General features: G+C 39.0%; 4 protein-coding genes across 5 annotated transcripts; 2 read left to right on the top strand and 2 right to left on the bottom strand.

Moving 5' to 3' along the window:
- Positions 1–1,447: 1,447 nt before the first annotated feature.
- Positions 1,448–6,919, top strand: LOC131676904 (synaptic vesicle glycoprotein 2B-like). 2 transcript variants are annotated; one of them, XM_058956300.1, is made up of 5 exons: positions 1,448–1,764; positions 2,702–2,864; positions 5,543–5,664; positions 5,732–6,143; positions 6,205–6,919. In XM_058956300.1, exons 1-5 carry the CDS (start codon positions 1,518–1,520, stop codon positions 6,791–6,793), a joined length of 1,533 nt encoding a protein of 510 aa, XP_058812283.1. In that variant the 5' UTR covers positions 1,448–1,517; the 3' UTR covers positions 6,794–6,919. The 2 variants fall into 2 exon arrangements, with proteins under 2 accessions (XP_058812283.1, XP_058812284.1); XM_058956301.1 differs by lacking the exon at positions 1,448–1,764 and adding an exon at positions 1,786–2,117.
- A 3,523-nt stretch (positions 6,920–10,442) lies between these two features.
- LOC131693558 (uncharacterized) lies at positions 10,443–42,664 on the bottom strand. Its single transcript, XM_058981481.1, has 3 exons — positions 42,504–42,664; positions 21,046–21,268; positions 10,443–10,688 (listed from the first exon to the last, which is right to left on the bottom strand). The coding sequence occupies exons 1-3, from the start codon at positions 42,662–42,664 to the stop codon at positions 10,443–10,445; spliced, it is 630 nt and encodes a 209-aa protein (XP_058837464.1).
- Positions 42,665–52,832: 10,168 nt separating this feature from the next.
- On the top strand, positions 52,833–88,464 carry LOC131676903 (scavenger receptor class B member 1-like). Its single transcript, XM_058956299.1, has 9 exons — positions 52,833–53,210; positions 63,206–63,360; positions 78,641–78,732; positions 78,808–79,314; positions 79,513–79,778; positions 79,847–80,127; positions 80,199–80,317; positions 80,386–80,508; positions 86,926–88,464. Exons 2-9 carry the CDS (start codon positions 63,318–63,320, stop codon positions 87,217–87,219), a joined length of 1,725 nt encoding a protein of 574 aa, XP_058812282.1. The 5' UTR covers positions 52,833–53,210; positions 63,206–63,317; the 3' UTR covers positions 87,220–88,464.
- Positions 88,465–94,561: 6,097 nt separating this feature from the next.
- Positions 94,562–98,209, bottom strand: LOC131693553 (uncharacterized; the record flags this gene model as incomplete). The annotated part of the gene is made up of 5 exons (XM_058981468.1): positions 94,562–95,629; positions 96,659–96,746; positions 96,936–97,707; positions 97,766–97,911; positions 97,977–98,209. Coding segments are annotated over 5 exons (1,407 nt in total), but the record flags the coding sequence as incomplete, so codon positions are not given.
- Positions 98,210–131,564: the final 33,355 nt, after the last annotated feature.

Raw genomic sequence — 131,564 nt, 5'->3', positions numbered from 1 at the left:
TTAAACATCTATATAATACCTATTTAGTAGAAATATCTCAATTTTCGGCTTAAATATTAAATAAATGTGACAAACAACATGACAAACGCGAAACGATGACCACACCGTCTATCTCAACTTTGTGAGCGGGTATGTAGACACGGTAATCTATCTATCTATATATATAAAAGTCAATGTTTGTATGTATATGATTTATAGACTCCCAAACGGCTTAACTGATTTCCGTAAAAATTTGCACACAGTAGGTATTTGGTATGGGGCGTGTTTGTGTGCTTGTGTTTCGGTTGCCTTACAGAAACTTCACATTCACCGCGGCATATTTGCTGAAAAGTTGAAACTTTACACAATTTCATTCCACCTACACAGGCCTGGAACGTGCAATCAGAGCCTAAAATTCTCAAATCTATTCAATGAACGACGAAATTCAGAGAATTCATTTTCGTCCTTTCCCTGCCTCTTTCGTCGCTAACTGCATGAAAAAATAAAACAATAAAGGCGATGTCCCCTCCTCTCTCGATTCTATGAAAACGAGTAGCAGCAGCAGCGACTTTCGTTTTCCTATGACAATCCGAAGTTGCAATTTCGTTTTGATGCATGCTCAGTAATTTGCGACTCTTATTCATTAAATGAAATTAATGCATTATTAGATAATGCAACTAGAACATTTTAACATAGTTAAAATGAGAAATATGCACACCGATCAGGCTTCCGTCTTACAATACCATCATTAGCTCGCAAATCTACAGAATCGAGCATCGACAAATAAAAATCATTGCTAGTGTATGTTCGTTTCCCCAGCAGTAAGTTCAATATCGAATGTACCAATATCATTCTGAATCTCAAAGCGAAAACGAGCGTGTGGAGAGAATAATGAAAACGCTCTGCTACATGCTTGCTTTGTCCTAGCCTGTTGTCTCATTTTCGATTTCGCAAAGTGCTAGTGGTATGGAAAGAAGCTTCGTTCTTTCGTCAGTTTCGCCTGATTTTGGCAAATGAAAAAAAACATTTTCCGACTCTGCGTGCAATTGGCTGGGTTGGTCCCGTCAAGGACGACAGCCTTCTGAGGGCACTGAAACCTTTATCTGCTTTATAAACTAAGTTGTACAATATCCCAGTTGAATCAGTCGAAAAATGAGTCGGAATATTGGCAGGCTTCTGCCAAAGTTCCAGCTCATATGACACAACCGGATTCGAATCGGAATCGGTTGTCATAGGTTGTCATATGAATCCCGGAATTTTAGGATGGATTGGACTGGGCTTTTGTGCCCAGGGTTGCCACTATTTTTCAAAGAATATCTGGCAGATCAACTAAATATGTCAGGCAAAATCTGTCACTGAACAGCGACCTCAAAGTCATCAAAATTTATCGATCGATTTAATGATAAATTTGGGAAAATATGCCCCAAATTTCCAAAATGCAAACACTTCATTAATTTAAAAATCTAGCAGAATGAGAGGTTTGTGTTTTTGTCTGGAAGCTGCAGAAAACTCTGGCTGTGTCAGATAAATCTGGCATAATGGCATACCTGTTTGTGCCCTGCTCTAGCCGAACTTCCCTTACTCAATTTGCTTTTTTTCTCTCTCTCTCTCCATCTCAAACAGGATTCGGCCGATGCGGCTGGCAGATCTTTCTGGTATCCGCGCTCGTTATGCTGGTCGTACTCAACGAAACCATGGGTATTTCGATTCTCGTACCCGCCGCTCACTGCGATCTGAATCTCTCGGCAACGGACAAGGGGATGCTGACGGGCGTGAGCTTTGCAGGTAAGTATTCCTTTACACTTCAGGTGGGCTGTTTGTTGTTTATGGGTTAGCTTAATTTGCGTAAACATCAGTCAGAGTGGCGTGTGGCCGAACAGTGCGAACAACAGGAACTCCCGGTTTTTGGTTTCTAGGCAATAAACTTATCGGATGGGTAAACATGTGCAGATAAATATTCTTCCATTTGTATAAGCTGGGAAAATAGATCCTTCTCGTTGAATGAGGCTGCTTAAATTTATGATCCCATTCAATTTATTTATTTGTTACGAGAGTTTATTTCAGAAGTCAGAAAATCCAAACGCTACACATTCCGGGGATGTTGTTAGAAATTAAAGATGATGTTATCAAAATGACAGGTAAAACTTGTTAAAAGGTTTGTTCACATTTGTTGTGCTATTTATAGTTTTAAACTCACCACTTCCATGTGTGTCAAGAAAGTGTTAATTTAATTCCGTGTGAAAAACTATAAAATATGTTCTAAAAGTGCCAATGAAAGAAATTCGTTTTAGATCAAAAGAGCAACAGCACAGTATACGATGATAAAACTGTCCTATTGTCGAAAGAATTACTTAATCTAAAGTTTTACGGTCGCTTCCGAGTTGACGGAGATTGCAGTCAGCTGGAAGATAGCATTTTTCTTGGCTGATAGCGAGGGGTCATATAGTTTTTTTGTTTAATTCCCATCAAAAGATGAGTACACACCTGTATCCTGGTTGGCATCCAAACCTATTTTATACGGCGTTGGCTTTCACTGTTGGCAGCGTGCATTATCTAGTGCAACCTTGTTCACCACACTGACTGACTGACTGACTGGCTGCAAGCGAAGCTCATCTTACGAGCTGGGGGAAACAACTATAAAATTTTGTTTGTGTTTCCCTTATTTTCTCTTACTGCCTCGCCCTCGACCCTTGATCTTGGCTCGCGGTGCGGTGGCAAATAGGAATCATCTTGACGTCGCACGTCTGGGGTTATCTGGCGGATACCAAAGGGCGCAAAAATGTGATCATCCTGTCGTTGGCACTCACCTTCGTGTGCTCACTGGTGTCGAGTATGGCGGGTAATTTTGTCACCATCGTGATTCTCCGGCTGCTCGTTGGAATGTGGTAAGTTGAATCGTTTGTGCAGCCGCGTGGAGGAGCGGCATCGTGGTGATGCTTTTAGATTTTGACACTCTATTCGTTGGCTTTCGGGTGATGGGCCGATCAAATTTCCAGTATGTATTTCAGGCACTTACAGCCAATTAGGACCGTCAATGAACGTGAACGTAAACTGGATTCGCATATAAATGTTTATCCAAATATCTTTGGTTTCATTGCATATAGTGTGACAAAACTAAAGCCTTATTTAGATTTTCCGTGAAAGTGAATGTAAACATGTGTTGAATACCTTTCTACCTTTCACGGTGGACGATGGGAACAATTGCAGCTGCGGAACCATGATTTCACGATCAACTGGCAGTTTACAATTTCTGAGAATGATATCTGGAATTCGGAGGCGAACGCTCACCGTAAACAGCTATGACATATGTATTCACCACTCTGCATCGTCGCGTTTACACTTGCTGTAAACTAGAAAAACTCTAGAAAGAGAATTGCGGAGAAAAAACAGCATTTTTGGCAACGTATGCCTTGGCATTGTATGGCAACACGTGCAATGTTATAAGGATAAGAAGTGTTCGATTGGATTCGTTTTTTGACAGCTAAACCCGAATCCAATCGATCCGAAATGGCATCTCCGCAGTTCTCATTCTAGAGTTTTTCTACTGTAAACAAGCTGAATGTCCACCACGACTATTTTTCACTACGAAATGTATCTCACAGATTATCAATAAAATTACCTTAAAAATGCTTTTTTAAAATATTTTTTGTAATGAATAGGTAAGCATGTTTACTTTTTAGTTTTGTCATACTATAAACAGCGGAAAAGGACATATTTGAATATGTATTTGTGATAGAGCCAAATTGCCGTTCACGAGAGTTTAAATTCAGGTTAATATAAAATTATAACATTTTAATATATTCATCGATTCTATTTCAAAAACCTAATAAAATCCACAGCACAATATGTTCGTTGTGAGCATTTCTCACGTGTTTTTTTGTAAACGGCCAATAAGTATGCTGTCAAAATTCATTTTGAGAGTAAATTCCGGACAAACCGTAACTCGCCGAGAAAGAATATTAACATTTTATGAAAGAGAAAAGTTTTCTCTTTCGTCTGCCGCTGTGTTCTATAATCGGCGATCAATTGTTTGTCCAGAATTTCCTCTCAAAATGAATTTTGACAGCATGTTTATTGGCCCTTTTTAAAAAACACGCCAGATTTTCTTTATTCATAAAGGCCTATTTACACCCTCGGTGAAAATGAACGTGAACTCGATGCGCACCAAATTGTTTTTTCCAATATCTCACTTATTAGTACATAGAAATTGATGAAACTGGAACTAAACGATAGTACATTAATATACTTAGCGAGTCCATGCACAATTATTCGATGTAATTGAATCAATGCAATAATATACATATTCCCCGATAATTTTAAATATTACACGGTGGAATATGTTCGCAGTGGATAATTTACTTGTTCACCGGGAGTGTAAACGCGACGATGGGCGGAATTGATGCGGAGTGGTGAATATAAATGTCATCGCTGTTCACGGTGAACGTTCACCTTCGAATACCAAATTGCATTCTGACAAACTGTAAACTGCCAGTTGAGCGTGAAATCGTTGTTCACTGATGAAACTGTTCACGGCGTCGTCCACCGCGAACAATAGAAGGTATTCAACACGTTCACGTTCATTTTCACTGAGAGTCTAAATAGTGCTTAACAAATGTAAACGTGACGGTGAAGTGGTGAATATAAATGTCACTTCAGTTCAGTAAAGTAAACAAATTCAGCAACTAAGCACCATTTAGACTCTCCGTGAAAATGAACAGGAACATGTGTTGAATACCTTTCTATGCCCACGGTGGACGGCGGCGTGAACAGTTGCAGCCGCAAACGACAATTTCGTGTTCAGCTGTATGTTTACAGTTTGTCAGAATGCATTCTGGTATTCGGAGGTGAACGTTCACCGTGAACAACGATGACATTTGTATTCACCACTCCGCATCGAATCCGTTCATCGCCGCGTTTTCACTCAAGCTTTATTTAGACCATCCGTGAAAATGAACGCGAACATGTTTTGAATAGCTTTCTTTGTTCACGGTGGACGACGTCGTGAACAGTTGCTTCGGCGAGCATAGATTTCACGTTCAACTGGCAGTTTACAATTTATTTATTAATTACAATCTGATATTCGAAGGCGAACGTTTGCCGCGAACAGCGATGGCATTTGTATTCACCACTCCGCGTGTACATCGTCGCGTTCACACTCCCGGCGAACAAGTGAAATATCCACTGCGAACATATTTCACTGTGAAATATTTAAAATGATCAGGGAATATGAATATTATTACATTGATTCAATTATATCGATTAATTGTTTTTGGATTCGCTAAGTATATTAATGAATAAGTTCCATTTTCTCAATTTGGTGCGCATCAAGTTCACAGTCATTTTCACCGAGGGTGTACATAGGCCTTTAATTCGAAAACAGAGGAACCAAAATCTGAACAAAACAGGACCTCAAGAATCACGAAATGGCCTAGACTTGCATAAATGTTCAGATTCAACGATTATATCAGTTGTCTAGGATCGAAGGCAACACTGGTTGATACAGAAAGATCGAACATTTTTTTAAAGTTATAAGACTTACGAATCCTGTTCAATCACATTCCAGCGTTTCAGCACCGTCAGCCACCATCTACGCGTATCTGGGTGAGTTTACGAAAACGGAAAAACGAACCATGATCATCTCCTTCGCCAGTGTTGCCGTCGGACTATCCTCCATCTACACCGGCAGTAAGTCTATATTTTTCAGTTCACCAGGAAGATCTCTAACCATAGCGAAATGATCCGTTCCCCGCAGTTCTCGGTTGGCTAGTGCTGTCTTTCGACTGGCGCCTGGATCTATGGAGTTTGGTAGAATTCCGACCGTGGAGGCTACTGATAATCCTCTACTCGCTACCCGGTGCGATTGCTGCCGTCTGGATGATTTTCCTGCCGGAAAGTCCCAAGTTCTATCTCGCACAGGGTCAAGATGATTTGGCCTTGCAGGTGCTACAGAAAATGTACTTGGGCAACAACCCGGGAGCAACGGTAGACGACTATCCTGTTAAACGGATAACTCCGGAGGTGTGCGAGGATGCCATCGGATCACAGAGGAAAGGACTTTTGGCTGTTGTGTGTAACATGTGGGATCAGACGGTGCCCCTGTTTCAACGACCAAATCTGACCTACTTTATTGTGTGCTGTACACTACAGTTCGGGATGTTTTTTGTGTAAGTACTACTAACTTACAAATTTGCGGAAGTTCGATAACTCATCTGGTATTTATTACAGCTCCGCCGGAATGGGATTATGGTATCCGGAGATTATCAATCGATTAACATCCGGTACCCAGGGTGGTTCGGAAGCCATCTGTAACGTTCTGGAAGGAGAGATCGACCCCGACGAAGATCTCATTTCATACATGGATGAAGAATGCAACGATCACATGACGCAAGATGTGTTTATTTACGTTATAGCTTTGGGATCCATCTACACCTTCCTCTATCTTTCTATTTCCGCAATTTTGCGCAAAGTCAACCGAGGCTATATTTTGTTTTTCAACTTATTCGTCTCGGGGATCTCCGGTTTGCTGCTGCTATTCATCGATGACATGTACTTTGTGCTGATGCTATTTTGCTCCTTTATGGTATTTGCCGGAATCTCTATCTCGTTGGTGAACGGTGTAGCCGTATCCATATTCCCTACCAACATTAGAGCGATGGCCGTCTGCTTAAGTCTGATGATGGGCCGGCTTGGCAGCGTCGCTGGAACCAATCTAATTGGTTTTATCATGGAAGAGAACTGCACGGTGACGTTTACACTTTTTGCCGCTTGCTCCCTGGTGGGTGCTATTTTGACACTGGTGCTTCCAAGGCGGTAGCTTTATCCTTCCCAGAAGATCCAGTAATGCCGTCTTTGGAAATAAACTTTTTCGCTCTAGTCAAAGTGTAAAATTGAACAGATCTGATTTTTCCGAAATAAAAGAAAGTTCGAAGAATGCTTGTTAAATGCCAATTGAGTCGAATCGTTTTCCTTCTGTCTCCCACTCACATTCCATTTAGCTAAAAGAAAGGAAGACTTTTCCTCTCAGACTGAGTCTATTTTACTTTTTTTATTTTTGTCCAAACTTTCGATGTCGCGTAAAATAGTGAAGCGGAGTAATTCGAACTGGCAGATATCACAACAGCGGAAACAGGAGTCGGTACGTGACGCACAGACACGTTGGTGAGTTCTGCATTACAGCATCAGTCCCACTCCGACAGACTCTACTTCGCAATCGCTGAGAAGGGGTGCCCCAATTGTAGTAGCCTTTGATGTTGAGCGCGGGGCTGGTATTTTATATTGCATTACTTCGTAAATTGTTTTACCGCACTACTAGTTGTAACACGTGTTGTGCCGTTGATTCTTTTCGGTGCTTCGCGTTGTAATTCTGAAGGATCGTATTTGCTAGAACAATCAGCGCAACTCAACGTGATGGGAAATACAATTTTGCTAGAGTCGAAACTCACACTGTTGTTGTACAGATAGACTAGATGTCATGCTACAAATTAAAATGCATTTGAAATTTGTTTCATATCGCACGGTCTTTAATTCTATTACGTTGTCATTACAAATAGCCGGAGGACGACTGGACTTTCCATTCACGTTCATAGAGATTGTTATTGGCGTTAAAGTAGACCAGATAGGTATTCCTGTGAATATTTTGTATACTGAATACGTTCTGTTCATTTACTACGAGAGAAAATCGCCGGCTAAAACACAAATTTGTTCGATATTTCTACAAAAGGCATCAGAAATGCAAGTGTGCTTCCTTATAAGCAATCTATTAGAGTTGTTGGGCAAGTTTCAAATATTATCTAGAGTTTGAAAAGGGTCAAATTTTTTTCATCAATTTTTTTTCAAGTGGCTTTAATCTAAAAATGACAAATTCTACAATAAAATGCAAGAGTGATTTTTACAAAATTAGTCAAACTTTTGAATAAAAATATAAAAAAAATTTGTCGAATCCTACAAATAAATCGATTTTAAAAATTTTAAGTCGATTTACAAAAAACCTAACTTTGATTTGGATGAAATTATTAAAGACGCTAAATTACTGAATAAACTCGCCATCTTATCTCAACTAAATAAAATGGTTTGGCAACATTATTTTCTGCAAACTAGCACCACTGTCACGGCGTTAGCTTCAGTTAACTCGTATACTACAGTTACCGCAGAGTTGCAACGACGCTAATTTTTTCATCATGAAGTGCTGTGTGAAGTTTTGTACCAATAAAACTATCGCCGGTTTTAAAAATATTGTTTTTTCGCTTCCTGGTAAACTACGACCTTCGTGCGGAATGGGTCTGGTTCTGTGGTTACCAGATAATTACAACATTACGGATAGCTGCAATGGTTGAAACAACTTTTAGAAGACACCGTAATGATAAAAGTTATATGTTTTACCTTGCCTTAGAGATTCGATTCAGAAATTTATTCAAAATATTTTAACTCACTATCACAATACTTTTCAAAATTCATTCATCAGATTGTAACATTTGACAAGTCTTCTGCTCGATTGGAATGACATTGACAGATCTCGTGCTCGATTGGAATGACACTGACAGATAAATGGTAAACAAACGATAGACGTGTCGTGTCTTTATCCAGAAGGATTCAGCGTCGTTAGTAATTATGTTCCCTACCTACCGTCAAAGTTTCAAGCTAGCGCATTCAAGGAAAAAAAGTTATTTGAAAAAAACTTTTTCTTGTACAAATTTTTGAATTTTTTTCAGTATATTTTTATCGAAAACTAAACCAGTGAAAGTCATAATCATCTCAGAATCCTATTTCCCAACTGCATCAGTATCAGTAACGAATTTGGTATATATTCATAACAAACTTGAATGAAGACTGGAAGACTAAAAAAAAACCCGAGTCCGACCCAAACCCGAAAGTTTGAAATTTTAAAAAGCGGGACCCGACCCGAACCCGAGAAATTCAAATATGAAAACCCGGAACCCGACCCGAACCCTAGAAGTTTAAATTTGCAGAACCCGAACCCGACCCGAAAATCGTCGGGTTCGGGTCGGGTCCGGGTTTCGAACTGCCAACGGACGATGAAGCTGGAACTGGACCTTTTATCACATGACGACATTTTTATTGCGAGAATGTGTATTGACGAAGCGTATTGGAGGTAGCTCATACTAAGAATTGGATCTAATGTTAGAATAGTTTTGTTTACAGCTCGAATATAAGAATCCTAATATTATCAGATATCCAATAGCTTGAGCAATTCTGTTATTGATCTGAACTAGCTAAAATTGTACAGAGAATCAATAGATGATAGAACTTGGGAGTAACAAATCACCGTTCAATGTACAACTCCTTGTAATCAAAAGTTGTTTATTGATCAACACAGGCGCCGGCCATGCCCGTACGTAGACTGCAGAAGGAAAGAAAAGGAATGTTAGTCCGATAGTTGTTGTTACTAGATGCCGTATATACTACTGCGCCCTCCACAAGGGTCACGGGAGGAGGGATATTGAGGGTAGGGATAGGTATTCGATTAAAAATTATGCTGGAGCTCGCTCGTGATTCAAGTTTTTAGGAGGCTCTGAGCGCCCAGCCACCAGGGCCACATCATTTGGTGCTCAGCAATACATTTTAGGAACATTATTCTTAGAGAAGGCAAACAAGCAAAAGGAAGACCACCAAATTAACTCGAAAAAAAAACTAATTTAAAATAGAACATAAACGGAGGTTGAAAAGGTATCTATTACATTCGCTACGGGAATATGAAATAATTTTGAGAGGCCCAAAATAACTGTAAGTGAAAGTCTTATTTTGCATCACGGACATACCAGCGATTTCACGCGCGCGTCTTTTCAAACTACTGGAGAGGGAGCAAGAAGCAACCAGGTTTATTACGAATAGATAAAAAGGATGTTTTGTTTTACCAAATGCATGTTCCCTACTTAATCGTTGTTTTATCTTTTCTCGCTCTCGATACAAAAACTAACATCCACCTCTTCTACCTTAGATATCCTGCTGAAGATGCGAATCCGGTCCTTGCTCAAAAACTCATTTGTGTTTCGATTGAACATGAAAACATAAAAACAAAATCACAAACAAACTGCTCATGAACCTTCAGTGCAGCTGCGCTGCAAGAGGTCAACGAATCTCGCGTCTTTCTTCGAATAGCTCTGGAAGGTTTTGCGCAAGTGGAAGCGAAACCTGAAAAACCAGCAAAAATAAATCTGTCAACGCACATGGCCTCGCTTTTGCCCTAGAGCCTGCCACTGCTGTTCGTTCATAGTGCAGTAGGCCGTGCTGGCCTTAACGAAGTTCAAATCGGACAATTTCTCTGGTCCGACCGGGAATTCCCCGTCGAGCTACACATAGATTCAACTGTCCGCAGAGGCGATCGTTACTCATAACTCTAATTTATGGAGCGCGAATCGATTCCCCGCCCCGAAGGTTGTTCATATATTCAATATATTTTGTAATATACAGTTGAAGGTAGATAGTTTAAGTAATAGGCTTTCGTCTTACCTGGGTCTAGCGTGCTGGGCGTGCTTTGTTTCGAATTCCTGCAGGAGCCGGATCGCCTCAGCCACTGAAGCCGGATCGTCCTGAGGTCGAGCCTCGGTGAAGGAACTCAGGTCCAGTAGCAGGCTGCATACCAGTAGGGCGACAAGGACCCGCCGGGAGAATGTGGCGGACGCAGTGGACGGGGTGGCCATTTCTCTGGTGCTGGTTTTGGTGCGTGCGGCGGGGGTTGGAAGGTTGAGAATCTATAAATAAAAATTGCAGGATGGCGATAAGTGCATACGCGGGCAGAAAATGAAGCAGGAAAGCATGTTTAATTTTTAAATTATAGGTTTAACGAGACGTGGGGGTATTTCATACAATAATAACGAACGGCGGGAAAGTTGTTACATCTCATTTAGTCAGTTACAGTTTACGATTTAAATGTACACCGGTGATTTATGATATGAGACTACTGCAATGGCCGTCAATTACGTGGAATGCGATAATTGTGCTTTCCTGAGATTCACACTGATTTCTGTTTTAAGTTAGGTTAGTTTTTTTTTGGAATCGCAATACAATTTTTGCCTCATAGAACAAAAACAGATATTTGTTTAAGATAATCAACATTCAAACTATTGTGGAAACGAAATATGTAATTAGAGAAGAGAGGGGACGAATGACGTCATCGTAATCAGATCAGCAAACTAATTCCTCCACTTGCATTTCGTATGAACAAAAGCCAACCAGGGACGTTTAATCGTTTCTGTCAACAGATCCCATCAGTAAACGGTAAACCTACAGACTCATTTTTATTAATTATCATATTTTCCAGTGCCTGAAAAAACATTTATTCTTCTTTCACATCAGGTGTTGGTGTATGAAGTTTGGTTCCTAGGTGGATGGTGGTTTCCCCTCCCGGACCAATTAACTAGATGCAAATTAATTATGCCGCTCGGCGCTGCCTGTTCAGGCAGAAACGGCGATTTCCCTGTGGTCAAAGTGCCGGAAACGTGGCTTATCACTGATTTCGGTAGTTGTTGATCTTTTTTTTGTTCTAGAAATCCCTTGCTGTGAAGGTGGTCAGTTTCAAGTAGACTATTTTATGCATTTACTACTTTGCCCTTGTATTATGTATGTTTTTACAGATGAACCCAAGATGCCTACCTTGTCGGATCTGGTGATTGTGTGGGAGAAAATAATGAAAATCATAATTCGCCGTTAACTTTGGCGCAGTTTCTAATACAAAATGCTATCCTTGATCTACTTTTCGATTATCATTTCATAATTTTTTCTTCATGCTACGAGTTATCATACGGTGGTTTTCAAGCACATCGTGAATAAATGACACACATTCGTTTCCGGATGTTTTGACGCAGGCTTGTGTGTCCCAGACCTTGACCTTAACCTCAAAATCTACTATTGTGTTTTGTATTTCGACTGTTTTACGTGACTGGCATTAAAATTATTTGTACCGCTTATAATAATAGGTTAGGTTCAAAAAAAAGAAATTGATTATTGATTGAGAGATAAAAAATTGCTCATTCCAAACGCGGAAATCGACTTTGTCTAATTTCATCATATCAGAAACATCAAGAAGTTCTATGCTATATTTATATTTGAAACACAAAGTGTGTTTTAGTTTTAAGGGATTTGCGTCAAGCCGGCGCTAATCTATTCCGACAATAAGTTAGTGTCGGTTTCTGATGAGGCGAAGCCGAAACGCAACTAAGTATATATCAAGAAGTTAAAAAAAAACACTGGACGAAGTAATGTCACTATAGTAACTAGGGTAAACCGAGGTGAGCTGAAACAGAGGAGAGCTCAAACAAAGTCCATTGCTAGAAAAACCATACAGCACTGTTGCAAAGCTTTTGTAGAACATATACGAAAGATGTAAAACAAAAGCATTTTGAGCAGATCTCTAACGGCATGGTTTCGCTAGTTATGGGCTTTGTTTGAGCTCTCCTCTGTTTCAACTCTCCTTCGGTTCTGAAATAAATAATGAAGCGGCCCGCCTTTCTGGCAAAAGATATCTGATTCACGTTTTGGAAAGTGATATTTCGATTTTTGAAAGCGCTACTAATGACATGTATGGAGAACGACCTAGAATTTGGCTAATCCTCGGCAGTCTTCGAAATGCATACAAACGTCTTACTACTAAAAAAAATTTCTGGGTGCAATGCGGGGGGGAGGGGACCTGCCTCGACGTGCTTCTACCTGGAGCAGCAAGTGTATACGAGATGAATTTTATTGGCATGTTGCTAATTTTTTTCAATTCTAGCCAAATGAATCATTGACATTGTTGTCGTTTGGATCGTGCTTATTTCTAGAAACAAGAACATTTATTGGTCTAAGAACTAAGCGAAGATGACTCAAAAAAATCTATTGACAATGGTATTAAATATTTGCTTCCATACATTGATAATATAAATTCGTAAATATAATGAAATCGATCATGCAATGCACGAATTCATTCGTCGTTTTCTGCAACGAAGTATTTTCGTGCATTGTAAATAGTAGGTTTCGTTCATTTCATGAACAAGAATGGCCGCTTGGTGAACGAAAGCTTTCGTAAATTTTACACATTTAATATACACTGCACGAATGTTATCGTTGATAACAACTTTATTTTTCGTGAATGAAACGAAATTATTTTGATACGAAGAAATAGACGCTTGATGAACGAAAGTTTTCGTAAATTTTACTTATTTAGTGTACATTGCACAAATATTATCGTCGATAACAACCTTGCTTTGGTGAATGAAACGAAATGTTTTGTTTATTATAATAAACGTTTATGTATATTACGAACGATTTCGTTGGTCGCACGAATTCACTTCGTTCATCTTAGAAAAGTTTTCGTATTTATTCGCATACCTTTTTCATTCGATCTTTCAGGATCGATGTTTAACAGAGGCAACAACGATTTTTTAACTAACTAAAAGGACCGATCTGGCCTAATCGATTTTATTGTGGTATCTAGAAATGGCTGCTTGATGAACGAAGGTTTTCGTAAATTTTACTTATTTAGTGTACATTGCACGAATGACGTCGTTGAAAACGGCATTATTTTTCGTGAATGAAACGAAATGTTTTGTTTATTTTAAAAAATGTGTGTGTTTATTACGAGCAATCTCTCTGGTCGCACGAATTCATTTCGTTCATCTAACAGCATTTTTCGTATTTAATAGCATATTATTTTGACATTGCGCCGGCAGAGAAAAACTCAAACTTATTCATACAAAACCAATGAGCGTTCGCGATGGCTCAACTGAATCCGTACTGATCCAGTTTCTGGATTAACTGGAAGCAAAAGAGGTTCAGAAAATCTTCCTGAAACCGGCAGACACGGATACGGCTACTGAATAGTCAGACCGAGACCGTCGTGATGACCTACAATTATCTGACGTATAGCAACAATGACTCCATATTCTACCTCTATTGAAGCTCTTTTGACGTTGACGGTTTGACGAATGGTTCTTGTAAATATTTTAAAGATATTCGTATACATCAGCGAACAATTCGTTTACCGAACGAAGCTGTTTCGTAATAAGCCAACGAAAGTCGCTTCGTGGTTTTCACGAAAAACTCGTAATAAAAAATAAAAGTGTTTCAATAGAACTACGAACGATTCATAATATGTACGAAAAATTCGTATATATTATGAAAACTTTCCGTACGAAACTAATTCCTAGCGATTTACGAATATATTCTATCAGTGTATATTGACAGCTACGTGTCGATTTAAAAGTGTGGTATTTTAGTGGTGATCTTCTAAAATGGAATGTTTGTCAAAATGTTAACGAAGTTTAATAGCTACTGACATTGAATATCGTCACTGTTAAAACATTCAGATGTGACATGTGAAGTACATGAAGTATTCCAAGAATAAGCAAGAGCAATGCGCTTCGTTTTAGGTTTCCGAAAATTATGGAGTATATACGAAGAAGTAGTATGGATAACGTAAAAAATAATGAACATTTAACCTGCCTTACTCCATCATTCCTCCTTCTTGATGAAAGTACTCTTCATTCTCAAACAAACGTCTTATAACAATGAAGGTCAGATTACACCGTCCGGAGAGGGTAAATTCATCACATTGTACGCAGCTCACCTGAGTTCGAGCTCCCATATTGTGTTTTGGTCTCTTTACCACTATCGGTCAGAAATGCTAGTAGCTTTTGATGATCTGCTAAAAGAATCTTTCGTTTTTCGACGATTTTTTAAAATAATTTTAACTTTTGGCTTAGCTGACTTAGATTTACCCCCTCCTCCCCTCTTGGTACTCCACTGGTTTCACAATCTGAGCAATTTCCCTTAATATGATTTATTCTTCTTATTGGGAGCGACAACTACTCAAAATACGAACCTATAAGTAATTCCATTAGAAATTTTGCTCCTTTGTCAAGGCAGTTTTGCTTGTAATCCGTTGGTAATGACGCTTTTGCCGACCCTATTGCTTATTATTTCCTGATAAATGTACCCAAAGGTTGAAATTCATCGGTGGAAAATTGAGCAGAATGAACACATCAGTCGAAGAAATTTTAACCAATTTTTGTTCAATTTCAAAGTTAGTATGACTTTTATAAATAAACGCGGAAACTAATTTTGTTCAGGATATTTCGGGCAAAGCCGTCAACATGAAGTGTTTGAAGATGACGGACGGAATATTTTCTTAGGAGACTGTGAAATCAAGGTATTTGAAGGCTACGGAAGGAGGATTTTTGTTTAAATCGGTTTACAATGCTAACGATCAACTCGCTTCTGCCATAGAATAATACTAAAAATTTATTTTAATAGTTGTTCCGTCACCAAGCGTTATATTTATTTCCTATAGTAAGAAGCGTGCAAAAATAATGAAAAAAACCCGATTTCCAAAAGATTCGATCAATGTTCATTCATATATGACTTTCGCTCATTTCACGTAAATTCCAGCCGCAAATCTTGAACTCTTGAGCGTTTTTTCAAAACGTCATATCTGCAATGAGTTACTCTCTTTGTTTACTTTCTCTTCTGTTAATAATTCGGTCACTTTAACATTTATCCCTCAGCTCTTTGCATAATATGCCAGTTAAAACCACCGTCTTTCGATCTGTACTGTAAAATAAGTGAAAAGTGTTATAGTGACGCCGTAAAAATCGAAAGAGAAAGTAAACAAAGAGAGTAACTCATTGCAGATATGACGTTTTGAAAAACCGCTCAAGAACTATGTATTCATGAAATCAGTTGAGTGTTTGAGGGCGACCAAGGGAGAATTTATTCAGCAGACTGTATATTAGGCTGCCAATGGCATGTATGGGAAAATATGACCATCTAATTTTATAACCGGACAGCCTTAAAAGTATTAGTACATAGATTCTAAATTCTATGTAAAATTTCAGCCCAATCGGATTCGGAGGGGTTGCATAAAACAGTCAAAGTGAAGAAATTTTCACCTATACCTTTCTATATTCAAGAATCGAATTCGTATTTATCAAGCTAGCCATTTTGAAAATTTTTGGAGTCTTGGGTTTCGAAAGGTAGCATAAATGTTTATGGTGCCAAAAGTCTTAAAAATACGCGAAGCATCGAATCTTACTTCATCTCGTAAACGTTTGCTTTTTGAGGAAAGATTTTCAAAAAAAACCTAGAACATTTTTTTTTCGAATTGACGCCAGGTTTCGGCATTTCATAAATTTGCCTGACATTGTGCATTCAAGAAAAAAATGAAAACTGTATTTCTAAATTCAAGTTTTATGTCAACTCAAATTTTTTCATGTCCCAGAACGACAAATTCGAAATTACAACAGATTACCATATTACGACGTTTCGTGACATTTATAAGACATTTTATCCTTCGATTGAGCTCAAATTTTAAATAAAGACTTTTTTTACGGTGCCTAAACTATAGAGATATATCTAGTTTGCAAATTCAGGACGACTATAAATATCGGCAGGCTACTGCATACTGAGAAGACTATTTTTCGGAACTGTTGAGTGGTTGGTTAATTGTTGATAACGGTTCACATCATTAGATTTCAATTCTAGTAAAGCTCTAGTGCCGTCACGATATTCCGGTTGTGTCGCAGACATTACCCATTCATCATTTTGCACGTATGCGAGTGAAACAATGATGTTTTTATGATCATTAACTGATAACGATTTTACGCAGTACCAAACTATATTGTTAGTTTAAGATAACTGTAAATATTTCCTAAAAAACTATTACTATTGAATTCCTTGTTTTAAAATTTTCATAAAAAAAATCTTTTGCCTCCTCTCTTGTATATAGAATCTTATTTCTAGTCTTAAGATAGCTGTAAAATTTTTCTGTTTTATAAAAAAAAATTTCAACATTGTAACCTCCTAGTTTTAAAATATCCAAAATGTAAAAACAAAAGAATTTGGCACCGCCAAGCTAACGCATTTGTGCCTATCAAATAAACGAAGTGAATAAAAATAAAAAAAAGATTTTACGCATTCAGTTGCTAAGAAAATCGGTAGCATCCAGTCACACATCAATGGGATTGCTGATCACATTATTGCTTAATACTATCTTCTGATTTGTTTTTAAATTTATTATACTGCCGCTATAAGCATAACTGTTCCATGTGTTGTGATATTTCCTATATACATGGGACAATTATGCGTAGAGCGGCAGTATATCTCCCGTCATTTCTATCACTTACTTCGGTATCTTTCAGTTTTCACCTGAGACCTGAATTATGGTTAAAATGGATGTCAAACAACATTTTTCGTTAAACTCGGACTTATCATTTAAAATTGTTTAAAATGGTTTCAACATATCTGATCTCTTCTTTCGGATCAAAGATAATCCGCTAATGATTTCGAAAGATCTGACTCAGAAATATTCAGTCGTGACAGATATCTCCCAAGTTCACCCAAATAAGCTCAGAATTGTGATATTATATACAAAGCAAGCAAATGACGTTACTGGCCCTAAACGTGTTTTTAATGACTACCACGTTTATATTCCCGATCACTAAGTTGAGTGCGACGGTGTCATAGGGCGCAAATTTTAAAAATTCAGTTGCCTATCTCTGATTGAATTTACGGACTCAACGTTCAGTTTCAACGTCTCTCTGATTCATTCAATTCTCAACTGACTGAAATTTCATGCAGAATCGAATGCTTGAGTGCAGAGGAAATATATGTTAATTCACCAACCAAAGTATTTAATTATTATTATGTGGACAGTTTGAAGGCAAAAGTTGGTATAAGTTACATTTTCAAGCATAAGTGTAATTTATATCTGGTGCACTTTTCCTCGATAGCCCCTCTTAGAGCTAGCATAGAAACAAAATGCCGTATGCGTCTGAAACCTGACATATGCGAACGTGAATTTGTTGTATTGAAAGAACGAATGACGAGGGAAACGGACCAAACAGTTCATTCATCGCGGCGGACATGAATTAAATTTTGTTTCACTTTCAAGATCACGCAAGGATGTCTATTTTTTAAGCTCTAGACAGTGTAGTCGAGTTTATCATGCATGGATATACTGTAGCGCGAGGTTGGCTTTTTCATGGACACCTGGTAATCGCACTGGACGGAACAATATAGCGTCTCTTTTCAAACTCGTGTCGAGTGACCTTTGGTGGAACTGCTTTCGTTTAATTGCGTCTTTTTCGATAATAATCGTCTGTCTGTTCGGCTGTTTGCGCAAACGGGCTATTGTAGCGGTAAATCTCGGAGTGACAATCGCGCAAAGATGACAATTTTTGCATTGGGAGTGCTAAAAGCGTGCATATTTTGGGGGGAGTCCACATGACCTATTACCACGCCCCGCTAACTTCGTAACTCACGACGATAAATCATTATGTTCACTTGCGTCAGGAAGAGTGTGACTCTGATGAACTCCATATCTTTTAGTGATAAATATACAGCTTCTGGTCTTAGAAATTTGAGATCAATCAAACAGTTTTCAGCATTTCCAGAAACACCAAAAATCTCATGTTACATTTAAATCAGAGTTTTAATTTTATGTATGACTGCTTGGGCCTAGGATAGGTACTTCAATTCCCACTGTACGTACGGCAAGGTTGTCTCCTCAATGATAATTGATTTAGCTTACTTCATACTTTGCTACAGCTTTAAGAAGGTGGCCTGTTTTCCCGCCCATGCCCACATATCTATCCCATTGGTATTTCTATGTAACTAAGAAAAACTAGCGTAAAAATTTTGCAGATATTTTTACTATTTTTTGTAATTTGTAGTTTTTGCAGCTCGAAATTTTCTTGTCGTGCAACTCAAACACGTTCTTTGTCTACTCTTTTATCTACTTTACATAAGAGACAAGTTATCATACCGATCAATCATTCGCAGTTACTCATTTTAGTAGGTTCAATTTTCGCCAAAATAAGAAACCAGGGGCGGATCCAGGGGAGGGGTCCGGAACCCCTCCGAAATATTCAACTTGTTTAGAAATTTCAAATGGATATCGTTTTGGTGAACTGTAGCTAACGAGTTTAGATAACACATTTGATCTATTTTTAATTCTGCATTTTCAAAACAAATTTTTCACTTTCATCAAGTTTAGACATCGATTTTCATTAAATTCAGACCCATTCTGAAACTTTTTTTTCTGGTTCCGCCTCTGTAAGAAACGCTGTGTAAGCAAGTGGAAAAATATGGGAAAGGTAATAAGCAATAAAAAAATTGAATGAGTCTTAAACCGGTCATCAAAAAAGGTTCTTCCGAAGCCCTGTGGTTTCGCGATTGTTGGTACGATCGATGTACCCCGCAAAGAAGTGAAGGTGATGTAAGTCCCTCTAAAATGTAGACACCCACGTACGTGATTTGTGCTACTCGTGTGAGCGCTTGCTTCGATTTGCCGCAGGCTACATGTACTAAGAAAGGTGTTTGGCAAATCGACAACATTAAGGGTCATATAAATATAATGCTCTGTTAGTGTCCAGTTTGAAGACTCTCCCAAACCATGGATAATTTTTTGTTGGGCGTGATGGTACGTCGGTACTGACGGCATTCTGTTTGACCCATCAAGATCCAGCGTGATCAACCCTTTCTAAACCATCCGACAATATAAAATATGATTAACGAGGCATAAATTTGGCGTTAAGGTTCGCGTAGAATATGTAGAAGAACGCGAACCACGATCTGAACACCTGAGAAAATTGCGTAAACGCAGCAAAAAACAAGCAATCACTTTGTACTTTCAATTCGAAAACCAGCTAATAGTAAAATTTATTTTTAATTCAATCAATCATTATTAAAACACACACAAAAAACCTACAATATGTTGTTCGAGTAAGTATAAGGTGTAATTGAATAAATATGGTTGAAAAAAAAACATTTTTTTCAGATTTTTTTGAAAAAGTAATTAAACTAATAAAGGTTTTCCAAAGAAAAAAACTTCCAGATAAGAAACTTGCCATGGCATGGCAAATTTAAGAAAACAATTTTTTATGTTGTTCATTTTGAAAAATTTATCGTTGTCGATGAAGAATCATATCAGTATTAAAATGAAGTGTGGAAAAATAATCACTATTACAGAATTTGTATTCAAAATACTTTAAAAATGGCTGAATTTTGCAAGTAACTTTTTGTGATCATTTTAATTGAAAATATCTTACATTAACATTATTGGAGTACATCTCTTCAATTTTAAACACAAAATTTTAGAAAAGTTTCTTATTTAATTTTTACCAGCTATGATAATCTTATTTTATTGTTTATTGTTTTCCCAGAAATTTGTCTTAACGAGTGATAGTCTAATTTTACGTTTTCGAACGATTTTGATGTGAACATTTTGTTTGCAATGTTGCATTGATTAGTTATAACTTCTGCTCAGTAATACATCTAAAAGGTGTTAACAATTTTTTTCTATACTATATTAAATTAGTTATGGAATTTGCGTTTCGACTTCACCTCATCGGAATCCGACTAATAATCGCGGGACAGGACTAAATTATTGACGCTAGCCCTAGAAAAGGAAAATACTATTTGTATTTCTGAGCAGACCCCTAGTGTGTGTCCCGCAAGGAAAGGAGCGTCTATCCGGTGCTAGCTCAGTCCTGTCACTAAGTTAGTGCCGGATTCTCATGTGACTAATTCGAAACGCCGATTCCATAACTGATGTACTTTTTAACCCATTTACCTAAAACACATACTTCCTTTTCAAAAGTTAACCTTAAGGCGAAAGTGTCTACAAACAAATGAAAAAGACATCATCATATTCGAGCATATGAAAAATTTCGTACAACTTGAAGACGATTGAGTCCAGTCGTGCACAGATTTTACGAAGAATTTCTTGAAAGTCACTTGGTTACAATTCCATACATCGTACAATTGCTCAGTTAGGTTGTATATGAAAAAGCTGAAAATATTTTCAGCCTTTTTCAAATGGTAATTTAGTGAAATTGTGGGTAAACAAGTATGCGGAAGCGAATTTGCCTAATTATATTAAATTTTCACGTTTGCAATATTTCACTAGATTCATAAAATTCACACAAATCTTCTTGAAAAAAAAAATGCAAGGTATGAATTTACCGCTAACACTAAAAATCACCGATTCAAAACTCCATGTGAGAATCGTTCTTAACTAATTGAAATTAAAATACAAAAGTTAAAAATCACATTTATACACAGTTAATACTGTACCTGTCGCCAAATGGAAAATAATCCGTCCCACTTGTTGCTTTTCGGCAACGCAAACTGACAAAACTGTTCAGAAAACTGTTGACTCACTTTATTCTTCAACTTCTTGAATGAAGTTCTGGTTTCCGGTAAAAACTGTTCACTGCTGAAACTATACAAAAGCAGCAATTTGCGGACTGTCACCTGGTCAGGATAGCTTCCACTCGAAATCTGTGCCGATTTGGAACTGTCGCCGGCGGTGGTTCCTCGTCGTGCTTTTATACAAGTTTTTCCCCACAAAGCGCGCACAATTTTCCCGCAGCTTTCCCGAGCAGCCGGCCGAAAGAATAAAGAAGCATGATATACCTAACTGAATGGTAGAGGAAAAACCATCCCGCCACCACACTGATAACACAGCGAACGGCGGCATGGTCCCGGTGATGTCGTCACCGTTTCAGCGGGGGCTGCTCCCGTTTCGGCTTTGTGTCGCGGGTTGGGCGAAAGGATTGCCTTAGTCTACACCTCGGTTGCAGAGGTGCTCTTAAAATCGGAGATCGCGTTTCACGCCTTGTGTAATTGTAGACAGCTTGCACCGAGAATGGAATGATGGGTGAGGATTGTGTGCGAGTTGGGTCCAAGAAACACGCATCGGGTGCCGTCGATTATCAAATTGCCGTGAGAGCGATAATGTTCGCATAATTGGAACTGTTTGAGATTGAGTTAAGCCCGCACGGGTGGCTGGCAGGATTACTGAAGAAAGGCTGCAGTCAGCGATGCCACATGTTTTTTGAAATGTCTGTAGAAGAATAACTAAAATGTCTGTAAAAGTCTGTAGATGGTTGTGTAAATCCTAGTTTCATTAAAATTTACTTTAAAAATAGATTCTATTGTGAAGGAATCACTCGTATTCGAAAACAGTTATTCTAGTGCAATTTTACTAAACACTATTACCCTGCGCTCTCTGGAGATCCCTAAAATATTCATAAGTAAATACCAACACATTGACTGCCATAAAATGTTCTACACTGATGGGTCACGAATCAATGAGGCCACTGGCTTCGGTATTTTCAACAATAACACCTCGATCTCTTTCAAGCTTGCAGAAACTGCCTCCGTTTATACAGCCGAACTAGAAGTAGTTCACTATAGTCTGGAAATCATTGATACTTTACTTCCGAGCCATTATTTCATCCTCACAGATAGCCTCAGCACAATTAAGGCACTACGCTCATTAAAGCTTGATAATCACGCTCCGTTCTTTTTGAAGAAGATACGAGAATACTTAACTAAATTAACAAATAAATCTTATCAAATTACCTTAGTGGGGATTCCCGCTCATTGCTCCATACCGGGTAATGAGAGAGCGGATAATTTAGCCAAAATAGGGGCGCTGGACGGTGACATCTATGAAATACCTATTGCCTTCAATGAATTTTATAGCGCTTCTCGTCAGAGGACGCTTACTAGTTGGCAAACATCATGGGACAATGGAGATCTGGGACGATGGTTGTACTCAATTATCCCTAAAGAATCAAAGAAGGCATGGTTCAAAGGGTTGGATGTAAGTCGAAACTTCATTCGTGTGATGTCTAGACTCATGTCCAACCATTATACGTTGAATGCGCATCTCCGCCGTATTAGGATCGCAGAAGATAATCAATGTGCTTGCGGAGAGGGTTACGAAGACATTGAACATGTTGTTTGGTCTTGCACTGAATATCGTGAAGCCAGATCCCAATTAATAGACTCCTTACGAGCCAGAAGAAAACCACCCTATGTACCTGTTCGTGATATCCTCGCTTTACGAGATCTTACATACATGAGCCATATTTATCATTTCCTGAAAACAATAAATATTCAAATATAATTATCCCCACAATGTTTCTAGTTTTTTCCCTTGCTACCCACAAACAATTTAGATTTCTTCGCAGTTAAGTTAGATAATACGATATAAATAAAGAAAAAAATAAACAAAGATAACAGAAAAACTATCAATAGGTTTACAATGAAATTCAAGAAAATAGAGTATAATTAAAAACATTCAAAATGATGATTATCCTCAGTGTTAGCATTAGAAAGTGAATTTTTTTTATAACGTGATAGTCTTAAGAACCTTTGTAACATGTTATGTAAAAAAAACCCCGGCGTAAAAAAGCTTTTGCAAATGCCGTGTCAAATAAACGTTTTATGAAAAAAAACACTATTACCCTTTTAAAACTCTGTAGATCTCTGGCTACGTCTGTAGGAGACATCAAAAGTCTGTAAAATACAGACATGTCTGTAAATCTGGCATCGCTGGCTGCAGTAATGATAGTTGCAATGGTGTACTGTTGGTTTGAAAGTGTAGTAGTTTTGCTTGTCTTGTTGATCAAATGTAAATTTTATTTTTTCTATCTGCAGATTGCAATCTATAAAAATCGGATGTCCGTCTAATGTTTCGTGCAGTCTTAGCTTAGCCTCTGATTCTCTTAATAAAACATATTCTACTCATTTTAAGTACATATGACTAAAGCACAGACAAACAGACGTAACACGAGATGAATTTTCATCGCCCCCAGAAAAACGGTCGTTTTAAATTATGAAAAATGCGCCATCTCACCGAGCGTGGCGCTAGTGAAGCGATTTTGACACATAGCCATAATGCGTCACTTCGCACCACCCGAAAATCAAGATGAAGGGAAAGAAAGGTGGGAACATTCGTCACTTTTAAGTGTATTACTTTTATACATGTAAAATTAAACATGACGTCCGCGACCCTGGAAATAAGCATAAAGAGCCGAATGGGAAAAGGTCGAGCTTCACCTCGCATATTCTGATTCGAAGACTTTTTTTTTTTTTTATACGTTTATTTGACACGGCATTTGCAATAGCTTTTTACGCCAGTTTCTTTTTTTACATAGCACGTTACAAAAATCCTTAAGACTAATTTTAACTATACTAGTACTTTGTCTAAAACTAACACTGAAATCACTTTATTGTTTGCTTTTTTCCTTACATTGTTGTATTTCATACTGATCTAGTATTTTCGGGTGTATTTTTTTTCTGTTATTGTCTAAATTTAAAAACTAAATATTCTAGGACCCTTTAATTGGTGAATGATTAGCCTTGGATGAGAGTATGAGGAGATGAATTTAATTAAATTTTGACAGACGCTGTTTTTAGAAAATGATAGATAAGTTCCATGTATAGAGGATCGCGATACGCCAGGATGTCTCTAACAGGAACATGGATTGGTCTTCCTCGGACTTGTAAAGAATCTACTAATTGTGATCTGGCTTCACGATATTCAGTGCAGGACCAAACAACATGCTCAATGTCATGGTAACCTTCTCCACAAGCACAATGATTACCCTCAGCGAGCCCAATACGACGGAGATGCGCATCTAAAGTATAATGATTGGACATGAGCCTAGACATCACACGGATGAAGTCCCGACTTACATCCAATCCTTTGAACCATGCCTTCGTTGATACTTTAGGGGTAATTGAGTGTAGCCATCGTCCCATATCTCCATTGTCCCAAGATGTTTGCCAACTAGCAAGTGTCCTCTGTCGAGAAGCGCTATAAAATTCATTGTAAGCGATGGGTCTTTCATATATTTCACCATCTAGTGCACCAATCTTGGCTAAATTATCAGCTTTCTCATTGCCCGCAATAGAGCAATGGGCGGGGAGCCACACTAGGGTAAATTTATAACATTTTCTTGTCAGGTTACTCAGAGATTCTCGTATCTTCCCCAAAAAGAATGGATCGTGATTATCAATCCTCTTTGAGCGTAGAGCTGCAATTGTGCTGAGACTATCAGTGAGGATAAAGTAAAGGTTTGGGGGTAAAGTATTAATTATTTGAAAACTATAGTGAACTGCTGCTAGTTCCGCTATATAAACAGAGGCGGGTTCTGCAAGTTTGAGAGAAATTGAAAAATTATTGTTGAAAATACCGAAACCAGTGGCCTCACTGATTCGTGACCCATCAGTGTAAAACATTTTAAGGCAGTCTATGTGTTGATATTTACTTGTGAATATTTTAGGGATCTCCCGCGAGCGTAGATGATCCGGAATTCCACGAATCTCTGCTTGCATGGACGTGTCGAAGAATAAAGTGGATTCAGGAATATCTAGTATATTGACGTATGTGGGAACATACCTAGCAGGCGTTATTTCTTGTGACATGTGATTGAAATACACTGTCATGAATCTGGTTTGGGGTTGAAGCTCGACAAGTCTTTCAAAATTTTCAATTACCAGTGGGTTCATAACCTCACATCGAATAAGTAAACGAGAAGAGAGATCCCAGAATCGGTCTTTTAAAGGAAGAACTCCCGCTAGTACTTCAAGACTCATCGTATGGGTCGACTGCATGCAACCTAAGGCAATTCGTAAACAGCGATACTGTATCCGTTCCAGTTTAATAATGTGAGTGTTCGCAGCTGAACGGAAACAGATGCACCCATATTCCATTACTGAAAGTATTGTTGTTTGATACAATCTTATCATGTCACTTGGATGAGAACCCCACCATGATCCAGTTATTGTTCGCAGAAAATTTATCCTTTGTTGGCATTTCGTTATTAAATACCTAATGTGGCCTCCCCATGTGCCTTTAGAATCGAACCAAATTCCAAGGTATTTAAAAGTCAGGACTTGGGCTATCGTTCTACCAACCAACTGAAGCTGAAGCTGAGCTGGATCACGCTTCCTTGAAAAAACAACCAACTCTGTTTTCTCCGTAGAGAAATCGATGCCTAACTTCAAAGCCCAACTTGATAAATTATCCAAACTATCTTGCAGTGGTTGTTGTAAATTTAAGGCTTTTGGTCCTGTGACAGAAACCACGCCATCATCTGCAAGTTGCCTTAGAGTGCATGGGCTGACAATACAATTATCAATATCATTCACGTAAAAATTGTAGAGAAGGGGGCTTAAACAAGAACCTTGTGGGAGGCCCATGTAACTTATTCTGAATGTTGCCAAATCGCCATATGAAAAATGCATGTGCTTTTCTGACAATAAATTGTATAAATAATTATTTAATATTGGTGAAAGACCACATTGATGTAGTTTCTCTGAGAGAACATCAATGGAAACAGAGTCGAATGCTCCTTTTATGTCTAAGAACACAGACGCCATTTGTTCTTTTTTTGCGTAAGCGAGTTGGATTTCTGACGAAAGTAGCGCCAGACAATCATTCGTTCCCTTTCCCCTCCGAAAACCAAACTGGGTATCTGATAGCAAGCCGTTCGCCTCAACCCAATTGTCGAGACGTCGTAGGATAATTTTTTCCAACAATTTCCTGATACAGGATAGCATTGCAATCGGTCGATACGAGTTATGATCGGAGGCTGGCTTTCCCGGTTTTGGAATAGCGATAACTCTCACTTGTCTCCAGTCGTGCGGCACAATGTTCTGCTCAAGAAGCTTATTGAATAAATTCAACAAGCGTCTTTTTGCTAGGTCAGGCAGATTCTTCACCAAGTTGAATTTAATTCTGTCTAGTCCCGGAGCATTATTGTTGCATGAGAGGAGTGCAATTGAGAATTCCATCATTGTCAAAGGCGAATCTATGAAATCGTTACTTGTGGGAGCATCGCGAGTGATTTTCTGCGCAGGAGCAGAGTCGGGACAAATTTTCTTGGCGAAATTAAATATCCAACGATTCGAAAAATCTTCGCTTTCATTAGTCACGTTTCGATTCCTCATTCTTCTGGCTGTGTTCCAAAGAGTACTCATTGATGTTTCTCTTGACAAGCCATCAACGAAGCGTCTCCAATAACTAGACTTTTTGGCACGACGTATACTGTCAAATTTGTTTTGCAAAATGAAATAATTTTCAAAGTTCTCACGTATACCCCCTTTCTGTTTCATAATTTCTTTGTAGGCAACTTGTTTAGCTTCATATGCATCAGAGCACTCTTTGTCCCACCAAGGATTAGGGGGCCGTCTATTTATTGTCATTCCAGGATTGCATTTCGTTTGGGCTTGTTCTGCTGCTTCAATAATTAAACCCGCTAGGAATTCATATTCTTCGGTAGGGGGTAGCTCTTCTGTCGAAGCAAGAGAAGTGGAAATTAATGTTTCGTATGTTTTCCAATCAATATTTCGTGTTAAGTCATAAGGAACATTGATTGAATTCGTAAGGCCTAATTCACTGTTAATTGAAACAACGATTGGCAAATGATCGCTACCGTGAGGATCAGGTACAACCTTCCACGTGCAATCTAACCGAAGTGATGTCGAGCACAGAGATAGGTCTAATGCACTTGGACGTGCAGGAGGTCTGGGGATGCGTGTTGTTTCGCCAGTATTTAAAACTGTCATATTAAATTCGTCACAAACATTGTAAATCAAAGAGGATCGATTATCATTGTAGAGGGAACCCCACAATACTCCGTGCGAGTTGAAGTCTCCCAGTATCAGACGCGGAGCAGCCATGGATTCCACTACCTCAAAAATTTGACGTTGTCCAATTTGAACTTTGGGAGGTATATATATAGAAGCGATAGACATGTCTTTGCCTTTAATGTTCGTTTGGACAGCTACAGCCTCAATGCCCGCAAACAAGGGGATGTTAATTCTATAGAAAGAATAGCACTTTTTAATTCCTAGAAGCACTCCTCCATACGGGGTGTCTCGGTCTAGGCGAATAATGTTGAAATCATTTAAGTTGAAATTAATGTTTGAGGTAAGCCATGTTTCACATAGAGCAAAAGCATCGCATTTTAAATTATGCAGTAAAATTTTTAAGGAATCAATTTTAGGTATGATACTTCTGCAATTCCACTGTAAAACAGTGATGGAATCTTTCATTGGAGGAGGTGAATTACCCATTGAAAGATACAATCGCTGCAAGGATGGGCCATTGAGCAATCAGCTGCTCTAAAAATGTTCTAATTGTTGGGAGGAAAGCTGAAAGTATACTCTTTAGTGGTTCAGAAATATTGAATGCTTTAAAAATCCAATCAACAATTTCAGAAAATTTCAATAATCCTACCCCCGGCTGAGGCTCAGAGGTAGTCGAAATTTTATTATTTCCAGTAATGGTGTTCTGTTTGGATTGTACGTTCCCAAAACCGGGCGGAATTGATTTCGGTTTTGAATCGGAATTTTTCGGTTTTGGGCGCAGTTTATCTATTGGTGGAGAAATTTTAAGGCCCTTTCTTGGCAGCTTGGGAAAAGAAGACTGTTTTCTTTTTCTGGAATTTCCGGGTAAAACAAATGATGTACCTTCGCACGCTCCGTCAGAGTCAGACTGTTCCGAAAATAGAGATGCGTAAGTGTTTTCTAAGAAGATGGGTTTAGGGGTAGCATTTTTCAACATTTCTGCGTAGGAGCGCTTAGACCTCTCCTTCAAGGATCGTTTAATTTTATCCTCACGCAATTTATAAATGGGGCATGCAGGGAGCTCATGTGAGTTTTCTCCGCACATTAAGCATTTTTCTGAATTTTCATTGCATGTATCCTCTTGATGAGAACCCCCACATTTGCCACACCGTGCCTTATTGGAACAGTAAGTGGCTGTGTGGCCAAGCTGTTTGCAATTAAGGCAATTCATTACACGAGGGATAAAAAGGCGAACAGGGAGACGAATCTTATCGATAATGACATAGTTGGGCAGCGCAGACCCAGCGAAAGTCACTCGAAATGAGTCAGACAGTCGATAAACTTTTTTATCTCCTTCGTGTGATACTGAATGCAATTGCTTGCATTCAAGTATTTTTACGTCTTTAAGTATGGTGTCTTTGAAACGACCAACCCCATGCTTAACTAAGTCATCAACAGTCAAACTCGATTCTGTGATGACCCCATCAATTTCAATTTCCTTTGAAGGAATATACGCTCTATACTCACGCGTAAAAAGCTCGCAAGAAGCAATTGCATTGGCTTGTTTGAGACTACCAACGACAATGCGTATTTTATCTTTATTGACTTTGACGATCTCTTTTACATCCGAGAATCGCGAAGTCAAATCTTTAGAAATTTGAATAATATTTAGCGCCTTTACTTTACGCCTAATAAATACAATCCATGGTCCCGTTGACGACTCTGGGTAAATTTTAATTCTAGTCGGATTTACATTTTCAGCATAAGGCTTAGGGGGAGGGTCTGTTACTCGTTCTCCCATCTCTTCATCCATTTTACCTAGCAAGAAAAACTATCACAAAAAGGAATGAAAAATATACCTGTTATACCTGTAGAACACACCTCATGTGTTACGTTGTAAACTCGGTGCCCGTTGTTTGACAATGTGACACTTGCTGTCCTTCTTCGTCGCGTTGCTTCTTCAGTAGAGAAATAGTCCTACCTGCAACACTTCAAAACTCTCTCCGATTAAGCTGCTCGTCGGTATCACCACCACAAGCGCGCTCTCTCCGTTTCCACCACCTCGGTAGACAAATGTGACTACCTGTGGCTTGCTGCGAAAATCCCACTGTCGATGCGGCACTTTCCGGTGCCCCTTGTTTTCCTTATTCGTCGTACCACTTCTGCGGTAGACAAATAGAGCAAATGGGTCTACCTGTGACGCTTCCCTCTCGTCGATTAGAATTGCCCGACGACACCAATACACTATATTTTTTTCTGTGTGTACAGGCACGATCACTGTCGATTTCTGCCACCGCGGTAGGCAAATTCGTCTACCCGCGGTTTGCTGTCAAAACACCACTTGTCGAGGATGCCGTTGACCACGCCTCCGACGTATCAACTGTTGACTCACACTTAATTCGAAGACTTAGGGACAGATAAAAATCTCTAATCTACCGATAAAAATAATTGTATCGTCATTTGTTTGTTTTTCTTCATATCCTTTTGTTTAATCGGTTTTTTGAAGAAAAATGACAACTGTACTTATACATAGAAAAATTGGGTACCGCCATTTTCATCTTATGCAAACTATCGACACTGAATCCCTCTAAATAACAACTCGCCATCTCTATCGATTCCATTCGAACACGAGACCTGTCAATGGCCCTCGTTCAAGAAGGATTCGAAGTGATTTTTTAGGATTTGGTGCTTCTGACAGGTCTCTTGCTCGATTGGAATGCACATTAAACTGACAGATAAACAAACGGTAGAGATGGCGAGTCTTTCTCTAAAGGCGTTTAGCATCTTTAATGCAAACCAAAACTAACAAAATAATCCGCAAACGTAAAATGTATTCCTGTCCATGTGTCCACGGCATGAATTGTTAAAAATCATTGCATACCGGTCGGTGACGGTAAAAAAGCGACGAAAAAGAGTAAACAGAGACAAGAATCAGCCAAAGAAGGACTAGAATTGATTACTTCGCACGAAAAGAAAAATAATGTTGGTGTTGCTTAATTTTCCGTAACAATAAATTGTTATGTTGAGTTTTAAAAATGCAGTCCTTACTCTACATTCTTTAAATCTGCCAATTACAATCATTATCCCATGGCGAATTGAAGTACATAACATAGCCGATTTTTCTATTTCGCTCTTCAAATTTAACAACTGCAACAATGCTTACCTTTCATTTATCATCTTGCATTTGACAAGTGGTGTGGACATTGTTGCCAGGATTTCGGTTGAAAAAAATTTATTTGCTATGGTTGCCAGAGACCCATTTTGTGCAATGTGTTCAACAGATGTCGCTAGTATACCGTGGGCGATGATTTTTTTAGAATTTTCTTCAAGCTGTTACGTCTGTTTGTCTGTGACTAAAGGTTATCCAATAATATTGATGTATGCAATAGAGGCTACAAAATTAATTTTTAAAATTATACGTAAGGACGTACACTATCTATAAATCTCTCTCTCTCCCTCATTAATTGACTGTGTTCGATGACACTTGGAATTTGGGCCGCTTTTCGACAAAATTCCGGTTCAAATTATTCAACCGATTCAGAGTCTAAATCGATTATGGCATTTGAGTCGGAGTTTCGGCGAAAGCCAGGGAGAATTCTAGCTCTTTTGCCGGTTGGTTTAACTGGAACCCGGCCACAAGTACATTCGCTTCGAATGCTAAGCAGGGAACAGGGCCGTCTTAAAAGCACTCGAGGCCCCTTGGCGCTATTGAACTAAGGGGCCCCTATTATTGAACAGTAGATGTATTAGTAGCAAGGTTCTCCATGCCACTCGAAGAGTTTTCCAAATTTGAGTCAAGTAGGCCAACATATCACAATGAAGATTCGTGTTTCATTTTATGATTTTCAAAAAGAGAAATATTGTAAAGATTATTGGAAAGATACCAGAACATTTAAAGGCTAGAAAATAATGATATTACGTGCCGTTTCTCCTCGTTGCAGTATGTAGCAGTAACCTCACAGAATTAACATATGGTACTCTGACCTTCATAGTTGCACGACGTTGTTTGAGGTTGAAGAATGCTTTGGCCAATGCTACGAGAAAATATTGGTTTGATTTGTACACAATGCACTGGATCAACTCAATGCTTATAAGCTGTTAAATTCCAATTACACTTGGAAACGAAACACTGACTATAGGAACAAGCCAGAGATGCCCTTAAAGTGGAGTTCTGTCACCCTCAACGAGTTATTCAGAAGTAGGTGGACTAAACGAAAATATATTGTATAGAAGGATACATATTTCAAAGTCTCCATTTTAAAGTAGCTTTACATTTGACAGATATGTAAAAATATTGAAAGCTCTTCCTCAATTGTTTATACAATTCCCTTTACTGGTTTCATCATGGTCTGCACGACATTGATATCTACCTTTTCTGCACCTCTTATAATCCTAGATTTTAATTGTGCGGCAGCTTGCTAGCCATTCTCATACACAAGTTGTGTATTGGCCAAAATGATTGGATGGGTCGAACATACGGTATATTAGGTGGATTATCATAAAAAAATCAATAATTCAGGGGTTCAATCAAGCATTGGTTTTTTTTGCATAATGACATGATGCAGGATCAGATAAAACAATTTTGTCATTTGTGTGATGTTTTTATATATTTTTGAAAAAAAATCAGGTCTAGGAATTTACGGTACATACAGCTTCTGAAATGGTTGCCCCAGACCCCAACTAATATTTTTTGTCCAAATTTAGCTTTTCTGGAATGAAGATTTTTTGATCGGTATAGAATTCTCTTTCGGTTACGTCAGTTCTATTAGAAAATGTGAAGTATTTTTCGTCATCATTTACGCTTCAAATATTTTCGCCGAAGTTTGTGACATTTACCAGGAATCTCTTGTAGCTGTTTTTTGTGTACTACGGTTTTTTAGCGCGAGAAAACTTTTTATGCCTAACGATTGTTAACTGCGAAGCAGACTTAAAATTCTTATGTCCATTCAATGAACGCAAAACGACAATAGATCCACCCCCGTTTACTGTCTGCACAAAATATGTTTATATACACACAAAACAAAATAATAAAGACAATGTCCCTGCTTCTTTTGATTCTACGGAAACTAGTAGCAGTAATTCTCGATCTTAATTTAAATTTTAATAACATGAAATTATAGCAATGTGTTCCAATATCATCGCCATCTCGTAAATCCATGGAATCGAACAACGAGAAGTAAATATCGTATATTAGCATAGCGAAAAAAAGTTTGCGAGAGAAATAATGAAATTGCATTTACATGCATGCTGTGGTTTAGAAAGTAGCATCACTCTCTCGTCTTTTTAGCTTGATTTTGGTACATGAAAAAGACATTTTCGATTTGGCTACGAAGTGTTGAATTGTTTTGATATTTTTTTGTTTCTTACGACTAATTTGTCTTTTGCGGCATTTTGAATTTTAATTCGCGTTGGATTGATTATGTTACTTTTTTGACTGGGAACTAGGGTGGTTCTTCAGGACAGATGTCAATGAAAATGGTCACCTTAAATTTTCGCATAAAGTCTTACATAAAATGCTTATTACATCGAAAAAGGAATCTATGCAATTTTTTAGCTCAATCGGACATCATTAAGGGGGGGGGGGCGGCGGCGTTTGAATAATGATTTCATAATATTCCAAAAACTGCAACATGAAATGGTGAAAATCGATTTTTTTGTCGAAATATATCTAAAAGTAACATGAAATATCAGCATGTAGTGTCAAAACAAATAAAAACCGCTAAAAACAAATTTAATTTTTTCTAGTTCCAAGGAATTAGAAATTTTTGAAAAAAAAAACTCGAAAATCAAAAAATTTTTTGTAATGCCTTATGATTTAAAAAAAAATTCCAGCGAACTGGGCTTGGGAGCAGAACAAATAAAAAGATGGCAGGGATTTGGGGTTCCAACTAAATCGCCGCGAAGAAATTTTAGAGAAAAATTAGAACAGAACAATTTAAAACCAAAGGTCAGTGAAATTTTTAAAAATAACATTTTTTTGGGTTAAATTGTTTTGCTCCCAATCTCAGTTTGTTGGGAAACCTCGATCAAAAATACCCATTTTCACCTAAAAGATGTATTTTTTTTTTAATTTCACAAAACTTTGGTTTTAAACTGTGAAGTTCCGTATCATTTTTTTTTTTTTAATTTCTTCGTGATCATTTAATTGGAACCCTGAATCATTGCAATCTTTTTATTTGTTCTGCTCCCAAGCCAAATTGGATGGGAAAATTTGATCACAAATACCCATTTTCACCTAAAACATGTATTTTTTTAAAATTTCGCAAAAGTTTGGTTTTAAACTGTGGAGTCCCGTTTCAATTTTTTCGAAAATCTTTTCACATTGATGTAGTTGGAGCACTTAATCCCTGCCATCTTTTTATTTGTTCTGCTCCCAAGCCCAGTTCGTTGGGAATTTTTTTTGAAATCATAAAGCATTACAATACAATTTTTGATTTTCAATTTTTTTTCGAAAAGCCCTTGGAACTAAAAAAAAAATTAAAGTTGTTTTCGTTTGTTTTGATGCTAAAGGCTGATGTTTCATGCTATTTTTAGACATATTTTGACAAAAAAATCGATTTTCAACATTTCATGTACATTTTCCCCTCTTTGGATTTTTTGGAGTATTATGAAATCAATATTCAAACGCCGCACCCCCTTAATGATTGTCCGATTGAGCTAAAAAATTGCGTAGATTCCTTTTTCGAGTTAATGAGCATTTTATGTAAGACTTTATGCGAAAATTTAAGATGACCAGAAACCACCCTAGTTCTCCATACAAACTTTGATTTTAAACTGTGAAGCCCCGTTACAATTTTTTAAAAAATTTCTTCCTGAAATCAAAAAACATTCGCCATTTTTTTCGTTCTGCGACCACATTTTTTATTTTATTTCGCAGTGTAATCAATGTAGGAAATTGCACAACACATTTGCACGAACTCGCATGAAAGAGGTGTTAGATGTAACTCTCTGCTCTGATGGTATTACACATGAGTATCCAATGAGCTCGAACCGTCATTATCTAATCATAAGTACAATTTTAGCCGATTGGGTAGTAGGGAGCATTAGAGTGACATGAAAAAATACTACCATCGGCCTACCCCTGAGTCGATTACTAGTCCCACCAGCAATGTCTGCTTCAAATTTGAACGAAATCGGACAAGATAAACTACTGGACCAACTGCTTAAACTTTGTATGAAATTTTTCTATAATTTATATAGAGAAACTCACTAGCTCGCATTTTCACCGCTATGTGACACTGTCTGAATCAGATTTCTACTGCAAGTTGCACTAGGAAAGATGATTTGATTGACAACAACGTTGTTGAAGACTGCAAATCAATACTGCTTTGATATGATAAGTTATTAATATAAGAACGAAGTGGTGTCTGAGTCAGTTTTTCATGAGGCCTAACAGTGCATTGTAGTATCAGTAGTCGATTCCACGAACTTTATATTTTTGTGAAATAATTGTTGGGTTTAGTTTAACTAAAATCTTTTCAAGCACACTTGGAAAGATTTTACTTTATAATATGAGTTATGCTTTGATTAAGAAAATTTGTTGTTGAACAGATATTTTGCAGCAACTCTTCTGAACATGTCAATATTCTATCTCTCTTCTTTGAAAATTAAGTTTAGCGCTCTTTAATCAATGAAATGTGGAACTAAAATTTTGTAGCTAAAATAATAACTTTTCATCTCAAAGCTAGATTGACTTACAGTCTTTAACAAAGTTGCAGTCAATGAAATTAACGTTTCTAGTTGGTACGTGTAGTGAGAATTTGATGCAGGCAGGGCCTGCCAGCGGTGAAAATGCGAGGACGCGATTTCTCCATACAAATTGTAGAAAAAATTCACACAAACTTGAAGCACGTTGGTCCAGTTATCAAGCTTGTCAAATTTAGTTCAACTTTGGAGCAAAGAATCTTGGTGGGAATAGAAATCGATTCACGGGTGGCCGGGGTGAGTTTTCAAAAATTATTTTTTTCTGAACAGTCTAATGAGCATGGGGAGGATGGGTTCATTATTAGGGATTTATCGCCTTTTCACTTTAGATATAAAACCCTGCATTCATTCTCATTAAATAATTGTAGTGCATCGAAAATTTCAGACGCGGAACACACGTGGAAATTTTTAAACTTTAAGATTGTTCCAGTTGCGAGTGGGTAATTACCCACTCGGGTATTTTCGAGTCGGTAGTACTACCCCACGTAATCCGCCAGTTCTGAGCCAATCAACAAATAACGGTATTGTACCAACAAGGAACTGTTATGTTAGTATTGTCAATATACCGCAATCGGATTGTAAAATTGCGAATCTACGCATCCCCTTCAGAAGATTTTGCCCTACAACGACCATTGTTTGCTAATGTTTTAAGTACCATAAATCGCAACTCAACGGGCATAACGTTACATGGATGAACAAACAATTACTAATCAGCCGGCGCTGCGGGATTGCTACGATAGAGACACAAACGCATTGCTTTCTCAACTGATTACAATGCAAATTGGCTTTCCGCGATTCTCACCGCCGCCGCCGTAACAGCCGCAGATTTTTTTTCTGTCCGCCAACCTGCCCACAGATAAGCTAGTTTGATTTAATTAGTTGTATTACCACCATACTATTGACGATTCAACTGCCGATAATGTGTTTACATAACGATAAACGATAAATTTATTTCCGGAAGGCAGCCAGATGGCGAACGACCGGGTAATCTAACCGTTTCCGAGGGTATTTGGAACGGAATCCGATGCCTCCGCAAGTTTCATTGATAAAAAATAATTAGTTGTCCGGTCGCCTCGCAGCAATTTGAATGCCCGACGAGATGCGGAGATCGTATCGGGAGCGCATGCGTTTGAAGTCTCCCACTCCCCCCCAAATGACGACAGTGCCGCCTAGTGTGGAGTAGTGCGCTCAGTAGTAGCACGTACTCTAATGACAAATGGCCGTTACATCGAGAGAAGCGCGCGTACGCTGGCCCGTGCAAGGTTGTTCACACTAAATACTTCACAGGTCTCGACGATTGGCGAAGTGGTGTGGTGGGTGCAAATACATACATTATAATAAATTGTAATTACTTTATCTCGAGTCCGCGTGATCTTATGATTGTTATTTAATAAACGTCTTGACAGGTTTCTGTAGTGCGCAGTAATTTAATCGGTTTTTCTATCAATCGGTATTGCATAATTGAATGTGCTGTATGTACTTCCAAGTGGTTGTCGAATACCAGAGTACCGCAGTGTTGGACCATGAACGAGAGCAGGTTAGAAAGAGGCGATGGACATGGGACCGGATGACGGCGCGCTCGGTTTCCCGATAGGCTATTTTGAAGATCAAAGTCACTTGCAGCCAGGACCGGTTTCCCTTTCAGTGTTTACATAAATGAAAAATTATATAGCTGCGTTAGAAAGGAATGCGTTTTTTTTGTCGTCTGTTACACGAGGCGGGTTACGCATGTTGATTGCTGGAGGGTTGCTTCTAAGCGATACGTTTTATAATTTATGCACGATGCACTTCCTGTTCAGTCACTGCAGGTAATAGGTCTATTGTGGTTCCAATAACAGCAAACGGATTCTATGGAAGAAGTAGGTACACTTTTTCGAAGATTTTTAAAATGTTTTTGTTATGGCTAAAATTTAAACTCCTGTGAATAAGAGAATAATCCACAACAGCATACATTGTGTATTTCCAAGGATTTCCCTACACTCAACCTATAATTACACCTGACATCACCTGCACTAATGGCTCTCATTCCGTCAAAGGCTGCCCATAAATGAATGATTAATTTGATAACGCGTGTGTAATCTTTTGCCCAGTTAGTGGCACGTTTTCCTATGGAATTTGTTAATGCTACCGACCAATAGGTGTTATTCTGTCTCTGCTGCACATTTGTGTAATGATTAGGGAAAAAGATTCTCAGAAAAGGATCAAGAAATGTGATCCAAGAATTAATATACTAGTGTGTGTCTTGATCCGACGCTAAATAAGCAAAAAAAACGAACGTCATCAGGCTGTCTCGATTGAAGGAAACACGAAAGATGTTAAGTTGTAACACTTAATTTTACTACCTTTTTTGCCTTTTCGACACAACCGGCAATCACCCGATCTACTTACGCTTATTGTGGTCTGTGACGCAAGCTAAAATTAGCTGGCTTCAGAAAGCCTACCCCAACTTTTCCTCCCGTGGCAACGAATAAGATTATCCGCGTTAAGCGCAGAGTCAGTTGTCAAGTTCCTTTCCTCGAAATGGAATGCTAGGGTGAAGGGTCTTTCCGACACGAATCAACAACTTAGATGCAATTTAATAACCATCAGTCGTCACCAAAGGGCAGTCTCGGGGGTCACCGAAGCTGTTTTGTGTGCACATTCTCACTCAAAATGATCAATGGTGGTGTGAATGTTCAAACAATGAATTCTATTTCGCCCGGAAGACTAGCACTGGGTGACTAGAATATAATTAGCTCTTGATTGAGTTTCGCTAGAGGTCGATAGGTACCTGTCAAGGTATACAATTCGATTAATTACGAAGCGCGGATTGTTTGCCATAGGTCCGATCAGATCAGAGAAAGATTTGTCGGTGAAATATAATATAAATATTTTTAAATGTTTCACTCAAATTGGCTTTTTCTTATCGCCCATATTCATTAAGACCAACTAGGTCAGATGAAAATAAATAAATAAATAAATAATTTTTTTTCAATGGATTTTCGGCTATTTCAGTCATGTACTGCAGCACAAATGATGTATGTTTATGTTATCCGACGTTTCGACAATTTATAGTGTCTTCTTCACAGGAATCTTGAATTTAATTCAATGGTTTTATGCAGAAAAAAGTAAATAATTTCCGTTAGATGAGCCTATACTGTTTTCTGTGTGAGGTACTTACAATAATCTACGTTTGTTTGTCTTCTATGTGTTTGTGTAAAACAGCGTAAATGTCCAGTTTTGTATGCGGAAAGTATCGTCCTATTTTAATTTAAAACATATGTGGTATGGTTGATATTTAACAAAGATTGTACAAACGATGGATGACTTACAGCATTAGTACTATTTTACTTTCTCTAACTGCTTTTTAAAAAAAAAAATTTATCTTGTATGTTTTATACTGGTATTGTGCGCATAGTGGGAATGACGACAAACAAATTAAAAACAAGGATATGCGGTCACAAATCCAACATAAATACACTCAACAAACTAATCGAAGTTGGCACAAACAAGGAAGATCCACAAATCACAACACTCAAAGAACGAACTGCACTTCTCAATCACAGCATAGACACCGATCACCAATTCGATCTTCAAAGAACCAAAATTCTGGACCAACATAAAAATACAACAGCACTACCCATACTGGCGATATGCCATATAATAAACAGCACCAACACAGTAAATAAACGCAGCGACGTCGAAGGTCTTAGCACCATATACGCAGGTATTTTCCAAACCATAAAAAAACAATAACAGACAAAAAATACAAAGCATAGCAATGACAGATCTCAATACTGACAGCTCATTAGACCAGTGTAGTCTAAAACACAATAATAAAAATCCTCACAGTATATTTGAATCAACCGTGACACAAAGACGCTCCTAATACAAGACAAATTAAAATTTTTCAAAAAAAAGCAGTTAGAGAAAGTAAAATAGTGCTAATGCTGTAAGTCATCCACCGTTTGTACAATCTTTGTTAAATATCAACCATACCACATATGTTTTAAATTAAAATAGGACGATACTTTCCGCATACAAAACTGGACATTTACGCTGTTTACACAAAACACATAGAAGACAAAAAAACGTAGATTATTGTAAGTACCTCACACAGAAAACAGTATAGGCTCATCTAAAGGAAATTATTTACTTTTTTTCTGCATAAAATTCAAGATTCCTGTGACGAAGACACTAGAAATTGTCGAAACGTCGGATAACATAAACATACATCGTTTGTGCTGCAGTACATGACTGAAATAGCCAAAAATGCATTGAACAAAAAATACTTCAAAACAGTCGACAGGCTTAATTGGTAAATAAATAAATATAATTTTGATCAATGCAACAGGAAGGAGTATTACTAAATGTATGTGGTAGCATAATTATGCCTTTCTCATTTATGCAAACTACTCAGCTTATAGACAGCCTTATAACGAATGCATTAAGGGCATGTTCAGGAGCGTTTTATTTTGTATAGGAGTTTCAAAATAGAACTGGAACTGAAACATTCACATCCCCAGCAGAGCGTTTTGTTTTATAATTTCGAACAGTTTTGTTTTAAAATTTAAAACTGTTATACGACGGCGTACTATTTGTTTCTGATTTTAAAACACGTTTAGAACTGTATTTTAAATACATGGAGAGTACTCAGCACAGACACTTAGACCCGATAGACCGGGGAAAAATAAATTTGAATGCAGCAACGCTAAAGGCATCGCGAGACATAAATTCTAAACTGAATGGAACACCCGCGAAAACTGCTGCTGACGAGACAGCAAGTTCTAGTTTTAAAATTTTCAGTTTTATATTATAGAACTGTCAAAATTATGAATCTAGAAATGAAACACTCCTGAACATGCCCTAAGAAACAACTGATTTTAGCGATTTTTCATACGATTACCCTGCCATCTAGTGGTGAATCCACCTATGCATCATCCTAGCAACCCTGTTGTACACAGAAAAAAACTGACAGCATCAACAGTTGATTTGCATGGTAGCAACAGTCAAGCAACTACGCTCGATGGTTTGTTCGTACTGCCAGCTCCACCATGGAATGAAGAATCGTGAGGCACTTCAAACCCACTTGGCAGTTACCTAGACCCTTGACCCAAAAATTACATACAACTTGTATTTACGGTTAAAACGACTGATGTCCTGGATGTACAGTACTGCTGGATTGCCGATTAAACCATACCATAGCGAAATTGAATCTGAATCTGAAAATTCCTATATGTTTTTTTTCTCAAGGAAGTCACATAAAACAAATGATCTTTAGTTTATTCATCAGCGATCTGTTGTTTTATTCAGTCTGTATATTTGGAAAGCCACGATAGCATTACAGCTGCCAAGTTTTTGATTTTACAATTTAAATTTCTTAAAATTAGGTGAATACAATATGATATTTTTAAAACTACATTTGAAAACTAAGGACCAATTTTACACTAACTTAAAATAAGGGACAATTAATTCAAATGTTATTATGTTATTCAATTTGCTTTTGTCTACAGCTGGGCCAATTACCAAACGTGCCAAATTTGCTTGTGTGAATTTGAATTTGACACAAAAACTCGGTGGCCTTTTACTTTCTCGTTCAATCGGCCCCCCTCCGTCAGTGTATTTCTACCATTTTACCAAGGATTTCTTGAGCCGTCAGTTCCGGAGTTGTTAAGATGAAATGATTTTTTTAGGATGTTTTCCGACTTTTCATTTTGATATGCATAAATGAAAAATTCAGAAATGTTGAATATATGCCATTTGACCGAATGGTCCATTCAACCGAATACCGTTTGGCCGAATATTATTAGACCGAAAGGATTGTTTGGCCAAAACTATTAGGCCACTTGGCCGAATGCCACTTGGCAGAATGCCGCTTGGCCGAATGCCGCTTGGCAGAATGCCGCTTGGCCGAATGCCATTTGGCCGAATGCCATTTAGCCGAATGGCCTTTAACCGAATGTCATTTAGCCGAATGTCAGTTGGCCGAAATAAATTTGGCCGATTGCCACTTGGCCGATTGCCACTTGGCCGAATGTCATTTATCCGAATGTCCTTTAACTGAATGTCATTTAGCCGAATGTCAGTTTGCCCAATTCCGTTTGGCCGAATTTCATTTAGTCGAATGCAATCGACAAGAGTGAAAAAGTTTCATTTTTTCATTACTTTGAATTTAGGGCTAAGACTGTGTTATCGATACTGGAGGAAGGTAATTTTTTGATTCGAATAATAGATGATATTATGATTCTAAAATGAAAGTAGTTTTGCCTGAAGTACCAGTAATCGAGAAACTGCACAACAAAAAAAACTTTTCTTTGAATAACTATAAAGAAGGCCACAACTTCATTATCGAAAAAATAGTTTAAAGATGATGAATGTATAAATAATAAAATACGTAAAATATTTTTTAAATACTACGCTCAGCTCATACACTTTACATATCATCCCGGATAGAATTTTACAATAGCATTTACCCTACAAACAATCATAAAACAATAAATATTATAGTTATTACTGTTTCAACATTGTTCGATGCCAAGTTCTCACAGTAGATTTACAATAAAATTTCATGTAACAATAAATTTCACTGTTCGGCAAAAAACTGATACAGTGTATTCACATTAAATTTTACTGCTTTCGAGAAAAATATGTATGGAGAAAAATTGATTTTTTTAATGTTAAGATACATAACCACCCCCATTTTTCACTGTAAAAGTCTATTTTACATTGAAATTTACTGTAAAAACGTTAAAGTTTATTGTGTTTGTATTGTAGCATAACACTAAAACTTACTGTAAATTATTGTAAAATTACTGTACTGTCACAGTGAAAATCATAGTTTTTTTACTGTACATTTCTATTCGGGATAGTTCTTTAGTTGGGTCTTGTGAAATTTGAATCTGACCTTTTTTAACTTTATGTAGAATGAAAAAAGAGATATCGCTCAATTTTTTAGACATATTTGACAATCTATACATATAAAAGTCAAAGTTTGTATGTATATGATTTATAGACTCCCAAACGGCTTAACCGATTTCCGTAAAAAATTATACACAGTAGGTATTTGTTATGGGGCGTGTTTGTGTGCTATTAGTTGGAGATTATATACCCGCCAGATGGCGCTTTGGAACAAATTGTGTTTTCCTCCTATTTCGTTGAAAATCGCAGCAACGCGCGATGGGTATTAGCTAGTAAGATATAAAATGCACAGCTCATATTAAAAGAAGGAAAATATCCACTTAACATTCAAAGTATTGTAAAAAACCATAAAATATAAATACAATTTAAACCACGTTTAGGGCTGAAAAGCACTTCATCTTCCTATGGTGCAGCTTGGTTAGCTCTAAAAACTACAATAGAGCTTCTGTTTGCAGGTCAGGTACGGCTCAAAGCAGCGTCTGTGCTCCTAAGCTACTGTCTTGTTAGTACGTCCACGACCGGAAAGGATGCTTGGTGCATACGTTTCGGGATGATCATACCATCTGCGGCGATAGACATGGGCTGGGAAGTTGTTCCCAATTGAGATGGGTGAGATGCAGAAGCTGGTGAACGGGTATGAGTCGATCAAGCCACGAATGGTAGGTTGAGGATCAAGAGCCGCTTCTTCAACATCAGCATCATCAACGCGCGTATCTCTCATTCTACGCGCAGTTGGAGCTTAAAGACCATCACTGCCCAAACCATGACAACAAGATTATCACTAGCAATTGCGACGGTCTGGTTGGACCGGAGGAGGTATATAATCCGGTGATTGAACATTTCAGTGCTCCTCAGGTGACCAATGAAAACGGCCTCCGACATATTGAGTTCGATACCTCCGAAAACATGATCGTACCTGCTTCCAGCAGGACTGATAACAAGTATTTGGGATTGTCCTTGATACAACTGCTGCTACACTGATGCGGAAATAAGCCACCCTCTGAATATCTTGACCAAGCATAAGTTTTAGTTAAAAAATTCAAATTAGTATTCTGTATTCCTAGTTTTAAGATAGCTATAATTTTTACTCTTTATTGAAACTCTTGTCCTCCATCTTGTAAATAGAATTGAATCCCTAGTTTTAAGATTTCTGTGAAATTTCTCATAAATATTTGTTCCCCCTTTTGTGTACTAAACTATATTGTTAGTTTTAAGATAACCGTAAAATATTTCGTAAAATACTATTACTTGTATATCAAAATGAATCCCTTGTTTTAAATTTTTTCATAAAAAAATCTTTTGGCCCTCTTTTGTATATTGAATCTTATTTCTAGTCTTAAGATAGCTGTAAACTTTCTTTTCCTTTGTAAAAAAAATATTTCAACATTGTAACCTCCTAGTTTTAAGATATCCAAAATGTAAAAACAAAAGCATTTGGCACCGCCAAGCTAACGCATTTGTGCCTATCAAATAAACGAAATGAATAAAAAAAAAAGTATTTGGGATACCGCAAAGTTGCTGGAGGAGTCGAAGAATGTTAGATTGTGAACGTTATCGTGCTCTTAGTACCGCCTATCACAAATCATCTTACAGCGACTTTCGCCTATAGCAAATAGATTCGTGGGAAGTTATCAGGCCGGCCTTATTGAAGGATGGATGAAACTAATCCGACGAGCACAACTAGGAGAGGTGCATAGCGAGTATGGTAAATCGATCAAGTTGTAGAGGACCTGAGCAGTCTTCATGCCCTGAGAAGCAGCCATGGATCGAATGAACTGGAGAAGACTTCTTGATACAACGCAAGCCATCACAGTCTTAGACTAAGTAATTCATTGAAGGATTTTAAAAGTGCCGCGAGTCGTATTGTAACGATCAATGGCGATGCGTTCGAGTTAGTCCACAAATTTGTTTATCTCGGCTCACTGGTTACTATGCGAAAAATCATAATAGTCGTGAGATCCGGAGGCGTACAATGAGTGGAAGTCGTGCATGCTACAAGCTTCACAAGAAGCTGCGGTTGAACAGATTTAGCTCCAGTACAAATCGCTAATTAGACGATTGCTCCCTATGGGCACATGAGACGTAGATAATGTTTAAGGCTGGGAGTTTTTAAGCGATGGATGTTGAGAACAATCACTGGTAGAGCTTAGGATGGCGAATTCAGTCAAATCTGGACGAAAACGCTGAGCTGAACAAGTTGCGAGAATATCCTGCGAAAACGGCATTCGAAAGAGAATCCGGTTGGCACAATACAACGACGGGTGCAACGAACAAGATCGTTTCACCAAGTTGATACCTAGGGAAGGACAAGGTGCCCACACAACTGGAGAGGAGCAGCCATGAACCGAGAGCGTTGGAGGGATATTACGTACCCAGTAATGTTAGAATTGACGTTTTGCCAAGGACAATAAAATAACGAAATGAGCCAAATTCGCTAGTTATTTGATCATATGTATTCGGTGAAAAATTGGCATTCGGTTAATTTCTATTTGATTTGAATTAAGCCGCATATATTCTGTAAGTTTCTAATTTCACTGCCACAGGGATTATCAGCGTATTACATAGAACGAGTTCTATCTGAAGTCATTGTTTACCACATGCAACACTGAAAAAATCTAACCTACCTTCTAATACACATTTCGCCTAATAGAGCCGCGGCTACATGTTGCCACGGGCGTCATCTTCCTCGATTACAACCACGCCCACAAAGTGGGTAAACAAAACAATCCTACAACGATGGAGAGCACGTGCCGATCAATATGCGCGGTTGTTTCGCTTAGAATTGTCCCATTGCACTTTAATTGATGATTCCAACGTGTGACCCGGGGGGGCTGACTAGAGAATAGAATTATATACTGGCCCACCTTTGCATCCTATGCCGGGATCAATGTTTAGGGTCTTCCGCGTGTTGCACTCTACTGGCAACGTGATATTCTGGTGTTTGTTTGTTGATTGCATTGCGGAGGAGAGCTATGGCAAAGTACCATCTCATATCGTTTGGAATCACTAAGTGTTGATTGGTACCCTCGGGTGGGATAATCAGAATAAATTCAAACTAGACATGCACTGGCTGCGTAGTTGATGGTACAGGGTGAGTTGACCTACCGGGATCGCTCTACGCCTTTCCTACTCAGAAATCCCAACGAAGGCTGCTCGCTATTTTTTAAATTCATATATGCGCAATGGATTGCAAACTGTCATTAGATTACACAGCACCAGGCCATTCAGGCTTCTCCGTTTCATGAGTGTAGTTCAAGGGAAAGCTTACAGTAATAGATATTTAATAACTACCCATTTGCTATCGTTTTACAGACGCTAGCCGCAATCAGCACCTTTCACGCAAACAACCACGGTTGTCGTGCAAGCTAATGGGGGTTTACATTTTCACTTGCGTCAGAACCACTTCGTCATGTATGTGCCGATCCGGAGTGAGACGTCAGAGTATTTTTTTCACTCTTCTAGTTCTTTAGAATATGTATGTTAGGTCATAATCGTTCCACACTTTCAGGACACTAATAAAATGTCAAATTTAGTTGACTAGAAGGTTTCAACACCTTCCAGACAACTGCCAAGAGATAGTACCCTCGTTGTAGTGCATACATGATTAATTAGCATATATCCAGCTTTAGAACTCAGCCGACGGTTAGTTGATGGATCAAGGTCAAGAAACTTACCTTAGTTTGTTGATTTTATCAGCAGAGTTAGATTGAGTGGGTAGTGCCGCCGATATATAATAATAAAAAAAAAAACAAACACACTTGTACGACAAGTTATGGTAATCCAATAAATTAGTTAGCTGTTAAGTACCCTGCAATCGCAAAGTGCACAATGTTCTTGATTTACTGTACGACGTCAGCAGGGGAAGCTTGTTACTTAGCGCCCAATGAACCGCACTCTTCAACTGGTCGGCGTATTGAGCTTCGGAGAATAATTATCTGAGTTGAGTGTTGTCAATTACTAGCCCAACGGAAGGTCGCTTCCGGTGGAGAATGTTGGCATCCGTATTGCAAGTTTGTTGCTTTGAATATCGGGTAAATGAGTTTTGAGCGTCCGTCTGTAGGTAAAATTCACCAAAATAAGTGAAGTGTGACACTAGCTACCTGGCTGACAAATACTGGTCTGAATATTTTAATTGAATAAGTTTTACTTTTCTTTTCGAAAACATTTTTGGAATTATTTGTCTAATAAATTTTTTAACATGGTACATATTGTTATAGTTTGAACCATTTCATTTTCGTGCTACTGCTTTGTATTGGACTCATTAATATATATCTCCGGAACGAAAAATTCGAACGAAACAATTTGCAAGCCATAAGGATACATGGAAAGAGACTACTTTGCAATCGACTGAATGCACGGCTTTTGTGCTATCGACAATAAAATAATCCTAGACACTTCACACTACCTTCTTTTTTATACTATACAAATATATACATTGAAATATCTACTTGTCTCATTTACGAGTCACATTTTTTCTTTCTCTCTCTCTCTCTCTGTCGTACAATATTAACTCAAACAAACTTTTTGCACAAGAATATGAGACGAAATATTTTTAGTCACCTGTTTATATTACACCTTCCCGTAAACCATTTATTTCGTTCATTATTCTCTATATTCATTTAAGTTAATTTTATTCATTTTATCTATTTTATTCGTTTCATTCTTTTGATTAGTCAGTCAGTTAGCATTAAGTTTATTTTATTAAGTTTTCATTTTATGAAATTTATCCATTTTTTCCAGTTCATATTTTTTTTCAGCTTTCTCATTCTAATATTCTTCTTATTTCTTTCATTCATTCATTTTAATGTTTTCAGCAAAGTTATTGATTTGATACAGTGTACTTTATTCTATTAATCATTCAACTTTTTTTTAATATTGTTTAATTTTTCATTTTAGTAATTAGGTTCTTTTTATTGCGCTTATTTTTTCTTTTATTATTTATTTTATAAATTCTGTTCAATTTTTTCGCTTCATGGATTGTATTAATTTTATCCATTTTATTTATATTTTTTTATTTTATTAAATATATGATTTTCGTCCATTTTATTTATCTTATTCGTTTTATTCATATTACTTAATTTAGTTACTTGTTTCATTTCAGCGATTTTGTTCGTTTTATTCATTATATTCATTTAATTTCTTTCGTTTATTTTTTGTTTTATTTATTTTATTCAAAACATCCATTTAATTCGTTTTATTCATTTTACATGTTTTCCATTTAATTCATATTGTTCATTTTTTTATTATAACTATCTTATAATTTTATTTATTTCTTTAACTTTATTTTTTTATTTGATTCATATAATGCACTTATTTAATTTAATTAACATAATCAAATAAATTAGTTTAATTCACTTTTATAATCTATTTCGTTTCGTTCAAATGAATTATTTAATTCCTTTAATTAATTAAATTCATTTAGCTCATGTTGTTCATATAATTCATTTAATTTTTTTAATTATATTAATAATTTTAGATAATTCAATTGATTTAGTAAATTTAATTACTTCAAATAATTGAAATAATTTAATAATTTTAATTAATATAAATAATTTTATTATTTTAATTGAAATTAAATTTAATTAATTTAATTTATTTAAATAATTTAGCGCGGTTTAGTAATTGCATTCATTTTATTCATTTAGCTTATTTTTTTCTCATTTTATTTTATTCAAATTAGTCATTTAAATCAGTTCATTCATTTAATATGTTTTTTAGTTTCATTCATCTTGTTCATTTTATTGATTTTATTAATTCTATAAATTTTATTGCACTATGCTATACTTCTCCTAGGTGGAGAAAAATTTTGAGTAAAAAACTATTTTTTCTCCACTAAGGAGAAAATTGTTTTAAACCACTTTGCGCGTTAAGAACACGAAACCTATAACTAAATTAGCTATTGGAGACGTTTCGAGCTCCTCTAATCAGAATCCGACACTAACTTAGTTAACGGACTAAGCTAGCGCCGGATTGACGCTAGCTCCAAAAAACGAAAACACGATTTGTGTTTCTGAGCAAACCTCTAGTCCTACGTGATATCCCGTAAGAAAAGAAGTTCTGTTTAAGCTGATGAGAATTAATGAACCGAAACTTGGTATGGCTTAGCAGGCCAATGCAGTAAGCACTATGCTAGCTTAGTCCGTTAACTAAGTTAGTGTTGGATTCTTATGAGAGGAACTCGAAACGCCTCCAATAACTAATTAAATTTTATTGATTTTATTATTTTTATTGTGTCAATTTAATTCATTTAATACATATAATTGGTCGGTGTTAAGTCAGAGCGGACTAAGTGACAATTTATTGATTTCCAGAAAAACGAGTTTAAATTTTGAATCGCAGCATCCTTTACATTATAATCGGAAATTACTTATCGCCATAACTCCTGCTTACTGTCACATATTTCAAATCTGGCAAAAGTCTAATGTAGATGAAGAAGTTCTTCATCCAATGCTATCATTATCTCATTTTTTAATGTTTTGTGACTTAGTCCGGTCTGACTTAACACCGACCAATTGATTTTATTAACTTAGTCAATATAATTAATTTAATCAATTTAGTTAATTTAAATAATGATTATTTATCAAATTAATTAAATTAGTTTAATTAATTTAACTACTAAATTAATTTAATTATTTTAATTAATTCAACTAATTTAATTAATCTAATTAATTTAATTAGTTTAAAGTAATTAATTATTTAAATTTTTTAATTATTTTAATTAATTTAATTAATTTGGCAGCAAAGGGAAGTAGGTGAATAAACATGGTGAACTTACCTAGGCCACCCTGCCAATAAGGGTCTGCCGATGAGGTAAATATAAGAACTGAAGTAGTGGGAAAACCCTTTAATTACAAGTTATTAGAAATTTTATACATTCTTATACTATGAAGCAGCGTCGCGGATCATGGTCTACCCTTCCGGTTTTTATCTAATTTAAACAAGAATTACCAAAATGTTGTTACAATAATAAAAAAATTCATTCAAAAATGACCTTGTGAACACATAGTTGTTTTAATGATTTTTAGTCCACAATAACATAACTTACTGTTAACTATATAGAACTAACCTTTTTGTAACAAAACACCTTATTACACCAATTATTTTTCCGGGTTCTAGTCCTATTATTTATCAAATCCTGAGTAGTCGAAAATTGTCGGGAAATGCATATTCAGTCATGTGCCTCGGTTTGGATGGTCCTAGCGTGGATATTCCGCACGGTTTGGTAGTTGGCATCTTAACTTCTGGAAATTTACCCTACAGTATGCGTACTTTACAAACGATGTGACTGTTTGCGTTAGAGGTGTGCGCCGATGAAAAATGTCGTAATCGGCGGCGTAGGTGTGATTTGGGCCGGCGGCGGCGGCGTATCGGCGTGACGCCGTTTGCTAAAATCATCGGCGGCGGCGGCGGCGCAAAGCGGCGTGGGATATTTTTTTATATGGATGGAAAGTAGTAATTTGCTCAATCATCTTGCTATGTTGACTATTGTGTCTGCGTGTGTCAAAATTAAACCAAATATTGATGACGTAGCGGTGTCATCAGCTTTAAGCATAACACTGTTTTTTAACCGGGAATTAATTTTATTTGAGAAAATGGAAAAAAATAAAAGCAAATATCCAAAATTGCGATTACTAAAGATAAATTTAAACAACCGCTCCTAATACTTGCAATGCCAACTGTTACGAATATCGATGCTAACACAGTTTCAGAAAGCATGCAAAGTTTTATGCCATTCATTTTAATAAATGTTCCTCTGAGATAAAATAACAATACCTGGTCTTCAGTCTAATTTCTACTTCTGCCTGAGCCAGACCTATACAACCGAGTGAGGTGAAATAGAATATATTAACCTGTTACTTGAAGAAATTTCTTTATGCTGAGAATGCGGATCGATTATTCAACTAAAAATCACGGAACTATTAAATAAACCACGCTTTGTCCCCATAACATGCAAATTCCTACGCGCAAGTATTAACATCAGACGCCACATCGTGAACAATCCTTACGCAATACAAAGATACATATACAAACGAGAATGCATCTCAGCGAATTGCCGACTCATCGACGATATACCTATTTGAACAGTGATCTCTATACAAATACCTACAAACGGTTCCCAAATTTGTAACAGTTGTTCAGGACATAATGACAACTGCTAAACAGCATCCAGCACCCCAAAATCAACTGTTTGCACTATCGGTGAGGATAAAAAGGCGACGTTGCTCACGCGCAAGTGCAAGAAGCAAGATACAACATCCGACCATCGGCACCAATACAGCTTTAACTATGAAGACCTGGACGTCAGACATGAGAGAAGCAAATAATCCCAAAGATACAGCAGACAAGCAGTCAACTGTATCCCCACCGCTAAAGAAGGTCTCCACTCTCAATAGAAAATCACGAGCACGAGATTCTGCGGATAACCAATAATGTTTTTTGCTGAAATATTGAAATAGAAATCAACGGGACGTTTTCTGGGCCACTCTGATCGTTTGATACACCGCACTCAATATTTTGCCCACGTATATCGTTGGAAAAAAATCCTTAGCATGATAAAATTACAAAATGGTGCGGCTTCCAATACAGGTTAAACATCGAATCACTTTCGAACAATAGGCCAATATGGTATGGTAGTTTCTATTGCGGCAAAGTTCTACTGTATCGATTTTGTAGACTTTTTCGGTGAATTAAAGGAAAAGAGAAACAAAGGATAAGAAAATTGAAATGCGGATTTTTCTAGAGAGAACCAGTTGTAAACGTACAGAAAACCTTCCATTATGTTGACAGAAGTATGTCTAGCACTAGTTTTTCGTTCCAAGATTCATTTCGGCAGACTTTGCAGCCAGGTTTTAGGAATGTGCAGTGCTACTGCATGGCTAGTGTTACGAGGCTACTGACTACTAAGAATCCTTCCTGGCGGGGGCTGGCTTATACGACGGGTGGCTTATACGACACCAACGCCTTACCCTCTGAACTACCAGACCAAGGTTAATAGTTAAAAGTCGTACGGCTTGAATTACTATATCGAAGGCATGACGCTATACGAGCTTTGCTTGCGTGCAAATTTGAGTAGAATGGTGATTCACGCGTGCGATGGTAATTTGCAACGTATTTTTATTTAAATATTTACACAGATTTTGTAGAAACAATTGTACTGGCTTATATGTCGGTTCATTAAGTTTTAACTGTTTCTAACCATGAAAAAGTGACATCATTCGTTCGATATGCTATCTAATTCCGCATGAGCCGAATATTTTCTTGCACTGAGTAACTTGTGTCTTTAACTACTGAGAACTCGACAGTAGGGAGTATTATGGTTTCCACAGACTGACGGTTGATTGCTGCGATCCGGATGACTATGCGGGTAGGAAGTCAGCAAAAGTATTGTCCAGGCTATTTTATTATCATATCGATTGATTGATTAGTAAAACAAGAAATGCTTAGAACAAGTATATTGCTTAACTTCTGAATATCTTAATACCTTTTACCGACCTATTCGGCTGATATTCGCTTGTCCAGTCTTTAAACAGCGGAACACTATATAAATTCACAGTTCATAAGCAAACCGCTCGCAGACACGGTGACAGTTTAATTTCTTGCTGAATTGCCGTGCGGTTCGAAAGCAGCTTTGTTTCCATATGGACTACAATATGCTGCCTCAAGATTGGTAATTGTAAGAATCACACAAAACTATTACAACCAATAAGATTATCGCAAAATAAACCAAAATTCTTTCACTCAATACACATTCAGGTCAAATATGGACTCGGCGCGAGTTTAAATATGATCGGCGGCGCAGCACAAAAAAGGCAATCGGCGCGCTGACCATTTTTTCCTGAAATCGGCGGCGTGTCAAAATCATCGGCGGCGGCGGCGTGGCGCGGCGGCGCACACCTCTAGTTTGCGTTATAAAATGCAACGCGACCACCGGAAGGTTAGCTACTATTCCGAATGCTACCCCGTCCGAATCATCTTCCGACACTCTTCAAGACCAATTCCAATTAGGCACCAACCGCAACGGGTGGTGCGAACAATAAAATAACATAAAAACTAGTGTATTGCAGCCACTACCTAATAAACACTAAGCGCACAAGCAGCAATTATCTGTCGCTGCACTATCCCGCGAGTGGCGTATCCATATGTCCAAGAGAGGGCTAGCGCCAGAAAACAGAGAGTCAATTGAAGAATTATTTATTGTGTTGGTTGGTTGGCTACCCAGCAGCGTCTGATCCGCCACCACTCGTCGGCCTCCGCGTACACTAAATTTATTACACTACCGAACGAAGGCGGACGGGGGATAGTTCATCATTCATCGGCTCTCACGCGCCCCATCGATGACAGGTTGATTAGAATTGAGCCTCTCTGACGCCAACCCGCAAGCCAACTACTTCACTCTCAATTTCACCCTGCATGCACATACGCCTGAGAGAAATATCTCACCCGGCCTATGCCTATTCTTGAGAGAATCTGCTCTCGACGACTCTAGACTATGAATGAATCTACCGAATGGAGGCGCCCGGTTACTGTTACCACGGCACTTGCAGCGAGATCGTGATAAGGGTGGTTGACATGATCATGTTGTACTCGATCGCACTCTCTCTCTCTCTGCCCGGTGTCACCACCCCCACCAGCACCCACCGGAGAGGATCGAACGCGTGGTTGGTTCTCGGTCGGGTCGTGCGTCGGCCAAGATGATGATGATCTCTGAAGTAGAAGTTGTTGCTGCTCGGTTCCGACTTGATCGGGTGTGTTCTTTTCGTAGTTGTAGTTTTTTTTATCGTTCGTTCTTTCTTCCCAGCTTAGTATGCGAGTTCGTTCGGGTGCGCGGGCTGAAATCTTCATATATAAACCGACGTGCTGGTGATGCTGTACTCCTATTTTATCGGTTGGTTTCTAGTGACGAGGATCGCGATCCTCGCTTGGTGCGTACTGGCGGGATTGTATTGTACTGTGCTTAGTACGATGAACTGAACATCTGACGGTTAGTGTGAAATGTGTGTAAAAGTGGAACTTGCGATCCGAAGGATTTGAAGAAAAGGGACCGGAAAAATAGTAACAGACTCGTAGTGATTTCGGTTAAATTTTTTCGCGAGGATACACGTTTCAGCTTTTGTAAGCGCACGGGAATTGTTGTTGAACTTAGTGACACGTGCGAACTGTTTATTGGCTATTGTGCATTGAATAAAGTTGGAAAAACCCGCAGAAAGATCACGGAAAGTAGATTTCGGTGTGAATACAGTTGGCATACAATCATTCTCGTTGCAGTGGTGAGTAAGTTGCGAGTTAATATCTTGTTATTCTGTAATCAGTAGCAATGTTTGATCTCTGGTTTAGATTGTGGAAATTGTAATTGAATAATATGTCTAAGTCTATCACCATAATTGTGGTATTTTTTAGTTATGGTACCATATTTTTTATTTTGTTTGGCTGGATACTATTAAAAGTGTTGGACTACTTTTAGTTGATTGCTAGAACCAAGATCAATTTGTTAAAATTATCAACCTTTTAATTTTAACAGTTAACTTTAACCGTATATCTTTCAACATGAAACAAACATAAAGTTTGGATAAGAATCAATAAAATTGATTTTGGATTAATACTGAATGAAAACTCATTCTCGCTTAGCTGAGATAGGAAAAAATACTTACATTCCATCAGTTGAATTTGAGAGGATCGTTACTGGCACTTACTCTGAATAGTTAATTCGTTATTAATGAGGTAAATGTAATTATTGAAAGGTATTTGATTAGCTAAATATAAATAGCCTAGCGTGACGAACGGTGTACTGCGTAACTTTTCCAGCTTGGTGATATGTCGTATCTAGTGTTTTCTGTCGTTTCTTATGCATTAAGTGATAACAACATTTTTCTCATTGATGCGATGATAAAATTTGACTTCTTTAGGCGGGAAAAAGTAGTTGTGGATGTACCTTCGTTTCTAAAATATTTTTGCTCAGTCAGCTCCAGATAATCGGAGTAACGTCAGCAGCTAGCCTTCTTTTCATCTTGAGAGTTAGTTACAGCTGAAAGCTTAATTTACCAAAGAAATTTGAAATACTAGCCTGACCCCGAAGGCCTTCAAATCAAGAATGTTTGTACAATAATTGGATCGAGCTAGAACTATACCATTTTTACCATTTTTCAAAAAAATGGTAGGTAAAAATAGAACTTACCGTGATGGGGATCCATCGTTGCAGCTTTGGGTGAAAGCTGCCGACACCGTGCAAATCAGCAACACATGTGACCATATTGTCACAGACGCTGAGACAGTCACAATAGTCGATAAAATAAAATCACTCAGGCAGGCAATGGGTGAGGGAACAAACAAAACTGGCTCATTCAATGAGTTTCAACGTCGCAAATGCTTAGTGTGGAAGTCTACTGTGACTTAACTTTTTGTCGGTTCCGACAGCATGAAGTAACAAGTTACTTTACGCTTGTCCGGACATGCCGTAGACTCAGGTGATTCGCATTTCTAATGCCAAAAGACCCCGACTCCTACGGTAGCAGACAAAAGGTTAAGTCGCCGGTGAGCTCTAAGCTTGCATATATGATCCTTCCACGCTTTTTTAAACTTTCTCCCTTCAACACCTTGTTCTCCCTTGAGTACTATGACTCTAAATATTGAAAAATATACTTCACCTTCCAGTCCCTTGCTAATTAAATGCCGAAAAAACTGTTGACAAATTGACTCAATAGGTCGTTAACAAAAATGGTTAACAAAAAATGGTAAAAATATCCCTAGCTATTCCATATTTCGTGATTAATCGTGACGGTAATCCTCATGTTCAGACTACGCTGAGTACGTATGAAAATCAAATTGCCAAGTGTTAATTCTGTACCTTGCCTCGTTCCTATAAAATTCTATTACCGTATCAATTATGCTGTCCTGGGCAGGGAGGACTCAATGATGGATCTGAGTGTTTTACTACATCCAAAACCCTGTTCCCTTTCTCACTGTAAGTCAATTATTTCTAACGCTATTCCGCAGCTTGGCTTCGTTTCAAAAATAGCCAAAGATTTAACGGATCCATATTGTCACAAAGTCACTGAAATGCTCACTCGTGCGTCCAGTATAAGAGAATTCACAGTTGTCTGGGCTCCAGATCACTTAATAGACAAAAATTGGCAGGAATGTTAGCTTTTTACTAAAGCAGCTAAATAACTTAGCTTGCAATCTGTTTGGGAAAGATATTGTAGTTTGTGAGATCCTTATTTTCATTCAAATAGCAGGAAGGGTAGTTCTGATTTTGTTAAGGTATTAAATTAAAATTTTGAATGGTTTAAAAAAATATGACTGCTTCAATGAAGTTGTAAAAAAACACATTGTGGACAAATTTACTTAGACACGCAATCTCTATCTTTCATGATTCCATTTCACATAAAACCCAAAAGCAAGCATTGGGGTGTTGCTTAACAGGAGCATTTTATTCTTAAGTATTGTAGGTTTTATTTTTCACTATTTTTTTGGACAACTTTAACTTTTTGGGCCCATATTTGGTTTCCAGAAACCAAAGTAATGAGGACATTTTCATAAAAATAGAGCTATTGCAAATGTTATTTGTTATCTTCGTTACGAACTCATCAAGAAAATACCGTTTTTCGCCATATGAAATGTCACACATTACTAGAAAATTCTAATATAGGTATTTTCTTATAACATGAAATATCCATTTAATAAATAGTCTGTACTTTAAGAAAGTGCTTATAACATTTTAACAAGAGAAGTTAACGGTTTTGTATTTTGAGACAATCTCCTCCAAAACATTTGAAAATCTGTCTAACCTGCAAAAATTATAGGGATACTATTTTTATTAAACAGACAACAGAATACCATTTTTATTAAACAGAGGTCCGGTGTCTTTGACAAATTGTTTAAAGTGTTTTAGTGTTATTCTCCTGAATTTTCAGAATTCTATATCCAATAAATAAAATGTGAATTTTCAGATTTTAGCACAATGATTTATAATTACCTATTATTTAAATTAATAGAAGAGCCTTCACTAGAGCTAAAATTTTTGTTTCATGCTGTCGATTTACAACGTAATTTAAACATATTGCTGACAAGCCTTGCTTAAAAAAAAATTTAATGCAACTTTCACAGCATTCATTTTTTGCTAATACTCAGGTTTTCTATGCGGGGGATGCGATCGCGTAAAAACCGCGTAAAACACTTCAGTGTGTTTCTTGTAGAACATATTAAAACTCTAGCTTCTGTTGTTAAAAAGATATAAGCTGAAAGTGCTTGTTTGAAAAATTAAAGTTTAAAAAATCACCCCAGAGGCAGGATTGAAACCTGCAACCCTTGGGACTCCGCCCCAATGCACTAACCGTATGATGACGTCCCAGGAAGAACACACGATTGTCGCATTGGTGATAGTGATTATATCACTTGCCACTAAAACGCGATCAAACACAACCGCCGCTGCCACCCACAGAAAGAAGGTTTTTATTTAGTACATTGTAGCTTATCAATATAATTGATGAATAACATAAATAGGGGTTGTCCTTAGTGGTTTCCTTAACATACATCTTAAATAATTTATGTGTATGATTTGCTGATTGTTTTGGGTGGTGTTTCTAGTATGTCTAACAATATTCAAACATTCATTGCAATGATATAAAAATATATCTATAATGTAAACTTTTGATTTTTTTCTTAGAAGTATTTCTGAGCGATCCGTTGGACATTACCAAAAATCCTAAATCCAAGCTATAGGTGCTGATGTCAAAACACAAAATGAATTGTATTTGAAAACTCTACCTGTTTCATTGAATAACTTTCATGAGAACTGTGTTCGCTAGCGTCTTGTGATGTATATCTGATAATTGCCTTAAGTAATGTGAGATAGAAGAAATAGAATTTGATCCTTGAGCTGAATTAAAATACCAATTTCATTTTCTAACAACAAGTTGATAGCACGTCTATTTTTATAGCTTGGAATTGTTGGCGTAGGATTGATGATTATAATAAACATTTATCGCTTCATAATGACAGTAATTATTATCATTTCTTGTGTTTATGTACACACAAATGGAGTTATAAAATGTATGATGGTCACAAGAATAAACCGTTGAAGCAACAAATAAAATAAGGAAAAGTTTTTTTAAGATGCTCATTCAGGAAGTCGTAATTCACATGTACCAACAGGGTGTCAGTTTACACAAAATGGAGGACGCAGCTTAAGTATAGAACACATACTATAATTTATTGCAATTCATTTTTGATTCGAAATAAAGATGTTTTTAAAAAATAGTATTAATATAGTTGCTAGTAGCTTTGTTTACCAAAACCGACCTTTGGCAAAATCTTCAGTGGTATTCTAACCTAGCCAATTTTAGATTTTGTAAAGAGTATTAAAAAACTGCTTTTTCATTTCCAAGATGGCCAGGAGCGGATCCAGAAAAAAATTTCGGAGGGGGTCCGAAATTTCGATTTTGAAATGTTCATTGTACAATACGTAATATGTAATACCCTCATTTAATTAAAATCAGTGTTGGTGAACGAATCTGATTTGGAATGTTTTAGAATTTAGAATGAATTTAAAATAGAAACTACTTTAAAATTTCTCATGAAGTTAAAAAATTTCGGGGGGGGGGGGGGTCCGGACCCCCAAGACCCCCCCTCCTCTGGATCCGCCACTGAAGATGGCCGTTTTTTGAGATTTTCGTAGTTGAATCTAATTCGCAATAATACTGAAAGTATAATAGACTGAGTAGTTGCTATTGCTTAAATAGTTCAGCAAATATTAGCTTTCATCCCGAGAAAACGAAAAGCCCATAATACCCCCATGGTCATGGGGTTTGACATGGGTGTTTGAAATGGGTTCAAACCATGAAAATACCATCACCATGGTTCGGTAGATCCCATATAAAATACCATATGTTGGTGTATTTATGGGTTAATGAGACCATTTTATGGTACCTGATGGTTGTGAATTTTGTCATGGACCATATTTAAGGTCTTTTCAAAGGGCTATGTAGTGTTTGAACCCATGAGTATTTGCTCGGGATAGCAGCTTTTAATCGTACGGCATCATTTTTACATGAAGCGAAACTGAGATAGGTTCTAACCCCAGGCAGTCAAAATGCACGAACTAACAAAAACAACAATGTAAGGATTAAAAATTTTAATATAAGGTGTTCGTAATAGAAAACGTCTCATAAATCAATAACTCTAAGCGACAGAGAAAATATGTTTTCCGTCTGGTTTTCCTCTCACTCAGTACAGAAGCTAAAAACCGCTCCTCTGCTTTAGCAGGGCACGCAACAAATCTACCCGTGTGCCGCTTTGTCTATTAGCAAAGACTGCATATCAAGGAGACTGGCAACTCTGTCCAGAATGTGGAGATAGTATCAGCAACACCACTCGTGGGTAAAGGTGGTACTTACCATGATAATGCACACACGCACAAAGACACTATTACAATAAGCTTCCTACCTTCCTCCAATAGATGCGCTATAACCTCTGTCGCTTCTCGTTTAAATGCAGGAAGGAAAGAGATACCAGTCTTCTTAATATGTACACAACTAGAAAAAATCGTGTAAATTTACGTCTCCTGACCCTGACATATACGAGCTTCAAAAATCACTTACTTTTAAGTTTGATTTTAATTATACATGACGTTCAATTTCGTAAATCACGTAATTTTACTCCACATATCGGCGCTGTTGTGCTATCTTATGACAAGCGCCATTTAGCACATTTCGAGAAAAACAATTTTTAAAGTTTGAGATTGAATATCTTGAAACTTACAAATGGTATAAACAATTCAAAGAAGACAATTGATGCTTCTATTTTTTCTGCATTAATCTCTCAAATATTACGAAGATCGGTTGACTATGTTGCGAGTTTTTGCTATGAATGTAAACAAAAGTCGCACTCACACATGTCATAGGCGTGTATTGATAACAAAATTTGTATGACGTGTCATAATCGTACATGGAAAATTTTCCATAGAAAAAAATCATCTATTTTTAATTTTTATTCATATCTTTTCGTTCATACGGCCTATAAACAATCGGTGAAATGCATTTTGAAGGAAATGAGTCAGTGAATCTAGAAAAAATTGTTATTTTTGGTTACAGTGTTGCCAAATATCCTTTATTTACAGTTTAAAACTAAAACTGTGTTTTTCTCACAACTCGTGTAATTTTCTTTTAAAAATGTTTAAGCCATTGTGTTCCTCAGACATTTTCACACATAAAAACATCTAAAACTTCAATATAACTTGAGAAAATTCCTAGATACAGTGATTTGAAGCAAAAAGCTCACAATTTCTCATCATGTTTCTCGCTATATGTGAGTAACCAAGTAGAATTTCAAATTTCTGAAAACGCCACTTTGTAGAGATTTTTAAACAAGTAATGTGGCATATCTAACTCCGTTTACCCCAAAATGGCGGTTGTCATAAGATAGCACAACAGCGACGATATAGCGTTTGTTTTGAATGGCAGTAAATGTGATTTTATGTCTTTGCGCATGTAATGTATATGTTCATGTAAAATTAAACAGAGCACGGTTATATTTCTTCATTTTGTGAATTACGGTTTGTTAAATTCTGTCATGCTTGCAACTACGTCAACGATAAAATTCATATTTTTTTGGTGTGTATTTTTCGCTATTAGCTCATGTAAAATTTCGTTCCTTCTACCTAGCGTGTAAAACGTGAAAAAACAATGAGTGACAATGCAAAATTAGTTTATTCTCCGATGCGATCAAACTGTGTTGCTGTTGACTTTTCGAAATGTCCAGTAAGACCATCGATTTGTGAAGTGGAGCAAATGTTCAAGGTGAATACGAAGCTCAACGTAACAGAAGTAAATGCTGTGTAATTCCATAATCTAAGTCATGCGGTACCGAAACTCAAAAGCACTATCCAAGCAGAATCATTTGCTTTGCAGAACAACTCGAAATACGCCGTCGAATGTAATGACATTTTATGCAGCATCCCAGCATATAAAGACGATGCTACTATTGAAGTAAAGCTACATGACCTTGCACCACGTACTAATGATAGCATGTCAAAATAAGGAGAGATATCGTTAAGAAATATACTTGGAAGAACTTCTTCCCAAGTCTTCGCAACAGCGTGCGTGTGGTGAGAATGCCCCCGACAAAACCTATCCCCTCCTACCTGACCATCCAATGCAAATCAATCCAATTTCACATATGATAAACGAACATTAGCCACGTATCCAGGGCAGATGCCTACGTGCCAATTCTTTGATCAGCCGCTACTCCACGGACAACCTTGCGCAAAGGCTGCTAAGGTAATTCCATCCGTTATTTATTTATTTATTTATTCAAGCAAGACCGATACACAGTCGTCGTATGCTAAACCACAATCGGTTGCTAAACCAACAACCCGACGGACTTGCAGTAACTTTATTTTTAATTTTTACGTCTTGTAAAAATACGCAAAATCCATGGCTCAGTAGTGCTAACGCATTGAACTGTGTCAAATAAATTAGAAGAGAAAAAAAATGTCTTCAGCAAAATTTATGGAAATGTTCTGGTCTACAACTTTCTCGAAAAGATCGAAGTAGGCTTTGAGCAAAGTTCGATGCAAATTCCTAATGTGTCACGTTTTTTCACCGATTGAAAAATAGTTCTTGATACTACAAGTTTACACTTTTTGTACTGAAGAAATAAGTTGTTCAAAACTGTGAAGCTTTCTTGTGCGAGTGAGCAAAATAGTGAAAATCAGTCAGTTTAGTGAAAACGTCAGCATCGGTATCGGTTTGTTACTGATTTGCAGTCAGAATCGTGACCCGGCTTCTCACCGATGCCTTCTTCGTCAACTACATCTCAAGTTTTAAATTGCTGTGGTGATCCAGCAAAGAGGCATGTTTGGAGAAAGTAGTCTTTCGGTGGTGCCATCACCCAAATAAATCTGGTGAGATCAATCCGATTTATAATAATTATAATTATCCATTTTGTTGAATATATAAAATCACTTCAATCCTACATCCCATTTTCCTTCCCTACTAACAAAATCGAACATCCGTAATACCTATGGAGATTGCGTGGGTTCCCCGTATCTTCTTAAGTAGGTATTCAACTAACATTTCCTTCCCTTTTGCGATCGTAAGGACATGGCCAGGTGTACAATGAACTATACTGTCGTATAAAAGATTTCACTGTATCAGCCACCCATGATGAGTGCGGTCGTTTTTGCTAAGCTATGCTATACAACTTTCTCGATGAGCCGATGACAGTCATTTTTTTATTTAAAAGCTGGATTTTCTATAGCCTATTATGATAAATTTCTTAAATAGAAATATCGCCAAAAGATGGCTCTGTTCATACATATAAACTAAGTACAACATGTCAATTCGCAAATATGGATACTTTCAGCTCCATCCAATTAAATCCCTCAAAAGCATGTTTTGAACCACTATTCGAGGTTCAGCTTGTTGCTAGTGCTTTTCATGCCGTTTTGCTTGACCCCAAAACTGAACCTGACGTAGTTTCGCTTCAAGTAAAAATGACGTTTGTCATCCTAACTAACTAGACTGTAACGAACTTCGTCCACGCCATTTTGCTATTGTACTCTCATACTTTAATATCATGGCCAACACAGTAAATTCTTGGAACGTCACGGAAAATATTAATCGGTAACTAGCTAATGTGATCTTTACAGCTCATAACTATTATTAAAGGTATAATCCAATCATACGAAAGGTCTAGCACGGTCAATGGTGCTTCCTCCCATGTGTTTCCTAGTGAGGCTCAACCAACTATGAAAAGTCTAACTAATCTAGCTAAGTTTATTCAGTCAAACTCAGTAGGTAGTATCCCATTTATCGTTGATTTGAATACTTTACGTTAACGTCACAAATGACTTGAGTGTTCGATTTTGACAGTTCACTTGTACTGTTTACATGTACTTAGAACAATTCTTATCGATTTGATCCGGATCAATCTAGTCATTTACAAAAACTTTCTAAATCCATGTAAACAGTACTAGTAAACTGTCAATAAAAGTGAAGTTAACCCATTCATGCCCATGTTGTTTGTGGACAACAACGATTTTAAACAGCTATAACTTCTGATTGAGGCAAGATTTGCTCACAAAACCAAGTAAGGCTAATAAACAGTGGCGGATCCAGGGAGAGGGTCTTGGGGGTTCGGACCCCCCCCGAAAATTTTTAGCTTCTTGAGAAATTTTGAAAAAGTTTCTATTTTAAATTCATTCTAAGTTCAAAATCATTCCAAACCAGATTCGATAACCGAAACCGATTTTAATTGAATGACGGTGTTACATATTACGTATTGTACAACGAACATTTCAAATTCGAAATTTTGGACCCCATCCGAAATTTTTTTTCTGGATCCGCTCCTGCTAATAAATGTCACTATTGGCTTTCATTTGAGTATTAACAGTTACAAGGATCAGCTCTAGAACTGAAGTTATTGCAATTAGTCCGATTGAACTCCGATGGAGCAGTGCTGCCAGGGACAGTTTTGTTGCGAGCACTGGAAGGTAAAAATTGAGCAGCTTCTAGAAGGGAAGCACCTACCTTTATGAAAAAAGGTTTTTCGAGTTTCTTGACCCCACCATTTTCAAGAAAAAATAGTTTTGAAACCCTACACGCACTAGAAAAATGTTGAACATGAAAGGGTTAACTGTTTCAGACTGACACTGTCAGTAAAGAACCTAATAGTCCGTTAGAGTTTACACAACCCAAACGCATTTTTTAGAAAATTGTTTGAAAATTTAGGAAAAAAAGCTCAAATCCAGAATTCGAAAATGAGAAATGTTTACGATTGTTACGACAGATAACTCCAATACCATTCAATTACATTACCGCCCTACAAGGTAAGCAAGCAGGAAGTTGCCGAACAGTTGGGAGGAAGAAATAATTATTCAATTTTAAGAGGGTACTTATTTTATTTCCCATTAGTGGATGATGAAGCAGGTTACCATTTTACATAACTCATCCGGCTTCATCATCCCGCGGTGGGGACGCAATCCAACCCAGTGCCCTACTAGCGGGTACGAGTGTGTTGACAAATTGACCGCCGCAGTACCACTCACTTATCGTCAGCATTCCGCTGTGCGGACTGTTGTGAAGAGAAACCGGGCGCTATTGTTTGCGTTGAATTTCCATTTCTGCTATCCCTGCTGGTTGCCAGGCCAGGCTTGCCCGGGAGGGTACTTCCAGAAGTTGTTTTTATTGTACAAACATTCAAGCTAGATATGTTCGGTTCGTTTTTTTTCTCCGTAGCCTAACAATACTTTTTTTTTTATTTGCAGAAATTACCGCACGATGACAGTTTGAATAGCGTTCTATGTTTTAATTGCACTTGTTGGTTGAGAAATCTGTGTCTCGTGTTGGATCTAAACGTAGTATCGATAAGGCAAAACAATGACGACAACGCCGGTTTTCCCGCTGGATGCCGGACAAAAACGTAAGTATTTTTTTAATATGCTCCCGTCTAAGTTTTGGGTTATGTATTACACGCTTAATTATTTCTGGCAAATTTCGGTTTTTTTTGTTTCGAGATTTCGAGCAGCAAACAGTTTTTCGGCTGAGATCTCACCAAAAGTGACGTTGGTGAGGAGAGAATCGAAAAATATTTCGTTGAAAATCAATAAACGAACGAACACTTTGGTACTAGGTATGAGTTTCTAACTGTGCTAATTACATGGCTGTGTGGAAATTTTAGAGCTGAACTGTGTGTGTAGTTGGACACCGAAGTGTGGCGTGATTCGTTTTTATGTCGGCTCTAATGCTGTCGGCCGTTTATTTGATCAAATTCGTACTAATAACCGTTTTTATTCACCTGCGTCTTGGTCCATTAGATGACACTTGTCGTTTAGTCGAGCGAGACAGCAATGAATCAACTGGCCTTAAAAGCTATTTACGTAAAAACAGAATACTTTCGATGTTTGCTGACGTCAACAGTGTCGGTATTTGGGTAAAACCCCCACTAATACCACTCGTAGACAAAAGGGTTAGAGTCCTTTCAAAACATAATCGCTGTTCCATATTAGGATGAAAGCAGAATTTAAATAGATTATTCATAATTCCGAAAATTCTTGAATGATTTATTGATCGGACGTCATAATGAAGTCATCCCTTGCGATGATGATTTTGACAACACGAACCGAATGTCAACGACGAACAGTGCCCCCCCCCCCCCACTGAGTGTTTGCTATTGTCCAGTGGAATTTGTTTTGTTTGCAAATCATTCTGCACCTGACCCTGCTCCTGCTATACCCTTCAGCTCTGGAAAAAGCCCTATGGTGACTGTACTGACGGTAACTAGCGGGATCCGGCACCGTATGACACACGCGCGGTCCTGCGAAACCCCCTCCTTTTCAATGAGATGTGAAACTGCAGGAAATCGAATTAATTTTATGACAGTTGACCCTTTTGTAAATCTTATTAGCGCGGTGTTTTGCAACCCTCTCGGTGTGCAGTGTGCATTCTAGATGCGAGCACGGATGTACACATGCAAGTAGATTTGTTTATTTTTTATTGCCCTGCGGGCACGGAACACTGGAGAGCGATTAAAAGAAGGGTCCTTCCAGGGTAGGCTGCGCTGTGTATGTACATGTGGCGAAGGAAAAATGGAAGAATTATACGTCACGTGCTGACTGTTGACTTCATCGGGTACCGGGAGGGGTCTCTTCAAGGATGTTCGGTAGTATACTGTATTTAGCGGCTAGCGGCTCCGGGCAATAAAGGGATGAGTTATGAGTATCACGTGAATATATTACGGTATCTTAGTGTACAGCTTACGAATGCATATCTCCGGGGAGGGTCACATTTAATTATGTGCGCTGATAGTTAAACCGTGCCGGATGATTGTGTACACACGTGCGCGCATCTATAATCTTTTGTAATGATCAAATCTCACGCGAGGCAAATGTCATGCTAAGTTCTGTGAAGTTGCGCACTGTTAGATACAACGATGCTCGTCATATGGACAGCAGAGGAACTAAATTCTCTGTACTCGAGCAGAAGCATGGAAAAAGAAATTCAACCCGGATTTCACTGAAAATCAAATCGACGTTTTGCACTGCAGCCTTACCAAGTTTGAAGATGTTTCTTACATTATAGAAGAAACCTGTAATATTTTGCTTTCTATTCTATAGTGCTCAGAAATGTCACACACGAGCATTTCAAAACAGGAAAATTTACGAGCCACCCCAACAAATATCTTGTATGGCAAGCAATTTACACCTACCAAACTTTTTTAACACATGGATTAACGCACCTATTTTTGGTCTAATAAAGAAATTTAACGCCAAGACTTGATGGAATGGTTGAAAAATTTCGTTTACTACGTAAAGTTCCGCATCTTGGTGTGTTTTAGGCTGACAAAAAAGGGGATATTGACAACATCGGGACATATTTTTTTCCTTTAATATATGGAAGCTGTTAAATATTCGTCTTTAGTCCCTAGACAAAGGCTCATCACCCTTTTTGATTATTGAGAATAAATTTCCAGAGCAAAATCTGGAAAAAAAATTATTGTCTTATTATGCATCTGTGATAAGAAAAATATGCTTAAGAAAGGATTTACACGAATTCGATTTGATTCGCTCATAGTTTGCTTCATTTGAGGCTGACTGAATGGGTCAAAAAGCAAAATCAGAGGCTGACAAAAAAGGTGCCTGATAAAAAAGTAGAATGAATAATGCATATCAAATTACTTGGCGCTACAGTGATTTTGTACTTTTCAAGTGACCTAGTATAGGTTGTAGATCTCGCCAAATGCAACACAGGACAATGTTTGTAAAATGTTGTATACCCTCAAAATCTTGATTTATAACAAAAAACTATTTTTCGGAACCTTCGGCATCAAAATATTTCTCCGCGATAATTTTTCAACCCATTTTAACTTTTTTGAGTGTTCTAGAAAGAAGAAGAAATGACCTTTCCAGCGGTATGCTATGTATTATGTTCTTTTGTCAAAGATACTTTGCTGATGTGGGTCAACAATATGATAACAGTCATAGTTTTGCGATTTTTCCATGAAAATTAAAAAAAACTCAAGATTCTTATAAAGAAGCGTCTTTGTTTTAATAACATTTAAGAGAAAGCATTCAATTTCGCATCCAACAACCTATTTATTATCAAAATCGAATGAAAAATGGTAGAGTTATTAATTTTTTTTCCAAATACGAATCTTGCTCGCATGTACTCTTAAGGGGTTAGTGAGGTATTGTCTCGCAATATAAGATGCCATAATTATACCTTCCGTTATTTTTTTCCAATTTCAAGCTCAAAGTTCACACACATACTTTTGGATGTATACGTAATCGAGCAAAAAAAAATAACTCTTTGGAAATTTTATATGAGACTGTCCCCTTAAAAGTTCATGCGTGCAGGTTTCTAATTTGGAAGCAAATTAATAACTCTGCCATTTTTCAACCGATTTTGATCATAATTAGGTGATTGGATGCGGAAAATAGAAATTTAGGGAGAAAATTTAACCCTTAAATGCGCAATGTTGCTTCAAAACAATATTGCAAAAATCATCTCAAATTTATTAGAGTTGAAGTATTGAAGCTATGAGACAATATTCACAAAATTTGAAAAAATTGATTTGCGCCTTTAAGGGTTAAACAAAGACGCTTCCTAATAAATATGTAGAGCAATTTTCATATTATTAATGAAAAATCGTAAAATAATGGGTACTTTCATATTGTTGTCCGAAAACCGCATAGTACTTTTAATAAAAGTACAAAGTAGCATTCCGTTGGAAAGGTAATTTCTTTTTCTTTCCAAAACACTTAGAGAATTTAAAATCTGTTGAAAATGACCGCAAAGAATTTTTTTCGTGCTGAAAGTCCTGAAATTTTTTTATTTTGCTATAAATGAAGGTTTTGAGGGTATATTAAATTGATTAAACGTGGTTTTGTGTTGTATTTTGCGAGATCTACAACCATCAACAGACCACTGTAAAAGAACTTTCAATTTTTGTTTGCAATAAAATGCGCAAAATGAACAGAAACAATAAATTAATTGAATGTCTTATAAAAATAAATAAAAGTGTCTTTTTGGTGGTATCCAACGGGAAAAGCAGATTGAAATGGTAAATTAGGCGGAAGCTATTATGTGATAAAATTCCCCTCAGACACAGGATTCGAACCCGTAACCCTTGGGATTCCGGTCCAATGCACAAACCCTTAGAGTATCTCTGGGGTATGATGACGTCCCAGAAAGAATACATGACAGTCTTCATTAGCTCTGTCACCCACCGGCGCACGATGGGTAATGAGCTAAAATTTGACACCAGACGGTAATAAAAATCCGGGCCTATATCTAGCGTGGAAATTAAAAAGATCAAATGTCTTTGGTGGCAGCTGCGGTTGTGTATGATCTCGCTTTAGAGGCAGGGTACGATCACTGTCGCCAGTGCGATATTCATGTGTCCTTTCTAACACGGCGTCATATCCCAGGGATAGCATAAACATTTGTGCATTGGGCCAGAGTCCCAAGGGTTGCAGGTTCGAATCCTGCCTCTAAGGGGATTTTTTTTTAATATAATTGCTTGCGCTTAACTCCCCATTTCGTTGTTTTCCTCGTTGGATACCACCAAAAAGTCTTAAATAAGGTATTGGCACTTACGTCAAAAACCAAAAAAAAAAAGAATTATTTGTTGACCAAATATGATATTATATCTGAAACCAACAAAATGAACATTGTAAAAAATTGTACGATTCATGTGATATAAATATGGCATAGATGAATTGAATGTTCAAATTGAATGAAAAATTTAATACAAGTAATTAAAATCAGGTAAACAAATAAAATAAATTAAATGAATATAACTAATTCACAATGTTGATACATAAAAAAATGAAATAAAATTAGTAAAACAAATGAAAATATAAATAAAAATATCAAAATGTATGAAATGACTGCTATGGATAAAATAATTTTTAATAATAAAACAAATAAAAAAGCATTAAGGGAGGGGGTACTGATGAACTGGTTCATGATTCTTAGTAAATTAGTCACGATCTATCTTGCGTCTGAACCGTTCAATTTATATGTATATTCTGTTCGGGGAAGTTGTTGTCTTTAGGATTGCGCTTCTACCGGAATACACGGCTAAGTGTTTAATTTGCCTACAAGTGAAATACAACATTTATTTTCCATAGTAGTTTGGATAGAGACCTTTTGTCTTCAGCAAAGTTGTAGCTTGTGTTACTGCGAAAAAAAATGATGCGGACGTCGTAGCTTTAACAGTTTTCAAGTTAGGGATCTTTTTAAATGGAAATGTGGCTGTTCGGCCATCTATGGGAGCTGTCCATAAATGTCAGCTTCTTTCTCCGAACAGCCTAGATAAGCCGTGTAGTGTCGGTAGTGGTTGTTTCAACCGGCTAAGAATTACACTACGGACTACCTGTTCCGGTGGTAACACCAAACAGGGAACCCCAATTCCATAGTGTCATGCGACCCGTGCTATGGGTAAAATTGTTGAGGGGGTTTAAAATATTCTCAATGGCGAACGGAGCCTGGGAAGAGCCGGGCGAACTCCCCAGTAACTGGCTGTGGTCCACCAGGAGGTTGATAACTCTATTATCTTTCTCCGGACAAAACCAGCCTAGAGGCCGCGTGGCATCCGGTGGGTTTGAAGTATGTCAGTTATGGAAATAACAGTCAAATTCATTCGCAAAGGTGGCCGCGTCACTTATGAGGAGGCAAAGAGCTTAAGACCGATCAGTCTGACCTCCTTCCTTCTCAAATCAGTGGAACGTTTAATCGACCACTACATTCGGGATGGTAGCTTGGGCGAGCACCCGCTGCATGCAATGCAACATGTATATCAGCGGGGGAAGTCTATTACCACCCTGTTACACAATGTTGTCTACAACGTTGATAAAGCTTTTTCACAAAAGCAATCAAGTTTAGGAGTTTTTCTCGATATTGAAGGTGCTTTTGACAACGTGTCTTTCGAATCCATTTTGGAAACAGCACGAGATCATGGAGTACCTTCATATATCACGAACTGGATACACGCAACGCTTAGCAACCGACATCTGTGCTCATCGTTAAGACAAGTAGAGATGAGGAAACTGAGTGTCTGCGGATGTCCTCAAGGTGGTGTAACTAGCCACACAAGACTGTGGCCCCAAATGGTTACTTGGGATGAATATACACTTGCTCCCAGTGACCTTACACTCACATGTAGTTTTCCTTTTAAAACTTTCAATGTGAGAATTCTTCTTCGTGAGGAATGGCGGTCTGGCTGGATGGAGCGACAACTTGAATAATGCGTAGTTTGTTATACGGACGGTTCTTTGTTGGGGAGCCGAGCCGGTGCTGGTGTCTATTGTCATGGGATGAGATTAAACCAATCTTATTCGCTTGGTAGATACTGTACCGTATTCCAAGCAGAAATCTTTGCGATTCTGTGTGGCGTACAATCCGCACTTCAACAGGGAATTTGCGGTAAAAGAATCTATTTTTGCTCTGACAGTCAGGCTGCCCTGAAAGCACTTAGTTCGGCAGATTCGAGATCGAAATTAGTAATCGCATGTTGAACTCAAATCGAAGAACTTAGCATTTCAAATGCTATCTACCTTCTATGGGTACCCGGTCATTCCGGTCTTTACTGGAAATGAATGGGCGGACGAATTGGCTAGAGCTAGCGCTGCGACTGATTTCGTTGGTCCAGAACCAGTTCTACTACCGTCAATAAGTTAGATAAAGCACAAGATTCGCTCTTGGGCTGCATTCGAACATGCCAAACATTGGCGTAGCTTGCAAACTTGCGTTCAAACAAAGGCTTTTCTGCCGGATGTGAGTCCGAAAATGTCAAGAAATTTGTTGCATTTTTCCAAGCACAACTGCAGTATTTTGGTCAGGGCACTGACTGGACATTGCAAACTCAATTATCACATGGCTACTATTCAGCGCGCTGAGTATTATTCATGTGATTTTTGTGAATCCGATTACGGAACATCATATCATTTGATATGCAATTGCCCTGTATTAATGCAATTGCGCATCCGGTTTTTTGGTTCTCCATACATAGATGAACCTATGTACAGAGAGCTGAAATTTAAGGATATGCTTTTGTTCCTAACCCAGTGTGGTAAAGAGCTATAGTTTTTTTTTAGCCGTATTTGAATGACAATATCTCTTCGGGGGTGTTGTCGTTCTGTTATCTCAATATCCCCTCGGGGGTGTTGATATATCCGCTCACTGTTTGGGTAGAGGTTCTAAATCCCTCCGGGGGTTGGAAGTTTTATTCCTGCTGTTGTAACACCTGCAGATCGTTCAGCATCACTCCGGGGGTGCAGAATGCTCTGTTTTAATTGTTCTGTGTCGTTGTTTTCCTTACCCCTAACCTTACCACTTCCCCAATCCTTCCCATCAGGAAAATGATGAAAAGACGATTCTTGGCAAGGCACAAATCTCCGATCAATATGGGGAACGTGCCATTTGAGCCAGACGCTACTGATTCCTGATATATGTATATTCTGTTCGTTGTCTTTAGGATTGCGCTTCTACCGGAATACACGGCTAAGTGTTTAATTTGCCTACAAGTGAAATACAACATTTATTTTCCATAGTAGTTTGGATAGAGACCTTTTGTCTTCAGCAAAGTTGTAGCTTGTGTTACTGCGAAAAAAAAATGATGCGGACGTCGTAGCTTTAACAGTTTTCAAGTTAGGGATCTTTTTAAATGGAAAACCCCTTAAAATAAGTTTTCTCATAATAACTTTATTCACTATTTTTTCACGTTCTTTCTAACTTCAGCAAAGTTATTTGCTTTATTAAAAGGCATATGTTTGCGAAACAAATTTTGCTTCCTATCTGTTGAGATTAAATACATATTTCAATTCTTCTGATTATTTGAGTGTTAGAGAAAACAACATTATAAGATACTGAAAGTATCAGCATTATTCTTTCCTATAGCGGTGGAGTTGTCAGTATTTCGCAATTTCGTTTCATATGCAATATTGTCAATTAGGAATGTTTGAAGATCAAACACTACACACTCGCATATTAACACATTTAGTGAGGGCCGTAAATAGGTAAAACTAATCAAATAAAATGTTTATTTTACCATAAGTTCCCACAGAAAACTCCACCTCAAATATATTTCCCAATTCGTTCACACGCATTTTGAATTCCAAAGATGTGCGAAGAATAAGAAAGAAAAGAAAAATATCTACAACAGTCTAACTAATCACCATTAGCTCGAATTGCTTCAATTTGTATCTCCGTGGATCTCTACCTCCCGCAAAAACACTCACGTGTAAGCTTTAAAAACTTGCCGAAAGAAATATTCACGTGCGTTTGACAAATCATTTCCGTAAACTCATTAGCATATATACTTAAGAATTCCAAGCAAACATCCCACTCAATGAGAAAAAAAAACAAACAATTTCCAATATTGTCACCACGAGCTCTTTATTTCCCCGCCGGAGTACTCCCGCGAATGATTCGTCATCGCCGCTCAGAATGCTTTCTTCGGCTGATTCTGTTCTGTCGGCGGCGGTACGATTTGTTTGCCGCTAATAAAAAGCTATTTACGCAACCTCGGGATTCCTGATGGGGTGCTGACAAAGTCCCCAAGCTTACGAGATGTTTATTGGCAGTCAATAAAGGTGACAGCGGCTTGGCTAGGAACAGAATAGAGCCGGCAACACGAGAGGTTGCGTGAGCACAGCAGAGAGACCCTCGCGACCTTCGCCACCATCCCGGCGTCGATGGGGGATTTTTTGTTATTGCTGTCACTTTCACTTGTAGCTTTTATCTCTTTCCCGATTTGAGTTCCCTCCTCCATCTTAGAATCAGCAATAGAATAGGAAATAAACCCGTGGAATCACAATCGAAGATAATAAAACGCAGTCACTGTGTACAACCGCATTAGACAAAAGAATCAGGAAATGGCAGGAAAAGCACTGCCTACTCCGAGACTTACGGGTTTAATGGATTGATAATGATAATCTGCAGTCGACTCATCATTTCGCAACTCGACTGTATACAGCAGCAGCCGGTAGAGATGATTAGCATATAATAATTAGAATCGATCGGGCCATTCGCTGCCAACCTTCAGATTATACGCAAACAGCTGAGAGCACGCGAAACTCGTAACTTTCGCGCGGAGCCCTTTTTCACCGCCGCAGAAAAGCAGAGAAGCTTCGGGTTCGTCGCACATTAGTCCGCCCTCCAGTTGAAGTCACTTCCTATGTTGTTTGCGCTCGGTTGTATGTTTTGTTTTTTGCACCGACGTGAGACGGTGCACGTAAGGGTTTTTACGACCGATGCACGTCAGATAGAGGTACCTATAGGCCAACTGGTACAACACATACACATATCGCTTATTTGGGTCCGCACTGGAACTGGAACTGCTGTACCCAAATCCGACCGAATGAGCGTCACCATATGCCGCGTCGTCGTCGTTGGTTCAACAAAGTCATTATCGGTGTGTGATGGATGGGTTGTCGGGGCAGGGCAGGACACCAGACGCGGCGAAGAGCGAAAAGCCGCGAGTCATCGCTTACTGAGTGTTATGATAGTTTTGGCCTTGCATTTGCCGTCGAATGTCACAATTGGACAGCCAGCAGTCAGCCGCGGTCGTTGATGCGTGTTTTTATTGTGCTTTTTCCATTTCTTGTCGCGCGGCGTTCGTCGCTGATCGGTCTGTTGGGCAGTTCGCAGAAAGCATCCGTCGGAAGGATCGGTTCATTTTTTTTGTTGGTTTTGTTTATGCGATCATCAAGAACTCGTAAGTGGTATAACCGTACTGGCAGGTAGGTGTGGGCAAGATTTGTTCCGGAATACATATGGCACAGCACGTTTTGCGGAAGCGAAGCGGTTTTACACGTGCCGCTTTGACGTTGAAGGTATTCAAATTTGTGAACACGAGGGGTTTGTCAAGTTGTGGAGGGCATAGTTTAGTAACGGTGGTACTAGAGGAGTGTCTTTTTCGTAGAGGAATGTTTCGAATATTTCAATATTGGGAACACTCCGAAACTCTATCATGAAACAGTTCACGAATCTGAAAATTTAGAGATCTGTGAATTTTTTCACGTGAAAATTATAAGATCATGAATATTTGATTAACTAAATCTTGAATGTGGAAAAGTATTTCATGATTTTGTGAACGAACACGAATGGTCAATTGAGACTTATATACAAGGAATCATCAACCACTTCACGAAGCATGTATGGATCAGTTTGATTTTGTGAAACACAACCTCGAACTCCAGATCATGATCAAGATGTAATAATCCAATGCAAATCAGTCCAAGGTATGACATATACGAACATTGGTCACGCACGCAGGATGGATTCCCATGTGCCAAATAAATAAATAAAAATCATAAAAAAACCCACGGCTCAGTCATGCTAACGCATTGAGTTGTGCCAAATAGGGAAAGGGAAAAACATGGGGAACCTCATTTGTATTTATGTTTGAAAATACAAATATACTACTTACTACTTACACACATGCATAATGCAATCTCCCAAGATAACAACAATTTTCCTTGATGAACAGCTCATGACATGAAGAATGCCAATTTTTATTAACATTCTTGCAACAAATACATAAATATTACTGCTTCTATTCAGGGCGTGGTGTTCTGGCACCCTTGGCAGAGTGTAAATTTTGCGTCCCATTTGTGTTTCCTTTGGCTCCTTGTCAGTTCAACTTTCGAATAATAATTTAATGGGTTAGAGATTTTTTCTAAAAACATCTTTCTAACCAGAAAAAAGAGACGAATAACCCATAGGTTAAAACCTCCAAATTAAAAAAATAAACCAAAACAAGCTTTGTGAAATTCTTAATTCATTCACTGCAGTTTTGTTTGTAATATCATCATTACGGTGTTTGAAAATGGACAGACGTGTTCTCGGGACATTTTGTGAAATCATTTGACAAGATTCTTCTTCGAAAAGTTGTTGTAAATCATACATATTGAATTAAGTCGTAACATATTCTTCTTTCGAATCAAAGATAATCCTCTAAGTATTCTAAAGATGTCGAAAGAACTGACACAGAAATATTCAGTCGTGAAAGGTATTTTGAAAGTACGACAGGATAAGGTAAGCATTGCGCTATTTCATCTAAAACAAACAAATGACACTACTGGCGATAATTTTTTTATAAAAGAATACCGCGTCTACAAACCCGCACACAAAGTTGAAATCGACGGCGTGACCGATTCGAGCTTATCTGGCGTAGACTGAAGTACGCGGTTTTCTGCTTCAAGAACCCGTTGCTCCAGTGAGCAAATATTTTGAACGGCAAAAGCCCGGTGTGACAAGTGCGTAGAGAATCTTTAGGATGACGCTTGCATTAGGAATGCTGAATAGCGTTTCTATTGTTAGGAGGGTATATAACAGCTCGAAAAAGCGCTGATACAAAGCTCAAGCAAGCAGCGCTTCCAGGGACACAGAAAACCTCAACCGGCTAAATATTGCAATTAGAGACTTAGTGCAGGACTTAACCTAGTTTGTGTTATTGCGGACCTGTTCTCGGCACCAAGGAGTTTTCAATTCACATGTTACGGCATGGAGTTTATTTTTTGTAAATTATACCAATCGTCCATAATACCTTACGTAGGTACGTTAAAGGGTGCCTCCCATATCAAATTGCATCACGGAAAAAACGCTGTAGAAAATTACCAAGTTGAGTACCATAATTGTACGCTCACACCTTACGCTTAACTCCACTCATTAGGTTCTGTACAACAGCTGACTGCAGCTTGTTCTGTACAGAAACCAATCTTTTCTTCCTGTCTTTCACAGATTTGACCTCCTTGGGATACTTCCGTAGTGCCTGTTTCATGATTGCCCAGTATTTTTCGATGGGTCTTAGTTCCGGTGCGTTGGAGGGGTCGATATCCTTGGGTACGAAGGTAACCCCGTTGGCTTCGTGCCACTCCAGAACATTTGAATAGTAATATCTAGAAGCTAGATTCGGTCAGAAGTTCGTAGGGCCCTTGCGTTGCTTCAACACAGGAAGCAGACGCTTCTGTAAATACTCCTTGAGGTAGATCTTCCCGTTTTTGCAGTCCCGGTAGTCACGAACGGCGCACTCCGTTTACCACATGAGCAGATCGCTTGCCAACTCATATTCACTGCCACACTTCATGCTTCCTTACTTCCCCCGGAACATCAAACTTGTGCTGGGCGATGAAGAACAGCCGCTGAAAGTCCGCTTTGACGTAGGTCATCAACATCCATGATGAGACAATGAGGTTCGCGATTTAAAGCCTTCTGCACTTTGTAAGTAGGCAGTCTCTCCCGGTGCTGGGCTCTCTGAACGAAATACTTGGACAGATTCAACTTTTTGGCTAAATCCCTGACCGAAGCATTGAGATTCCGCTTAAACGCTTTTATTAAACTCTTGTGATCCTGATCAGTAATAGAACATCCATTCAGACTGCATTTTTTCTTTCGTTCGATGCTTAGAATTTCGTAGTAACGTTTAATCACACGACACACTGTTGACTGCACGAGTTGTTTTCCCATGTCCCAATGAGAGAGCTGAGGATTTTCCAGGTGCTTACGCAAAATTAATTTGCGACGTTGCTTTGCGGGTGACACCATTTTTACAATTTTCGAAATACAATGAGTGATGAAAATACAGTGTAAACAATACACTCTAAAGTACTTCTAACCAAGTTTTGAAGAACAAATACCTAATGGATTATTTTCTACAGCGTTTTTTCCGTCAATTGATGTGGGCCACCCTTTATGCTTAACGAATATATACATATAAAAAATACACAAATATAAAGCTTTTCGTGTTCACGCTATTAATCTACAGATGTCGCAACAGGTGTGTTTTGCAGCAAAATGCCAATACGACGTAGTTTTTGTTTACGTCAAATATCACTTGTTCTAAAAGTGCAGAGCTTTCATCCCGCCGCGATAGAATGCGGGAAATACGCTACTCGCCTGCAGATGGCGAACTAAGCACGATGTATGTGAAATGTTAGTGGGGATTTTGGCATAAGGGTCAACAGCAAAAAAGAAACTTTTCACTACCGAATACTGAGAAACATTTTTCCGATTTTTGTCACCGCACAACCGAAAATCACAAAGGCGCCGGTTAGTTCAGATTTAGTTCTTGGCTATCACTAGTTTGAGGAGCAAGTTACATTCCGCCGAAAAACACCGAATTTGCGTCGAGTATCAACTCAAAACTACGAGCACAAAAAAACAAACTGAATCACAACAGTGTTGCCACTCTACCTCGAAAGAAGAACAGAGTTACACGAATATTATTTTATATGCACTGAAATAAGAACGATTAGAATAACGAAAAACATGATTTTATGAATAGTTTTGAAAGCGACGCTCTAATTGATTGTCATCGTTTGTAGTATGTCGTTGAATTAAGTTTTTGCGCAGATTCAGGTCTGAGCTCTTTTTAACCAAATTCTTTTAATGCTCAGTATATTAAAAATGCCGTTTCACTCTTCAAGCTGCCAATACTGCTTCGCGCCATTCAACGACCAATCTTGAACTCTCGAGACAAAGTCAGAAGCCACACTTTGCGGCAGCAATAGCTCAATTACCCGCAGAACCGCGGACAATCGTTCGAAGCTGCTGCTGCTGCTGCTATCCATCTCATTACAAAACTACAGGTCGACCCTCCGCGAGTCGTATCTGGATCACCTACAAAACGACAACCGGCAAGCAGTGAAACTGTACCGCGCGGGTCGTATACATTCGCTCCTCCGCATTCTCCGGCCCGGTACATTCTAAGGCACAGGAAAACTTTTTGCGAAGGATAACCACCCCGCGAAGCGATCGTTTCAAATGCTGAAGCGGGTGGAAAACCCGCTCGCCATCGTCGTCAGGGGTGAATCACCAATTAACCATAATTAAACAGCATACGGATCGTCGCCAGTCGTACGGCGGGTCTTCGATTATTATCTGTGTTCAGCAAAAGATTGCATTTCATCAGAACAAAAAAAACATAACCGAAGCATATTCATAAACCCAAGCAATTTACTACTCGAAGGAAGTTTGTAATTGCTGTTAGATTTAATGGGTTGTTGACCTTCGAACTGCGTAGTCGCGACACCGCCGGCGAGAATACAGTTGTACTTTCGCATGCCGCATGATTGTCGTGTGTTCTTTCCTACAACGGTTCATCATCAAGCCACAACACGTTTCAATCCGTTGCCCCGCATACACCGGCGGTACGATAAATGTCACTCCAAAGAGGTTCGCAACTTGTACGTCGTAAGTCATCCGCGGTTGGGGTTGAGCTTGGCAGCGGCGGCGACGGCTGCTGCGTGAGTCGGATTAGATCAACAGCATGGCACAAGTTCAATGTCGAGTGCGGTTTTAGCACCTGGGCTCGCCAGTTTCGAGACAGGCCATCTGAAAATTTGCTTCCGCCATTTAGCGGATCCTCCTGCTACGGTAAACCACGCGTGACCGCTCGGAAGAAACAGTTATTTATGCGATGAGGTGGGCATCAATTTGTCACTTTTTGCTCATTTGTTTACATTCGTTGTTCGGTGCGGGGGCACGTTTTAGGGGAAGCAAATCAGTTCGGCCGGATTTCAATTTGTCCACTAATGGCTGATCGTTTGGCATTTGTCACTTGCCACAAGAGGCGTAGTCCTTGTAATGTGACAAGTGTATTGTTCGGAGACGTTTAACAGCGATTTCTTTCAAATCATTTCATTTTTGTGTCTCACTACCCATTACATTATGATTGACAGAAAACTCGCCGCCTGCTGGGATTTCTCAATTCTTGCAAAAGAAGACTACCTCGTTCGGATGATTATAAACTTAATTACAGCGAACATGTGAATACTTCGTTGCATGAAATTACTCCAACCGACCTTGCACGTGTATGAAAGGGTCAGCGGACAGCATACGTGCTGTAACTGCGTGTGACCTGTCACCTGTCATCAAGATTAATATTACAATCAACGCAGTCATCTGGATGAAGCCGTCGAATTTGACAGCTTGATGACCTTGGCCGACACCTGCATCACACTACCTATGTCTCTTTCACCGCACTCTCACCTTCTTTCCCTGATTCATCAAACGAATTACCCTGCGGCGGATGCTTGCTTTGTTTACAATCTGTGCATGTACATGCCGCACCGTTCGAAGAATTTTACTCGTGAGAGAGTGCCGATGACGCAACATTGCATTCATAAGAGCAAGCGTGCGGCTCGTGCTGTGCTTCCTTCCTGATGCCGATGCGGGCGATAATCGTAGATGGCGTTGATATACCGCCATATCGTGTGAACTCGTCCAGATACGATGAGAGATGTACATCGCCCATTCTACTACCTGTAATTAACTCGTTTCTACTAATAAGCTTAATTTATTATGTTCACGCATGTCGTCTGACGATTGGAGGGAATTCCATCACTCTGTCGAAGCAATAACATGCGTTGCCTCAGCATTTTGAAGGTTACGGGTGCGTACACCTTCTCCTTTCGCGTTGCTGTAGGGCCTGAAAAGGCTGGGTCAAAGGAACACTCTCGAAACAAGTTTTGAAAATGAACAAAACCGCGCATTGTTGTCGTAGGTTTAATGATCGCTAATGTGACATTGACTGTACGCGATCTTCGACACTCTGCCGGCGAGAGAGAGAAAAAAATAAAACATGCCATATATTTGGATTCACGCGATCGCGATCGGTGACTAATAATTGCTCGGCTGCACCGGTACCGGTTTACTGATGTACCTTTTTTTTGTTTATTTTCTCTCTATCTTTCAAGGAATCGTCAAGTTCGGTTTTCTGGGGCTTATCTTCATCGCGCTGGGCTGTACCGTAGTGGTGATCGATCCGACCGATTTGATCGTGACGAATGTAAGTGCATACTTCCTCTATGTTTGTGGGAATTCCCATCGTGCACAGTTCGAGCTAATGATTTCCTAATTTCAGATGCTATCTATGTATGAAGGTTCCTATCTACACCGGCTGTGGAAAAAACCACCATTGGATGTGTTCATCAGTATTTATGTGTTCAACGTGACTAACGCCGACGCGTTTCTTCGTGGTGAGGAAAAAATTCGGCTAGTGGAGGTCGGACCTTACGTATACCAAGAATACTTGGAAAATCACAACTCAACATTCAACGCAAACGGAACTCTAAGCTTCACGCCCGTCCGCCATCAAATATTCGTTCCTGATCGCTCGGTCAGTGACCCTCAGAAAGATTTAATAATAGTCCCAAACATCGCCTTACTAGGAGTATCCAGTGCAGCATACCGGATGTCGGCTTGGGCCTCCCTAGCAGTAGCAGCAGCACTTAAACCTCTAGGTATGCCTCCGTTTCTGAACATTAGTGTTCACGATCTTCTCTGGGGGTACGACGATCCGTTGGTCAATGTTGCCTCGACCCTTCTGCCGGATATCATTAACTTCGAAAAAATTGGAATCCTCGATCGTGTAAGTATTTCCGCTGAAATGAATCATTGTAGCATCACTTGTCATCGTAGCACCGTACATTGAATCCGTGTTCCTCTCCGAAGCTCTCGGTATATTCTCATCCGAACTCTTTCTTCTTTCTTCCTTTCTCTCGACCTCACAAAACTAACCCATAACCCATCAGTTTAACCGTATTTCCCCCTGTCCCATTCGGAATAGATGTTCGACGATGGTTACGATACGGTCACGATAAACCTGCCGGAATCGGTGCAAAACCTACGGAAAGCTAAGATCGTCGCCGATGTGGATCATGACGAAATGGATCTCGTGGAGGATGAATACTTTGCCGGGGCTGTGCTGCAGGATGATGAACAAGAAGAAGCCGATGAGATCATCCGTAACTATTCGATCGATTTGTGGAATGGTTCCCCTGGTCTGGCCCATTGGGGTTACGTAGGAAAGGACCACTGGGATGCGGAGCGGAGGTACGCTCTACCTATTGTACGAAATATGGTTTGGTGCTAAACTAATGACGGGTTATTTTTCTCTTCAGAAACACTCCGTGTAACACCTTGCAGGGATCGTACGACGGGACGGTGTTCCCGCGAAACATTTCCAAGACTGAGATATTCAGGGTGTACCGGAAAGCCTTCTGTCGAACGTTGCCGATCGCTTTCGAACGGCAAGGCGAACACGACGGTATCGAGGCCTACTGGTTCTCGATAAAGGAGAATGCATTCGAGAGTTCGCTGGATGATCCGTACAGTTCGTGCTACTGCCGGAATGGAAAATGTCTACCCAAAGGGTTGGGGGATTTGAGTCCCTGTTGGTACAGTGAGTATCCTTAGGGGTGGTACGCTTGCTGAAGGGGTAATTTATTTTGTTATGTGTTTTATATTTCGTAGATATACCAGTAGCCGTTTCGTTGCCTCACTTCTACAAAGGAGATCCGACGTTGGTAGAAGCAGTCGATGGTCTCAAACCGGATAAGGAGAAACATGACGCAATTATTATTATGCAGCCAGTGAGTTTCGGGATTATTTTGATGAGATTGATTACGATTGTTAAAACTTTTGTTTTTTTTGTTACCAGCAACTTGGAATTCCTATGAAAGCAAGCATTCGGGTGCAAATCAACTTGCTGACTAACGTCAGCTTTAACGCAGATCTACGATCTTTCCACAACCGAGTAATTCCTCTCATTTGGGCCGAAATGGTAAGTTTCGTTCACTTTTTAACCTTATCAGCCAAAGTTATAAACAATTTTATGTTTGCCAAATATTGATATTAAATAATATATCAATTTGTTGTCAGCTTAACAAATAATTTTAGTAACGACATATAATTAGCAAGGGACTGGAAGGTGAAGTATTTTTCAAATATTAAGAGCCATAGTACTCAAGGGAGAGCAAGGATTTGAAGTAAGAAAGTTTAGAAAAGCGTGGAGTAGGGTCAATGAACAAGCTTAGAGTTTCCCGGTTACTTAGTTTTTTGTCTTCTGCAGCCCAGTAGTCAGGATCTTTTGGCATTAAATGCGAATCACCTAAGTCTGCGGCATGTCCGGACAAGCGTAAACTTTCTTACTTCAAATCCTTGCTCTCCCTTGAGTACTATGGCTCTTAATATTTGAAAAATACTTCACCTTCCAGTCCCTTGCTAATTATATATCGTTACAATATAAAAAAAAGGAAAAAGATTGACTCACTATAAGTCGTTAATAAAAAAAGGAAAAAATAATTTTAGTTTTTTGACTGCAGAATCTAAAGATCGAAATCGAATTATTTCGAAACTAAAATCAATCTACTGGAAAACCTCGACTGCTACAGAACATTGAATGAAAATATTTAACACCACTTTTCTGGCGGTTTAAAGAGTTTGTTTACATGGACCTAAAAAAATTTAGATTCTACCCAGTACAAGGAAATTAGTTCGAATTAAATTTAATTTCCACACCATGTAAACAGGCTCGTTAAATTGTCATGTTTACACTACTTGGGGGGTTGTTTACCTCCAGCTAGCATATGCAAAACTGTCAGTTTTCTCTGAACTAATTGAAACATTTGAATTAGGCAATCCATGAGACGTTTCTGATCAGCTGATTATTTCTTGTTTACCTCTTCTGACGTTACTCCGACGGGCGCGACGTCCGATAATATCGTTGATTCGATCCAACATCCAACGAATCGGACTAACGAAAGATGTTGTCGGACGAGTTTTTCTGTTCGCAGGAGTAGACTTGTTGACAGAATCCACCGCTGAATTGTCAAACAAACGTCTAATGTATTGCCTAATTAGACAACAACATATTTCTGCTGGTCATTCCTGAGTTGGAAACACCGTGCCGCACGGTATCAACAATGCGCATTCGCAATCTAAAGATAGTGGTTTTTGGTGTTTATTGCGATTTGATTTTCGACGAATACATGAGTGAAGTGTCGTTTATACGTTGAATGTTTTGTGAGATTCGGAAAAGAAACAGCTAAATTAAGTGATTTTTAGTTTTACCCACGCGGTATTAGGGCAAAACCAACACTACTTTTACAGTAAACGGCAAGTTACGGCGGGTAGCCTAGAACAAAGTTTCATTAGCCTACCGATCGCCAGCATCTGGTTTAACCCGCCTAGCCGCCTCTTCGTTCACTGGGAAAATACAGCCATCACTGCAGAGATGCCAGATTTGAAGATTTGTCTTCATTTTGAAGACATTTGAAATATTGTAGACGTGTTTTTCATTTTGAAGACAAGTTTATTCGGATGTCTGACTGATTTCTGGATGATTTTTGGCTGAAAATCAATAACCGATTAAGAATCCTGGCCGTTGAAGACAAATCTAGCCAAACATGTCAAATGGTCATAAGTGAAAATGACAGTTTCTCTTTGTTTACGTTCTCTTTCGCTAATAACTCATTCGTTTATACGTTTGTTCATTAACTCTTAGCATAATATGCTAGTCGAAATCAGCGTTTTTCGGTATATCCTGAAACAATATTGAAAAGTTTTATGCTGACGCTGTAATAATCGAAAGAGAAAGTAAACAAAGGCTCTCATTTACACTTAGGACCATTTGACATGTTTGTCGAGAAATGAAGACATTTTTTTATAATTTTTATTATTTTTTGTGTTACCTACTGGGCCGACCGCCCGCCCCGTAGAAAAATTAGGCTGTGCACACTGACAAAAACGACATAAATTGACTTTCACTGTGAGCCATGTTTATAAACATTGCTTCACAGCGTAATGGCAATGTTGGTAAACACGGCTCACAGTAAACTTCATTTTATGTCGACTTATCAGTCGAGTTCGTCAGCGCGCACATCCTAATCGACAGCTGATGAATTAGGCTGCGCACGCAGATGAAGTCGACATAAAGAATGACTTTTACTGTGAGCCGTGTTTACCAACACTGCCATTAAACTGTGAAGCAATGTTTGTAAACACGGCTCACAGTAAAAGTCAATTTATGCTCGAAAACATTTTTACGATCACGATTACATTATTTCGAAACCCTCAACTTTGGATGTTTAGTATCTTTTAAGAATATTACAACGTAATGCCGCACCTCATTTAAAAAATAATTTTAGGCCAATCCTCCTAGAATCAATTATAAAAAACCTGTTTTAATCCACCTAGCGGTGCAATTGTGCCTTTCTCATTTCTCTAAACTATGGCACGGAGGCTTTTTATGTTCAACATAATTGTGGAAATGTCCATTACATTCTTAGTACACTTTGCACTTATACACAATGGCATGCCAGCCACGAACTTGATGAGCTACGTGTCGACGGTGAAACACTTGAAACAAAAAAATATCATACTCCATTAGCCTAATCAGCATTAGATCAATGTTATCTGCTTGCTAACTCATTTTGTCATGCAGGGCTGGGTATGTGAAGAGGGCGAAAGTCCCATGAACGAACGACTCCCCAGCTTAAATTATTATGCTTTGTGATACAGTGGTGGTTTAAAGATGACGGGGTTGAAAGGGAGGGGTATGAGGGCTGGATGGGGTGGTGGTCTGAGGGGTGATTTAAGGAGATTTTTAAAGGAGGGGCGCGAACAGTAGAGGGGGGGGGGGTGTAACCCCTCTCCGTAAACCATCAACTACGCCTCTGTTAAAATCCAGAAACCCTAAACGAGTCGAAAAAAAAATTTGGCCGGGATTAGGTTGACGTTTTTCAGAGTGATTGCATAACCTTTCTATATGAGAAAGGCAAAAATGTGCCAAAATCCAAAAAAGTGAATCGTAGTCAAATTTTTTTTTCGAGTTTGCATCAAATCTCGACGTTTCATGCACCTTGAACACATTTAGCATCAAAAATAAAAATTCTATTTTTAATTTTTCCTATAGTTTATATGAGAAATTTCTGTGTGGCCGTACTCTGAAACCCGTAATTCCGGAACCAGAATTCCGATCGATCCAAAATTCAATAGCAGCCGATGGGAAGGTTGCACCTTTCATTTGAGACTAAGTTTGGGCAAATCGGTCCAGCCATCTCTGAGAAAAATGAGTGACATTATTTGACACATACGCACATACATACACACACACACACACACACATACACACACACATACACACACACATACACACACATACATACATACACACACACATACAGACTTTTTCCGATCTCGACGAACTGAGTCGAATGGGATATGACACCCGGCCCTCCGGGCCGGGATTAGGTTGACGTTTTTCAGAGTGATTGCATAACCTTTCTATATGAGAAAGGCAAAAATGTGCCAAAATCCAAAAAAGTGAATCGTAGTCAAATTTTTTTTTCGAGTTTGCATCAAATCTCGACGTTTCATGCACCTTGAACACATTTAGCATCAAAAATAAAAATTCTATTTTTAATTTTTCCTATAGTTTATATGAGAAATTTCTGTGTGGCCGTACTCTGAAACCCGTAATTCCGGAACCAGAATTCCGATCGATCCAAAATTCAATAGCAGCCGATGGGAAGGTTGCACCTTTCATTTGAGACTAAGTTTGGGCAAATCGGTCCAGCCATCTCTGAGAAAAATGAGTGACATTATTTGACACATACGCACATACATACACACACACACACATACACACACACATACACACACACATACACACACATACATACATACACACACACATACAGACTTTTTCCGATCTCGACGAACTGAGTCGAATGGGATATGACACCCGGCCCTCCGGGCCGGGATTAGGTTGACGTTTTTCAGAGTGATTGCATAACCTTTCTATATGAGAAAGGCAAAAATGTGCCAAAATCCAAAAAAGTGAATCGTAGTCAAATTTTTTTTTCGAGTTTGCATCAAATCTCGACGTTTCATGCACCTTGAACACATTTAGCATCAAAAATAAAAATTCTATTTTTAATTTTTCCTATAGTTTATATGAGAAATTTCTGTGTGGCCGTACTCTGAAACCCGTAATTCCGGAACCAGAATTCCGATCGATCCAAAATTCAATAGCAGCCGATGGGAAGGTTGCACCTTTCATTTGAGACTAAGTTTGGGCAAATCGGTCCAGCCATCTCTGAGAAAAATGAGTGACATTATTTGACACATACGCACATACATACACACACACACACATACACACACACATACACACACACATACACACACATACATACATACACACACACATACAGACTTTTTCCGATCTCGACGAACTGAGTCGAATGGGATATGACACCCGGCCCTCCGGGCCGGGATTAGGTTGACGTTTTTCAGAGTGATTGCATAACCTTTCTATATGAGAAAGGCAAAAATGTGCCAAAATCCAAAAAAGTGAATCGTAGTCAAATTTTTTTTTCGAGTTTGCATCAAATCTCGACGTTTCATGCACCTTGAACACATTTAGCATCAAAAATAAAAATTCTATTTTTAATTTTTCCTATAGTTTATATGAGAAATTTCTGTGTGGCCGTACTCTGAAACCCGTAATTCCGGAACCAGAATTCCGATCGATCCAAAATTCAATAGCAGCCGATGGGAAGGTTGCACCTTTCATTTGAGACTAAGTTTGGGCAAATCGGTCCAGCCATCTCTGAGAAAAATGAGTGACATTATTTGACACATACGCACATACATACACACACACACACACATACACACACACATACACACACATACACACACACATACATACATACACACACACATACAGACTTTTTCCGATCTCGACGAACTGAGTCGAATGGGATATGACACCCGGCCCTCCGGGCCGGGATTAGGTTGACGTTTTTCAGAGTGATTGCATAACCTTTCTATATGAGAAAGGCAAAAATGTGCCAAAATCCAAAAAAGTGAATCGTAGTCAAATTTTTTTTTTCGAGTTTGCATCAAATCTCGACGTTTCATGCACCTTGAACACATTTAGCATCAAAAATAAAAATTCTATTTTTAATTTTTCCTATAGTTTATATGAGAAATTTCTGTGTGGCCGTACTCTGAAACCCGTAATTCTGGAACCAGAATTCCGATCGATCCAAAATTCAATAGCAGCCGATGGGAAGGTTGCACCTTTCATTTGAGACTAAGTTTGGGCAAATCGGTCCAGCCATCTCTGAGAAAAATGAGTGACATTATTTGACACATACGCACATACATACACACACACACACACACACACATACACACACACATACACACACACATACACACACACATACATACACACACACATACAGACTTTTTCCGATCTCGACGAACTGAGTCGAATGGGATATGACACCCGGCCCTCCGGGCCGGGATTAGGTTGACGTTTTTCAGAGTGATTGCATAACCTTTCTATATGAGAAAGGCAAAAATTCTCCAAACAAATTTAGTTCGATATTTAATGTCTTCAGCAAAGTTTTCAAAATTACTATTTCAAACGACTTTATCGAATAAAGCGGGCATAGCCTAGTCGGTCAGTCGATTGTTTTGTACGCAGCTCGCCTGGGTTCGATTTCCAACTCCCGTACGTCAGGTTAGAATATTTTCTAATCTCAAATGAGAGCCGAAAGGCCCTAAGGTTAAAGCTTCTATAATCAAAATGAACAAAAAACTTTGTTGAGAACATTCCAGAACTAGTTTTGTTGAAGACATGAATACTCCGAAATATATTAGACTGCATGTGAAAGAAGTTATTTTAATATAACTGTAACTGATAAATCTCATCTGCTGTGTATAAACTATATAATTCACATTCTATTCAAGGTAGTCTCTGAAACTTACGATAAAAAAAAATATTGAAATGAACTGGCTTTAAGAAAATTTCTTAAATATCGTTCTATATCTCGAAATATTGCATTCATGTAGCCTTAAAATTTCAAGAGAGCTGTTTAAAATGCATTGATAATATAAATTCGTAAATATAATGAAAATGATCATGCAATGCACGAGTTCATTCGTCGTTTTCTGCAACGAAGTATTTTCGTGCATTGTAAATAGGTTTCGTTCATTTCATGAATAAGAATGCACGCTTGGTCAACGAAAACTTTAGTAACTTTTACATATTTAGTGTACAAATTACATTCATTGTTCGAAAATTGCATTTACCTAATGTCTATTCAGCCCTTCGAGCCTCAGCCTAATTTTCATTTATTTTCCTTCTCCTTTTATACCTAACCACCCACCAACCCAAAAGGCTGTTGAGAAACTTACACCGGACATCGTGTTGCTGCTGCACCTGCTGTTCGACATTGCACCGTACCTGCAGAGCGGGTGCGTGTATCTGCTGTGGCTGCTCGGTGTTTCACTACTCGCCACCACGGCGCTGATGTTGCTCTGTTCGCGTCATGCAACACTCGAGTACGACCCGCGCAAGTCGATCCGATACTCCACGGTCAACATGATACCGTATCCGTTGCGGAAGGAGCTGGAGAAGTACGGCGAGGGTGAGATTCGGCGGGAGGCGCTGCTGATAGAGAACGAGGCGTAGTGCGGTAGAATCTGTTGTGGGCGAAGAAGAAGAAGAAGGAATGCAATTTTGCCCGGTTGCTGCCCGGCAGCGAACGGGTGGGATCTTGGAGAATTATTCTTATAGAATAACTTAGTCATTGTGATAGTTAAGACTTAGCTGTATGGCTATAGCGCTGCGAATTGTTGAAATTTGTTTGTGACAGCAAGCGGTTCCATCCTTCCACTAAAATTTATGTATTTATTTCTATTAATTTACTGAAGAGGTACGATCCTTAAAATAGTTTAAACTGTGATTCCTATTAATATAACGATAAGCTATGAATCTACTTTTATGTACGTTTCTAGCAGTACCTAACAAACGGTTTCAGCGAGTGGAATTCTTTCGATACTTAAGGATACAAGGTGTTGTAACAAACCAGCTGGTCGGGTATAATATAGAAACATTTCTAAATGTTCTGGTTCCATGACAGTTAGAATGATTAATCAAATAAATTGTAATTTATTGCGTCACAAGGTGCTTATAGAGAAATTCCAAATTACATATTTCAAAATTATTAAAAATTCAGGAATACCGACACACGTACCACCTGTTGCTTCCTACCACATCGGGGTCCAGTGCGGCAGGGCGTTAATTTACAGTAAATTATGGCAATTCTAACCTGGAAAAATGTTCGTGACATGGGAAAATCCACCAATGATTTATGAGTGACTAACGGAAGCATGCAAGGGTAACATCCGTTGCTGGGACATAGGTACGTGATGAAACAGCAGACTATAGCTGAACTACGTAAAGATGCCAACTGGCAGTGCAACATCGGATGTTGTAAAGAGTATTAAAGCTGTTTGTGAAAATTGAATAATTTTGAAATTTGCGAATGGCAACTGTGTCTAGCGTGTCATTAAACTTGCTGGGAAAATGTTGATTTAGATGCCGGAGAGTTATTTCTGTTTTGCCTGTGAGTTGGTCTCGTGGAAATTAGCAATATGTTGAACGGGATTACGACCAATCAGATTCCATGTACGTGAGTATTTTCTATTCAATACAGGTAGTCTAATCAATCGATGGGTTCGCATTTTGTTGTTGCTAATAATTTGTGTTTAGTGTGCATGCGGCGGTGGCAAATCGTGTTTGATATGAAATAATTGGTCGGTATGTGTGATGGCTATCTTTCATTTGGAGCAAAGGGGAGTTAATTAATGTTAGCAAATATGATAGTGATGATGCGATCATCATTTTAATTATTTAACATTAGTATCGAGGTATTCATTTGCTTTCGGTATGGACTCATTTCATCCAACTTTATTGCCCTGAACAATTCATATTTTTTTGGTTTAATAAAATAATAGTATCAAATAGTTTTTAGTTTTAGCAAGCACATGACTACTGAAATTTTTTGATCGCGGTAAACGCAAAATGACAATTTGAGAGCAATTTGTGTGTCTAGAAATGGCCATCAACTAAGGTTGCCATCCCTTCGGGTTTGACCCGGAGACTGCGGTTTTCGGGAGCAATCTCCGGGCTTCCGGGTTTTACATCAATTTCTCCGGGTTTGGTGGGAAGAAGCATAATTTAATTTTTTTTGTTGGAATTAACTGATTATTTACAAAATATTTAAAAAGTCCAGGTTAACCATTACTCTGTTTCAGATTTATTTTGCCCGACTAATCCTTACAAGGTGGCGAAGATGAGTTCACCAAATATTGCTGATATCTTTCACAAAGCAGTGAAAATGAAAAACAAAGCAAGTTTACTACAAATTTAGAAAAATAATAATATTTTGCTATATGTTACAATTGAAATGTTGCATCCCACCAAGTCGCTCAAAATTGTGTAAAAAAGTTATTTTGCTGCAATTTTATCATATTGTTTCACTGTTAGTGGTGCTTATCACTAGCTGCAGCAAGGTATGGCAGATTTGTTCTAATCCATCTGACTAGGTCAACATCAAACGAATTCTTTCGGTGTTGTTGCTACTCCTGCAGCGACCCTTAACTGTCCGCTATGGAGATATGTTTTGCCCTTTTGTTGCGACCTCTGGCGATGAATAACCGACACCACATAGTGCTTTCCATGTGATGCCGAATTCCTGCGTCCTTTGCTCTCCTTTTCCTGCACACTTAATTCGTCTCGGTAATTTCCCAACAGCTGTGTAGTGCGCTAATTTAGAAACTGATACCTTAGTAAAGTGAGATTAGTTTGCTGATTTTCAGTGAAATATTTCCCGAGTCTCAGCACTAAAACGTCACTTTTACTGAGACTCAGCAAAAAATAATGTTTGCTGAATCTCAGCTGTTGAGATTTCGGCAAAAGATGCAAAAAAGCTGAGATTCGGCAGAAAAAAAATTAAGTGTGTGTTAGTTGTGGAGGAGAGCAATGCTCGTTCGACTTATCAGCGAGAGTAGCTGGTGCTTTTGAATTCTTGGCACTTAGTCAGGGAAGTGAAACACTACACCGATAAAACCATTCTCAAACGTGAAAAATTTACAGCTTTACTTTAACGTAGTATTAAAAAGCGATTAAAGCGCTCTAAAATGCAATCGCTTTGATTCCAATTTCTGTCTAATTCCACTCAAAGTCCACCACTCCCCAGGTCAGTGAAAATCTCCGGGTCAAAGCCTCTCCAGAGGTGGCAACCCTACCATCAACGGTGAGAGAAAATAGACTCAATTCGTTGAATAATTGACATTATTCTAAATATTTTAGAATATTTGCCCATATTAGGATCACTCGTCTTAGATTGTGCAGTTTATAACAGTTTACCTGTAGTCTATGAATAAAACCTACTTATCGTTTGAATGCATAGCGTGCCCGGGTCTAGTGGTACAGAAGATGGGTGCAGGTCTCACAAATTTTGTTATATCTCACCAAGGAGAAGGTTGATGAAACCCATTTTGTGCAGAAGAGTATAACAGAGCTGCGAACGGCAGTAGCGGACAGTTGTAGAATCTTAACGTGAAAATAGAAGTTTTCTCGATGCCGGCAAGAGTGCCGCAATATCACAAAGTTAGCAGTTATCAACGAGTCCTGCACTAAGGCTTTTGTAGTTCCTGGAAGCGTTGGAAGCTCCTTATTTTATTTCAAATTTCTTAGAATAAGAGCTGTTTGTTTTGGCTTTGGCAAGAGAGCGTATAGGTTTTCGGAGATGAATGGAGCAGCCCTTGTAAGCTTTTCTGCGTAAGAACGTCTGGAGCGATCTTTGGCGAATCGCTTAAGTTTATCCGCGCGAAGTTTCTACGTTGGGCATGTCAAAAGTGTATGCGGATTCTCCCCACAGTAAAAAAAAACACTTCTCAGCGAGCCTCCTGCCAACATCATCCACATGGCGTTTCCCACATTTGCCGCACCGCTACTCGTTGCTACAGTAGTTGGCCGTATGACCGCTGCTTGCAATTGGATCAATTCTAGGCCCGCCGTACCAACAGACGCATAGGTAGACGAGCTCCTCCCACTTCAACGTAGCTCGGAAGCGAAGATCCGGCGAAAGTTTCGCGAAACGAATCTGATGGATAGTACTGCCCAGGATTCCTAAAGCGCCCAACCCCATCATTCAACAGTTAAACCGGCATCACTTACAACACCGTCAATCTCCACATCGCGAGAAGGAATGTAGACGCGATACTATATCGTGAAGTGACTGTTGCTAGCAATATCATTGCCCTGTTTCGTATCATTCACGATTACGCGCAGTTAATTTGACTGGACTTTTTTAATCTCGGTCACGGCCGAGTAACGTTTTGTCAGCCACCGCGCAACAGTTATGCTGTTTAGCGGTTTTTGTGGACCGAATGTATACCACCCAATGACCAGCGGATCCATTTTGGTTAACTTTGACGCGGGGGAGCAGGGTGGGGAGGGGTTGCTGCCAGACTTTGGAGGGAAGTGGGGTAGGTGGATCGAAGATAATATCTTCTGTCTCCGAAAAATCCAGACGTTCCTCATCGTTATAAGATTCATTTTTGGAGGTTCCCCCGACTTGATTCATTTTGTTGTGGGAGCAACATGCTCAACCGCAATCATAACTTTGGAATGCGATCAGTAGGGGAGACCGAGGCGAGTTGGCCGAGTGTCTTTTATGAAAAGGCCTTTATGCAGCGACATCTATAGTCATGTTGGTGGGATATTAGGTCGTTCATGTGCCGACGTAATTTCAGGTGTTTTGTGTTTGTACAGGAGCACGTTTGTTCTTTTTTCCGGTGGTGGTGAGTAAATTTCTGTAAAATAATATGTTTAACACGAATCAATTTACATCGAATTTCCAATAACGTGGTACCGCTGGAAAGGGTATTCAAAACCTAACAAAATGATATAACAGTTGACAGTGTAACCTTACTTGTGTTTTTGTGATTGTCCTCGAAAATATTCATTGCAGTAAGATGGCCGAATTTTGTGCGGGGCTGATGCCCGCTGCCGGAACTAAGTCAAGTAAAGAGTGGATTTAGTTTTTGAACTACATAATGAGAAATGATATTTTTTAGCTAATAAACGTTTTCTACTGATGAATTTGATGTGTTTCACTTATTTTACTAAACTCGGACAACCTACCCTGGGGTTAGATGGACGATTTTTCACTCCACATTGCTATGTTGATAACTTTTTCCCATATTTTTAATGAATGAAAATTCACATATGTAGAGTAGATTGACGACAAAATAAGTATGGGGATGCAATAGGTATAGGGCATTATCTTTGCTATGTTATTACAGAGGTCGCTCATGTTGCGTGAATTAGATACACGATAGAGAACATCATTGACGACTGTTATTTCGGATGTTACTGTGATTCAGCTGTATTAGTTACGGCGTCGTTTATGTTTTCGTGTGTTGTTCTGCGAAAACGCATTGTCTTTCGTTCTCAGTACAGTACGTTCAATCAATGCAAAAAAATGTCAAGTATGTTTTTTCTTACGTAAAAATAATGCTGTACACAAGTTTTGCTTCGGTTTTTCGATATTTTTGAATTTTTCGATTTGAAAAAAATACGGACACCAACATCAAACATACGTCTGGGGGCAGGATAGGTCAGCCATTCGGTGGTATTACAGGTCAGTACCACAGTTGATAGAGAACAGTTGCGCAAAGAGTGAAGTCAAAAAAAATCTACCTATCGAGCACAATTGGAATCCGTCTCTGATGCCTGTACAGCAAAGCTGGATTCTAATTTTGCTCGATAGGTAGACTTTTTCTGGCTTCAAACTCTGCACACTTTTTGCGTACCTTTGTACTAAGGCCTTTGGTCAGTACTATAATGAAAATTTAAATTATTTTGACACGAAAATTATGGGTCATTTTGTGTGAAAAACGCCAAAATGAAGTGAAGAGGACATAAGGAACGCAGTTGCATCTGTTCAATATGGCGCCTGTACTCAAACAGCTTCTAAACAATTCAAAGTTCCGTTCAAAACACATGCTCGTGTGAATGAAAAGTGCTCAATCTCAATGAAAGTGCCGATATTTCGCGTGAGATAAAAATATAATAATTGAAGGGGTTGTTGAAGTAGATAATCAAAAAACATGATCGAAAAAGAGGAGAAAAAATACAAAAAAATGCTCCGAACGCAAACGATGTTATACCACATTTAAGCAACTACGTCAACCGGAATGCACAACTTTCATTCCACACTCTGGCGACGACAACACCGAAAAGTCATTTGAAAGTACAAAACCAGACGAGTTCCTTCCGCGATTTCATGAGTACCTTCGTCTTATTGGATTTAGCCTCAAAAATATTTGGCAAGGCATTAAATCATTATTGCCAGATGTATAACCTTTCCAATCAGTGCTTGTTTATCAAAATCAGTGCAAAAATACCATTGCACGAGCTCGCTAAAAAACTTTTGCAATGTAGGGGTAATTCGAATCTCCATACGAGGCAATTCATACCGTCCATTTATTTTTTTTATTTTTGTTGCAATCGAATTATGTTTACCTATTGAAAAAATAAATAAATTTTGTTAAAGAAAATTATTCTGGGTAGTAAAAGCTGTCGATTGACGCATCATGTATTTTCTTTGCTGTGCTGTGTCCAATCGTATGCGCAGCCGCAAGCCACTGAACGGTGGTTGATGGAATAGAAGATCCGAATAGCTGCGTACCGAGGGGAACGTCACTTCAGAATGAATGTTATATTCCGTTCGTTTTGCAAAATGTGTATTTTTCCGGTAATTTTTGAAAATTAAAGCAACTTTCTAATAAATCAAGCATTGTCAAAAGAAGAAATTACAACATATCTATCAAATCTCAATCCAAATTTGCTTTAAATCCGATCAGTTTTCTGAAACTGGTAACTATGCATACTCTATGTTCGAATTTTTCAATAATTCTGGCAACAAAATTTATGTTTTTGTTTTGATTTGTTCCAGCTGCTATGCAGCTATTTTGATTTCTTCGAGCACTGAAACTGTCAAAACATGAATTTCGAGCGATTGAATTTCATGGCGCATTTCAAGCCATCTTCGGCTATTCCAAACCATTCTCAAGCAATGTTGGAAATATGAATCAATTCCAAACTAATCAGTGCCAATGTTTGTCAATCCGTTCTGAATTATAAATTATACGTCCACTTCATCAATAAATCACGAAGTGTCGTTCCCCTCGCCCCGTACGCTCATTCCGCACAAAAGTGGTTAGCGCTTTGAAAATATTTGTGTTTGCACCCAAGCAAACATCTTTCCAAAAAATAGGTGCCTCAAACTTACCAAAACACTTACCTGTTATTTTTTCACCTTTATTTGTTACTTTAACCACAGACTAACAGACATAGCACTGTGAGGGAATTCCTAAAAAATATCGTTCCGGCAATTTTCCCAAAACACTAGCTCCACCTTTTATTCACGGTCCCAAAAACTTATTTGCTGGTGGGTTAGCCCTCAGGCTTGGGAACAATTTTTCACTGGTGCATGCCCCATATGATTGTTCATATGTCAGTGGCGCCATAATTTCAAATGCAGCCACAGTCCCAACTACAAATATGTTTAAATTGACCGTTAATGCGGGTGAAGTCTGTTAGTCTGCGATGGTTTTACCATTACATTGATTTTTGTTTTGAGGGTGGCATAAAAATGAAACACGTATATCCTTTCCAAAAAGACTGAAGAATGAGATTCATTCAAAACAAAGTTTCTTCATTAAAAAATTTTACTAAATGAAACTATATTTCGTTAAATTATTGATTGAGGTTATGAAATTGGAAAAAAAAATCGTTGCATTATGACAGATGAAATTAAAAACAACACCTGTGTGCCATCTGATGGACGACCTTCAGCGTTAGATCGCCTGGTTAATGGATGTTTCGGACAAAGTATAAAACATGTTGAATTTTTATTAACAATTGTACTAATCAAAACATTTGTCGCACTACTGTACAAGTCGTTCCTAGATTCCCCTGTCATACAAATTCATTCATTCTAGCTCCCAGAACTGATTACCTTCAGACAAGTTACAAAAATTCTATGATAATAAACTAAACTCTCATCCTGCACCAATTAACATTCTCGGGCTACTCATCTAGTCGCCAAAGCGCATATGGTTTTATGAGTTTTTCTCCACAGAAATTAATAACTACGAATAACAAACAAATAATTTCGAACGAGTACGAAGCGTAAAAAAGCAATAAAAACAAATGAACGTCCAGTCTAACAACCAGTGGTAACTGTCAACAGAAAAAGAAGTACATACTACATACTGAACGTTGGAACGGGTGGTGGATCGGTACAGCATGCTAAAACCGCGGCTTGTAAAACAGTTTCCGTTCGGGGTGGGAAGAGAGAAAAAAAGAGAGCAGTAAAAAAAGTATAAACACAAGTGAATACGAGAGCGAATTGAAACAGAGCCGGGCTTTGCTGATTACTGTTGGTATAGCGTGGCATGTTACGGGAAGCTTATGGCATTAGGTTAGCTTTTCCACCCGGTCCACGGTTGCCACAAGCCAAAAACGGCTATGGTACCAGAGAGAGTAACCGCTTTTATTTGATTGTGCTCCCAGTAAAAATTAAATGGAAATTCGTCCGTTTGTTTCTGAGATATGAAGTACTTCCGAAAATCCTTCAATTCAACCTGCGACCGATCGTTCCGAAACAGCACCCTTCCTTCGTCTAAAAAGTAATATCACAATTTTTATTTTGTCTTTTGCTTTCGGGGCCGACTGCCGACCATTCTCCATTTGGCGGCGGTAATGCCAGTAACAGCCAACCGTTCGGCGATTGTTTCGGTTCGATTCCTTCTACACGGGTACTGCTGCTGCACTGTTCCGTGGCGGTGGCGGCTCAGTTGTTATGAATCGTGTCCATAATCCATTGGCGGTAGAACGAGATCTTGGTGTACACGTCCGGGTAGTTCTTGAAGGCACATCCCGACCCGAACGATGTTATTCCGACTAGAATCCAGGGGCCATGTTTGGTAATGCGGCACTGCAGCGGGCCACCGGAGTCACCCTGCGGAGAAAATGAAACGCGGGATGCAATGTGGAAGTAAAGTGGTGCTTTTTTAAATTGGCTCTTCTTTTCGTGAAGCCGATCCTGTTACAGTCGTGATTCGCTGGTTGGGCCACACCTCTGTCCAACTAACGAATTTGATTCGTTAGTTGGACCGACTGACAAATGTCAAAAACTCTCCAAAGAAGACGTTAGTAAATGCATCTATTCACATCTCTAATAACTGTCAGATTGATTGTCAAAGTGAATTTGACATAAGATTTTGGCATTCAGATGCTTTTTAGTTAGACAATGGTCCAACTAGCGGAGGTCCAACTAAAAAACGGTCCAGTTAAAAAATGTCCAACCAGCGAATCACGACTGTAGTTAGTATTTAAGGTTCAACCACAGATAGCAGACATCATTTTGAATCGAAAACGTCTGTTATTTGTGAAGAACGCCTCTAGAAGCGGCCATCTTTGAAAACGAAAAAAAGCTGTTGTTCTCACACCGTTGGAAAAATCCACAAGAAAATGAATCAATGTATTCGGGGCATTGGTAGAAGACTATTGATTGATTTTCATGAAGATCCAACGGTGTGAGAAAAAACTGCTTTTTTCGTTTTCCAAGATGGTCGCTTTTCCATGCTTTCTCAGTTGGACCCTAACTGTTTTTAATTCTGGAGCCTTACAGAAACATTTGTTAAATATTGAGTATCAGAAAATGGGTGCAATTCATTTTTATTATCAGAGTTACATATCTGTGAAATCAATTGTCATTTTATCTAGTGGCCAAGTCGATTTGCCAAATACTGATGAGACGAGATCGAAACACAAATTGTCGATTTAACGAGTCAAAGGAGCTCAATTTTAAGAAAATTAAGTACACTGAAGACCACCAGACGATTCGACGTGTATATGCACCATTATCAAACTTTTAAGGGGCAAGTATGCTTGCTTGCTATCCCCATTTGGAGTAAAATGGGCAATGGAAACATAAATCTTATCATCAACACAAACACGATCCATTATGTCAAAGCGCAATATTTACCACACAAGTTCCGCCGGTCCCATCAAGATTACCCGCGCAGAGATGGCCACGATGTAGTTTGATGAAATCTCCGTACGCCTTTTCACATCTAGATCGGTAGAAACAGAAATAGAATAATGGGATACCAAAAAAAAAACGACCGAACGTAAAAGTCATAAATATAAATATTCAGAGAGAAGTAAAAATAGCAATTGTCGTTATAGCTTTCACGTATAGCACCAGATGACATTCGATTTCAATGCACCGAACAGCAATAAAAGAGCGAGAAAAGTAATACTTTTTACTGTTCTGGATGGGGGCCTTCGTCTGCAGCAGGATGTCAGTTAATTCATCATCGATTGTCGATTTGCCCCAACCTGTTGCCAGGCAGTCCACGTACTGGGTCGTATCGGGAATGGCACTGATTCCTCCGCTACTGCTGCTGCTGCTATTGTCCTCACCAAACTCGTTCCGATAGTGATCGTTTCGGTAGAAACCACCGTGGGCAAATTTATCGTTCCGCCGTCGTTTGGCACCGTGTCGGGTCCCTCGACGATTCCCATCGGTGTCATTTCCACCGTCGTCACCGTCATCGTCATCATCCTCTTCATCAGAATCAGACGTTGAGTACATCCGTCGCCCCCTACGGTACGACCTTCTGGATGTGGTAGAGTTGCTTTTTCGGTGCAATTGTTGCCGCACCAATCGATTTACGACAACCCGTGCGGTGCGCGGCCGATCGGGACTTTCGCCTAGCAGTCGTAACCGGCGCAGGTAGTTATCGTCCCGTTCCGGGAGTGATTCCGGGAAGCTGGCTTCCGTGCCCACTTCACCTTCGCTTTCGCCGTACGCGGGGTTCTCGGTGGTTTTCCCACCTTCGGAATCCGGTGGCCGACCTAGATAGTCGTAGAAGAACAGCGTGCCACCGTTGGCTTTGGTATTCGCGCGGTCCAGTTCCGGTCGCGGATCGTACGTTACGCTGTTGACTTTGATGTCCGCGAATGGTAGGCATATTTTTTTGACACGCGCGTCCGGTGCCAAGTTGGCCGGTCTATTTAATTTAAGAAGCACTGAAATTTTTTAGTTCTTTAGAAATATGGAATATGAATGTGGTTCGGCAGTACCTACCAAGGTCATGCTTAAAATTGTGATACTTTTCGTGTAGAACTATTTTATCGACCGGGATTCGCTGTTCGTATCCAGACTCGTAGGACCGGTCGTATTCCCCTAGTACCACGGTCCACAATGCTGGCAGAGGCAAATTGAACAGGTCGCTGGAAACCACAACGACGTTTATAAGCTTCCAGAACGATCAGACTGTAAATCAAATAATACTCACTTGTGGATGCAGTGCGCCGCCGAAAGGACCCAGTTACGGTCAATCAAAACGCCACCGCACCAGTGACCGATGAATCCGTACGACGGATGTAGTAATTCCAGCGAAACCTGCCACGGATACTGGCCTTCGAGAGTCGGAACACCGTGCATTATCTTGGGATTCCTGTTCGGTCCGTCCGGTTCGCCGCTCTCCAGCTCGGGTTGTGCTTCTTGCTGGTGGTGGATTGTGGTTCGGTTGTAGTAGTTGTTCCAGTCGTTGTTGTTGTTGTTGTGATTGTTATTGCTGCTGCTTCGTGGTTGTCTGCGGGAAGTGCGAATTCCGCAATCTAAGGGAATAAATAAAAGATTCCGTGAATGAACGACATGACTGGAGTGCCAGATAATCATTACTACTAGATGTCGCTAGTAATATCAATCAACACTATAGAGCTTCAATTTCTAAACGGTTTTCGGCTGTCCAGAATTCTAGGTGTAGGCCCAAAGTTGCATCCCTTTTTTCCATTAGGTATTTTCTAGCGAAATTTTGGTTCAATGTGTATTGTTAACATTGTGTAAGTTCCAATAGCAATTGTGAAGCTGTTGTCCAAAATGGAGACGAAAGAACGCCAGCGGCGTAAACAAATTGTCCACACGTACCTAGAGAGTCCGGATCTCCCTCATCGTGCAATTATCAAAAAGCTGGAAAAGGTTAAATCTACAATGAATTTGAAACTGTGCAATTCACATTGTCTGGTGAGGGATGACGAGACTTGCGTTAAAATAGATTTCCAGCAGCTTTCTGCGCTCCTTTTCTTCACTTCTCGTCATAAGTATGACGTCGCTAAACAGGTTGGAAAGCAGAATATGTTTAATTTTGACAAAAAATACACGTTTTGGCAGGCAACTTGCACATGTGGAAAGCGTAGCATCCCGTTCGTGCCAACCGGAGCTGTCAATGGGCAGGTGTACTTGAAAGAATGCTTTCAAAAGCGTCTATTCCCGCTTCTAAGGTCTCACGATAGCTCTACGCTTTTTGTGGTGTAAGCTCGTACCATTAATCGAAAGATCTTCTGTAGTGGTACTAGGCTAAGGAGGTCACTTTTGTGTAAAAGGATCCGAATCCGCTGAACGCAACGGATTGCGGCCAATTAACAAATACTAGGCCATCGTGAAGCAATCCTGTATCCAGTGCCGTAACGTGGTCTTTTGGCGCCCTTGGCGGAATCACAGTTGTGTGCTCCTGTAAGACTTTAAGAACCGATAAGCAATGTATATTACAGTGCCCTTGAAGATAGACTTCAGGTTTAGAGGTTTGAACTATTTCGCATAGACATATGAATACAAAAAAAGTCTCATGGAGGAATACCGCGTCTACGTGTCCGCTCACAACATTGCGATAGATGGCGTGGTCATCGATTTATGCGTTTTATGCGGTCAGGTAAGATCTACTGAAGCACGAGGCCCAAGGTACATGTAGCGTGCCTTTAAAAGACTCTTTAAGCACTCTCTTACAGAAATACTAGAAAGAGTTTCGCCACTCACCACCAAACATCATTATGCTCTCTTGGCTCAGGAAGAGTGTGAATTTGATAGTCCATAGATGAGATTAAATTTTTCTTGTAAGAAACCGTCAAATATAACAGCTCCAGGATCTCCTACTCGGCACTGGTTGGCCTAGTTCGGGTACCGGCAACTTTGTAATAGTGTCGTAGCGTGGCATTCTAGCGTCTTGGGAGAGCGTTCGTTTTGCGCCCTTTTGGTGCCAACTTTGGCACTGAAACTCTCGACCAATAATTGTGCACCTGGAAATGGCACACTTATTCTGACTTATTTTATGATTTATCCTCACTTATTTTATGAAGCAGATCATGATTTCAGCGCCCCTTGAAGTTGGCGCCACCGGCGGGGGCCACCCGTGAGCTACGGACCTGCCTGTATCTTTAGGCTAAGTGATCCTGGAATCCCTTGAACTCGAGAATCTTTGTTCTTAAAACAGGAGGATTATTGATCTTGAAAATAAAACATTCTTAATTCTGGAAACTCAAGAAATTTTGATTCTAGAAATCAATAATAATCCAGGATCAAATATCCTTGAGTTCTAGAATCAAGTCATGTAGTTGCAGGATTAAGGATCTTCAAGTTCCAGCGTCAAGGATCCTTGTGTTTTAGGATGAATGATTCTGAATTCTTGGAACTCAAGGAATCTTGATTCTGGAGATTGATCTTAGATTCAAGGGATCTTGTTGCTAGAACTCCTGAACGATCGCTGTTTTTTTTTAATTCTAGAACCTTTCAATTTTTTTCCCTTATTACATCAACAGGCATACCAACACCCCAATGCTCTTAATAAGAAAGAAGGCCGCTTTCAATTGACACAGTGAACACTAGTCAAATGAGACTCGGATAAATAGTCGAACTCGTCCAAAGTCCAAGGTGATAGGTAAGGGATATTGATGATTAAAGTCGTTTTAACATCCAAGCTGACGGCAATATGGATATCATTTGATGGGGGCTGGTCAGTAGGAAACGGCATTGAATATTGAGGCCATTTTGAAATCGAACATGGCGACTTCGTGCTACTACAAATTAGTGAAAACCTCTTTCAATATTGGTGTCATTTGAAAGGGGGTGGTCAGAAGATGACGAGAATTGATGATGGAGGCCATTTGGAAATCCAAGATGGCGGTTTATGGTTGCCACAGAACAGTTAACACGACTATCAATATTGGTGTCATTTGAAAGGGGGTGGTAAGAAGACGGCGAGAATTGATGATTGACGCCATTTGAAATCCGTTAATTACATAACAGTAACAGCTTAATCTACTATAGAACAGTAAAAGCATCATAAATATGGGCATCATTTGAAAGGGGCTAGTCAGTAGCTAGCAGCTACTAGTGATTGGGGCCATTTTGTAATCCAAGATGAAGACTTCCGGTTACCATGAAACAGTGAAAACCACCATCAATATGGGTGTCATTTGAAAGAGGGTGCGCTGCAGATGCCGAAAATAGCTGATGGAGGCCATTTTGAAATCCAAGATGGTGGTTGCCGGTTACCACAAAGCAGTGAAAATCAACTATCAATGTGGGTATCATGTGAAAGGGGGGGTTAGAAGATGGTTAGAAGATGACGGGAATTGATGATTGAAGCCATTCGAAATCCAAGATGACGGCGTCCGGTAACTACATAACAGGAAAAGCTTCGTTAATATGGGTATCATTTGAAAGAAGCTGGTAAGTCGATGACAGATATTAGTGATTAAGGCCATTTTGAAATCCAAGATGGTGATTTTCGAGTGAGCACCACTATCAATATGGAAACACTTGGAACGAGATGAAAACCACTATCAATTTGGGTGTCATTTGAAAGGGGGTGGTCAGCAGATTCCGAATATTGACAATTTGAAGGTGCTATTTCCAGTTACCACAAAATAGTTCAATCTGCAATCTTCAATTGAGCGAATTAGATCAGTATCTTGAGATCTGTGATTATCCGTGAAGTATAATCGTGGAGTCTTCAGCGCTAGCTGTACACCATTGAAGTATGGTTGAAACATCAACGGTACAAAGTGACTTTCTTAGGATATGCTCGACGCTGAAAAGAATGTGGCGGCCTTAAAATTTCCTAAGACAACCTCCATCTCTCGATCTGTGAGGTAAGATCGAAACCACTGCAAAACACTATCGTTTATTCCGAATCTCTCCAGCTCTTGCGTTTGCGTTTGATATCGTGATTTATCTTATCGAAAGCGCCAGATGAGTCGGTGCACATAATGTCGGTTTGGGTAAGTTCCGTACGTTCTCTTATGTAAGATGTAAGGTACGTTAGTCGTATGTCCAGAAATGAAGCCGTGTTGACCATCACTTAGATACTGCGTGCAGTGAGCCTGAAAATCAAAATAAATCATAAGATCGAACAACTTGGTTTGGGGAATGGAAATTTGTTCACGGATTTTCTTTTTGAGAAGTTTAAAAATACCTCTAGTTATAGATGTTCAAAATCAGTGGAGATCTATGGTCGCCAAATTAGTTAAAAAGTTATGCCATGAAGATTTCGAAATGGCAGAATTAAGGCTGTTGAAAACGGCTACAAATCTAGCCATACATGTCAAATGGTCCTAAGTGCAAATGACAGTTTCTCTTTGTTTACTTTCTCTTTCGCTAATAACTCGGCAGTTTATACGTTTGTTACTCAACTCTTAGCAGAATAAGCTAGTCGAAATCAGAGTTTTTCGATATATCCTGAAACAATATTGAAAAGTTTTGAGATGACGCCATAATAATCGAAAGAGAAAGTAAACAAAGAGAGGCTCTCATTTGCACTTAGGACCATTTGACATGTTATTCGAGAAATATCTAAAAAGCTATTGAGCACTTCCCACCAACCTGGACTCCGCACTTTCAAAGTGCAAGTGATCAAACTGCTACTGAAAACTGCGAGCTGTCAAAACACATGTATTTCAAGTAATAGAGATGATACTTTCATAGACAGACCAGTCTAACAAACCAGTCTATGAGAAGAATTTAATAGAAGAATAGTAAGTGCGCAGCGCGGTTAGAATCCAATGAATGGGGATGAAGCTTTTTGTGGAACCTCTCTGGAAAAACATGATTTGCGGTGTTAACTGCCATTCAAAAACTACTTGACCGATTTATTTCAAATTTTGCGTACACATTCTACGTAAAAAATACCTAACCCCTACGTTGAGTTTTTGGGATAATTTTCGGCTTTTTACTCATAAAATGGCGAAATTTTCCTTGAAAAACAGCGATTCCGACCAAGTCGCTTGTAGATATTTTTGCATGAAAAATTTACAGAATGTCAATGATGTAGTATAATGTACAAAACTTTCGATCAATTCGCTTCACCCATCTTTCTAAAAAAAATTGTCAAAAAACTGATTTTTTACGGTGAAACCCTTACTCCACCCTTAAAGGTAATGAAATTCTATATCCCGAGCTTCATGGGAAATACATTCTTTAAAAAAAATATTTCAACAATGATAAAATTAAATGAGAAGTTTGTTTAATTCCTTCTATTCATCATTATTAAAACGACCGCAATTTTCCACATTAACTCAATCGTCCAGGTAATAATTTTCGAAGCTCACCTCCGCATTGGAGAACGTATTTTTTACCAGCTGCCCAACTTCAGACACACTGCCGTGCACTGCGATAGTTGAGTAGAGTGTACTTGAGAATACTCCGGCCGGAGCATTTCGGAAATTGCCCAATTGAAGAAGCCACCCCAACTTTATGCAACATACTCTGCACGCTCTGGGCACCCGCAACGCGAGCAGCACAACCGCGCCGCTACCACTAATCTCCGGCCGGCAGTTTTGTTTGTTTCTACTTTTTTATTGCGTCCTGCGGTGATGACCACTCCGAAAATCCGACTCCGATGGACGGCTCGAATTGCGGCGGTCCGGGAAGTCAGGAAACAACAGCCTAGTGGGGACAAGTGGACGTCTCATAATCGTTATTTACTGCACTGTACTATTTCATGCGAGAGGCTTGCTGGGTTGTGGTGCGGGTGGCCAAAGTTGCAGCCAGAGGGTAGTTGAGTTTGGAGATTTCATAAAAAGTTTTTTTTTGTGTAGGTCGTTGAGCCGAAGTTTGGTCGTCTTCTGTGTATTACGGTCAAATAGATGATGTTCTGGGATACGGGTGCTCTCTCGCCTTTTTTAGCCAGACCATGGTTGACAAAAAAAATCATAGTTCTTGAGCGTTTTTTCAAAACGTCATATCTGCAATGAGTTACTCTCTTTGTTTACTTTCTCTTTCGATTTTTACGGCGTCATTATAACACTTTTCACTTATTTTACAGTACAGATCGAAAGGTGGTGGTTTTAACTAGCATATTATGCAAAGAGTTGAGGGATAAATGTTAAAGTGACCGAATTATTAACAGAAGAGAAAGTAAACAAAGAGAGTAACTCATTGCAGATATGACGTTTTGAAAAAACGTTCAAGAGTTGACAAAAATGTGATACAAACTCGTGCCGCCAAAATAATATCCCACTTAGCTCAACATAGACCGTCAGTTTTTACACAATTTAAACGCTCGAGATGGGCGTCTGTTCACTGTGGTAAATTGATTCTGAGAGTTTGAAGTTTCACTATATATTTGTACATATTGCTATCACTGATATAACAAATTACATTATATCAATTTATCGACAAGGATTCAATCACAAAGTACAACAGGCCATTGACTAATTACGATATAAACAGACTATCCATCTAATAAACAATTTCAACGAACAAATCCAAAATTGCTCTCATGTCCATCAATCAATTTTATACATAACAATTACAGACAGTTCCAGCAGTAGGTTAGCAGTGGAAAACTACTTCCCCAGTTCCAACGCGCAACACAACGTATCTCCATTTCCCAGCCGATCGGTATAACACTGACCGCGTGTGGCCTAAAAAGCTGATAGCAAACCACAAAAAAGAAATGCAAAATATATCGCAAAATAACCGACAGAAGAGTTGGTTATAACAATAAAGCAGAAATAAAATCGCAACGCTATACCTATTGTTTCAGTATGCCCGCATAATTTTCAATTGGATTGTTACGCTATTACCTGCAATTTGCCACAAGATTAGTTGCTCGGATTCCATAAGCTCTCCACTTGTTGTTAACCACTCCTCCCCCTCCAACCCACACAACACGCATTGGAAGGTAAATCATGAGCCCCTCCCACACCGCTCCGAACCGACCACTACCAAGAAGATGGTAGAAACGGAAAACGGCGAAAAAATTGCCGCGGATCATCTTTCGCACATTCGATTAAACGAGTTGATGGGGCCCCGGTGGTGGCTCTCACAGGAAGAAGGTGGCGCTGATGCTGATGATGGTGCGCTGCTGTTTCTGCTGCTTCTTCTGCTCAGCGGCATGAAAGTGAAATGATTGGGTTGTTCATTCCGCTGATTGATTGATTGTTTCTAGTTTGCTTTTGCATTGCTTCCTTTTGAAGTTTTCGGAGGCGCTAACCTACTTTGAGATATGCGATAAGAGCAATTATTTACTCATAACGAAGAGGAGTGACTGTTAATTTGACACCAATCCGGTTAATCAGCCGCGATCGATCGTGACGGAGCGGGTTTGGAATGTTGAACGTCTGGGTGGTAATATTCTATTATATTACGTATTTTTGCGATTCATCATATTTTTATTTCAAGTTGTTGTTTTGAAAAAATATACACTGAAATCGCTTTTTCACGATTTTGTTGGCAACGTAGAAACCCACCGAGAAGCTCAAGCCCCCCTTCCTAATGTAAATGATGACGATGTATTAAGTGGTCTGTCCAGCGTTGATCCATTGAAAAGGCCTGGTCCGGATTGCTTGTCTCCTGTGTTTATAAAACATTGTGGCTGAGCACTTTTGCACTAGTAAGTATTATTTTCCAGCGTGCAATCTCAGAAAACGTTTTCCCAAGTGTATAAAAAGAAGCTGCTATAGTTCGTATTCACAAGGCTGGAAACACGCACAATATTGAAAACTACAGAGGAATCTCGCTGATTAACTACCTGGCTACAGTTCTGGAAAAGTTTGTCTACAATTCGATGTACGCTGCTTCTTCCAACGTAATTGACGTACACCAACACGGATTTGTAAAAAAAAACGTTCTGCCACTTCGAACTTGATGACGTACACAGGCTTTTTAGTTCCAGCTGTAGAAAAACGTTAAAATTTTGATTTCGCGAAAGCATTTATCAAGGTGCCCCACAACGTTGCTGTTTTGAAACTGGAGGGACTAGGTTTTCCTGGAAGGGTAACCAGATGGCTACAATCTTACCGCTCACAACGATCCGCTTTCGTTAGAATTAGCTCCACACGCATTCGAAACGCCAACCGGTGCATCTCAAGGAAGCCACTTAAGGCCTCTGATCTTTCTTTTATTCTTCGACGACCTCTGAAACCGCATCACATCTGAGAAACTATACTGATGATCTGAAAACCTTTCATTCAATTGCCTCAGTACTCGACTCCGCTGTGCTCCAAGACGATATAGCCAATATAGTGGAATGGTGCTTGCTGAATGGCATGCAGATCAACAACGATAAACGTAAGGTGATAAGTTTCGTACGCTCGGCAACTCCCAAGCGACGAAGGCGAATTTATCACCGGATCTACATGCTCCACGCGAGATCCCAGAAATCACCGTAACCTAACCAGGTAACCAACAAGCATTAGTGTATGCAGTAAAATAGCATATAATTTGCATTTCAGATGCTACTTGCAGTATATTAGCATTATTTATGCATAACTGTTGTTAATCAGCATCCCAAAAACTGCTTAAAAACTTCTTGCCAGTAAGCAGCATTCTGAATGTACAACAGCAGTTAAGTAGCATTTTTATGGCACAGCTGTAACGTAGCCGTATATTTTGCCAAAAGTGACTTTTAAATAGCATTTAAAACGACTTAAATGCTTATCAGGTAGCCGCATTCTGCATGCTTATTGGTTACCTGGGTACTTCTCCGGGGGCACCTTTCACCGCTCTGCTTGACTTTTAGTTGTGAAGAAGAGCTAGGCTCGTTCGGCTGATCCTTCACAATGCGGGCGGAACTAGAGCACTCTAGTTAGAGTGCGGCCAAAACGCGTTTGACGTATCCAAACGAGCAGAAATCTGACGTGGTCAAAGAATTTTAAGAAATATTTCTATTGTGAATACGTTAAATTTCCTGTTCGTTTGGGTACGTCATGGCCTCTTGGCCACACTCTAACCCAGTTAAACTCATTCCGGAACCGGTTCGGATTTCTGAATGGAGTCATTATGGATTCCAAATCAAATGCAACAACCGATTCCGACTCAGAATCGGTTGTTGCATTTGATTTGGAATCCATACTGACTCCATTCAGGATTCCTGATCAAATTCCGAATGGTTTGACCGGGAACTAGAGTGCTCTAGGCGGAACCAGCCTCCTGGCAACCATCATATCCATACCATACCATCATATCTCGCGTTTTTTGAAAAGGGCCAATAAGCATGCTGTCAAAATCCACTTTGAGAGGAAATTATAGACAAACGATTAATCGCCGATTATGAATCACAACAGTAAACGAAAGAGAAAATTTTTCTCTTTCATAAAAGTTAACATCCAATCTCGACAAGTTACGGTTTGTCTGGAATTTTCTCTCAAAGTGAATTTTGACAGTGTGCCGTTTACAAAAAACACGCGAGATATGGAGTTTGACAGTGATCAACATATATGGGGCGTTATAGCTATAAAGCCCCAAACAAAGAACTATGTTCGGCACTATACACGATATTAAAGCATTCCACACGACGTTTTGCATCTTGTTGGATGATTTAATACCATATTATTCAGAAAATCAACATTTAGTAACTAAATGCTAGTTAGCTTTTAATCATTCGTCGTCCTTGACAGGAGGCTGGGCGGAACAGTATCTTCTGGCTCCTTCATAAGTAGTCGGGGAAGCGAGTGGCTCATTGGCGCTTAGCTTCTCTTTCCAGCAACCCGACAAAACTTGTTCGCAGACTCACGGGCCGGCACTTTAGCTGGTACAGTCGTGATTCGCTGGTTGAACATTTTTTAACTGGACCGCTCTTTAGTTGGACCTCCGCTAGTTGGACCATTGTCCAACTAAAAAGCATCTGAATGCCAAAATCTTATGTCAAATTCACTTTGACAATCAATCTGACAGTTATTAGAGATGTGAATAGATGCATTTACACTACTAACGTCTCCTTTGGAGAGTTTTTGACATTTGTCAGTCGGTCCATTTAACGAATCAAATTCGTTAGTTGGACAGAGGTGTGGCCCAACCAGCGAATCACGACTGTACAAACTTATCCAGCAGTGAATCGTCCACGCTCGGAGAAAAACACGACCTGAACTCTACGTGGCAGAGATGCCAGGTACTTTTTTCAAATGTCTGCAATAATAATTTTAAAAGCCTGGGAAGCACAAAAAATGTCAGGAAAGCTAGTGTAACCAAAAGCCTTTATATTCAAAAATCTGTAAATATCTGCAACCAAACTAAAAAATCTGCAAATATCTGCGTCATCGAAAAAATCTGCAGCTTAAATTAAAAGTCTGCGAATTTGCAGACTTGTCTGCAAATCTGGCATCTCTGCTACGTGGTTTACAAACGTACCAGAATAGGTTTGTTCCAGTACCAGGAGAAACTGGAAGTACTCCGGAGCAAACAGGGAGAAAATCGTTCCTGTACTATCTTCTTCTCTTTTTTCTTCTTCTAGTGGCAAACCGAAGTGAAAAGGAGCAAGAATTTTTTGCTCCGGAGCAACAGGAAGTAACTTCCATGTACTGGAACAAACCTATAATAACAGCTGTTAGTTATGTTCCAATAAACGATACACTCTACGAAGTGAACCGCTCAAATTCATTAATTTTTCCACCCAGTACTAAACTGTCACCCTGAGAGGTTACATCTTTAAATCTTCTGAACAGTAAAATTTAAATGCATTTTTTTTCATTTTGTTATTATGACAACATCAAACAAGCGATTCAAATTTTTAATGAAAGGTACGGCGCATATGTGTTTGCTTTCGTTCATTGAATTTTTGACTTGAACAGTGCAAGAATAAATTTGGTTTTTTTTCAAAGATTCGTTGTTTTGAAAAAAAAACCTGTTGCCTACTAAAGGCAGATCACTCCAAGAATGTATAACGAATTTGCATCAAATTAGAAAAAATACATTTTTTGCATCAACTTTGCACTCCCTCACAGAAAAGCTTGTTTAACAAACGTCCTACGCTGATCCACTTTGTTCGACGTTTTGTTGGATGTAGGGCTAGTTTTTTGTATAGGGTTTTGACGTCTTACACGCAACGCAAAATACATTAAAAATTATATTTTGATGGAAAAATATGATATTTTAAGTGAACTGCCCCTAGGTTGCCAACGCTGTTCTCAGGAGACAGGTTAATTCAATAACGGTGGTAAGGCGATGCAAATATCAAATGGCGAAGGAATTATTAAGTATCTCGGACAAAGCTGTGAAGATAATGATAAAGCGCTACATGTGGCATCGGAAGCTGCGATTGTCTTCAAACGAGGCATGGAAGGATCCAATACCACTGCCGACGAATATTGTTCACCGGCGTTACCCAATTTAGTCGGTTGATTAATCGGCCCACCTCGATTTCATCGACAGACTGGGAAATTTTGCAACTGTCAAATTTTCTATGAAGCGGTTTGTACGAAATTTCCGCTCAAAGTGAATTTTGACAGTTGGCTTATATGACCCTATCAAAACTTCGTCGAGAGTAAGTTATTCTTCGTGAAAAAATATCAAACTGATGGTCTGTTTGCCTACACCGAGGTAAAATAACATAGGGTGATGAGCCTATTCGCGCCATGTTTCTATTATCACCCTACCCATTTGAAGCCGTTGGTTAGAGCAGTGTCTGCCATCTTTGTTCAACGCATTGAGTCAAATGGTAGCGCAACAATAGGGGCACTCGATTCGAGTTTTCATTGTGCTCAAACTCGAGAATTTTACTGTTTTCAACGCATTTGTGTTATTATATTGGTTCTTAACAACGAAGCAAAGCGGTTGATGTCAATTTTTACGCATTCCATTGATTGTAAGGCAAGAAATTACCGAATTAGTGAGGCACCTTGCTTAGTATGGTGAAAATAGGCTCATCACCCTACATAAAATACTTGCTCTTAGAGGATTTCATTTGATCTCATTCTAGCTGGATTTGCTCATATATAGAAAAGCGCCAAAAGTTTACAAAAAACAACAACAAACTTTACCATAAGAAAGTGAACCACATTCAGCGGTTGTCTGCAAAACGAAATCAGCGACAATCTACCAAAACTTGAGCGAACTCTTGATGTGACGTAATTGTAAATGCCGGCGGCATGCGAAAACTGGGAGAACCACCATTGGCACGATTTTTGCTACCGTTCGTTGTTGATGTTTCTCTCTCTCTCTCTCTCTCTCTCTCTCTCTCTCTCTCTCGTGAAGTTAATGCTGTAATCACACTGTAAGCTCGTTTCTGACAGTCATCAGCTTTTGTGGACCCCATTTGTGCGATCGGTGCCGGTGATAATGATGGTGCTTTAGGTAATGGACATCACATGAGTGACCGGCTTTCGGCGAGCGGGAAAAATATTAAAAAAAAAAATGGAGACTACAGTCGTGATTCGCTGCTTAGTCACTTTAACTGAAACGCTTTTTGGTTGGACCTCCGCTAGTTGGACCATTATCCAACTAAAAGCGTCTGAATGTCAAAATCTCTTGTCAAATTTACTTTGACAATCAATCTGACTATAATTAGAGATGTGAACAGAAGCACTTACACCACTAACGTCTCCTTTGGAGAGTTTCTGACATCTGTCAGCCGATCCAACTAGCTAACCAGATTCGGAGGGTATGGCCCCAACTAGCGAATCACGGACTGTATACTATCGCTCTATCGTTACGATACCGTGTCGTGGGCGGGACCCATCATCGATGCCACATTTTTCATTCGATAAATGCATTTTAGGGGACCATTCTCCTACGTAGAACTTTAGGCAAGGAGGTAATCTGAATGCTGTCTGGCTTTCATCTTTTAACGAAAAGCGATAGCGTGGGAGTTCAATGTTGTCCAAAAAATATTTCTCGAGTACTTTTTCAAATGGACGTAAGTAACAATGAGAGATTCTCTTTGAGGTCTTTCTCTTCTGTTCATTACTCGGCCATTTCAACATTTACTACTCTACACTTTGCATAATATTGTAGTAAAAACCGTCGGCTTTCGATATGTACTGGAAAATTAGTACAAAGTGTTGTAATGACTTCGTAATAAACGAAAGAGAAAGTAAACAAAGAGAGGCTCTCAATGTTACTTACGTCCATTTGAAAAAGTACTCGAGATTTGGATAATCACCATTGTCGATCAAACGTCCCAATTTTATTATGGATTATATCGAGGGGAACGACTCTCCGTGATTTGTTGATGAAACGAGCTTAAAAGTTATAATTCTGAACGGATTGATAAAGATTGGCATTGGTTAGTTCAGATTGGATTCGCATTTCCAACATGGCCTGAGAATGGTTTGGAATGGCCGAGGGTGGGTTCAAATGGAAAAAATTGCATAATTCTCGATAAACATATGATTACGGCTTAAAAGCGAACTAATTTTGCCAGTTAGCTTGGAAGGGGAGTTCTGGAAAAACCGTTACGGGTCGAACACTGTTCGCAGTAGTTATTAAAAGAGAAAACTTTTCTCATTTGTTTACTACCAACATCTGCTATTGGCGACTAACGGCTTGTCCGGAAGTTGCACTCAAAATGAATTTTGACAGTTCGCTTATACACCCTAATCATATGTTTGTCGAGAATTCAATGAATTATTGAAATTATTCCTCGACATTCACGTTTTGACAGTTTCAGTGCTCGGTGCTCGATGAAATCAGAGAGAATAGGGAGAGAGACGAAAAGTGAAAATCAGTCAAAACGGCAACACTTTCTTTATGATTATTTCAACACTAGCATTTTGGCAACAGCTTCCACGGGCTGCACTTCAAATGATTCCTATTAGACTGTTCGCAACGCTGATGTATTCTATATGGGCTGTTCTATTTTACATCACCGACTAAAACAGATCGATCGCAATTCTGAGATGCAGCTCAATTTTTCGAGCACTTTTATGGATCCGATTTAAAACAGCTCGACTATTCTGTTTTAAATTTTACATGATTTAAAACACGAATAGAATACTATTCTAAACTATTTTCATTAGTATGTGTGACGACTGACAGCAGAAAAAACAATATGTGTCACATAAGTGACAAAGAATAACAAAATCAAATAAACAACATTTAGAACAGGTGGCTAAATCATCGCATTTGGAATACTGTGTTCTAGATGTACTTTGACAGATCCAAATTATCCGTCATTTTAAAACAAATTTACATCATATCATTGCTTGATTTAGTAACCTGTTCTAAATGTTGTTTATTTGATTTTGTTATTGTTTGTCACTCGTGTGACACATTATTTTTCCTGCTGTCAGTCGTCACACATACTAATGAACAAAAAATTAGAACAGTGTGCTATTCGCGTTTCAAATTGTGGAAAATTTAAAACAGAATAGTCAGGCTGTTTTAAATCTGATCCAAAAAAGGACTCGAAAAATAGAACTTCATCTCAGCATTGCGATTGATCTGTTTTAGTCGGTGATGTAAAATAGAACAGTCCATATGAAATACATCAGCGTTGCGAACAGTATATTGAAAACAACCTTTTTCGTTCCATGTATCCCTTTTCGAATATTGATCACCACGATGTACCCTTTTTTGAAAATTGTTTACCATCATTACCCATCATCCAGTTGAAAACCATCATTTTAAAATCAGAGATCTGTTCCTGAGCTTTCTCAGTAACCTAGTCACCGTGGAAAGCAGAAAGTTAGCAAAAGTTTAGCAAAGCGAAATTGATTCTGGCAGAGTTTTTGCCAGCATTTTGCACGATTTATGCGCGAATTCTGGCAAAGAATTCGCTCAAATGCAATAACCGTTTCTGACAGAAGCGGTTAAACTAACCGATGGTGCTCACTTTTAGCCAGAATTCAGTCAGGAATGCACGGCGAGGAATGCACGTCCAGGATTTCTGTGCGCTTCCTGACATAACTTTGTCAGATGTTTTGCTCGATTTGTGCATTGTAACAGGTAGGAATTACCAGGATCACGGTTTATTTCCGTATTGCAAGGGTTATTCGTCTCTCTCCCTATTCCCCCTGTGAAAAACGAGCAGGGATACCAGGTCCTTTTTTCAAAAGTATTCACATTTTATAAAAAATGTCTTCATTTATCTTCAACGGCCAGGATTCTGAATCGGTTATTGATTTTCAGCCAGACTTCTGCCTGAAATCAGTCAGACATCCGTATAAATTTGTCGTCAAAATGAAAAACACGTCTTCACAACATTTCAAATGTTTTCAAAATGAAGACAAATCTTCAAATCTGGCATCTCTGAAAACGAGCATTGCAAATTTACTGACATTAACCTGCTCTTTGCCCGCCATGGGCGGACAGCATCCAAAATTCAACTAGCCTGGTGGCCCTAGAATAATATGGGAATCGTGCGGGTAAAAACACTGTCACTTTCTCAGATTTATCGTATACTTTTCAACATTCGATTCGATTCCGGTATTGTTCGTGTCGTGACGGGATTTTGATTCGGTTTTCCGCGGATTTAATATTTGTGATTGTGTTTTTTAAGTGATCCGATAATTAGAAGTGGAGTTGCGAAAGAATTGAATAATTATCAGTTACTGTACCGAGGTGTTGTGTCAGTGATGACGAAGCAGATGTGTAAAATGAAAATGAAACGATGAAACGCAAAGGCGAGCTATAGATTTATCCAGCTGCGTTGGTATTGTGCCATTTTGAAGTTACTCGGCGAATTGAGTTGCAAACAAACCGCTTCTGGATTTCAGGAGAGGGCGGTAGTATCCGAGAGTGTGGTATCAAAAAGCTAGATTTCGGTGTGCGTATTTTAATGGTCAGTTATCTTAATAGAATTATTTTTAAGTATGTGTTAGTTCAACAAGGGATGATTCCGTCAACCGTCACATGGAAGTGCAACCAGATCTCTCGTCTAGTGCTCGGTTCGCTAAGTTGTGAAAATATCTCAATCTGATAATATTTATAATTCCCAAAATATGTTGTAGCTTTTACATAAAAATAAAAATAGAAGGAAATAAGCTTCATAGGTATGGTGTTGAGATTAATGTGCGAAGTTGGTGCTAAAACAAATGTTTAATCAGTTTTGATTTCTCGTCAGTTCGAAATTTCTTCAGCATCGTTTATAACAGGTCAGTGCTTAAATTGGAATTATTGTTTCTTAACTTTTACTGGTTTTGCCGTGTAAACATGCTCTAAATGTTAATTATGTACCTTGAAATTTACCAAGTTTTGATTTTGTGAACTAATGTTCCTAAAGTTGTGAACTAGCTCACGTACAGATTTAGTTATGACACGGTGTAAACCGTGACTGACGTTCACAAGACAAAATTAAAAATTTCCACTAATTAAAGCGTTACGAGGGCGTTACTGAAGCAAAATTGAACATAATTATAGAGCACCTGATTTTTGTTCATGTTCTTGTTTTCGTAACGTAAAAACGTGATTTTTCCAGTATTCATGGCACTTTATTGGGATTAATACTTTTTCCGTGTGCTAGCGTTTAATCGCGACCCGAACAGTAACAAGAATGAATTCCTACTTAGTTTACACCGTTAGAGCACCTGTTGCAGCCGTAAATTGGACTCGTCCCTTCACACCGTCATTATACTAGCCGACTAATAAGGAACACGGCCCGTTTTATATGAGATTTCGAATGCTACAGTTCGCTAAACTTAATAAAATGAAATTTTATTTTAAGAATCGTTCTTTTTAAAATAAAGAATTTAACAAAATCTGTTGATTGATTGAATCTGCTGTAATGCGTACTTTGACTCCATTCGAATTCTGTAGAATCAATGTTTTAAAAACATTCACACATTCTCAGTATATATAAGCTGACCAACTCTGACGAAAACATCCGTACACTGTGCGGACTATTTGCCTGAGCGTGGTAAACGATTTCGCTTCGTTGCGGTATGGTGTACGGATTTTTTCCGTCAGAGCTGGTCAGCTTAAGTATATAGAACAATTAATGGATTGTTGTCAATATATATCTGATACCTGCATGTGGTAAGCGCATTATATTGACACTATATTGATCATCACTATGGAAGCATATCACCATTGCTCACCAGCTGGTCCCTCAAACTACACCATCTTACCGGTGGTTTCGCTGGAACAAACTATCGTCACTACGTACAATCCCGTTCCCAAGTAGATGTTCGTCCATGCAGTCTAGCGTAGTGCAGGAAGCGATAAAACCATCCCACTCGTTATAGGTTCACATATATGTATATATCGGTCTTTCAAAGCAGCCATGAACAGTGAATCGAATCGAAAGTTAATAACAGCTCCCGGCGGCCCTTGCTGCTACCCATATATTCCGAGCATGTGTGCGGCCTGAAGTCTACCTCTGAGTTCCAGCGAATCAGCTCTAAGACTATAGGAGAGATCTCGTGCGCGTTTGACATAATTAAATGCTACTAAGTTTTTATGAGTTTTCTTTTGCGGCTTCGTCCAACCTCACGCGATTGCACTGACAGCTTCAGTTAATCAACATATCAATTAAAAGTCGTAAGTCGCTTTCGAGCCACATTCATCCACCTTCGGGTGCGATAAAGCGTTGAGTGGTGCAATGCGCTAATGAGAAGCAGCGGAGGGATTATGTAAATTATTAAATCACTTTCAGACCGGCCGGATTTTCGGTGTCATGTGCCAAAATAAGAAAACTTTTCGGAAGCGGAAAATAGGAACAGATTAAATCGTTCACCGTAAGGACGGGGCAACTTTCAAAACACAATATCTACAGATTGCAGATGAATGACGCAATATGCTTCGTGTAAACTTCACTGCTATGTGACTTCGGTAACCTGCATTTGAGTCATGTTTGTGGCTGTGCTATTTTGTTAATTTATTTGGGGAAAAGCCTACTGTGTACCAACAGATCTCCCTAAGGAGAAAACTGGGTAGAAGCTCCCACGTAACCTATAACTTAGTAAGTCATGAATTGCGTTGTGGTATTATTTTAAGTTAATGATATTTATCTCATCCTAACGTATGACTAATATACTCACTAACTAGCTCATTGACAATATAATAGCCCTGTATTTAATTAAACTATGATTGAATGGTCCCCATGCGAGCAACCCGTTCCTCCCTTTCGACCTTCACTTTCACTTGCTCGACTCGCGACCAATCGACGCTACCTACACGCTTTCGTCTTTCCTGCTGTGCATCGTAACGGCTACTTGTCATAATTACTTCACCTCGGTGCTTCCACCCCATCAGCACAAGTATGATCACATTGCACGATCTTTTACGATCCTCATCATGATTTATTCGAAGCATCGCCCAACAGCTGGTGGCCTTGTCTGTCCAAGAAGCAACCACACGGACGCGTTCCACTCCATTACATCACTGCAATCGAAATATGTACTACTATACATACGGGTACTATGCCACGGAACGGGAAGTAAACTGTGAGTACGGCTACTATCATCAGCATAACCATCAACCTCTTATTACAACAGGGGAAAAAACATGAACGAGCCACCTAATCGTTTAGCATAAAACTCCATCGCCAACAGCAAATTGAGAAATTTACTTTTTCTTTCAGTTAAACAAGCCTTCGCTTGGAACCGATTGAAGAAGGAATCATATTTTAACTGGAAGCGGCTTCGAGTGCAAGTGCAGGGCCTCAGCTGTCTTTGCCGGCCTATGCAGGACTTAGTTTGATGAATGCAGCACACGTGAAAAAAAGTCCTGCCTGCTGAACCACCAAATCATAAATTTTCTATCTTGCCCATGTTTCATGGGTAGCGTCCTATCTAACCATACTGTGCATACTGCGAAAACTGTCATGTCGATTTGTTTAGACAATCCAAGCGTAAAAATTATCCTGACAATTTTCTACATTCATATGCTATTCATTCGTATGTACACCCAAAACACGAACCATATGATTTATATGCAAATTCGCGTAACTCTAATGCGAGTTATGCATTAGAACTGGAATAATTCCTATAAAGATTCATTGGGCCGAGTCAAAAACGTATTAGACAGCGATTGCACCGTTAAGACTCACAGGAGCATATTCTGAAAATTTTCGCAAATTGGAATATATGACTAAACTCAACAATTCAACAATCTAACTACCGTTATCGATACACTGAAAGCCATTCGATGAAAAAAAAATAACAAAACAGATTCTTGCTCTCTTAATTAGTTGATTTCAACAAAAAAAATTGAGTTATGTAATTGCTTTTATTTTTGGGAGATTCTCCAATAATAGTTATTGCAAATTATTAATTTTGATTCAAGACGCACATCAGGAATCAGAATAGTTCCTTTTCGCTTGGACTCAACTACAGACTCTTTATACACAGACTTGCGGAGACAAAAACAGTAAAACTAGCAACCATGAATGTAAACTGGCATCACGGAAGCTCCCATAAGCTTTGCATGGGCTTCCTCTTGTACTTCCCCTCTCAAAACCCCCATGCTCGTTTGGTTGCACTTTTTGACAGTCCGTTTGGCTGCCATTTTTGACACTTCACCAGTCTGTATATAAAGTGTCTGTAGACTTAACCAGCTGAGCCAGTACACAAACCACATAAATTCAGCTGACCTCATTATCTGTTTATCAGTATTGCCGAAAATTGTCAAAATCTTTTTTCGGCTTTAGTTGAATATATCGTAAAATTTAAATTGTGAACGAATTTTGTAATATACAATATGATAATTATTTTTCATCTCTTGAAATGCGAAACTAGATGTGGAATAAGTTTTTTTTGTAGTGCTGGCTGAATAAATAGAAAAGATTTAAAAATTATACATTTCGTTCGAAATTAAATTTATTAACCAATTACAAACAATCTGTAAATACCTTTTGCCATTTCATCCTTTTTGAAATTATATTTAAAAAAAGAGAACATAACTCAATATTCAATATACGTTCGCAACAGATTCGTATCCAGACTGAGGCTAACGACAGAAAAAAAACCAGCATTAGATTATTGTTCTCAACAATGTCACTTCGCCCAAATATCAACTAGACGAAATAAAAAAATCTATTGCTTTTTCGGTTGAAATTGTCATGAATAGGTTTTCCGTGTAGGAACGCAATACGGCTCCGCAAAGTTCACAACGTCGCATTTAGTTTCTACAGTCGCCCACAAAAGTTTCTATGCGTCGTCACAGTGATTAAGTTTTAAATGGCTGACCTCCTAACACTTCTGGTTCTCCAATTATTCAAATGTTGAATATATTTAAGCTTTCAATATAGGGGTCTCATTTCAAAATATTGGCTGTGGCAGCCGCGTCAGTTTTTGAACGTTAATAACTTCCATTATACTGAACAGAATGATTTGATGGGTCAGCTCATTTTGTCGTATTATTGTTCAGCAATGTAGTATTAAAATTTGAGGATTGTATAACATGCATTAATAACGAAAAAGCTGTGCTTTGAAAAATCTTTCGAAAATGACTCAGAAATGGAGAAAATTTTCAGCTCATCTCGGTCAGAGCTGTCAACATGGTTCACCAACCGAATAATTAACGGATGAAAAATTTTAAATATATTTTTCAAATTTGGCTGCTTGGGGCGAACTGAGGGCTGCACAATATCGAGAGGGAAAGATTTATAAGCTGTACACGGCTGGTGGATTAATCAGTTTGTGTCGTTTCGTACTACTAGCAGAGGCCATCATTTATATTTCCAATGGGGAAAAGTAGCATACACACACGAAAAACCGATTTTAAATCATCCGACCGAAGATCGTTTCGTGTTCCCACTAATTTCGTGCACTGAGCCGCAAATCTTGAACAGAAATAATTGGCACATCCACCACTCCTTGGGGCTCTCGCCGCTCTCCTTGATGCTTATCGCTAGTCAAACATGACGTGGCCACCTGCTTCGATGCCGGATTCACTTTTTTTTTTCGAACGCGTTCACCTCTCTTTGTCAATGTTTTACCGGTCTCTGTCTCCTACTATTTCCGTAAAGTTGGTCAACGCAGTATCGCAGTCTCTTTCCCCGTTTTGAGAAAATATTCTAGACTCCGAAGACGTTGAAATCGCAGTTCAACACTCTGATGCATGCAGAAAACTCACCATCCTTGGCCTTCTTTTCGCGCATTTTCACCCTGCCGAAATCTTCCGAACATTGTTGCTATTTTTATTAATGAAAATGGATTCTTGTTAATTTATTTTATGCCTGCAATATTTTGTATCTTCAATTCACTATTTTGCACCTTTTTTCCCATGTCATGGGTGTTTAGTAAAGTTTGTAGTTTTCTGAAAAAAAATAGATTATGGTTTGGTTGGTGTCTTATTTCTGAGTCAGTTCTTTCGAAATCTTTAGAATAATGGCGGATTATCTTTGAACTAAAAGACGAACAAACGCACCCTTGTTCGACATTCATTTTACCATCAGCTGAGTTTTTTTGGGGAAAAATTCATTTATGCATGGGCCTCAAGCCCGGGGCAAAGTGGAAACTTCTGGAATAGGAAGGAAAATGCACTTGAACTGGTGATACGTCATTTTCAACAACAACTTTCGACAATTCCATTTCACTAGCGAGCGTCCGACCTTGAGACAGCGCTGAAATCCTGATCTGTTTTATAAAATAAGTCAGGAATAGTATGTCATTTCCATATCCAGTCACAGTCAATAAAAGAGGCGCAAATTTGAGACTTCGCCAAGAGCGCCGGAAGATCATATTACGGCCCTGACTATAGACTCTTTACACACAGACTTGCGGAGACAAAAACAGTAAAACTAACAACTATGAATATAAACTGGCACGACGGAAGATTCCACACGCTTTGCATGAGCTTCTTCTTAAAGTTCCCTTCACATAACCTTCATTCTCGTTTGATTGCACTTTTTGACAGTTCGTTTGGCTGCAAATTTTGACACTTCGCTAGTCTATGTGTAAAGCGTCTGTAGTGCAGACGACCTCGTCTATGCGTGTGTGGTAAGAAAGTTTAGAATTTAGAAGCCATGATTCCGATGTTGTTATTCCAGCGATCCTACGGCAACCTAAGCGTCCCAAGTTATGCACGATTTTTTTTAATTTGGGAGTGTGTTCACAGATGAGGTCTTAACAGGTGATCTAAGTAAAAACGCTGTTAGTAAAGTTCCGGCCGTGGGCTAATCTCTGGGCTCTATTAATGAATGCTTCTCCTCAGCTTAAATCGTCTTGCAATCCTGGAAGCGACGATTTATCTAGGTACTTTTTTTTCCTTTGGAGAGTTTTTGACATTTGTCAGTCGGTCAAACTAGTGAATCAAATTCGTTAGTTGGACAAGGCTGTGGGCCAACCAGCGAATCACGACTGTGTTGATCACTGTCACCAATGCGGTAGTATAATGTGGGACGTCATCATAGCCCAGAGATAGTATGCTGGTTTGTGAATTGGGCAAGAGTCGTAAGGGTTGCAGGTTCTAATCCTGCCACTGGGTGGATTTTTTCCACGTAATTGCTTTCGTTTAACTCACCATTTTGATCTGAATTCTCGGTTGGATACCACTAAAAAGTGTTGAACGAGTAAATTCGACACGTCAGTTTCTATTAGGCGTTGATTTTACCGGGACAAAAATATACATCCAAACCATTCCATTTCAGTGCACGAGGCGAGTTCGGTTGAGTTCAATTATTTCAAATCACAATATTTAAAACGCTTTAGTACGAAAACAGTTTCAAGAACAAAACAAACAAAACCTATCATTTTTGTTGGATTTCACGAAAACCGTGCTATCATCATTTGCTTCTCCCTTCGGGCCCGAATCAGTACACAACATGGTACAATATGCTGCCCCCCCCCCCCCCCAGTAGAACGTCCATTACTCACCTGAGAATAACAGGTGCTCCGCTCGAACAAATCCAACGATCAGCAGCACTATGGTCATGCACATGTTGTATTCATTTTGCATGTTTCCCCGCCGTGTTTCCTCGTGCTCCCTCCCTGCGAGTATCGCTTCGTCGGGCTGAATCCCAGCCGGTTTGTCCCGCGGAACCGATGTTTTAAATTTATTTTCACCCAAACCAATTGTTTTCACGTGCTATTGGAAGATAAATCCGTCGAATTAATCACACCACACTTTTACCATAGTTGATTCACTTTGCCCTGTTAGTAGTCAGATGGCACATTCCTGGGTACAGTGTGCCCAACCACGGTAGCCACTTCCAATGCACATTTGGTGTCGAAATGGTAACGGTTGCCGGTGGCAGCTCTTTTATTTCACCGCTCTCTTGTTTTCCCTCTGTTCTCGGGAGCTAATCTGCATAACTTCAGCTGATTAGGATAATACCAATCCGCCGGCTCGGTCGGGTGGCATCTTGAGCGATTCCCATTGTCGGTGTTTCTAACCTTACTTTTTGTTCCACCTCCGTTCGCCCCAAAAATAAACGGTACGAAATGAAGTCATATATGGAATTAATTTGCACCGCCGCTGTGTGGATGGGGTTTATGTTTACTTTAGGATTTTCGCCCTGCTCGCTGTCCCAACGGGATGATTTGTATTTTTAGTCACCGGCGGCGTTGTGGGAGTTCACTTTTATGCTTGGCCGTTGCTAGTCCGTTGGTTTCTGATGATGTAGCTGTAAGTAAAGGAACATAAAGCAAATATTAAATTCAATTTGCTGCTCGGCTCTTAAAGTGAATGAAAATTTTATGCTGCTACTGTTAGGGAGGGAAACGAAGGGGGGTTATGTCTAAAAACCTTTTGTCCAAAAGGATTCTAAAAATGGGAAATCGGTTTGCGGTACGATCGATGTCATTTCTATTTTATTACGGTGCAGTTACTGCTCGGGTTTATAGCCTATGCGGATGAATAGTTCTCGCAAGTTTTTTGAATAGGGTCAATAAACGTACTATCGGAGAACCTCCGGACAAACGGCTGTTTACAGCTCACAGCAGTCGAGGATAGAGAAAACTTCTTTTTCATAAAATTGACATTTTGTTTGAATTTTGACCTTTTCAAAAAACACGCTAGAATTGTGGCTGCGTTCCCTCTAAGAACGGTTGGTTTCAAAATCGTCCAATGAAGGACGTTCGTTGGACCAATTTGGACAACGTCCAAATAACCGTTCAACGAACGTCCATCGTTGGACCCGTGTTGAACGATTTTGAAACAATTTTTTGGACGTCTCAGCGGGTTGTGGTGCAGTTTGCAGTTAATGGGTTTTGGGGAGAAGTAAGTATAAATTTTTGGCAACGATTGGTCTGCTCCTCCTGACTGGACGATTCGACGGAAATTGTGAGCTGAGGAGCCAATGGTTGTGCCTATCAGATAAAAGCATTAGACTATAGCTAAAGCATGTGACGCTAACGTAAAATATCATCGACACACCAAGTTGAAAAGCCGGGCAAATATTTCATAAGTGAATGGTGAATTCGCATAAAAACCGAATAATATTAGTTCAAAGGACATTGTTTACACTTTCAATTTCATAGCAGTTCAAACAGTACTTTCAGTGACTCGTCAACAAATTTTTACACTTGCAATGAAAACCCGGAATATTCTCCATTAACAACGCTAAATTTCTCTGGATAAAGACTCGACACGTCTATCGTTTGTTTACCATTTATCTGTCAATGTCATTCCAATCGAGCACGAGACCTGTCAATGGCCCTCGTTTCGGAAGGATTCGAAGTGTTTTTCTTCGGATTAAGTGTTTTGACGGGTCTCGTGCTCGATTGGAATGACACTTATGTAGTTTTCGCTTGAGGCAGAAACTAACTCAGTTTCGAATTTAACTGATGTCAAACTGTTTGTTTGAAGCCACTGAACTGAAAAATATAAACCGGGTTGGGTTCTAACCTGAAATATATTTCGGGTTCGCTCACTGACCACACTCTGTTTGGCAAGAACCCAACTCAGTTCCATTAAAAATGTTCGTTTGAAGCAATAACCTGGGTAAGGGTCTAGGTTCTCAATCAAAAACGACATCAGAAATTTGGAAAAGCGAATTCCGTATGTCGTTTTAGATTGAGAACCTAGAAACTAACGCAGGTTAGTTGCTTCAAACATTTTTAATGGAACTGAGTTGGGTTCTCGCAAAACAGTGGTGGTATGAGCGAACCCGAAATAAATTTCAGGTTAGAACCCAACCCGTTTTTCAGCTCGGTGGCGCATAACCTAGGTTCGAAACTGGCATCAAACAAACGGTTTGACAGCAGTTAGGTCCGAAACTGAGTTAGTTTCTGCCTCGAGCGAAAATGACAGTAGTGTCTCGTATTCAGGGTTGCAACTATTTTTTTAAAGAAAGCCTGGCAGTTCAACTAAAAATGTCTGGCAAAATCTGGCACTTGACAGAAACCTCAAAGTCATTGAAATTTGGCAAACATTTTAGTTTTCTTAGAATGTCTTAGAATCGATCTTTGTACAATTTGGGACATTATTACACAAATTTCCAAAATGTGTATGTAGCAGCTTCCAAAACTTCAAAATATGGCAGAATGAGAGATTTGTCTTTTTGTCTGGAAGCTGCCAAAACCTCTGGCTGTCAGGGATGTAATGCACCTCAGAGCAAATAAAGAGAAGAATAAAAAACACTCTTTGCACTTTTCATGGGAACCACCGCTCTTCTCTTTCACAACAAACCTCTTCATTCCGATGTGTGTTGCTCCCATACGTGCATTCTACTCCATGGCTGCACACCACAAAGAGTAGACATAAAGAGGCTCTTTAGTATGCACCTGGTCCCATGCGCACGGAAGCAGAGAAGGCATCAAAAAATATTCTTCCGATCAAAAGGTGACTCTTAAACGAAATTGTGCAGCTCTTGGTGCACAGATCTTACTCTTTTTCGTTTTCAAGTTTCTCTTTGTGCGGTCGTTCTGCACATCGCAGTGTTTTTGTGCTGCTCTATTTTTAATCGGTGTATTTCGCTCTTTGTGGCACATTGTGTGAGCAAATAACAGGCCTTCCCAGTCACCAAATTTTTTGCCAGACACCGCTCTGCTAGATTTCTGTCAGTCTTGGTTTGGCAGATTTCTGCGCGTATCCTGTCGGGTTAGTTGAGCTAGGGCGAACTCGGTTTAGCTCGCGTTTTCTGGCAAATTTTGATAGGAACCGAGCAAAACCCTGGCATAACTCGGACATAAACTGTGCAAAGATCCTGGCAATTTCTACCTGGTAGAATTTAGCACGAATCGAGCAAAACATCTGACAAAGATGTGGCAGGAAGTGTACAGAGATCTTGGCCGTACATTCCTGGCTGGATTCTTCATAAAAGTGAGCAGCATCGGTTGGTTTAACCGCTTCTGTCAGAAACGGTTGTTGCATTCAAGCGAATTTGCCAGAATTCTCGCACAAATCGCGCAAAATGCTTGCAGAAACTCTGCCAGCATCAATTTCGTGATCAGCGTCAATTCAAGCGTGATCCACTTTCGCTGGGTTTTGTGTGAGTAACATGATATGACAAAAGCTAACCAAATACCACTGATAAGGGATGCCGACTGTAAACGGCGGCTATAATCTGTAGGCATGTTACCATTTTCTTCTCCGATCACCAACCAATTTCTATCGTACCATTGTCTGAAAATATCTCGCCTCAAAACGCTTGTCAATCGAAATTAGGTATGCTTGAATGGTCACTCCACTAACTGGTAAGCGACAGCAATCAAAAACCTACCACACCAGCGATTGCCGCAGCTTTATCACGCTTGGCCGCATCATCTATTTCGTCTAGTTTTTTTCTTTTTAAAACAAACGCCGGTTACCGAAATCCACCGATGTGACGCCATGTGCCAAGCGGACACATTTTCACCAATCAATTCCATCAGTCAAACCACACATTCGTCTCGGGCAATTACAGATAGGCGTGAATTCCAAACAGTGTCGGACATTGTTGCGAAAACGGGAGGGGGGCCATGCAAACGATCCTCCACGCCTACCAGCTAGCTATCAGCAAACATCACAAGCCGTGGTGCTACCAGGGCGACGAAGTGTCCGTGTCTGTTGCGTGTCTGGTTGCGTTTTGTTTACAGTAGGTACTCGAAGCTCCCACATAAAACGATGAATAGCTTTTGGCGAGTCTCTTTCGTAGCATTTTCTACGCAAATCTATTGTTTTTATGATGCTCTGGGAAATTTAATGTGCTTCGGAGGAGGCGAGGAGATGCTTATCGTGGAATTTATTCAGCCGGAATCAGCAAAGTGAATGTTTGAGTTTTTATCGAATTGAAAACAGGAAAGACAAGTGTTTTATGTAAGTTGGATGATAGGTTGGTATTTCCCCTATTGTCGGAGGTGGTTGTGTGATTTGTAGCACTGAAGCTAGTTGTTAGTTGATTAATCGTTGACCGCCCATTTGTCACCACCGCGGAATTGCATTTTTAGCCGACTGTGGTGACTTTGGGTTGTTGTAGGGAGTTGATCTAACTTCTTTGAATTGTCCATGTTGATATTTAAAACACCTTTTGAAAGTTTTAAAGATTTGAATAAATAAGATATAAAAAATAAATAAACATTCATATTCTCGGTGGTATAGTATGGTCCGCGTCTCTTGCTATATCACAGTATATGTTTATTGATATGCCACTAATAAAAGCATGATCAAACAATGAAACAGAAAAAAAGTTCAATGTAAAAATGCGTTGCTTTCATATTTTAATATAAAATTCTGAACCTGATTGAAAATTTAAGTACAATTATAGTTCATAAATTCCAAACTCGAAAAACTTTCATGGCCTGCATTAATGACTATTCAATTGTATGGATTTATAACGATTGTACACATCTCAACAGCAAAAAACGATAAACTTGATATTGTCTCAAAAGATTTTAATATTTGCTCTGTATGGCTGACCCATAGCAAACTAGTTTAAATTATTTAACCAATATTATATTCGAATTTAATTATTATATTGAATATTATGCATTTTTATTAATCGCACAAATGCATTTTGTAGAGTTTATTCCTTCTGGGAAGTAGTATGTTAAATATTTCAATATCCTCTGAATATTTCGCTCACGACCCGCCTCTAGTGGTGAGAACTGAAATCTTTTGACAGCGATTTGTTTATTGAGTTCTTGTCGGTCGGTCTCACGAACACTACTGAAGTTTCTTGGCCGAAAACAATCCGATTTGCTTTTGTCGTCTTTGTTTATTATTTTCCACCAGCTAGTGATGTAGTCTTTGTGTCATCTGGCGTGTACGTACATGAGCCGTAGAAAAGTCTATACTGCTACGCAGAGCCTATTAGGCAATCCATGAGACGTTTCTGATCAGCTGATTATTTCTTGTTTACTTATTTTGACGTTACTCGGAGGGGTGTGACGTTTGACAATATCGTTGATTTGATCTAACATCAAACGAATCGGACTAACGAAAGTTGTTTGTCGGACGAGTTTTTCTGTTCGCAGGAGGAGACTTGTTGATAGAACCCACCGCTGAATTGTCAAACAAACGTTTAATGGATTGCCTAATTGAACAAAACGAGTAGTATTACATAGCGTTAGACGGCTAAAAGATTAGCGTCGAATAGAAAAACGCTAGAAAGAGAACTGCGGAACTCCATATTGGATCGCTTGAATATGGGTTTAGCTGTCAAAAACAAATCTAATCGAACAACACCTACCCAGTTAAGCTCAGCCGGAAATGAACCGGAATTCCGGCTGGTTCCAGTTCGTATTCCGGCTCCAGTGACACAACCGATTCTAGTTAGAATCGGTTGTGTCACTGGAGCCCGTGTACGAACTGGAACCAGCCAGAATTCCGGTTCATTTCCGGCTGAACTTTACTGGGTATCCTTATAGCCTTATGGACGTGTTGCCATACAATGCCGGGCATACACACTTTATTTCGATTTACCGGTACTGAAATTACGAGTTGCTAGAAAACTGCTTGCAGCTAATCAAATGGAGCCTGTTACAATGAAAGTAGAGAATCCGCTTGGTTTTCACTCTGACATCATCCCTTTGATTTGCTACAAGCATATTTCTTACCTATCGCATCCTAATGTAAGTTTCAGCTCCAGCTCAGCTTCTCGCCATCACTTGACAACCTTACGAGTCCCGGCTAGACCGGTATAATATTTGCTGAGCTCTTTTTTATCGTTGCTGATCAGTTGCTCTTTAGAAATTCTGTAAACAGCTGATCAGCAATAGTAAACAAATATCGCAGAAAATGTTACTGCGGTTAAGCTGGGACTCGTAAAATTAACGCAAAGTAACACTGCATGTTTTACTCAATATAGGACGAGATTCCGCCAGCTGACTTCTTATTGTTCCACGCAAAAAAAAAACCTTATTGTTAATATGTGGATATTGTCCAGAACTTGTTTGTCTAGACTAAAAGTGTATTCTATATGAGCCAAATCCACCAGAATTGGCTTGACCACTCCGCACTCGTATTATATTATATTACGGCTACAAATGATAACAAGGCCCCTACGCGATATTTATTATTGCATATAAACGCTGTAAACACCTATGGGTGCTTACAGAGTGGAGGCGAGAAGCTGAGCTGGTGCTGATGCTGACATTAGAATGCGAGATGCGAGAAACCTGCTTGCAGCTTATCAAATGGAGCCTGTCAGAGTGAAAGCTGAGCGGATCGGCGCCGACTGCCTGCTTTTACTCTGACATGCTCCATTTGATATGCTGCGAGCAGGTTTCTCGCATCTCGTACTCTAATGTCAGTACCAGCTCTAGCTCAGCTTCTCGCGGCCACTCTGTAAGCACCCTAAGACAAGCCATGACGATAGGGGGAGGGGGTCGTTTTCGTTAAAATTTTACGTCAGAATGTTCCAGCTACTGATTGGTTGATTCTAACTTTTTGCACCGTACGCAATGCTACTGCAGGGATAGCGAAACGATGTTTGGTAGTGTTGCTTTTTTATAGGGAAACATAGTAATTATTTTTGACAAATAAAATTACTATCGTTAAAAGGGCAAAAATGATTAAATTGAACAGAAATTGTGCGACAAGGTAGAACAAGTATCTAAAACACATTTAACGTATACGTGGTTAAAAAATTTTAACAAAAAAAAAACAGCGATTAAACAATATTCTAAAATTTATCATAAAATGGCTTCCTAAAACCTTACTAAACACCCATTACATGAAAAAAACAGTGTCCTTTATCAATATAATGGATTCAGGATACAAAATATTGCATGCATAAAATAAATTAACAATAATATATTTTCATTAATAAAAATAGCAACACTGCTCGCAAGATTTTGGCAGGGCAAAAATATGCGAAAAGAAGAATATCGGAGGAAAAATAAGAAGCCAATTGTCACGTCTTGTCTTAGCTAAATACCTGGCTAACATAGACATGGAAAAACGGTGCCCTTCATCAATATAGTGGATTCACGATACAAAATATTCAAGGCATAAAATAAATTAAAATTAAATCCATTTACTTTAATAAAAATAGCAACACTGTTCGGAAGATTTCGGTAGGATGAAAATGTGCGAAAAGAAGAATGTCGAATGAAAAATAAGAAACCGATTATCACGTCTTGTCTTAGGTATAAAGTTTGGAAAAGAGTGAAAACTAAAAAAAAAAACAACCAACAAAATCGAGCACAATCGTGGACGCGTTCTTTATTCGGTTGGTGGATATGATTTCTCTCTTCACGTAACTGCGATCAATAAGGGACCATTCATTACGTAACGCGACTCCCCCCTATCCCCCTGATAACAAATTGTCACAAATTTCTCTATCTTCCTCTCCACCATTACGTAACAAATTCTTCGAAAAAAATTGTTTTGTTCAGTGAAAACATGTTACGTAACGATCCAGCTTACTCCCCCTCCCTCATATGTCACAACTTGTTGTACACCTCCCCCTCCCTCAACGTGTTATCCCTAAACTGTGTGAAAAACGAACAATTTACAAATTTACTGAAGTTAATCCGCTGTTAGCCCGCCCTGAGCGGATATCATTCAAACCTCAACTAGCCTGGTAGTCCTAGAGTAAAGTGGGAATCGTGTGGGTAAAAATATTGTCATTTTCTCAGATTTATCGTAACCTTTTCAACATTCGGTTCGGCTCCGGCGTTGTTCGTGTCGTGACGGGATTTTGATTTGGTTTTCCGCGGATTTAACAAATTGTGAACAGTGTTTTCTTAAGTGATTTGATAATTAGAAGTGGAGTTGGGAAAGAATTTACTATTTATTGCTCGTTCGATCGGGGTTCAGTGATGACGAAAAAGATGTGCAAAATGGCTGGCATTGCTGTGATGTTCTGGTTACAATTCAAAGGCGACCTAATGTTTTTATCCAGCTGCGTTGGATTTGTGCCGTTTCTGAAGTTTGAATTGGCAAACAAACAAATTGTTCACACGGCGAATTGGATGGCAAACAAACCGCTGCTGGACTTCGGAGGAGGGCGGCGCCATAAAAATGCGAGATTTCGGTGTGCGTATTTTAAAGGTCAGTTCAACGCTTTTTCTTGAAAAGGGCGATACTAGCAGTAATACCATTCAAAGAAAATCAACAGTGAATATTTCCAGACTTGGTTTTATTTCCTATTTAAGAATTATTGTGTTTTTTACATCCTAGATTGCATGATTCAGTGATCGAAACCCAAAACTTCATAAAGTATTTGAAATTATTAAATTAAAATTTGTTTTTGCTATTGAAATTGACAAAATGATAGTATCGCCCCTTTGACGATTGTTTACTTTTTCGGTCTCACCTATCAGCATTGAAATATCGCCCTTACGTTTTTTTACAATAACTACCGTTCTACACCACCGATTTCGTCCGTGTTTTTTAAATAGCGATCATTGTTACTATTTACAGCTGGTATCAGCTTGATAATCCTAAAAAAATACGAAAATAAGAGTTTCGCCTCTAAACTGCTAGCAAAAAAAGTATCGCCCTGTTTGTTCGCATGGAGCGTGGAGGGCGAAACTTTAAATAAACAAACAAAATACAGTTTCGCCCGTTGTATTTTTTGCTGTAGTTTAAGAAAGCAATATCGTAGAATCCAAATTTTTAGGTTAATTTCTTGCGTTTCAAAGCCCTCATTCGCTTGTATGAAAAAAGCCTTATGTTTACATTTGTAAGTATCGCCCTTTTCACAAAAAAGCGTTGAGTTATCTCCACAGAGTTGTGTCCTGGTATGTGTTAGATCAACAAGTGATGATTCCGTCATAGGGAAGTGCAACCAGATATCTTGTTTAGTGCTCGGTTCGCTAAGTTTTGTGAAAATATAATTTCAATTTGATAATGGTTAAAATTCACAAAATATGTTATTTTTAAATAAAAATAGAGGGAAATAAGTTTCATCAGTGTCCTGTTAAGAATTATGTGTAAAGTGTTGAATCAGTTTAGGTTTCTCGTCAATTTGAAAATTGTCCAACATTGTTCATAACAGGTCAGTGCTTAGATTGGATTTACTGATTTCTTAAATTTTGCTTGTGTTATTTAATATTCAGTTAGGGTAATCAACATGTTTTGGCTTTACCTGGTATTTTCATGTTTCAACCAGAATATACTTTATTTTTGGAAAAGGTGTAATAAAAATACATTTAGCGATAGAATAACAATTATGACCGAAGAAATTGAAGATAAAAAACATTAGACTAGGATTTTCTCTTAAGTCGTTTTCATTGAAAAACACCGGGCAGTAGATTGCACTGGTTTTGCATTTTCCAGAAGAAGTGGGAATGAAGCACGCCTAGTGGCCGCTCTTCTGTTAGAAAATGCATCAGTGCAAACCAGTGCCCCGTTGTTTTCCAATGAAGCACCCCATTAGAGTACATTTTGCTTTTAAAGACCAGACGTTAGTTTGACCGATATATTACGATTGCTTCGACCAGCGACGACAAGGACAATCCTAGTCTAGTGTTCTGCCTTTATACTTGTATTTCATTAGAATTCTCATTTTGTACATGTACCATGCGGCCATCTGCGACAGAAAGATGTCTCCTCCAAAATCCAACGACAATCGACAGCTAAAACTGCGTAACCACGCACGAACGCCAACCAGGCAGTACGTGACTTGGTAGATATTTTCACCCTAAATAGCCCCCATTTAAAGCATCATTGGACAATCTCACGTCATATCGAACATCGCTCTAATGCTGGCTCCAATCATCGTCTGCACTAAAAGCCCCTTAATCTTATGATTCCCAGACACGTAAACTCACCTCTATTTTATTCCGCCGTTCGCGCCGATACATTGTACCGACCGACTGAGGGGTTAATGAAAACCCGGATAAAATTGGTCAACCCTTTCTCCCCGTAGCTGCATCGCCGTATTATATTACCGCATACGCTTTCGCTGTGCCACACAATGGCAAATTCTATTCATTGAAGTGGGCAGTGCAGAAATTGATAATCATCGGTTTAAACTAACATGTCGACAACAACCTGTCGGTGGCCTTCCGCAGTGATCGTGCGACCCGCAGTCCCGGCCTCCCGTAGCCTCTATAACAATGACCTATTGAGTAACGTATCATCATAATCATGCAGCCCTCGTCCAACCAACCACTCACCCACCCATTCTCGAGGTCGTCAGCTCATACGATTCATTTCACTTTCAATTTGCAATGTTGCTGTGCTCAACATCTTGCAGAAAGACCGCCGCCGTACCACAGTACAATATGATGTTCCTTTACTCGCTGTCTGCCTGCCTGGCACCCTTTTGCAGTTACGTTGGACGCAGCAAGACAAAAGCATCACACAATGACCATCCCAAAACGACCGTCGACGACGCAATCATGGAGCCGTTATCTATGCTCAATGGTGGCAGTTCATTTCTGTTTCTATGGCAGCGCTCAACAGCGGTCGTAATTTGTTGCAAATAATAATTGAAAAGCAAAAAAAAATGAAACAGCTGAATTAGTCTTCAAGTTCCTGTTTGGGGGGTTCAGCGGCGGTCCTCATAGCGTCGCGTCTCTGGAATGCTAGTTGTTATCATCATAAAATATGTTTGAAGGCAGAGAGAGAGAAAAAAACGCGTTCCATCGTCGATGGGTTTGATGAGTGTTTGCGTTAGAGTAGATAAATCAAC

Source organism: Topomyia yanbarensis, chromosome 1 (assembly GCF_030247195.1).
Source record: "Topomyia yanbarensis strain Yona2022 chromosome 1, ASM3024719v1, whole genome shotgun sequence".
NCBI lineage: Eukaryota > Metazoa > Arthropoda > Insecta > Diptera > Culicidae > Topomyia > Topomyia yanbarensis.
The sequence above is the reverse complement of the archived record's forward strand: the minus strand, read 5'-3'. Positions and strand labels throughout refer to the sequence as shown.

What these genes read in the sequence shown, in the direction of transcription:
- LOC131676903 (XM_058956299.1), top strand. Translation starts at nt 63,318, where the DNA reads ATGACGACAACGCCGGTTTTCCCGCTGGATGCCGGACAAAAAC. An exon ending in CCGATTTGATCGTGACGAAT is followed by an intron (nt 78,733 to 78,807) that starts GTAAGTGCATAC and finishes TCCTAATTTCAG; the next exon opens with ATGCTATCTATGTATGAAGG. An exon ending in AAATTGGAATCCTCGATCGT is followed by an intron (nt 79,315 to 79,512) that starts GTAAGTATTTCC and finishes CATTCGGAATAG; the next exon opens with ATGTTCGACGATGGTTACGA.
- LOC131676904 (XM_058956300.1), top strand. Translation starts at nt 1,518, where the DNA reads ATGGCATACCTGTTTGTGCCCTGCTCTAGCCGAACTTCCCTTACTCAA. An exon ending in CGGCTGCTCGTTGGAATGTG is followed by an intron (nt 2,865 to 5,542) that starts GTAAGTTGAATC and finishes ATCACATTCCAG; the next exon opens with CGTTTCAGCACCGTCAGCCA. An exon ending in CAGTTCGGGATGTTTTTTGT is followed by an intron (nt 6,144 to 6,204) that starts GTAAGTACTACT and finishes TATTTATTACAG; the next exon opens with CTCCGCCGGAATGGGATTAT.
- LOC131693558 (XM_058981481.1), bottom strand. Translation starts at nt 42,664, where the DNA reads ATGAGAGATACGCGCGTTGATGATGCTGATGTTGAAGAAGCGGCTCTT. An exon ending in CATGTCTATCGCCGCAGATG is followed by an intron (nt 21,269 to 42,503) that starts GTATGATCATCC and finishes CGCCGGCGACAG; the next exon opens with TTCCAAATCGGCACAGATTT. An exon ending in TATTTTCCATTTGGCGACAG is followed by an intron (nt 10,689 to 21,045) that starts GTACAGTATTAA and finishes TTTTATTTATAG; the next exon opens with ATTCTCAACCTTCCAACCCC.